The sequence below is a fragment of the Dipteris shenzhenensis genome, chromosome 17 (assembly GCF_047967505.1).
Source record: "Dipteris shenzhenensis isolate YYH24624 ecotype China chromosome 17, Dip_SZ_1.0, whole genome shotgun sequence".
In the NCBI taxonomy this organism is placed as follows: Eukaryota; Viridiplantae; Streptophyta; class Polypodiopsida; order Gleicheniales; family Dipteridaceae; genus Dipteris; species Dipteris shenzhenensis.
In genome coordinates, this window is record NC_141612.1 from 18,179,600 (window position 1) to 18,323,778 (window position 144,179).

The 144,179-nt window shown below is 43.9% G+C and overlaps 2 protein-coding genes across 3 annotated transcripts; one reads left to right on the plus strand and one right to left on the minus strand.

The window, feature by feature from the left end:
- The first annotated feature begins 20,225 nt into the window (after positions 1–20,225).
- Positions 20,226–24,553, plus strand: LOC147891791 (pentatricopeptide repeat-containing protein At5g16860-like). The gene is made up of 2 exons (XM_087388854.1): positions 20,226–20,580; positions 20,728–24,553. Exon 2 carries the CDS (start codon positions 20,835–20,837, stop codon positions 24,105–24,107), a length of 3,273 nt encoding a protein of 1,090 aa, XP_087244980.1. The 5' UTR covers positions 20,226–20,580; positions 20,728–20,834; the 3' UTR covers positions 24,108–24,553.
- Positions 24,554–53,109: 28,556 nt separating this feature from the next.
- On the minus strand, positions 53,110–117,049 carry LOC147891792 (zinc transporter). 2 transcript variants are annotated; one of them, XM_087388461.1, is made up of 11 exons: positions 116,748–117,049; positions 105,176–105,368; positions 104,967–105,086; positions 102,362–102,441; positions 102,177–102,255; positions 101,772–101,908; positions 90,957–91,043; positions 79,343–79,455; positions 70,289–70,419; positions 69,921–70,071; positions 53,110–53,543 (listed from the first exon to the last, which is right to left on the minus strand). In XM_087388461.1, the coding sequence occupies exons 2-11, from the start codon at positions 105,204–105,206 to the stop codon at positions 53,525–53,527; spliced, it is 948 nt and encodes a 315-aa protein (XP_087244587.1). In that variant the 5' UTR covers positions 105,207–105,368; positions 116,748–117,049; the 3' UTR covers positions 53,110–53,524. The 2 variants fall into 2 exon arrangements, with proteins under 2 accessions (XP_087244587.1, XP_087244586.1); XM_087388460.1 differs by having other exon boundaries at positions 53,113–53,543; positions 102,362–102,446; positions 105,001–105,086.
- Between the last annotated feature and the right edge of the window lie 27,130 nt (positions 117,050–144,179).

Below are 144,179 nucleotides of genomic sequence, written 5' to 3' on the forward strand. Positions count from 1 at the left end.
CTAACAGACCCATCAGCATTGTGCTTTACTTTGTAAACCCACTTGCAGCCAATAGCCTTCTTATCATGAGGCAAAGGCATCAAATCCCAAGTGTGGTTTGCATCCAAGGTAGCCATCTCTTCATCCATAGCTGCTTCCCAATTTTTATGCCCTGCTGCATCCTCAAAACATGTGGGCTCTGGCTCCTCTAGAACCTTGACCATATAAGCATAGTGATGTGCTATATACCCATCATATCTCAGCCTGTCAACTGGTGGATACTTAATACGAGTGGACCTCCGTACAACTGGATCAGTTGCAGGAGTCTTTAAATCATGCCTGCTTTTCCTTGCACCAGGTGTAACAACAGAAGGAATCCCAAGTTCCTCATCAAGGCTCATTTCAGAGCCGCTTGACTCTCCATCAACATGAGAGCTACCAGCAGACACATCAAACACTGGAGTATGGTCCACTTTTTCTTTTCCCTTATGTGATACCTGCACAACACTATCAGGACTGCCATGTGACGATTCACTAGATCTCAATCTCCCTGTCCATGCATTAGATCCACTAGTAGAGGACTCTCTGGGTCCACTCAAGGCTTGAGATTGCTGCTCTGCATTTATTGCAGCATTCCCATTTCCTGCATCTGCATCTCCTACCATAACAGTTGGTGCATACCAGCTGCTCATTTCATCAAAAACAACATCTCTGCTCACTTGCATTTTGCGAGTGGAAGGGTTATAACAGCGATACCCTTTCTGGTGCTGAGCATATCCAATAAAGATGCATTTTTCTGCCTTTGGATCCAGCTTGGTTCTCTTCTCATCAGGAACATGAACATACGCTATGCAACCAAATACCTTCAAGTGAGAAATATCTGGTTTTTGGCCTGTATACATTTCTTCAGGCGTCATGCCATGGACAGCTGCAGTGGGAGTTCTGTTCATAATATAAACAGCAGTTGCTACTGCTTCAGCCCAAAAATAATCAGGCATGTTTTTCTCATTTAGGATTGCCCGTCCTACTTCTGCAATATGCCTGTTCTTCCTTTCTGCAACCCCATTCTGCTGAGGGGTAGACCTGCATGAGTACTTCCTTTGAATTCCTTGTTCTTTCAGATATTCACAAAATTCTTTTGAAAAGTACTCTCCCCCTCCATCAGATCTTAGCACTTTAATATGCACACCTTTCTCTTTTTCAACCATGGCCTTAAAAGCCTTGAAATGGCTGAACACTTCACTTTTGTGCTTCATAAAATAAATCCACACCTTCCTAGTGTAGTCATCAATAAACGTCACATAATAATGGCATCCACCAATAGAAGCAGCTTTGGTTGTCCAAACATCTGAATGGATCACTTCCAAAGGTCTTCTGCTCACCTTAGCATTTTTGGGAAATGCATGTCTGGCCTGCTTACCCATTTGGCATGCTTCACATACCTTTTGCATTCCCTCAACTTTGAATTTAGGCAAACCTGCAACAATGTTTTTCGTTTGCATAGATTTCAGCCTTTGTATATTCACGTGCCCAATGCGCTTGTGCCATATCTCAATATCTGCAATGACACCTCTCCCATGCGCAAACATAGCAGCTTTCACCTCAGGCATATCAACATCCAAGGTGAACATTCTGCCATTTTTGTTGCCTTTCGCAACCAAGCGGCACTTATTTTTCAAGTCCTCAACGAAGCATCCATCAGGGTTAAATCTAACCTGCAGACCTTGCTCAACCATCTGGCCAACTGAAACCAGGTTCTTAGTGATTTTTGGAACATGAAGTACATCTGCCAAGTACTTTGTTTTGCCATCCTGCATAGCCAATGGCACTTTACCAACCTGCGTAATTGGGTGCGCAGTATCATCACCTGTTTCAACATAACCTGGCTTATCCAAATTTCTGACATCATGAAACCACTCACCATGACTGGTCATGTGGTTAGAGGCACCTGAATCAACATACGAAACATCATTGCAAGCTGCAGCATCTCCTGACATGGAGTTAACCATATGCTGCATCACAAAAAGGTGCTCATTTCTGTCGTCACCATGCCCACTTGATGATGCATAGTTGCTTTGCTGCAACTTTCCACTTTTGATGTCATTCTGCTTTTTATAGCATGTATTCTCCTTGTGTCTAGGCTTTCCACAATAATAGCATTCTGTGCTGCTATTTACTTGCTGGTTCCTTTGCCATGAACCACGGCCTCTTTGGCTCCCCCTGCCTCTAGAACTACCACGTCCTCCTCCATAGGACTGGTTTTCCTGTTGTTGCTGTTGGTTCTGATTTCCTGCACGGCCACCAAAACGGCCTCTTCCTCTACCCCTGCCTCTACCTGTATTCGAGTAGAAAGCAGTCTCTTGAGAAGTTGAGGTGGCTGAACCACCATTCCTTTGCTCTTCACTCAGCAAGAGAGCAATAAGTTCCTGAAAATCAGGAAATGTTTCACGGACTCCAATGGATGTCCGAAATTGTGCATAATCTTTCCCAAGACCATTCAAGGTCACGGACACTAAGTCCTCATCATCAACAGGTGCTCCAATGGAGGCAAGAGAATCTGCAAGGCCTTTCACCTTCAAGGAATACTCATTTATATTCAGATTTTTCCTTTGCACATTGTGCAACTCCTGCTTTAGCTGCATCTTTCGTGCTTTGGTATTTGTGCTATACAGCTTCACCAATGTATCCCATGCCTCCTTAGGCGTCTCTAGATCCTGTATATGCACAATCATAGAATCTGAAATGCTAACGGATAGCCAATACAGGCATTTTCTGGCTTTTTCATGCCATTCTTTAAAGGCCTTCAATTCAGCAGGAGTGGGAGCAGCACCCAAAACTGGTTCTGCAGTTTCACCACTGATGTAATCCCAAACTCCCTTTCCCATAAAGAAGTTTGTCATCCTGAACTTCCATGCTTGGAAGTTGTTCTTGTCAAGCTTCTCACTGACAATGGTAGACAGATTCTCAGACATTTTACAAATCACGAATTGCAACAGCAACCTGTAAACACAGCAAATGCCTCAGAAGGGCAAATAGCAAAACTTCTGCAAAGAGCCTCACAGGGGCAGATCTGCAACACTGACAAAAGTGGTATTTCACCACACAGTCACTTCCTAGTGACGATTTTGCATCAACAGGCAACAGGCATGAATCTGCAACTCCCAATATCTCTGCAGACAGGCCTACGATGCAATATCTGTGGCACCTTTCCACCGACTGGCCGCGCACAGTGGTCGCACAGCAAAAACAGGGCCTTTTTTTGAGTGCCTGCGAAGGACTTCCGCCTTCAAAACGGGCCCCGAAACGGCCCCAAATCAAAAAAATAAAGTCACCAAGGGCTTCGCCCTTGCCCGCAGCATATACTGCGCTCTCGCCACACCACGAAGGGCCTCTCAATCTGAAGCAGTGCACTCCTGCACTTCTGGCTGTGCTACCTGCAAAGATTTGCTCCCAAACTCGAAGTAGGAAAGTAACACTGGTCCTCTTACCAGGACACCACAAACTTGGCTTTCTTTCTTGAGCTCCTTACCACGAACAAGGCTCTGATACCATGTAAAGAATAAGGGAGAGAGATAGGAGACTCAAGTTCACCTTTCTTCACAACACACAAGCGAGAGAGGACACAAGGTTGGAGGGTGAAGCCTTTCTTCACTTTTGCACACAACAACAATACAATAGAAGAGAGAAATACCCTATATGTCAAAACCTAGAATACGTGGTTCATATGTGAACCCAAACCAAAACATACGTGGTAGTCTAACTACACCACAAGTACAACTAACATAGGCGGTGACATAAATGATAGTCATCCAGGAGATATGTCGGGGATAGAGCTTGATATCTCAACACAAAAAGCCATGAATCTTGTCCAGTCCTCATCTTTTGACGCATCTCCTCCTCTAGAAGCATCGCGCTGAAATCCTCAAAGTTGAGGGGCGGATTTTTGTTCTGTGTATTCAACACCGTAACAAGATCATCGTACTTTGGTGGGAGAATCCGTATGCACCTTCGTGCTAAATTCTTGTTGGTGATGGTGATGCCAATCGCAGTCATCTGATCGCACAAATTCTTCACCCTGATGATGAGCTTCTCTGTCGCTTCAGACTCAGACAACTTCTCGTTCGTGAGTTGAGTCTCCAGATTCTGAATCCGCGTCTGATTCGTGGTCTCGTACTGATTTTTTAAGACCGTCCATGCCTCCTCCGCTGTGGTGACATGTTGAATTAACGCCATGATAGAATCACTAACACTGCAGACAATAGAACAAAGCACATCTGCATTTCTTCTTGTCCACACGAGAATCTCATCTGTAGTTGGTACTATCTGTTGTCCTACATTGGCTAGATCCGGTCTCGCAACCGGCCTCATGTCCACCCCAGTAGCAGTGTCCCAAAGCTCGTATGCACTTAGGATAGTCTTCATCTTGAACTTCCAGAGTGGATAGTTAGAGCCGTCCAACTTTTCGCTTTCGCTGAACGGTGGGATTCGCAATCTTGCGGGCTGGGCCATCTCTCACAATCTGCTCGCAAACAGAAAACACACTACCAAATCTTCTTACTAGAGTCCAGGCTCTGATACCATGTAAGAAAATAATACAACGTTTGTGCTCAACAGATAACAGGATCTCGTACGCAAGAGAGAAAACAATATAGTATGGAGAATCAAAAATTTGATTATTGTAGAACTGATACAATAGATGGCGCTGCCTCCCAACCGTGTGCTCCTATGAAAGAAGCTTCGATGGCATGTTGGAGATAGTAGAAGACGGAGGCTGGATGTTAAGGAATCAGGGTTGCTGTAGCCAATGATGAAATGGGCTTCACGGGCTTGCTCTTATATAGCCACCAGTCGTAGTTAGTTAGGCTCAATTGGGTGACCGACCCAGTCCACCCAAAACGGTCGACTGGGGGTCTGTCCCGAAATAGGCCATCGACCATACGATAGAGCCGGTGCATAAAATAGAGCAACTCACCTATGGTTTCCATTCGGCCCAGAGCCATCTGGGATCATTTGAGGCTCCAAACGGGCCCCGCAACCTGAGAGTGGGCTGCCCCAAGAAATGCTCCGTCTACCCTCAGTGTGGTCAGTCAAGGGTTGCCTTCCACACTTGCATGTAGCCTAGTTGGTGGTGTGCCAACTCTATCTGAAGCCGTCCAGCCATCAAGCCACACATGGCCCCCATCTGGTGTCCAAACCAGGACCTACCGGATAACCGAGCTACTCAAATGCCTTCTCCTCATATGGGGGGCTTACAAGTAGAGTTAGCTAGTTCCTGAGTAGTTACACGAGAGTGGAGCTTTGATATCTAACATATACGAGGTAGCGGGGGCTATGGACCAATATGGGTGGTGGTAGCAGAGCTAGTAAGTCCTGTACTATGGCTAAAGCTAGCCACGAGGCCACCTCGAGAGATCTGGGGTTTAGGTGGGGCTATTAGGGCTAATGGGGGTCTCATTTGATACATGGGTTGGGGAAGGGACCTCGAAAATTGACATTGGGAGGTATCATGATTTCCCCATCTATGGCAATGTGCACAGTAGAATGCTGAACTTGCCCTTAGGTGTGAGCACTCATTGGAGGGGTGGTTGCCATTGCATATCCCTCACTAGACATTGTCTCTCCATGGAAACAAGTGGGGGTTGCTCGGCACCTCCTTGGAGGTTCATGTCCTCCATTGCTGGCCTAGCTGGTCCAATAGATTGGAGGCCAGCTTGCTCATATCCAAGAATTTGGGTTCGTTAGCCTCCTTGATTAACTCTACACTCGAGGACCTAACCGATGGAGCTATTTTTGAGTGAGCTAGGGCTTTATCCGAATTCACCTTATCCATCATGTTGTCACATATATGGAGGGCCACCTTGCTGCATAGATCAAAGGAGGTAGGGTTCATCACCATGAGGTGGTCGTGCAGCTTCGGGTCTACGAATCTGATAAGGAAGTGAGCCAACAGTCGTTCGTCGCTCATCCACTTGTATGGTTCACAGTGGGCATTGAGGTGTTTGATCTTGGCAATGTAATCCCTCAGGGATTCCTTATCGTTCTATTTTACACCATACAATTGGTTGATTGGGCTCCATTTATGACCACTGGGGGTGAACCGCATAATAAAAGCCTTTCTCAAAGTCTCCCAGTTGATCTTTTCTTTTGGGGTGAGAGCCCTATACCATTGGTTTGCTTTGCCATCTAGGCTGAGGCCAAACGCATTGGCCATCTCTAGGTCTCCAGGAGCACCAAAGGCTTCACAAATCTGTTCAACGCGCTCCATGTGGGAGATCGGGTCTCCTTCTCCTAGGAGCTTGGTCATTAGCTTGGAGATGGCTATGGGACGGCTCCTCTAGGGATTCACAATCCCTGCAAGAAACACTGGGGTGGGTGGAGGTGGTGTTGCCCTCCTTCCTAGGGCGTTCACCAAGATATGCATTGCCTCATCAATCAACACTATTTGAGTAGCTAGCGGAGGTGGTGTTGCTATGGGCCTGATGGGGCATAGGAATTGGCCTAGGTGGTGGTCCCCACGTAGTTGTTGGCATCGGCATTGGAATGGAGGTACCATGGCCTACATTCATTGATGCAACTGGTATAGACTGGAAGGGATAGACCCATATAAGAGGTGGGTCCTCGGGCATGGGAACATTAGTTCCATGCACCAGGTGGTAGGGTGGAAACTGTGGTGCCCCATAGTTGATGAAGGCTGGTGGCACCGGGGCTGTTAGAGGTTCATAAGGCACTCCACCTTGGAAGCTCCTAGTATCCCCTCGACTGGGGTCTTGTCTTCGGAATTCCCTCATCCATGGATCTTCATCATTCATGTTTTCCCGCTAGGAAGGTCTGCATAGGCAGAGGGTCCTGGATCGGCGAAGGTGGCTTCCGTCTCGGTTTATGGTTTGAGAGATGGCTGTTGCTAGCCTTTCCTCCCTACGGACATGTCAGCTAGATGCAACCGAAGGTGCAAGAGAGTTGGGAGAGGCTACACTTGTGAATGGAGCCTTGGATGCCCTTGGACCCGAGGGGTCTTGCATCACTTCTTCCAAACCCTCTGTTTTGTCAGAGCTAGATAAAGTTTCTAGTCGGGGACCTATTAATGAGTGGAGGCTTGAGATTGAGCTTCTGGATTCCCAGCTAGGATGGAGGGTGGGCTGAGTGTAGCTTGAAGCTATTTCTTCTGACACGGGATCCTTTGGCAAAATCCTTTCGGACCTCAAGTGCATGTAGTATGCCTTTGGCTAAGCACACTCAGGCTGAACTGAGGTTTTGAATTTTTTTAATTCTTTGGCTTCCCTGGAGGTATCGCGATGGTCGGAAGGATCGGATATCGCACCGAGCAGTGGGATTCAAGTTTAGCAAGACAGGTAGTGGTGTAAGTGTATAGCGATGACGGTGGAGTAAGAGTGACCATGGGTGACAGGATAGATGTATCACAATGATCGGTGGGATAGATCTTGCCACGTGGTTGGCAATATAGTTATCGCGACGGTCATGGGGATCGAAATGGTGACGATTGGTAGAATAAGCATATCGCGATGATCGACACAATAAAAAAGAGTGATGGGCGGCGTGATAAAGATAGCAACAATCAGAGGGATATGACTATGGCCATGGGCGGGGGGGTGAGTTCACTTTGCCGGTGGCAGAGTAGTAGGATAGCAATGGTCAGTGGGATAGCCCTAAAGCCATGGGTCAATGGCTGTCAGGTCGGCGGGATAGTAACTTTGATACACATTAAATCGAGGTGGCGGGTTAGGCTATGGTCATAAGTTAGGTCAGCAGGATAGCTCTATGGCACTAGGTCAACGTGGATTGACCGACGAGATACAGCTAACGCACCAGTCGGTGGGATATTTGATCAGTGGGATAGCTCTATGGTGCCGACTTGCTAGGATAGGAAAACACAATGCCGCTGATTGATTTTTTATGATTCTTGAAGATTTGGAAGTTTCCGTTCATGTTTTTTTGTGATGGAGGGATGCTAAACTACCTAATCTACCTACTCAAGCTTGAAAACAAAACACTTTTTGAAAGCCAAAATGCAAAATTTCATGTAGGGTGAGTTCTAAGACACAAAACAACTTCAAGATTTGACAAGAATCCTCATTTTTGTTGTTTTTTGAGGTGTCTGGACCTCACACACTCCTTAGCAATCACACCCACTAAGTTCCTATCAACTTGAAACACTAAAAAGCATCAAGAACAAGCTTCAAATGCTCCCAAATGGCCTTCCAACAAGAAAAAATAGTTTTCATCCTCACTCTCACTTCCTCTCTCTCTTTTCTCCTACAACTCCACTAACAAGCTCCAAGTTAGGCTTGAATACTTGTGCAATGGGTAGACATCGAAGGGAAACAAGTGCAAATGCAAAATCATACCTTTTGTCCCTAGTAGCGGTGCCAAAAATGTTGTGGGTCTCGACGGTGACTCACGTGTCGTGGGGATGTTGAAGATATGCCAATGGAGCCTCCACTCCTAGCTACTCCTTGTGGGAGTGTTGCATAGCACGAGTCATCCATAAGTGTCACTCAAGCGGCCTCTAGATTGTTGCAATGTGTCTCCATGCGAGAAAGGGGGAAGAGGAAGAGGGGAGAGGAGAGGGAAGAAGGGAAGGAGAGGGAGAAGGGATGAGGAAGAAGAAGAGAAGAGGAGACTGAAGGGGGATGGAGTGGTAGACAAAAGGGCACTACAATGGAAACAAGAGAATACCAAAACACTCTCTTGGAAGAGAAGAGGGAGCTTGTATTCAAACTTGTGCAAACAATAATGAAAACCAAAGTCAACACTTTGGCCTTTTATACAAGTCACGTTTTGAAGGGAGCTCCAACCCTTTTCCTCTTTAGCACTCTCCTTCTCTTTACAACCAAAGGCTCTTGGGCCCATAGGGTGCCAAGGCATAGTATCATTCTTTCCATCTCTCTCTATACTGGCGAAAATGGCACTTGCATTAACCATATTAAAGCGCTTGGGACAAACCTGGAATTAGGAGGTGGTGGTCCTAACTAGTTCCCAAATAACACTTGTGTTAGCCTCGTGCCTCTTAGGCTTAGGTGATTTCGGGCTCAAACTCCTTGAGCGCCCTCACTTCTTAAACCATTTGTGGTTCAAATCCCACACCTGAGGCTTAAAACTTGGAGTTGCGAGGCTTAACTTTCGCAAGACACTCCACAGAAACCCTACACATTGCCTGGAATCCTTTGCTTCGAAAAATTTGGGAATCAAACTCCTTGAGTCTGAGCTGTACTCCTTTCATGGCTATTTTCATTGGCGTGGCTATTTTCGTGGACATAGACCTGAAATGTGCACGTTGCCTGCACTCTTTGATCTTGGTGTTAGCTGGAACATACAACCTATGCCTGGAATCCTTGAATCCTTGGAATTTGGGGTGGACTTTGGGTATTTGGGGATCAAACTCCCTGAGTTTGAGCTATGCTCCTTTCGTGTGCACATTGCTTGTAATCACTGGCCTTGGGGTATTTGGGGGTCAAACTCCCTGAGCTTGTTCGTTGAAGTAGATCATGCGGCCCGATCACCTTTAATCACTGATTACCCTGCATTTAGCCTAGTCACCTTTAATCACTGATTACTCTGCATTCAGCAACTGTACTCTGTGGATGTTAACATCCTCCAATTAGGGGACCAGGGTGAGTAAGATGACCTCCCATGTTGGCTCTATAAGCACAATGGAAGAGCTCCCTTCACGTGCAAAACCCCTTGTATCCAAAAGCCTAGCTAAGGCCAAAAGGACCACGGCTCCGGCAAAAATAGAGGAGACTGAAGAAAAAGAGGACCTACGATAGGTACCAACCCATTACAGGGAAGACGGATGCTCCCAAGGGTACCACGGCGGTCAAGGAGGTAAACCTAGCCCCGCAAGGGTAGGACCCCCAACCCATATTCGTCATCAATGATCTCACCCCCAACGAGGAGAATGCCTTAATAGCCCTCCTACAATAGTACAAGTGGTGCATGGCCTAGAAGTACACCGACATGAAAGGAGTCCCTACCGAAGTAGTGTAGCACACAATCCCCATGCTAGATGATGTCAGGCTATTACATCAACGCCCCTACCCTATGAATCCCAAATATGCATTCAGTGTGAGGGAAGAAATCTAGAAACTCATAGATGCGGGATTCATCTATGAGATTGAGCATATCGATTGGGTATCACCCATCGTAATAGTCGTAAAGAAAAATCAAAAAATAAGAGTATGCGTGGACTTGAAAAAGGTTAATGCTACCACTAGACGTGACCAATACCCCTTGCCATTCACGGAACATGTTTTGGAAAGGGTAGCCGGAAAGGAAGCCTATAGCTTCCTAGACGGATTTTTGGGTTACAAAGCAAGTGTCTATCACCTCGCAAGACCAACATAAAATGGCCTTCGCAACTGAGTGGGGCAGTATGTGGCTAGGGTGATGATTTTTGGATTAATCAATGCCCCTACCACCTTCCAATAGATGATGTTCACGGTATTTAGAGAATATCTAAGAGACTTTGTGGAAGTCTTCTTGGACGATATCTGCGTGAACTCGATGTAGGACGACCACCTTGAAGTGCCACTAATACCTCATATCCTTGAATCCCCTTAAGTGCCAGTTTTGGGTCAAACATGGTGTCATTCTTGGCCACATAGTATCCCAGAATGGAATCTCTACGAACCAAAATAAAATCAAACCCATCTTGGAGTTACCACCCCTCAACAACACCAAGGGAGTCCAACAATTTACTAGCCACACCGGCTATTGCAGGAGGTTCATCTTGTTCTATGCAAACATAGCCCACCGATTATACAACATACCACCCCTCAACAACACCAAGGGAGTCCAACAATTTACTAGCCACACCAGCTATTGCAGGAGGTTCATCTTGTTCTATGCAAACATAGCCCACCGATTATACAAACTGTTAGTATCCTTTGAGTAGACCAAGGAATGCCAAAAATCCTTCAAAACCCTCAAACTACCTCTAGCCATCACATCGATGTTGAGGTCACCCAACTAGAATTTAATATTCCACATCCATATCGATGCCTCCAACTTTGCCATCAGGTGTGTGTTAGCCCCCAATCCAGGGAGCATAGTTTGGATTACTCGATATACTTTGCGAGCCTCCAACTAAAAGAGGCTGAGGTTAACTACACCACAACCAAGAGGGAAGGTCTGGCAATGGTCTACGCAGTCAAGAACTTCAGGCACTACTTGTTGGGCTAACAATTTTGTCTTCTTCGTGGACCACCAAGCATTGTTATACTTGGTCAACAAGCCTTGCATGACTAGGTGCACTACCAGGTGGATGCTAATCCTTTTGGAGTTCTACTTCACAGTCGTTGTGCATAAGGGGAAAACCCATGTCCTGGCCGGCCACCTGTTGAGAATCCCAAATGGTGAAGAAGATGATCTTTCAGACACTTCTCTCTTCTTCCTCGACATCATCCTTGAACGGGCCACTGAGATTCGGGCACTACCTGGCAAACAGACTACCTCTGGGCCAGGCTCTTAAGAAGGATAGAGCCCGCAAACTCATTAAGGATGCATCGCCATATCAACTAATAAGCAAGCCAACTATACCGCAAGGGCAAGGATGGCATCCTACGAGGATGTGTGCAAACACGAATACATCAATGTGCTTGAAGAAGCCCACTCGAGAATCGCAAGAGGTCATTTTCCCATCGATGTTATAGCATGTAAGGTGATGCAAGCTAGTCTTTGGTGGCCGACTCTCTTCGAAGATGTGGGGGAATTCGTCAAATGATGCGACCCCTGCCAGCGTATCCAAATCCCACACAAGGCGGACATGCTGCCCTTGATCGGAATCATGACCGATCAACCCTTCAAGAAATGGGGCATCGATTTTATTGGAACCATAAGCCCAATAGCTAAGGGAACCGGGGCCAGATACATCATCTTGGCCACCGATTACTTCACCAAGTGGGTAGAAGGGAGAGCCACTGTGAAGGCCGATGCAAGATCCACTGCCAAATTCTTATATAAGCAAGTCATCACGCGGTTCAGATGTCCTTTGGAGTTAGTCAACGATCGAGGAACTCACTTCCTCAAAGAAATGATAGCAATCCTAACTAGTGAGTTTATGATCATACATAGGAAGTCAATGCCATACTACCCTAGGGCAAATGGCTTAGCTGAGAGCTCCAATAAAACGTGCTGTAAGATCATCACATGTACAGTAGAAGCTAGTTGTACCGACTGGGAGCATAAGCTCACAATTGTGTTATGGGCCTACAGAACCTCCTACAAAGTAGCCACGCACTCTACCCCCTTCAGCCTAGCCTTCGGGGTGGAGGCGGTGATGCCGATGGAGTATGTAGTGCCTAGCCTTTGCCTTACCACCGTTAAGGAAAGACTTACAGAGAATGCATTCACAGAACGACTAGTGGACCTCAAAAGGTTAGAAGAGACAAGGTTGCATGTAGCTTACTCTCTTTGGGTAAAAAAGGCCCGGTGTAAGAAGTGGTTTGACCACAACCTCAAGAACAAAGACCTGGCCGAGGGAGATTTGGCACTCCTATATAGTGTTCGTAATACCAAACGCAAGCTAAAGTACTGAGGTATGCGTCCCTACTGCATGGTTGAGATCACTCCCCAAGAGTCATGCTGAATAGCCACCCTTGATGGGATAGAAATGGATGGCTACCTTAACGGGAGCAAATTAAAAAATACTATGGGCCACTCACTCTCTCCACCCTTCAAGCCATGCATAGAGAAAAAGAACTCAAGGCCGAGGTGGCTAAGATGAAACGCTAGGCCATCGAGGAAGCCAGAGCCTATAACGCTAAACTTCGACATCATAAGAAACTGACACTACTTAAGGCAATGACTGAACAGTTGGAACTAATGGATGAGCTAAGAGTAGAGCTAGCTAGGTTGCTTGTTCAACTGCAGGCTCCACGCATGTGCATCAAAGCACTTGTAGATCCAAGAGCGCGAGCCACAACATCTCTCGCGAGGTATGGGAAAAGCTACATGTACCCCTAACTCACCATCGCTTCAGTAAGAGCTATCAATGGTCAACTCATACAAACCTTGGGTTTTGTGAATTTAAGTCTAACGGTTGTTTGCCAGGTAGTGGAAATACACTTTTATGTTCTCCCCACAGAAGCAATTGACGAACAAATTATATTGGGAAGAACTTGGTGTTACACTGTGAGTTGTCAAATCGACTGGCACGCTTAGACTGCTTCACTCACAAATGGTAGTTGAACAGCGGTCGTCCCGCTGTGTGGACCAAGTCTTGCTCCTTCAATTCCACACAGTCCACGACAACGAAGCTACACAAGAGGGAGGAGCGGAAGTCCCATCCACCTCCAACCCCCCAACAAAAGTCCAACCCCAAAGGGAGTAGATAGGTGCCATTGCCCATTTCACCACCACTACCATCCTCCACTTAGGAAATTCATGAACAGTAAGTAGAAGCAGCTATCCTCTATGCCCAACGCCACTTCAATTGGATGCAATGCTAGAGGAAGTCCAAGCAGCACAGAAGACCCCAGCCGCCAGGAACGTCTCTTTCGAAACCATCCATTCCAAGGAGACCACACCGCCAACTCGCACTTCGAGCTTCAAGCTCCAATCCACTTCCTCCACCACCACAACCCCCCAACAGCTATGTGAGCACCAAACACTTGGGTGGCCGAGGCAAGAAGGTTGCCTAGGTGCCGAAGATGACAGTACAAGCCGCAAAGGTTCCGAAGGCAGCGACATAAGAACTTGTGTCAACCTGAGATGCAAAACCACAAGAACCTACCAATGAACCGAACGCGACAAACCAACCCCAAAGTCCCAAATACGTCTATTGCCACAGATAGTCCAACTCAACACCAATATCGCAAAGGGCAGCCAGGGAGTAGCACAAGGACCGACCCCTCCACTGCGGGGGAGTTACACAAGATCCTCCCTCCAATTCCGAAGGCAAACCCTCGAAAGTAATTGCGATCGTACCATGTCCGATGATACCGACCTACTCACGGAAGCAAGGGTCTACGCCAAGGGTGGTCACACAAGAACCCACTTCCTCCATGAAAATGGACCATGCTGCAACAACTAGGCCCAACACCAATGTGCCTCTAGCGTCCAAGGTAAAACACAAGCTAGACACTTACTCTACGTGGCTTTTAACATGCTATGAGGCAGCACGGCATCCGTCCACACTGCATTCCTCATAATCATCAAGTCCAGGTCTAGGTGAGTCAGTATGGTAGGCATCTCACCCGATGCACCCGCAGCCCATAAGTCACTACCCAAGATGCACATGCACACATCCATGGCGAGCACTAGGTGATTAGGGTCAGTACGTCCATTTTTGCATTTTTTCACCATCTTGCACGTTGGCCTCACAATCAGTCCCACACCGCACAAATGCAAGCCACTCGCTCCCTCTCCCACTTACCTTCCCCCTCCTTCACACTTCCTCTTTTTGTCATCAAAACGGTACCCCGCCAATCGTCGCCATCGACTCACCCCATCGACTATCCCCATCGTCAGATCACACTGATCGTCCCCATTGAATCATCCTGCCGACCATTGCCATCGTCAGATCACACCGACCGTTGCCATTGACTTACCCTGCCGACCGTTGCCATTGTAAGATCCTGCCGGCTGTGGGGATCAAAAATCTATATAAGTAGGCCTTATCCCATCGGTCATCGCCATAGCAGTTTTCCCCAGACTCTTGAAAAATTTCCTCAGAATTCTCACAGCCTCCTGCCCTCTTCCACTCCCATCCAGAATAGCTTGTTTATGTCCTCTCATTCTTCCTCGTTAACCGACTCCCTCATCACTCAACTTCCATCACTCTTTCCTATGGATCCCGAACACCAATTCTTCAAATTTGAAACTGAGTTGGGACTCCATCCCCGCCCTATTCCACAGCCCTCAGATTCCCAAAGCACCCCTTCTACGACAATCCGTATGCCTTCCGAGTTTCCCATAGAAGATTTGCAAGGGGAGGAAGAAGTGTCCAATAGACAAGCCACCCAGGAGGGTACAACAGTAGCTGGTAAGCCCCCCTCAAGATCAAGAAAGCGCACCCCAGCTCCCACAAAAGGTGAATACAAGATCGTGCGCTCCCAATTGCACTCATCGCTTGGAGAAGCATGGCTCTAGGAATTGGATGCGTGTATCGTGCACTCACGCTTCGCTTACGAGGGTCACGACTACACCCTCCATTACCATATAGCGGTAGCCTATGCAGCACTTAAGGAGCCAGAGGTGCAGGATGCATTCAGAGTTGCTGGCTTGAGCAGAGTGGCAGACCGCCTCCCATGCCACTTGGATGTGATACTTTTTGCAGAGTTCCTCCAGGCGTACAACAACAACACCAATGTTGGCATCTTGTGAGAACAGGCACTACCCACCACCACCACATCAATCAGGACGTCATACGTGCCGCCCTTGGCGAAAAGTACACTACAAAGAAGAAGCTGGAAGCCCTCAGCAAGATCTGCCACTATGACCGACAAAAGAGCAAGGGCCGAATCCACTTTGCCGCCATTCACAAGCCCGAGGTGGAAAGACCTGCAAGAGCCTTGCAATGGCTAATGCAAGTCAAGCACACGGACCACCATTACTTTGTCATGCCCAATATCTTGCTGTACTTGTTGGTGGAGCCCCAGCCTACAAATTGGGCAGACTATTTCTACAGCCAGATGAGGGAAGACCTCAAGACGCACGGGAAAGTAATCAACAACCTAATGCTCTACATGCCGATTCTCTACTACTTGCTGTAGTACCATCCACCAGTCGGGCCGGCCAGAAAATCCATCACAGGGCCCACGCAGAAAGAGCCAAAAGACACAGAGGTCAAGCCCAAGCCAGCAAGGACAACTCCTAGTGCCAATCCGGTTGGCCGTCTTCAACCGGACCTAAGCCAGTTGCTCACGCAGTACGAGGATCGCCAGATGCAGGAATTCATGAGCTGACAACTTCGACTCCAGCAGGCGGAACCTCAGAATAGGGGCAAATGGGTTCAGCAGGAGCCCATCCTAATCGAAGACCTCCTAGGTGACAAAACAATCACCATTGGCCTCCATCCAGGAGCCAAAGCTACACCAGCCACTCCCACTGCGCCCTATGTCTCGGTCTCCACAACAGCCCAAGAGACCGCATCCTTTGCCATCGGCACCTCCTCCTCTCCATGGGCAAGCCTAGCTGAGGCTCTACAATTTTGCAGCGTGCCCCAATATGGGGCACCAAGTGGCTATAGCCACATGTCGACCGAGCAACTGTCAAGTGCGGACCTGATGGAACAACACGTATTTGAAGCCATGGCACAACTTCCATAGGCTGCACGCACAATTTTGCAGAGGAGATAGGAACATGCCTCATAGCTCTCAGCAAGTCTCCTTCATGCACAAATCTCTGCGCATGACAGTCACACCATAATGGTTTCTGCCCAAGCCATGGGTCAAGTAGCCATAGACAAAGTAGAGGAGTACCGTGCAAAAGCTGAAAAGCTTAAGCTAGCCCTAATGAAGCTCAAAGATGACCTCGCAACAAGCGAATCCCTGGTCCAAACTCTCATGGACCAGGTCGACGAGGCAGAATCTGGCCTGCGAACCACATCCAATTTGGAGCAAAGGAGCAAAAGGCGTAGGTAGAAGCGCAGTATATGCGAGAACACAGGAGCACTAGGAACGACAGATCCAAACTCTACAGGATCTCCTGGCACAAGAAAGGGCACTTACTGTGTCCCTCCAAGCAGAGAACGAATGACAGTGCACCACTGACTAATTAGATGAGTAAGGTTTGGAAGACTGGGAGCAACAGGAGTTTTGAATGTATAAGGAGGTCTCTGCACGGTTCGCCACATACACACTTGCACCACGCACCATCCCCCAAACACTCCAAATGCACTTCAATGCACAAAAGCTCATCTTCCACTAAGACCTCACAGCTCCACTTCCTCCTAACGCCCTCCAAACCATCCTCCGCTGTAACCGGGACCACTGCCGCCCCATCCTAGCCATGTCATATTTTTCGTTAGATCTCCAACCCACTTCTCTCTCTCTCTCTCTCTCTCTCTCTCTCTCTCTCCCCTCCAAGCCTCCGATCTCCAAACTCTAGCCACCCATCCTATCCTTCTCAATTTTTAGGCCTGGTGCTGCATCATCATGGAGTCCCTTAATTATCCAATGGACGATAAAGTGATGCAAATCGCAAAGCCCGAGGAACTCACGTCGTGGGTCTGCACCCCCAAAAGTATGCAAGAAGACATTAATTGGATGTAGACCTATGGCTGAGCCTCTGCAATCCAATCTCAAGGGCACCTTGCGGCCTTCCAGTCCACCACCTACAACCCCCTCCACATAATAATCATCTTCAATAGGGTGCTACAAGCTCTCCAAGACTCACTTGAGTCTTTGGTGAGCAATTTTGAAACAATTCATGTAGCATACCCCGAGGAATTCACCAAGGAAGAAGGCCAAGAAGCCATCACCCTCTTTAATTCTACCGCCCCTCTTGTCGAAATTCCACCACCACCTCCTCTGGCCCAACCCACCCAACAAGCCACCCAACCTCCCTCCCTCAGACAACACTGCCCGAGTATTCTTCTAATGCCTCTAACACCACCACCGCACAGCACGAGTCTTCCCCGTTCATCTCCTCTATAGATCTGCCGGTCGACCTTCCTGAGACGAGGCCTTCAATACATTGCTCAAAGAAGCCAATTTTGTCCAAGTAGCCGAAGAGACAACGCCAACAGGCACAGTAGAGCTAGAATCCATGCCCATTGCAGATGAAGAGGCTCCGCTAGCTCCTCTTGCCTCCCCCCCTAAAGATGTCCAATGGCGCCCCAACTTGCAGCCATTTCAAGAGCTGCCAGACAGTGCGCTTATGCATCATTGGAAAAGCCAACTCGAGGGCTCCCACCTCCATCTATATGAAATCCTAGAGGTGCGCCCCCTCACACAATTCATCACCCAGTCCTTCGACGATTGGTGACGCGCACATCCAAAGCGCACAAGAGGAGGATACAATTTGCCCTCGATGCTCCACTCCCAACGACTGATGCAGATGCGGATTTGTAGCCATGATGGCGTCTCCCCTTCTTGAAGTTGGAGAAATTTTGGCGATACTACTACAGTGCCCATGTCAATCGCCAAATCCACCCCCTGTATATGCCCATGGAATGGCGATGGACTTCGACAAATTCAGAGAACTCCAGTAAAAGGAACCCAATATGTTGTACAACTTCCAAAGTACAACTTCCCCAAAGAGATGACTCAAGAGGGATTTTGCATCCCCCTCTAGTCATTTAACAACATGTATGGCTCACTTCCCGATCGAGCCGTCGTAGCAGCGGTCCACTTCAACTACCTCCTCCTCTTACTCCTCCGCGATCTGCCCGCGCACAGTCGCCCCATCGATGATCGCTTGCACAATCTGACACAATAGATTGTCTTCAATCCCGACGTCGGTCCTACGCAATTCCAAGACCCTTGCCTATACCTCCGCGTCCCTAATCTCCATGGACATCACATCCGCACGTACGAGGATATGCACGCCACCCATTTTTGAAAGTATTGCTTGTACCTCACTCGCCTCACTCCACGACAGCTGAACCACTATGCATATGTTCCAGTTGCAAGCTGCTGTTAAGTGTCTCGCCGAAGTTAAGCCTTGCTACTCCAAGTTTTGAGCCTCGTGAATGGGGTTTGAACCACGAATGGCTTAAGGCATGAGGGCACTCAGGGAGTTTGAGCCCCAGATAACCTAAGACTTGGAGGCACGAGACTAACACAAGCGCTATATGGGAGCCGGTTAGGAACACCTCCTAACCCCAGGCTTGTCCCAAGTGCTCTTATATGGTTAACACAAGGGCTATTTCAACTAAGTAGGGAGAGATGGAAAGAATAGCAATATGCCTTGGCACCCCACGGGCCCAAGAGCCTTTTATTGTAAAGAGAGGGAGAGTGCTAAAAGGAAAAGGGTTGGCCCTCCCTTCAAAAGGTGACATGTATAAAAGGCCAAAGTGTTGACTTTGGTCTTCATTGTTGTTTGCACAAGTTTGAATACAAGCTCCCTCTTCTCTTCCAAGAGAGTGTTTTGGGTGTTCTGTTGTCTCCATTGTAGTGCCCTTGTGTTTGCCACTCCATCCCCTTTCATTCTCCTGTTCCCTTCTCCTTCTCCTACTCCCTCCCTTCTCCCCTCTCTTCTCCCCTCTCCCCCTTCCCTCTTTCTCCTAAAATGTTAGAAACAATATCATCAATGCCAACATCAACTAAAGAAGCCATTGTAAACGCATTATAAAATTCCAACTCTTCAAGTAAGTAGAAGAGAAAAAGAGCTTGATATGTTTGCAAGAATTTTCAACGAGATTAGATAGCTAACTTTTATGGATGCACCAAATTGGACAGTGAATAAGAAAATCAAGCTAATGATCCTTGGGGTGTTCTTACCATCTTTAATAGCGTAAGCAAGCACTTTGGAATTCGAGGGTATGTTGGGCAGTATACTATGTAAAGTAATTTGCAATGCCACATTACTAGGTGGTGAGCTATGAGGTCATGGTGGCTGGGGAAATCAACTAAGGACTAGAGTTATAAACTCTCTACAACATAGGGGACCTCAAGAAGAGGGTGCCTTTCTATCCCAAAAACTTGTTGGCTCTGCTAGGGGGCTGGTGTTAGCTTAGGTTCCATATGTTTTGTCTATTAGCATGTCAGTATTGTCTCTGCCTCCCTTCTCTTCATCTTCTCCAGGTTATCTTGGCTTGATGCTCTTCACATTCTCTGTTGTTCGCCAGTCTAGTCACATACCATACATGGTAAGTGAATTGCCAACCAAGATTATTGCACATTTAGTGAAGTTCTTTGACAATGGCGGTGGTGTTTTCTCTCCTTCCACTTTCCATTTTGTTCATGAGCGTGACCTAGCTTAACAAAGGAGGGCCTAGTGGATAGATGACGAGTAGTTTACTTGGTTGGATGCTATCATCCATGCTATGTACATGCAAGAATTATATGGCGGCTTCGTGGGTGAAACCCTATCCTATGAGGACCAGATAAATCAACCCGATATGACATTCGAGGTGGCCAAAACTGGCGAGAAAGGAATGTGGCACCTCTGCTCGCCTATTAGCAACAACAATTCGGAATCTGGCAAAACCGGCTGTCGACCTATCGATCGATCCCCCTCGTAATAGTGCTCCCCTATTTGTTGAGAGTCACAGTGATGTGCCAGCAACGTAACCGCTCGGAAACTGGTGAGGGGTTCTGCGTCCAGGGGGCGATCGCCTGGTTTTTCAGGTGACATGCTGGATGCGGTAATGCAGAGCTCCATGAGTTCGTTCACGCCAGTCTTCTCCTCATTGCGAGCTCCCATCTTTACATTCCAGGGAAGGGGCGCTAAATTCCCATTTTGGGTTTCTTTCCAATCCTTTTTTCTACATGGGTTTCTCTCGTTTGGAGCTTTTGCTCCAGCTGCCTCTCGTTTCAACAGTTACACTTGCTGGAAACCTCGTTGCTCTATCAGTTGCCACTACAAAATTGCACATGTCCGGTGAGGCTGCCGAAAATTTGGCTGCTTCGCCTTGCGCCTAGCTACGAAGTTAGTGTTCGCAGATCCTTCGATCTGGCAGGACACCGGGCTATGAAGGTCTGTAATTCTTTCTCGTTGATGTCTCTGCCCTTAACTTATAGTAGGCTAGTTTTCACAAAAGCTGGCAAGTATATCGTAGTAGATACTCGTAGGTTCTAGTCTTCAAGATCTTTCCTCCTTAGAGGCCCTTGTTGACGTATGCAGGTTAATTCGAACTACCCGGACTTCAGAGACCAGGGCTGTTTGGATGGAAAATCTAGTTGTATGGCAAGAGGGAACTTTTGACAGAGGCCCTGGACATTCTCGACGCCATGGACAGACACGGCATCAATAACCACTTTTATCGGTACCTCTTAGAGCGGTGCATTAAGTTCAAAGCGTGGAATGAGGGCACACGGCTGCATGCTGACATAGTTAGAAGCGGACTTGAGCAAGACACCTTCATTGGGACCAACCTCATCAGAATGTATGCCAAATGTGGGAATTTGATGAATGCACGTCACGTGTTTGACCAAATGCCCACAGAAAATCGCTTCTATTGGAATGCTATGATCGCAGCATACTGTGAACATGGGCAGGCTAGTGAAGCCTTAAAGCTGTTCTACGTGATGCGAGAAACTGAAGCACAACCTGACAAATTCACCATCACAAGCATCCTCAAAGCTTGTGCCAGCATCGCAATTCTCGAAGAAGGTGAAAAAATCCATGCATATCTTACTGAAAGAGGGATTGATGCCGATGCATTTGTGGAGGCTGCCCTTGTCAACATGTATGTTAAATGTGGGAGCCTAGAAAGTGCACGTGCGGTCATTGAAATATCTGAACCAAGTGTAGTCTCCTGGACTCCCTTGGTAGCAGGATATGCACAGTGTGGCCACGTCAAGGAGTCTATTGAACTTTTTCTGCAGATGCAACTAAAAGGTGTCAAGCCAGATGTGGCATCCTGGAATGTAATCATTGCAGGGTATGTACAGCAAGGGCATGATGATGACGCTTTAAAACTCTTTCACGAGATGCAAAAGACTGAAGTAAAACCGGACAAATTGACGATCTTAAACGTTCTGAAAGTCTGTGCCAATCTTAAAGATCTTGAACAAGGAAAGTTTGTTCACGCTTATATTCTTGAAAGTGGGATCAGGTCCTGTTCCTTCTTGGACGCTGCCCTTGTGAACATGTATGTCAAATGTAGGAGCTTAGATGGTGCGCACAGTGTGTTTGACAAAATGTCTGAGCCAGATGTAGTGTCATGGACTGCCATGATCGCAGGCTATATGCAGTGTGGCCATGTCAAGGAAGCCTTCCAACTTTTTCAGCAAATGCAACTGAAAGGTGTCAAGCCCGATGTGGCCTCATGGAATGCAATTATTGCAGGGTGCGTACAGCATGGGCATACTGATGAAGCTTTGAAACTGTTTTATGAGATGCAAAAGACTGAAGTAAAACCAGGCAAATTGACCATCGTAAGCATCCTCAAAGCCTGTGCCAGCCTCAAAGTTCTTGAAGAGGGTAAGCAAGTCCATGCATACCTCATTGAAAGTGGGATAGAGTGTGACACATTCTTGGAGGCTGCCCTTGTTAACATGTATGTCAAATGCGGGAGCCTAGAAGGTGCACACAGTGTGTTTGACAGAATGTGTGAACCGAATGTAATCTTGTGGACTACCATGATAGCGGGATATTCACAGTGTGGTCGTGCCAAAGAGGCTTTTGAGCTTTTCCGGAAAATGCAACTCAAAGGTGTCAAACCAGATGTGACCTCCTGGAATGCGATCATTGCAGGGCATGCACAGAATGGATGCAACGTGACAGCTTTCAAAATCTTTGAGCAAATGCAACAAGAGGGCTTCAAGCCAAATACTGTGTCCTGGAATGCAATGATTTCGGGGCATGCTCAGCATGGCCGTGTGCAGGATGCTCTCAAACTCTTTAGGGAAATGCAAGAGGAAGGCATAAAGCCAGATTTGGTCACTTGGAATGCAATGATCACAGGGTATGCTCAGCATGGGCATATTGAAGAGGCCCTTAGGCTTTTCAAACAGATGCAACAGGAAGGCATCAAACCAAATGTGATCTCCTGGACAGCAATGATCTCAGGTTTCACCCGTCTTGGGCTTGGTGACGAGGCTCTCAAATGTTTTCGACAAATGGAATTGGCAGGTGTAAAGGCGAATAGTGTCTCCTGGAATACAATGGTTGCAGGGCATACACAGCATGGGCGCTTTGAGGAGGCTCTTGGACTCCTTAAAAGAATGCAGCAGGAAGGGGTTAGGCCTGATGTGATTTCTTGGAACACACTGATTGCAGGCTATATGCAACATGGACATGGAGAGAAGGCACTTCAATTGCTTTCACAAATGCAACAGGAAGGTGTAAAACCAAACCTAGTCTCGTGGAATGCAATGATTGCAGGGTATGCCCATCAAGAGCATGGAGGGGAAGCTATTGAACTATTCAAGCAAATGCAATGTGAAGGTATCAAGCCAGATGTTGTGACCTTCACAAGCATACTGAGTGCATGTGCCAGTACAATAGCGTTGACGTATGGCAAAGAGGTGCATTCCCAAATATTGAAAACTGGGTTTGAGTCGGATTGTGCAGTGGAAAATGCCCTTGTTGACATGTATGCCAAGTGTGGAGACATACAGAATGCACGGTTTTTCTTTGAGATGATGGCCAATCGTGACATAGTATCATGGACTACAATGATAGCAGGTTATGCCATGCATGGGGATGGAAAGGAGGCTCTTTATTTACTTGAGCGTATGAAACATCAAAGAATTGAGCCAAACTATGTTACTTTCACGAACATTCTCTCTGCCTGCAGCCATGCAGGTTTAGTACATGAAGGCTGGCATTGCTTTGATTCCTTAAGTCACGATTTTGGCATGATAGCAGCCAAGGAGCACTACGCATGCATGGTGGGTCTCCTTGGTCGTGCAGGGCACTTGAACGAGGCAGTCATGTGTATCAACAAAATGCCGATGCAACCTGATGCTATGGTATGGATAGCTTTACTTGGTGCCTGCAGGATTCATGGTAATGTGGAGCTGGCGGAATATGCAGCGCAGTATGCTCTCAAATTAGAACCAGGGAACTTGTCTGTTTATGTGCTGTTATGGAATATTTATGCAGCAGCTGGCAGGAAGGAGGAGCGAGTGAAGCTGGAAAACGAAATGGGTAAAAGAAGCATCAAACGTGTACCTGGCTGCACCTACATTGAAACTTATGGCAAAGTGCGTGAGTTTGTTGATGGTGACAGATCTGACCCTTGCTCAAAGGAGCTTTATGAGAGTTTGGAGAGCTTGTTTAGTGACATGAAGGCAGCTGCATGCATATCTGACAAGGGTTATAAGCTGCATGGACTGGATGATGTAGAGGTAAAATTCTCACTTTGTAGTCACAGTGAGAAGCTGAATTTGTATGATTGGGTATATTCTAGTATTACAAAGGTATATATTGCTTTTGCATTGATTAGCACACCACCTTGGACCACTCTTCATGTTGCTAAAAGCCTTCATGCTTGTTTTGACTGCCACAACACCATTGAATATATTCCCAGACTAGTTGGACGAACTTTATTGTGAGGGATGCTATTTGTGACATGCACCAGGGTAAAGCCTAGGTGGCAGGGACAACTGCCTGCCCTAATCAGCAAATCGCAGCATATCTGGCAAGCTTTGAGGGTTCCCAAGGGCGGCACACACTGTATGGAGGGCAAGAGGGGCGCACCCTGCATAGGCAGCCCTAAGGCCTTTCTGAAATGGCCCAAAAGGGCCTGGTTTTATAGGCAAGGGCCAGCAGCCTGGTCGGCCAAAACTGACCGGCCAGTCGGTTGTGCTGGCCCAAGGTTGGCTGGCTCCCAGCCCTATATAAGGGGCCTTTAGCCCCCCTTTTCACTCACTCAGCCTTCCTCATTTCAGGACTCAGCTCCCAGCCTCCAGCAGTGCTCCGAGCCAGCATATGAGCGAGGTTTGGGTGTCCTAGTTCCACAGCATAGTTGCATCTCTCGCATGTCGTAGTTAGGGGAGTGGTCTCAGCACAGTTTGTATGCCGATTTGGCAACCATGTATAAATAAAGCAGTGCACTATAGTTAGGTAAATCTCGTGTCTCTCCTGCTTGAATTCTCCTGTATGTTCATCTATGTTTCCGCTCAGCTAGTCCCCGCATGTTACATCGGTATTAGAGCAGTATGGTTCCTCGGAGGGCAAGAGGGGCGCACCCTGCATAGGCAGCCCTAAGGCCTTTCTGAAATGGCCCAAAAGGGCCTGGTTTTATAGGCAAGGGACAGCAGCCTGGTCGGCCAAAACCGACCAGCCAGTCGGTTGTGCTGGCCCAAGGTTGGCTGGCTCCCAGCCCTATATAAGGGGCCTTTAGCCCCCCTTTTCACTCACTCAGCCTTCCTCATTTCAGGACTCAGCTCCCAGCCTCCAGCAGTGCTCCGAGCCAGCATATGAGCGAGGTTTGGGTGTCCTAGTTCCGCAGGTATGGGTGTCCTAGTTCCGCAACCATGTATAAATAAAGCAGTGCACTATGGTTAGGTAAATCTTGTGTCTCTCCTGCTTGAATTTTCCTGTATGTTCATCTATGTTTCCGCTCAGCTAGTCCCCGCATGTTACATCGGTATTAGAGCAGTATGGTTCCTTCTTATCTGAGTTAGGTTGGAGGGAGTCCTGGCAGCAAAGCTTAGTTATGGGGACTCAGTTAGCAGAGGAGGGAGCATGTCTGGGATATTATCTAATTCTGTATTTTGTTGCTACCCTGGACTAGTGGTAGTGCCATACTGCATCAGCCTCTCCCTCCCAACCTTCTATCGTGCATTGGGCCGGATCCTGTCTTCACCCGTATGTGTTTACACCTTGCGGGGCAAGGTTAGGGGGGAATTTTTCCCGCTCTGGCAGTATCCTTGCAGCAGTTGATGGGCCTACTAGGCTTCCATCATGGTATTAAAATGGCAGCGGAAGATGCAAACAAACTGAAATTATAGAGCCACACAGAGAACACTAGAGATAACAAAATGTACCACCACTGATCTGCTGTAAATCAGCCCTTAAACCAGGGCAGCAACTGAAATACAAGATATCTTAAATAAGATAGAAAACAGGAGCTGCTGGAGAGGCTGAACTGAAGCAGAGAAAAGGGGGGGAACACAAGAAAGCTGAAGCCTGAGAGCACGGAGGCAGGAGAAGCCTGAAACGAAGAGGCAGAGGCCTGGAGCGGGGAGGCAAGAGCCCTGAAGAGGCAAGATCTGCTGCGGGAGTGTGGGCAGCCAACTGAGCAGCTGAGAGGGGGCTCTGAGGGGATGGTCAGGAGCAGGCTGTATGCTGGAGCCTTGAGGAGCTGCAAGAAGTGATGGATAAAATGAAGGGAAGGAGGCCCTTTTATAGGGCAGGCCAAGGGGGGGAGTCGGCCAGTTTGGCTGGACCGACCAGCCTGGTCGGTCAGGCCAACTGGGCCGACCAGCTGGTCGGCCAGCCTACCCCCTCTGGCCCCCCCTTGCTGCATGGGGGTTGGTCGGCTGGCCACGCCTGGAGATGCTGAATCTCAACACCCCCTCTCAGCTCCAGGGTGTGGCACAAGACCCAGAGAGCTGGTATGACGTTGGAGAAGGGGAGGAGAAACAGATTTGGTAAATATGTCGGCGACGTTGTCGGAAGTGGTGCTGAAGAGGAGCACAATGGTACCGTCAAGAACCTTCTCTCGCGTGTAGTGGTACTGAATTTCAATGTGTTTTGTCCGAGCATGAAAAACCGGATTGCGAGCAAGGGCAATACAGCTTTGATTGTCACAAAAAAGTGTGGTAGAAGTGGATTGCTGAAAACCACAATCGAGAAGAAGGCGCCGAAGCCACACAGCCTCACAGGTGGCACTACACATAGCCCGATACTCAGCCTCGGTGGAAGATAGGGCGACCGTGGGTTGGCGTTTACTGGACCAGGAGATAGCCGCAGAGCCAAAGGAGAAAACATAGCCTGTGGTAGAGCGGCGAGAATCGGGGTCGCCAGCCCAATCGGAGTCACTCCAACCTCGGAGAGTGAGCGGGGAAGGAGAGGAACCACCGGCAGCATAAAAGAGCCCGAAAGTAGAGGTCCCCTGAAGATAGCGGAGGAGACGTCGAGCAGCTTGCCAATGAGAAAGCGAAGGGGTTTGCATGAAGGTACTGAGGGTGCCGACAGAGAAGCCGAGATCCAGTCGAGTGTTAAGTAGCCAAAGAAGAGATCCAACAAGCTGGCGGTAGAGGGAGGCATCAGGATAAGCAGTGGACCCAGAAGCAGAGAGTTTAGCGTTGGGATCCATGGGAGAGGTGATGGGCCGACAGTCAGCCATGTGGAAAGTTTCGAGGAGCTCTTGAACATAGCGTTGCTGAGAGACAAAATACCCCCTCTTAGTCTGCCAAATCTCAAGACCCAAGAAAAAATGGAGAAGGCCCATATCCGTCATCTCAAATTCAGTTTGAAGAGCAACTTTAATGGCAAGGATATGATTGGTATGACTCCCGGTGAGGATTAAATCATCCACATAAAGAATGATGAAGGTATGAAGCTGTCCTTCATGAAAAAGATAAAGATTGGGATCAGCCAGAGAGCGAAGAAGTCCTTGGCGGCAGAAGAAGGTATCAATACGCTGATTCCAGGCCCGAGGAGCTTGCTTGAGACCGTAGAGAGCCTTGCGAAGGCGACAGACCATGATAGGAGAACGAGAATCAATGAAGCCGGGCGGCTGATCCACATATACCTCTTCATGAAGATCACCATTCAAAAATGCAGATTTGACGTCCATTTGAAAGATGGGCCACTGATGGTGGGCGGCAAGAGCGAGGATCGTGCGGATGGTGCTCATCCGGGCGGTAGGTGCAAAGGTCTCCCCATAGTCGATGCCGGGTCGTTGGGCATAGCCTTTAGCCACCAGCCGAGCTTTATACTTGTCGACAGAACCATCAGAGGCGTATTTTGTTTTGAAAATCCACCGGACACCAATGACGGAACGATGTGAGGGACGAGGGACAAGGTCCCAGGTGTGGTTCCGAAGAAGAGCATGAATTTCCGCTTCCATAGCTTGTTTCCAATGAGGCTGGGCCAGAGCCTGAGGAACGGTAGTGGGCTCACGAGTGGCGAGGATGCGAGACATAAGGGCATAATTGACATGAAGGGGATCAGAAGAGGACGGTGGGAGATGGCGATGAGAGCGACGAGGCCCATCATCAGGGGGTGGTTCGGAGTAGGGATCCTCAAGACCGGAGGAGCAGAGAGTATCAATGAGCCATCGCGGAACACGTACCGAGCGGGGTTCCAAAGGAGGAGCAGACGAGGGTGGAGCCGGAGAAGGAGGCGGAGGAGAGAGAATAGGAGGTGATGTACCGGGGGACGAGGCAGGTGGAGGGAGAGAGGGCTCCGGGGCATCGGACGGATCTCCAAGAACAAGAGGAGAGTCGGAGGATGTCGGAAGGACCTGCTCGTCGAAAAGAACATCCCTGCTCACGGAGATAATGCGGCGGCGAGGATCATAGAGGCGATAGCCAGTGGAGACGGAGTTGTAGCCTACGAACAAGAGCTTGTGGGACTTAGGATCAAGCTTTCCACGATCAGATTTAGGAATATGAACATAAGCATCACAGCCAAATACTCGAAAATGGGAAACATCGGGCTTAGATCCATAGTAAGCCTGATAAGGGGTCATGCCTGGGACTGCTGATGTCGGAGAGCGGTTAAGAGTATGGATGGCGGTCATCATGGCCTCGGCCCAAAGAGATTGAGGGAGTTGACTGTGAGTGAGCATGGTCCGAGCCATTTCAACACCGGTACGATGTTTACGTTCAACCACACCATTATCAGAAGGGGTACCTGTGTTGGCAAATTCCCGTTTGACACCATGACTACTCAAGAACCGATCAAAGATACCATTAGTAGAATGGCCGGTCCAAACCGGCTGTCCGGTGGCACGATCGCGGATGGTGACAGAGGCTGCTTCAAACTCAACTTTCATATTGTTTTGACAAATCTGATGAACCGAAAGGAGATGAAAGCCGAGAGACGGAACATAAAGAACACGAGAAGAGTGTTTACCCCCTTTGCCATCAGGAATAATATCAAGAGAGCCCTCTGAATGAACAGGAATAGAGTGCTTATCGCCGATGCAGACACGACCAGAATGAGGAGTGAGATCCTGGAGCAGTGAGGAGGAGGGGGTCATATGCCGAGAGGCCCCACTATCAACAATCCATTCACGAGCATCGGAGCTATGGAGAGCCAATGACTCTGCTGCAGGAAGGGGGACCGAATTCAAGAGCTCAAGGTGAACAAATGCAAGAGTAGGGGTAAGGGAAGCATCAGCCGCAGCGGCCAGAGGTGCGTCAGCTCGTTTGTGTTTGCGGTATGGACAATTGCGCCAATAATGGCCAGGAGTGCCACAGTGATTGCAATTACCTTTGGGAGCAGGACGGTCACTGGAGGGATCTGAAGGAGATGAGTTATTGGCAGAGGACGGGGCATTCTTGGATCGTGATTTGGGACGATGGGCCACAAGAGCCTCAGAAGAACCATCAGAGGTTTTAGTGAAATGTTCCTCCTGATCCATCATCATGGGGACAAGTTCCTCCCAAGTGATGGTGCTGAGGCGGCCAGAGGTAATAAGAGAAGAATAGAATGCTGCATATCGACTGTCAGTAATAACATGAGATAAGAGAGCAATAGCCATATCTTCGGAGGAGATAGCCTTGCCTGCATGGAGGATGTCCTGATGCATGCTCTGCATTTTGTTGATGTGGTCCCGTATGGAAGGAGAAGTAGTTGGATCGAGGCGACGAAGCTGAACTTCCAAGGAAATACGTTTCATGGGAGTGACGCGAAGATACATGCCATCAAGAAATTCCCAAATAGCACGTGCAGAAGTAAGATGCTTGATATGATTGAGAACCCCTGGTTGACAATTGAGAAAGATGAACGAGCGTACACGAGCATTCAATTTATCCCAGATAAGAGAAGCATGTGGCTCCTCCTCAGGTGACGGACGAGGGATCCCGGGATCAACAAACTCAGCAAGATCATAAGATTCCAATACAAACGCCATCTGAATTTTCCAAAGAGAATAATTGGTCCCATCTAACTGCCGAGCATCTGGAAATGTAGGAAGAGTGGGAATACGTACAGGCTTGTCAGACTCTTGAAAGAAACTGGACATAGGGGATACGCGAAGATCCGGAGTAGAATCCTTTGTTTCATCAGCCATAACTGAAAACAGGGAATGGACAGCAACAAGGGGCTGAAGAGAACGGGGCTGGTGAAAAGATCAAGGTCTAGAACAGGGCCAATCTCAACAATCGAACCCAAAGATCAAGAGCCAATAAGTTCTGCCAGAAACCCCTGAATAAAGTCGTACGGGTGAAGACGGGAGCCGACCCGATGCGCGATGAAGGAAGGGGGGGAGAGGCTCTTGATGAAGCAGTAGGCTGCTATTGATAGCCCAGGGTACGGAGGGAAAAAACCAATGATAGCCCAGGGTACGGAGGGAAAAAACCAAAAAAATATATATATATAGGGAGGGGAGAAGGGAGGGGAGAAGAAAGCTCTGTAGTCAGTGGGAAGGAGAGTTGCTGACGAGGACAAACTTCTTCAACTTCATCAATATAGAAGTTCCCAGATCAGAGAGTAACCTGGTGCTCTGATACCATATTAAAATGGCAGCGGAAGATGCAAACAAACTGAAATTATAGAGCCACACAGAGAACACTAGAGATAACAAAATGTACCACCACTGATCTGCTGTAAATCAGCCCTTAAACCAGGGCAGCAACTGAAATACAAGATATCTTGAATAAGATAGAAAACAGGAGCTGCTGGAGAGGCTGAACTGAAGCAGAGAAAAGGGGGGGAACACAAGAAAGCTGAAGCCTGAGAGCACGGAGGCAGGAGAAGCCTGAAACGAAGAGGCAGAGGCCTGGAGCGGGGAGGCAAGAGCCCTGAAGAGGCAAGATCTGCTGCGGGAGTGTGGGCAGCCAACTGAGCAGCTGAGAGGGGGCTCTGAGGGGATGGTCAGGAGCAGGCTGTATGCTGGAGCCTTGAGGAGCTGCAAGAAGTGATGGATAAAATGAAGGGAAGGAGGCCCTTTTATAGGGCAGGCCAAGGGGGGGAGTCGGCCAATTTGGCTGGACCGACCAGCCTGGTCGGTCAGGCCAACTGGGCCGACCAGCTGGTCGGCCAGCCTACCCCCTCTGGCCCCCCCTTGCTGCATGGGGGCTGGTCGGCTGGCCACGCCTGGAGATGCTGAATCTCAACACATGGACCCGTCTAGTAGAGCAGCCCTCAAGGAAGCGTTCAGGGAGTAAGATCATCTCCTTGAGCAGAATATGCTCTTTTCTGGAGCAGGACAAGAAGACGAAGGGGGATGCAAGTTGCAACGACATTGGACCGTTTCTTGCTTCTGTTGGAACAGGAACGCCTTGAGGCGGCCGCGCATCGATCCAGACGTCGTGTTGACTTGGTAGTATATGAGGTCCAATGTAGGTGAGACCAAGAGCATATGCTTGTACAGCACCAGCAGTTTCTCATGGCTTGCTCACAGTTCCTCTCCTCGTCCGCAGTACCCACAGACCGTGCATCAGCAAGTAGTCCTTTATTTGCTTCGGAGTCTTCCATCTCCGAGCACAGTTCAGTGGACTATTTTGCTACGACTCAAACAATGGTTTCCCTTGGGTCTGCCAATCGAGGGGATCATTCAGTTTCCACATTAACTACATGCAGTGCCTCAGGGTTGTTGGGTATAGCTTGTGTTTTACGCCCTCATGGGATGGTTTGTTAATCAAAGGTTCGAGATACAGGCTCGTGATACGTTGCATGGCGAATATGATTGGATGATCCAGCAAATAGGCACATGAGCAATTATTGATTGGTCCAAGAGAGACATAGTTTTCATGGTTTACACGTGGCACAGTGTCAAGAGGCGGCTTCAATCGTTTGCATGGCTTCTACAAACAGCAGAGTTACGAGGAGATCGGTCTTCTTGTCCAAGCTCTCACGATGAGAGTCGGTTATGCAGGTCATGGCTTGGGTCATTGGTCCTCCGAGGCTGGCATATAGCATGTAACCGAGTTACAGAGCAGCTGCTCTAGGTTGTAGGGTCCATAGTCATCTTTTCTGTTGTAACATGGCAACAAGCCCCGTAGGGATGAGCTGTCGATAGCTAGCTTGAATCTTGTGAGTCTAGAAGAAATACAACAGTTTTATCTGAGTATCAAAAGCGTCATGTCTGATTGCAGTTTTACGTATTTCATCTCTTTGTGCTATATGTGAAGAGTGTATCTCGCCTCAGTGGCTCCATTAAATTCTAACATTTGGCATCAGAGAACTGAGATCTGGTGAGCATCGAGAACTCTATCGTGAGTGTTTGGTATGAGGGCTAGAGCCTTGCATGCATGTTGAAAAGTTCCATCAGAAGAGCTGACTTGTTTTTCCACAAAGAGTAAGAAAACCAAGAAGTAAGTGTAATTGGAGAAGAAGATCTGCCCCAGACGTATTATCCGAGGCGTGTTTTCAAGAGCATCTGGGTATTGTCTCATGTCTATGGAGTCGGTGAAGAAGACGAAGTCTGAGGCTTCGATCGTCAAGTTCAATGGGCGAAACTTTGCAAGCTGGCAACTCTCGACCAAGCTATGGTTTATGCAGAAAGCATTGTGGAGTATTGTGTCTGGCACGGAGGAGCCGACCTCTAGAGAGACAGAGAAACAAGCGTGGAGAAAAGAAAATGACAAGGCTATTGGCATGATGGGTCGAGCTCTGGAGGAGGATTATTTTCATCATCTTGAAATGACGAAGTCTGCTGCAGCAAACTGGACGATTCTTGAGGCATTGTTTGGGGTTAAAATGCGCCATTTGAAGGCAAATCTAAATCAACAATTGTATGATTTACGCATGGATGACAATGAAGAACCGGCCACCTACCTAAACCGCATGCAGTCATTGATAAAGCAACTTTTAGATCTTGGTTGAAAGATTGAGGATGAAGACTGAAAAACAATTTTACTGAAGAGTTCACCCTCTAGATACTTTGAGATAGCACACATTCTTCGGTTAGATGATGAGGCCGATTTTATTGATTGTGTGGGTTCGCTTATAGCAGAGGAAAAGTGAGAGGAGAATATATGTACGGGTGATACCGCATATGCAATGAAGGATAAGCGAATTGCGCCAACAAAAAACAAAAAGATGAGGCGGCAAAATGAGGAAAAGTGAGCGTTTGTGCTGCAAACTTGAAGTGCACTGCCAGAAAGTTCAAATCCAAGAGGTGTTTGACATATACCTCTTCCTGCAAGTCCCCATTAAGGAAAGCAGTTTTTATGTCCAACTGATGGACATTCCAAACAAAATTTGCAGCCATGGTAATAACTGACCTGATGGTGGTCATTCGGGATGTGGGAGCAAATGTCTCCTCATAATCTATGCCCTTCCTCTGTGAGCCTTGACTTGTACCTATCAATGAACCCATTTAGCTTCCGTTTCACTTTGAAAACCCATTTGGTACCAATAGCATGCTTCCTTGGTGGCAAATCCACAACATCCCAAGTCTGATTTTTCTCAATGGATTGCAATTCATTGTGCATGGCATGTATCCAATGCACATCATCCTTGGCTTCTTCAAAAGAGTCAGGTTCTTCATCAAGAAGAGTACCTGCATAAGATGTCTCAACAGAAAGAGCCCCCCTGTGTGCCTTAGTATAGTATGAGTTCTGCCAGGCAAAGGTGCCTCAAGCCTACTCTCCTTGAGAGTCTATAGCAACCAATTTGGAACTGTTTTGGTTGCGTGTATCTCTTGAATCTCTTGCATGACAACTTCATCCACACCTTGTGGAGGTATAAAATCAGCATGTATCTGAATCGGGCCATGTGGATCAAGAGGAGGTTGCTTTAAATTTTGATTTTCAGCATGAGCGGAACCAAGTGCTATAGGAAGCATCCTCTCAAAAACATCAGAAGAAGCTGGAATAGTAAATTCAGCATGTGTATGTGTTGAATTCTCTGAAAATACAACATCTCTACTCACAAAAATCTTGTGAGAAGCAAGATTTTAGAGACGATAGCCTTTGCTTTGTGTACTATACCCAACAAAAATGCATTTAAGTGCCTTATCTGACAACTTATGTCAAAACTCCACAGGCACATGGGCATATGCAACACAACCAAAAACTCTGAAGTGATCCACTGAAGGCTTTCTCCCATGCCATGCCTCATAGGGAGTGATTGTCTTCAAAGCCTTTGTGGGAGCTCGATTCAAAACATAATTTGCACACATGAGGCCTTTGAGCCAAAACCTGTGAGGTAACTTTTTACTAGTAAGCATGCATCCATCCATCTCCATAAGAGTGCGACTCTTGTGCTCAGCTTTGCCATTTTGCTGAGGTGTAAGCCTCACTGTAAGCTGATGCGTGATACCTTTCTTCTTCAAAATGCCTCAAATTCATGAGACATATACTCTCCCCCTCTATTTGTGTGAAGTGTCTGCACCTTGAGTCCTGTCTCATTTTCAACCATAGCCACAAAGTGTTTGAAATACATAAATAATTCTGATTTTGCCTTAAGACCATAGGCCCAAGTATAATTGGTGAAGTCATCTATGAATGTAACATAATAGAGATAACCACCAAAAGCAGGTGTTCTCATGGGACCGCAGACATCATTGTGTACGAGGTGTAATTTACGAGTAGCCCTAATTGCACCATCCTTCTTAAAAGGAAATCTATGCATCTTGCTAAGGATGCAACCCTCACATGCATGAGAAGGAGGTGACTCCAGAGGAGGCACATAGCATGCTTCTAAAGTGTCATCAAGCTGCCATAGCTCATGTGCCCATATCTGGCATGCCATAACTTCGCATTTTGCTTTGCAACAGTGGGAGTGCTCACTAAAAGTTGCAAGATCGGATATTTTCTCATAAATGCCAAGCTGAAAAGACCCCGATACAAAGTGCCAGACAACATCAAAGCATAGTCATTCTCTTTGTCTCGGATTGCACACTTGGCATCATCGAATATAACCTGAAATCCTCCTCTCTTGAGAGAGGACAGTGAAAGCAAATTCTTCTTTATACCTGGCACATAAAGAACATCAGTAATTCTAAAATCTGTGCCATTTGTGGATGTGAGTATGATGTCCTCCACTCCACACAGTGAATACGAAGAATTATTTGCACATGTCACCTTCTTTTTAGTAGGTGGTGGATGTAGAGATGCAAAAAGGCTCTTCTTAGAAGTGATGTGCTTAGAAGCACCACTATCAAAATACCAAGTGTTCAGTTTCTCATTGACATTGAGAGAGCATGCATCCTTTGAAGGGTCATAATTGCATGCCAAGAAAGCATATGGGTCACCCTCAAGAGTGGCTGTAGTATCTGAACTATCCACTGAAAAATCTGAAATGCAAGACAAAAAGGCATAGTGCTCTCCCACAAGGTTGCTGTAACATCCCCTCCATCATGTGCATTAGGAGCTGATGCATCTGAGATAGCCATACTTGGATCTCTTTTCTTTTCTTTAGCTATGCGCTTCTTGCATTCACCTATATAATGACCTGGCTTCTTGCACTAATGACAAATTCCCTTCTTCTTAGGCTTATCTGCATCACCTTTAGCCTTATAAGACGACTGTCTTGAATTAGCTTTATTCTGATGTGTGGGCTGATTGGCATGTTGCTTTTGTTGCTCTTTTCCTTCAGGCCCTAACTTAGAAAGCATGGCATGCCAGCCCGTGTTGCCATATTTCTTCTTTTCTGCTCTTCCTGCAACAAAAGTCCTACCAACTCGTGAAAAGAGAGGATTGCTTCCCCCCCTCAATGACATATTCAGCGAGGTGTGGAAACGAAGATATGACTCAGGAAGAGAATTCAAAGTGGTGGTAATCATCTCCGAATCTGAAATTACTTCATCTATATTCAACAATTGTTCCCTCAAATCTTGAAGTTTCGTGAGGTGAGCATTCATGAAATCTCCCTCATCCATATGCGTATGAGATAGCTCTCTTAAAAAAGGAAACTCTGGCATTTTTTCTTGTTGCAAACATACTCTCTAAAATCTCCCAAGCTGCCTTTGAGGTCTTGCATGACCGAATGTGGGGAATAATGAACCTCTTGACAGAAAGAGAAATCACAAAAAGAGCTTGTGCATCCCTAGAATCCCATCTTTCCTACTCTGCTGTGGGAGCCACTAGAGTAACAATTGCTGCAATTACTTGTGCTACATTTTGACCTCTACCCCTACCTCTAGTTGTAGGAGTGACAGGTGTAGCCACAGATTTTGGCCTTGCCTCATCTCCATTGTCACAATCCCAGAGATGTCTACCAACCAAGATGTTGCGAACCATAAAACTCCACAATGAGTAATTGGTACCATCCAACTTATCCTCGTGTGTGAGCACTCCAAACACCTCATTGGGGTTGTTCTGAGCCATTTTTGCCATAAAAACTCAAAAAACGTAGCAAACTAGACAAGTAAAATCCATTCTTGGGATGTAAAATGCACAACTAGAGTCTGCCAAAAAATTCTGCCCACAGTGACAATTACTGTAATGCACCACAATGCTTTGCAAATGCAAAAAAATCTGTAAAGAATATCTGCAAAAAGTGGCAAAAGTCTCCAATTTGACTCATACTCAGTCCAAAACTGCTTGCAAATCTTTCGAAAGCCAAAAGCCCCAAATTTATGCAATTCTCTGCAAAAAATTCAAAAGCCCCAAATGTGCACCCAAAATGCAGGCCAAAAAATGGCTCTCTGCACAAATGCTTATCAAAAACTTCTTCCAAGGTTCACCTGTAAAGAAAACCCTGCAAACAACCACCCTACTAGAGTACCTTGCTCTGAAGGCCTACAATAGTCTGTATAGTATGGTCATATGGACATTGACGGTGGCAGGCAAGTATGGAATGACCTATACGGACACTGATGACTGACAGTATGGATGACTTGTACGGTTGGCGTAGTACAAGAGCTGTACGACAGTTTGCACGTGTAGTGTAGCGTTGCCACAAAATGGCAACGCTGATGCAACATGTGTGCGGAATGTAGTACCAAACGAAGCTGTACGGGATGATAGACGGAGCTGTACAGAATGTAGGTATGAACTTCACTGACTGTCATATGGAATGCCATACAAACGATGACACTAGTACGGATCTGTACATTTGTATAGACGGCGATGGGACTACGCAGAATCATACGGGCAGCTGGTATGGGATCCATACAATCGTACGGGCTGTATGGAATAGATGATAGGGGTCGCGAGCTGGAGCAGGATGGAGCGGTACGGGATGGAAGCAGGAGGTCGGGTAGGAAGAACCTGCTTTGATACCAAATGTGAACAATGAAGAGTAGAGATCAAGAGAGTGAGTGCTGAATAACTAAATAGAATGAGTGAAGTACAAAATTGAAGTGAGGTGTTTTGTCTAAGTGACAAAACCCTATCCTATCCTCTAACCATAGTTAGGGATTGGATTGTGGTTGGACTGCGGTTAGGGGGAAAAACCTCATAGAGGGAAAAGTGCCCCTAACCTACTTATTACAATACATTGGCCACTACCTAGAATATAATAATAATTCTAATAGTCCCTTTGTAGCTCCCCTTTCTAGGCACTTTAGGGAAGCACTAGGTGCAGTACCAGTTAGCAAAGAGGTTGACAAGGCCTTTCCATTATTGTGTCCACTCTGAGAGGTTAATGATACAGTGTCCTTTCCATCAGATCGCAGTAGCAGTGACCAGTATATCTACACTGGCATTTGTCTTGGTGATGACAGTAGTTTGGTCGATTCATCAGAGGTGTGCTCATCAGCCTTAGTACTTCCTCAGTACCTTAGGGGGACATGCTCAGTCCTAGTATCTCATTAAGAAGATGTTGAGAGATCACGCTCAACATCGTGTGATCATATGTGCATAGCACTAACCCAATAGAGTGCTATAAAGGAAAGGGTTAGATGCCCTAACCTTAACCCTAAATGTGTTTGTATATATTCTACATTTTTAGCTAAATATAGTGTACAGTTAGTCATTTGTGGTGTGCTTTGTCCTCTCTCCTCATCTCCACTCTTCTCCTCTCCCCTCTTCATATTTTGTCATGGTATCAGAGCTCCCTTGCCTTCTCCTAAGGGATAGCTATCTACATGAGAGAGACTGATAGATCGAGATTGATTGAGCGTGATTGAGTGAGCATCCTTTCATTCTGTTGATGAAAGAGAGAAATTTCATCTTTGCAACAGTGAATTCCGTTCATTCGACAAAAGAGTTCCGTCTATTCTTTTCATTTATTTCTTGAGCATTTGTGAGAGATCTACATTGTGAGAGAGACCATTGAGAGCCTAGACTGCATTGAGAGAATTTCCTTAATGCATGGAAGAAGAGGGAGATAAGGTCTCCATTGAGGGAGTTAGCAAGCTCTTCTTGAGCTCTAGAGCAGAATACTCGCAAAGTCTAAACATGCAACAACTCTATAGCAACACAAGAAGCATGACCAGACTTGTGCTAAGGCAGGCTTCCTCAACAACAAAGTAGCAAAAGCACTTGACAGTGAGCCTACCATTCACCGGCCTTCCACAACAACTCTTTTGACAACAACTCCATGCAAGCGGACTCCTCAGCCGACTTCAACTCCAACAAACAGTAGCATCAATGGGTAGCTCATGCATCTATCTCCTAGTCGAAGCAGGCATCTGAGCTTGCTCATGACCACCCTCATCTCGAAAGTCAAAGTGCCCAGTCATCCTTTGACCAATCAAATTGCCACGTGGCACATTGACCCCCTGCTTGTGGCACAATTACCTCTTCATTGGCACACTTGGCACTTTGCATGTGAACACACATTTGTCACATCATCATAGTGCTCCACTGGCACACCTCTTGCTAAGCACAATGCCACATCATCACTACATGTGACTCATAGTGCCACATCATCACTGCACATTTCACTCTTTTTTGCCCCTCCACTAGACCAAGCCGTATCTCTTGATCCAAGAGGAATTTGAGGGAGCTACAAAAAGGTCAAACGATTGATTTTTTGCTCTATGCGCTCATCACATCATGCATACATTTTGGCACAAGTATCACTCACTTTTGAGCCTCATCGACAAATCCACTTCCTACACGCACATCAGCCTCTACATCGACGCATTTGACCCAGCACATAGAAAAAACCAAAGAAAAGAAATTATTTACTGCTCTTTCATCGATCGATGGTTGGTATAGATTTAGATCAGAGTAAACTAGATCGCCATAGAGGGGACGCTTTGAATTTCCCCAAGTTGCCAATCTAAGCCATGCCCAAATTTTTGAACTAATTCCTACTCGGAGTCAGTCCCTACACTCACATATGGTTTCACATCATCACATTACCTGAAACCTAATATTCATCAGTTCAGTGAGCACACTTTATAGTGTTCAGAGGCATTGCTGATTGTTCAACGGGCCACATGATTTGATTTCACACACACATGCCATCATTGTAAAGCCTATTTGGCTATTTCATGGCATTGTGCACATCATTTCAGCCTTGTAAAGCCTCTTGGCTATTCTTGGTATCATTTGCCACAAGCCTTGTAATTCAAATCAGATTATATATATATTGCAGTTCTACCTTCACCGACAGTTCAAATTTCACTTGCCACAGGTAGTGTTTTGCAGTTGATTCAGACGGTGATTTTCACGACACTTTGAGTACATTTCTTGCACCATGTCTACGACTAGCAACCTCAATTACGGCACATGGAAATATCGAATGGAGACCATTCTTGTACTTCAGGATAAATGGGAGTATGTCAATGGATCTACACCTAGAACATTGGAGGATCCATCCAGCAGTAGCTCTACTCCACTTGTCATAGCACTAGCAGTGGGATCTACAACTACACAAACAATTTTCGCACCTGTAGCAGATCCTGCTATTCCCCGAGCACATGTGAAATGGGATAAGAAAGATAAATATGCATATCATCTGATCAAGTAGAATGTGCAAGATGTCATGCTAGGATAGCTCAACACGGTCAAGACATCGAAAGAAGCATGGGATATATTCGCAGCTCTCTATGAGTCCAAGAACACTTTTAGGATTCTCACACTGAGAAACCAAATCACCTAGAGTTTTTGCAACAAAAGCAGGGAAACTGGTCATGCTTACGTACTCTGGATTAAAGACTATAACAATCAAGGCTGTGTCTTTTGGGCAAGAAGAGCCACAACAGCAACCCTTCCAATCCTAGCAACAAATGTTCCAATGAGGTGGAGGCGGCAGTGCCCCGTGGAGGTAGATGTGGTGGCAGGGGTCATGGTTAGAATCGATCGAAAACCTGTCTGTTTTGCTAAGGCAAAGGCCATTGGTGGAACAAATGTCTAGAGGCTCAGGAATGGGATACCTTATAAAATGTACCTTCCTTCCCTTATATAACCCCCCTCCCTTACACTCACGTGGTACCATACGATAAACCCTAGTGGACCCCCTGGGCAGTTAAGTTAATATCCTCGTAATAATAGAAGCAAACCACCGCGTTGGTGTTATCCTAAAATAGATACATTGCCCAAGTAAACTCTGGAGAAAGTTAATAATTCAATAGATTACACACATATTACATAGATTACATCTCAAAGACTCCTTTCGTTTAGATTACATCTCAATAACTCCTTTTCTTCAGGGGGTTGTTTCCACATTGCTTTGAGCAGGTTGCCTTTTTGAGCTCCCTGATTATAGGCTCGGCCCTCCTTGCTCCTTTCTCGAAGTGGGCTAGTTCCTCCCTAAAGCCCCTCCCTTCATGTTGCTTCCTCTTTCCTTAATTTGAGTTTCTTGATTGGAGCCTCAGCCCTTCTTGCTCCTTTCTTGAAGAGGGCTGGTTCCTCCCTTCAAGCTCCTTTTCCTCGCAGTCAATAGCCTTCAAGGAGCATTTTGTTTCCAAATGGCAAACAAGGATGATTTTTTCGTGTTAGTTTCGTTAATAAGCGAAAGTTTTATATGGCTTGTGAAAGTTTGTATGCTTTTATAAAAATATAAGCTTAGTATATTCACCACAATTTGAAACTAAAATTAAAAAAAGGGCTAGGTTTAGCCTTTAAGATTATAAAATTATAAATAAAGTCCATGAAAATTCACCAAAGTTTTATATAATAAATAAATAAATTTGGAAACTTTCGCCTACATATTATATATACAATTTAAAAACTTGGCTAGATCTATAGAATTAAGCACCAAAAGAAGACTTGTGCAATCAAGTACAATCTAGTGTTAACATTTAATGCTTGCTAGAATGATAATAATGTGGAGGTTTTATCCAACAAGTTGATGCACTACACAATGATGAATAACTACCCCACTTCCTAGGCTAAGTTAAATGGTGCAGTCTCTTTCTCTGCCACCCCCTATTTGAACATGAAGGCGTTTGATATTGCATAAAATGTAAATGCAATGTCCTATTGTCACCAATGTATCCGAGACAGTACAAATTGAATTCAATACTCAATCAATATCTTAACTAGACCAATGCGTGGCCTTATATCCAATGTACATTTGGCTAACTTAAGCCTATGGTAGGCCCATCACCAGCACTATGTCTACCCCTCATCAAGTCATATAGTAGGGATATTCTCTCCATGCTTCTATCTTCAACAAGGACATGGAAGGACACTACATACATAGGTAAACATAAGCAACAAGTAGATTCTAAGCAAGAAGAATCAAATGATTAAAATGACACAAAATTAAAGAATGAAATTTTCTATAATGGCCTGGCAGAAGGTGTCTTGCTAGATATTTTAAGTATTTCTTTAGTCGCAGTTTATGATTGCGAAAAGTAGGTAAAATTTTGACTAAATTAATGAATAGAGCTAGAGTAGTGAATATGCAATAAGTCATGTATTTAGTTATGTGTGTGTGTGTGTGACATCATGTACTTCTATACATTTATATATTTAGAAATTTATCACAATGCAAAGAACTTGCCAGTCAATAGAGGCTTTAAATATAAATCTACCCTTCAAGCATTCTCATATATTGAGTACACTTAAGCCATCTATCCAGTCTCACAATCTTGTATAATGGAAGATTCTACAGATTTATGACAAGAAATAAGAAGAATTGAACTAAACTAAAATGCCACATGCAAATCCTTAAATATATGTATCAATGCATAGGGGGATATACTCTCTTTCTATTTTCACACAAACACACACACACACACACACATATGTCGTTGGTCTTGGCATTAAAGTCCCATATGAGCAAGACTCTCCTAGCTACATGCACCTCTAGATGTCCTCGTGGATTGCTAAGGAAGGTAAGATATGTCCCTAGAGATTGTCCTAATATAATTCAATGTCTATGGGGATACATAACATGTTGTAATCCCCTCTCTCTCCCAACTCGCTTTAGGGATGCACATTGATGAATGAGCAAAGGGTGACAGTGGAAGAAAGGAAGAATTAAGAAACCCCATCTTTTGCCATGTCTATATTAGCCCACCCACGTTCCCAACCCAATCCCATACCCACATTAGCCATCTAGCCCCGCGTGGGCATCATTTTGTCCTATCAAGACGTGTGCTTTTTCTTTTTATTAGCCTTTCTATCTTGATCTCTATATCTGTAATCTTCATGGAAATGCCACCCTTGTGAACCCTTTGGATCATCAGTCATTGCTTAATCAAACGACAATGTCCCTAACATGATGGGCGAGGAAGCCTTTGCTAATACGCTAATGCACATCATTTTTGTTGAATAGCTTTTGTAGTAGGTTACATTGACAAAATTGATGCACAATGGGCAAAGGATATTGCGTAATCTCTTACAATATTGGCTAACAACGCATGTTGTTTTTGTTCCTAGGTTTGTACTTTACCAACTAGTGTGCCACCTTACTCGATAAGGTTGACCTCTTATTGGAGTGGTACCATAACTCCTAAATTGCTGGTACAAACTGAGGTGAGGAAAATGCTCACGAACTCTGAAACTAGACACCCACACGATGACAAGCAATGACCATGAGAAATAGGCTCAGGGGCTCCTTGCTTTTATAGATGGCGAAGCTCCATCCTCTTTTTCACGTAGCCTTTCTTTTTCATGCAAATCTTTTCATTTCCATGGCCCCTTTACATTAATGATTGAGAGCCCTACATTTATGCTACATGGTCTCCTTTTATCCACCTCCTTTGCTTTCTTTCCTCCAATCACTCCTAGATCATCGCCCCATCGATACCAACATTGTAATGGAGGGTTGTGAAGTGCTTGGTGGAGTCTTGGAGGACCTTCTACAAAGTGTGACATGAGCAACCACATGCCTTCTAACTATGCCTACCACATCACCCCCACTGTGAGAGGATGCATTGAAGACTTGGGGAAATGTTACACTAGTTTAAACCAATAGGAATTTCCCTTAGATTTATGAACCGTATTATCTTTCATCTCTACTCTAGTACTACTCCAATATGCATCACGTGATAGCCTAGTAAACCTTGATATCCTTGATTGCAAATTGCTATCCCACTTACCATGGTTACCAAGTGAGGTTTATAGGTCTTGTCTTCAAGTTTTAATGATCTTGTTAAAGGTAATAATGCAATTCTCTCTCACCTCTCAAGGGTTAGATGCTAGAGGTCCTCGTGGACTTCTTCACACTATTACTACTAAAGCTTATACAATATCTCCTTAGATGTCAAGATGATTTAGATTCATTGGAAGGCACCCTTCACCAAGTTACAGAGCACTAGATTAAAGTGAGACATATGATATATGGAAAGTAATACTTAAGACTTGATGCACCTCAACGGTAAGTTAGGGTGGGGAGAGAGAGAGAGAGAGAGAGAGAGAGAGAGAGAGAGAGAGAGAAACAGGGGGAGAGAGAGAGAGAGGGAGAGGGGGGAAAAGAGAGAGAGAGAGAGAGAGAGAGAGAGAGAGAGAGAGGGGGGGGGGAGAGAGAGAGAGAGAGAGAGAGAGAGAGAGAGAGAGAGAGAGAGAGAGAGAGAGGGAGGGAGGGAGGGATGGAGGGGGCGGGAGGGAGGGAGGGAGAGAGGGGGAGAGAGGGGGGGGGAGAGGGGGGGGGAGGGGGAAAGAGATATATATATATATAGAGAGAGAGAGAGAGAGAGAGAGAGAGAGAGAGAGGGAGGGAGGGGGGGAGGGAGAGGGGGGGAGGAGGGGGGGAGAGAGAGAGAGAGAGAGAGAGGGGGGGGGGGTAGAGGGAGGGGGAGAGAGAGAGAGAGAGAGAGAGAGAGAGAGAGAGAGAGAGAGAGAGAAGGGGGGGTTTGGGTAAGGTGCTTGGCGTTGTGTAAATGATACATACATAAATCAAATTAAAAAACATATAAATTTCAAGGTTGCAACACACTACCAAAAATAGCTTAGGGTGCCAATTGAGACATAAAACTCTTTACAAAATAGTAAAATGGAGCTAATCTATCTCTTACACTATAGCATACTACTCACAATAGGGCAGAGTGCAAGTCTAAGCTCTACTTGACAAGTTTTGAGAGATCACCCATATTATGATGCAAGCCAATCGATGTGGGATAGCAGGCAAGAGGGAAAGGGGTTAGTTGAGAGGACAGAGGTAGGTAGAATGTAATGGGTACGCATACAAGTAAAGGGGATGAATCACTTTTTCTTATACACTGTTGCATTCATATGAATAAAGTTATGTCTGTGAAAAGTTGGGAACAATGTTGGGATATTTTTTTTCCCTTGAAAAATGTGATATTTCTTTTCAAAAAATATATAAAACAAATTTTATCAAATTAATGGAAATGAAGAAGACTTCTTCCCGAGACTAATTTTATCAATTACCCTTAGGAACACATCCCTACAAACCTTATCATAACCCTTATCTAGCCATCTCCCAACATCACCATATTTTGTCCAAAAGCTTGAATAGAGTTTATTGTCAACAACACATCTAATACCTTTTAAAATATGCTTCTCCCAAAGAAACCATGCCACTCCTTTCCAATAAGCTTTGAAATTAAGTCCCTTCTATAAGGATAGAATCTTGGCCAAAATCTTGTAAGAAACATTCAACATTGTAATGGGATTGTGTCCCTAACATGTATTCTACTTGGTTGTTTAGGGAGGAGCTTTACCAGCCCATCATTTTAACATCTTCTCACAGACCAACTTGACTATAAGCCTCATTCACTAGCCCATGATTAACATGACTACAAGCTTCATTAACCATATGGGAAGGAAATAACTTATCAAATAAGCACAAAATCAAGCTACCCCACTAAAACTAAAGTGGGATGTGCCAAAAGTTGCATAGCTTGCTTGTGCCAATACTTTTAGTTTCTTGACAATGTCTCCTTTTAGTAGATTTCCAATCATTGCAGCCACATGTGAGTTGATTTTGTGGACCCATTTTGATTGCCTTATAGATGCCCTTTGAAGTATGTAGTGAACATCCACATATGATTGAAATCATAGACAAAGGCATAGTAAACTCCTTGTTGATGCTTCGATCACTCACCCGCAACTAACCTAAGGTGCTCGGTGTTAACCTGTCCCTGTGCAGTGCTAGATGAAGATGATCGCTCTTGCAATTTTTACGTACGACGTGCTCGAGTGACAGAACAGATGACAACATTAACACTCAGAGCTTGGGGCTTTTTGTTTACAAGAGAGCTATATGATGATGGGAGACTTCCGAGTTCATATACACTTAAGCAAGTGATACTGAGTGCAAGACATTTTGAAGAACAAGAGACTATAAACAAAAATAGTCAACTTATATTGATCTTCTGCTTACAAACAAGTAGTAAGCTTCTTAATCTAGCAAGCTCAAGTGAGAGGGAGAGAACTTGGCACACTGCTTTCTTGTTCTCTACCTCTCCCTGTTTACAACCGCTTTCTACTAACTACGCCAAAACCACCAAGACATTGCGCTCGATGTGCCACACTGCTACTAGCTATTGGTGGATCTACCACAATCTCTTACATCTTCAATTGCTAAAGATGCTTGGTCCAAATCTTCCTCTTCTTTTGAGCAAGTCTACACTCGACAGACCCTACCCATGTTAGCCTGACCCGAGTACTAACATTTCTCCTTAGCTATCCTTGAGCGCAATGTCCTCATGGAATGGTAGGAACCAACCACTACTTGAATGTTGAGGCTCCTAGATAAACTGCGGGGGAACCACAAAGGATGGCGTTGTCATTGGGGTGGTGGATTGGGGCAAGCTGGCAGATTGGAGGGGCCAGCTTCATTTGTAGGTGGAAATTGGGGAGAAGTAGCCAAAGGCTCGGGGCCAAAACTCTGTTGCCCATGGGGAGGTCATGGATATAGCAAGATAATGTTGATGGAGCCATCTTCGAGTTGGTGATCCATTCAATAGTCCAAATCTCAGCCATTGGATCATCATGCGAATTGGTGATGTCCAGGGCCATCTCAAAATTTGTGGCATAGCGGTGAACCAAGGTCACTCTCTCCTAACACTTGGCTAGCAAATCCTTACATAGGACTCAAATGTTAGTTCACATGGCCGCTGCCATTGTGACATGGAACCTCTCGAGCTCCAGCTAAATTTTTTAATATTAAGAAGGAAGCTTAGCGATCAATTGTCATGCTCATCCTCGAAATTATTATACTATCACACGGCTCGCTCTTCTACAATATGATTGAATTCCTTTATATCCCGATCGTACACTCAGATAACGGGATGAGCTAGCCCAAGTACACCTTGATACATAGATTGTGGGGGAGTAGTGAACTCGTCCTCTTCAATCTGCCGCTATGCACGATATCTAATAGGTATCTCCTCTCGGCCTGGTACTCGGTGTACAACTTCAGTACAGTTTTCTTTCCTTGACAAAATTGGCATGGCATACAAAACTTGGTTGGATGTCTAGATTTGCCATGTCACATATGTCTACCAAAATTGTGACTTGTACTGCAGCGTCTACAAAATCGCAGCAAGTCTGGGTGGTCAATCCTACAGTTTACTCGGCCCACTGGATCAAGCAAGAGTAGTGCTTGGGTTGTTACTTCCTCTGCTACCTTATAGCCTGGGGTACCTTCATCTTCATTGGGCTTTGACCCCGAGGTACTTGTCTAAGTATCGATCTTTGAGAGCTCACATACACCAGCCTGGCCTCCTGAATCATCGTGGTCTGGTGGCTGTCTTTGGGGAAGCCTGCGCGGGTGTTCATTTGGAGCTTGAGGAGACGTATGAGGGATTGAAGTTGGGCATATTGCTCCAACTTTTCCTGTAGACGAGTATTATCCTTCCTTAGTTCTATTGCTCCAACTTTTCCTGTAGACGAGTATTATCCTTCCTTAGTTCTTTGGCCATCAGTAGTAGCAGCCTATTAAACCATCGTGGTCTGTTGGCTGTCTTTGGGGAAGCTTGCAGGGGTGTTCATCTGGAGCTTGGAGGAGACGTATGAGGGATTGAAGTTGGGCATATTGCTCCAACTTTTCCAATAGACGTAGTTCTTTGGCATCAGTAGTAGCAACCACTTGTCATAGCCGAGAGTTCTCCTTTTCTAGCATTTCAGATTGAGCTTAGGCCTCCTGATAGAGCTTTGGGTCAACCCTTGTTTGTTGCATCTTCGCCAACATATTTTGCAATTGGATGTTGGCCCCTACAATAGCTATGAGATAATTTTGGGACTTGGTAGCTACCATTTTTAGTATGTCCTCTTCACACTTAAGATTTCCAAAATTCGTTTGCAGCTCGGTGTGGCTTGGCTCAGCTAGGGGTAATTTTGGAGCAGCTCATCATGCACCGCTCTCCTGCTATGTAGGCTCTTGCGCTCTACTATCAGATCTGCGTCGTCTCCATCTCAGGCCCACCGCTGCTCTTTGAAAAACTTCGCCATCTCCTCTTGGTACTGAGTGTAAAGAAATAGATTATAATCTACAACCTAGGGAGGGAGCCAGTGGTTCGCCAAGTAGTCTAGAGCTTGTGCTGCGTGCACTATATTATCCTGAGGATCTGCCACTGGGACTCTGATCTTGGTAATTATTATGTGTCAATAAGGGATCTAGGGAGAATGACTCTAGAACCGGCAGATCTTGTAAAGGAGGAGGAGGCGAGGGTAGTGCAAGAGTTGTGTCTGGAATCTCTATACTACCATGCTGCTGCTTGGGCCGCTGCTTGGCGGGGATGTCTATGGAGACTGCTTGGTGTTGCCTTTGTTTGTTTCCTCGGTAGCTTCTCTGTCCTTTTCTCCCTACGCATTTCACTTCCATCTGTCCCCTTAGCAGAATCTTGAACCACCTGCTCCTCGAAGGTGCCCTTACGTTGTTCCCCTTTGGAGTTTGATCTTACACATGCTCCTCAGAGGTGCCCTTGGGGCTATTTCCCTCTGGAGTTTGTTCCTGTGCATTCTTCTTGTCACTTTGGTTGTTGTCTTCCTGCGCTTGACCCTTCTCTTCTAAGTGGTCTTTGTCATCCTTGTCTCCTTATGAGCCTGCTCCACCTGGTGCTGGAAGAGCATTGGGACATTGTACCTAGCGTGTTGTAAGACAATGATGCAGCATACAAGATGAGGGATGAGCTTGCAGTGCATCTATCCCCTACTCACTGGCTTCAGTTGGGACTCAAACGCCATTTTAAAAGCAGTGAACCAGTCTACTACAAGGTCATCCTCCAATAGTCCCACCAAGCAAGCTACATATTGTCGTGGAAGATAGCGCACACTCTTCTTAAGACCGATGAACTCAGACAAAAATTCCTTAGGCCTTGATGTGTGAAGTCGCGTAGCTATCCTTGTCGACGTAAGCATCGCTTCTTTCAGAAGAGGCTTGCAGGCCTTAGGTGTGCTTTGAAATGAAAAACCTCCTCTACCAATTCTAAGCTCATATGGACATGTATGTCATCTATCACAACGCTGTGATCTTCTTCTCGTCGTATGAATCCAAGATCTCCTCCACCAAATCTTCATTCCACACCTACTTCCATGGATGTCATGAGAACTTTAGGAGATTATTGCTCCTCAAGCAAAAAGAAACTTAGCACTGTTCTGAGTTATCTCCGAGTGCCTTAGCATCAACCCACTTAGTAGCATAGTCAATAGCTACGATGATGTATTTATTCTGTATAAACCTTGCGGGTTTGAAAGGGCCAACAAAATTCAAACTCCATCTTTAAAAAGCTTCCCAAGGTCAAGTGGGTTGTAATGGCATAGACTGATTGGCTAATAACCGTTCAGTGCACTGATAAACATAACAATGCATACATTTAGTCTGAACATCCTTAAACAAGGTTTCCATAATCCAATTTGCAACACTTTTTTGGTAGTTAACCCCCCTTGCAAATGTCCTCCTAAACGACCCGAATGAGCTTCCTACAAAACTATTGCTCACTCGTGCAACCTATCCCATCAATGAAGAACTCCATTTGCACACTAACAATAAATATGCCCACTAATTAAAGTGTATTTTCAAGACTTAAAGGCCAGTTGTCTATGCTTCTCATGAGGCATTGTATCGGGAAATGTACCCTTAGAGAAATAATCCATCAACTCAATTCATGCTCACAATAGTCAACTACAAAGAGTCCAACATCTGGAAGTTTCGTAGTAACTCCCTGAGGATCCTCGAGTGCAAGAAGTCTATATAAGTAGTTAGCTCCTGCATGGATTTTCCCAAGTTTATGAATAATTTTAAAGTTGACCTCTTGAAGAAGAAGCATCCAATGCACAAGGAGACCTCGAATAGCAGTCTTATTAATTAGATAAAGTAATGCTTGATGGTCCACATTAAACAGTTTGTAGGCTTGTGTCTAGATACATGGCATTAGTTATACTAAAACTGAAGATATCGATAGAAAGGACACTACTAGTCGCCAGATGCATGGTGTTACTTATGTTAAAAGTGAAGATACATACTAAAAGGGCCAAGTACTAGTGCATGATTAATGGAGCTAGATATTGGTCTTGCAAGCCCTCTTTTGCCACTAGTCGCATAGCCTTCTTCTTTTGACACTAATCGTATAGCCTTCTTAGCAATCTCTAGCTGACTTTGATCCCACTTCCTTACCTTAGTCCAATTCTGACCATACTCCTTGCAAATCTTAGCACATTCTTGATGTTCTACCATAGTTGTATTTTGTATTATCTTTTGGAGTCCTTTTCCCCACCAAATACTTTGGATACTGACACTTCATCCACCACCCACCCTAGCTAGCACAATCCTTGCTCACCGAAAGAAATCACAACATTGACAATTTGTTCTATACGAAATCACTAGCCCATGTATGTGCTCTAGCTCATTACAATAGGGCAAGTCAAATCTAGCTTTCAATTCATTCTAGTTGACTACGCCAAGTACATTTCCCAACCATAAGATCCTTCATCAACTACCCACCCTAGCCCATATTAAAGCTTCAAACCATGCTAACCCAAAGAAATCACATTGATGGTGGTTTTTAGATAAAAGCAATTAGTTCATGTACGTTCTCTAGCTCATGACAATCAACCATTCATACCCATCTTTCAATGCATTATAGTTGGCTTAGTATATTCTTCTCAATTAAAGGATTGAGCCCAAGTACATTCTCTAGCTCATTTCAATCAAACAATTCAAGTTTTCTATGGGATCTATCCTCATCCACCTTTGTAATTATTCCAATCCCCTCCTAGAAAAGAATGAGCACATTTCAAGAAATTAATTCTATCCATTGAAGCATTTGGATTATACATTACAACTACCATACAAGGGCTGCAAGTAGCAAAGGTAGATATGTCAATAATGAACCTTGAAAAGTTACCAATCAAGATGAGAACGAGTCAACTAGGACCTCCATGAGGTAATATTTTTGTGTCTAACCCAAATCGCCCAAAACTTATAAGTAATAGCACCTATGGAAGTGGATGCTGAAATTCCCATATAAAATCCCTAACAACTATGATTGCACTTGAAGTAAAAGGGATGAAAGGCACAACTAACTCGCAAGGGCAACTGAGCTAGTATTGGCTACAAATGAGCACTAAGAGAGCAATTGTAACCTCCCAAAGGTAACCAAATGGTGAGCAAGGAGATTAACTCCCACTATGGCCATTGCTAGTAACTCTCTTCTATTGGAATTGGTCAAGAAACATATGTAACTGTTCTAGAGAATCCTTAGCAGAGGCCAATTGTGCTCTAAATACTTCCCATTATATTTAGGAAATATGGTTCCCTAAGTATGCAATGAAATTTAATAACAACCATATGAATCGCAAGGAGAGAGTGCTCCAAGAAGAAATTCATTGCTAGATACAACACCACAAGAATTCACTATTGCAAAACCCCAAATAGCAATCTCATTTCAAAGGCTGTGACACTTTTTTTTGGGGGGTGAAATAGGATCACACACTTACTTCACACATATTACCCTTACTACACATAGGATCTTAATCCTAATCCTCAATAGACTTGATGCTAAATAGAATTTACAAATGATTTTTCAAAACATCAATTTTAAATCCCTTTTGTAAGTATACTCATGTTTACAAAACGTATAAATTTTCTAATTAAGAAACCCTTTCTTATGAATGAACATGCTATCTTTCATTTTCCTTAGTAAACTAGTAAATTCCTTGGTATATCGTGGACCAAAGGGACTTGTTATAATAAGGTTTTTAATGAGTTGCATCTTATGAAGCCCCTTGATAACTTGGTTCTTGTCGTGTATCAAGCAATGACATGCTCATAAGCACAACCACAATTGTATCCAAGTTTTGCTTGCTTTCAATACATATGCATCCGACCAACTTAATTAAATGCATACCCTTAAAAAGAAATGGAAATATAATTTTGAAGCTTTTCTGCTAAATTCTTAAGTTGCATGCCTCAATATGCGACTAAGAGTAAAGACAAGGATGCTACTAGAGAGTTTGTAACTAAATCATCCAACAAACAAGATGAACTTGTTGGTCAATGGTCAATTCTGTTCAACATTTTATCTCCTCTATGCATGCACAAATAGTGATATCTAGCCAAGTGATGACGTCTTTACAATTAATCAGCTTCCATCATTGTCCAATACAACAAAGTACATACTTCCCAAACCAATGACATGTCTTTAGCCGATAAATCCTCCCACCGTGAATTGTCACAATAGGTGGCTTTATTAGATCCTAGGAACATTTGGATTTGATTTTTCATCCCTTGTGTGTCCATTAGATGGCTCAAGGTAACCCTCCCTTAAAAAGACAAAGAAAGGATGGATCATAGGAAAAGTACAAGAAATTGAAATTATACTTACATGCAAGCACGCATTCAAGAATGCATATCAAATCATTTGATTAATTCTACAATGAAATATTCCAATAAGTTTATGCTCCAAATTTACTAGTTAGAACTGAAGTGGCGATGAGTAAATTAAGGTGGTTGAGTTTGTTAGTCCAAGTCTTTCTGAAGATCGCATAAAAATATTGTAACTTCAGTCTTCAACAATAAGAGGGCTCTACCCTTTAGCAATTGGCTAGAGTCAATTTAAAACAAGGGAGAAGAAGGCATAAAAGGAATATTGGCAGAAAAGCTGAAAGGTGGATTCAATTAGACCTACCGAGTGTGTGTGTATCCATACAAGCATATACCTAGATGAATCCAAGAACATTCCCAAACTCATCCTCTAAAAACACAACATAGTGCAGTTTCAATCTCACGATAGTCACTCATAAGATTGAAAACCGTAACTCCATCACGCATAGCAGGGACTAGCTACTATGGCATCCCCTCTGACGTAATCAGCGCCCAACAGTGGGTGTAGACCATAATATAAAAATATGCTCTCACACATACAAATCCACACACCCACAGATACTTGAGCATCCATTTATACAAAGTCTTCGTACTGAGTTTTTGTTGGCACTCCGGAGGTGAAGGGCAAACTCAACCAAGACAAAGGCTAGCACTAAAGGAGAAGACTAATCAAAAAGTAGTCCAAATCTCTTCATTCAAGCTACAACTGCTTGTAAAGTCTAAACGATTTCAATTTAGTCTCTCCCAAACGAGCATCTAAATCCAGCTGATAGGGAAACGCACCAATTAAGATAGAAAGAATTATCGCAACACCAGCAAGCCGCAACTTGGATGAAAACTTCACAACGTGAAATCTGCATGTCCGCTAATACGGCAGAAGCATATACCTAGATGAATCCATAAACATTCCCAAACTCATCCTCTAAAAGCACAACATAGTGCAGTTTCAATCTCACGATAGTCACTCATAAGATTGAAAACCATAACTTCATCACGCATAGCAGGGACTAGCTACCATGACATCCCCACTGATGTCATCACCGCCCAACAGTGGGTGTAGACCATAGTATAAAAATATGCTCTCACACATACAAATCCACACCCACACATACTTGAGCATCCATTTATACAAAGTCTTCGTACTGATCTTGTCTGCACTCCGGAGGTGAAGGGCGGCAAACTCAGCCATGACAAAGGCTAGCACTAAAGGAGAAGGCTAATCAAAAAGTAGTCCAAATCTCTTCATTCAAACTACAACTGCTTGTGAAGTCTAAACAATTTCATACAAGCATGTCTAAGTTCATATGTTATGTATATATGCAAGCACAAGCATACAATTCCGACAATATGCTTTTCATTTTGGAAATAGAAGTGCATTACAAGAAGAATTGATTGACCTACGCAAACAATATGATTGTGAAAGGGTGGCTTTTTAACCTTACTCTAGATGAGCACAGTTTCAAATCTCCAAATATGAAAACTGCACATTAATCGACAGAAAAATCAGTTGCAACCAAGCCGAGCAGCCCCTCTCTGAGGCAGCCTTTAAAAAGACTTAATTTTGTGCACCAAAAGCTGCTGTACATATTAGCAAACTCAACCTGCTGCTGCTCCTTTTTGTGAAGTAGAAACTCGTCACGGCAACCTAAAACCTGTGAATTTCCATTTCACAAGTGTCACCTCAGCATCCCGTATATTCTATGGTACAAAATTCACCTGAACACTGGTTCAAAGATCATTAGATCTGACTAGCATCCATGACACCTCATGAGCTGTATAACTTATGTTGACACAACACTGGGCAATGTCTGTCACTGGAGCACTATTCCTGTTCCTCAGACCTGCAAGCACGATCCAAACAAAGTCATTTTACAACACAAGTGTACTGTCACAAAACTCACAAAGCGTGACAACAAGAAAGAGAATGTGTGCATAAAGTCTTACGGCTTCAGATCAAAAGGATGAAAGATACAATACTGACGTAAAGATTTCTATATAATTTATATCATGAGCAACCATATTTCCATAATGCAACTATTTGAAAAGAAGATTGACATTGACAGAATGTTGATATGTATTGTACATATAGATCTCAATGTACAGACTCAAGGGAGTACTTCGTAACATCTAAGAACGAAAAAGCAAAGCAATAGGTCAGCCATAGTCACTATAACTTGCAGTAGAAAACATTATAACTTGCAGTAGAAAACATAAGTACATATTCTACAATGAACAGAGGGAGTGGGACCTGAACAGATCGATGCAAGGCTAGACGGCTTCTCATAGTGAAGGAAAGGAAACAATGACTGGAGGTGAATACCCGACGTCATAGACACGATTGCCAAGGGAGTAGATGCCTTGCAATGAAGAAGAGGTGCTCATGAGGTCATTGATGCCATTGCCCAGGGAGTGAGTGCCTTGTGATGAAGAAGAGGTTGAGGCGGCCTGAATCGCCCGTCAAATCACCCAAGTTATCAAGTGGAAGACCAGATAACCCCTGGATTTGTAGAGGAAACTCCCAAGCCACAGTGCCTCTGCACCGTTCAGGCGTCATCCTTCGTCCACCTTCATAGACTCAGCCTAGGAGATCCATGGTAGTCCAACAGCCTAGCAGATTCGGTGATCCAGATGTATAGAGGCCATAGATGGCTCTTAGACTGACCCTCTCCGCATCATAGCCGGCCTCTTCCTTGGGCACCTCCCTCCTCCGTCTCACAACCACTCTTGGAGCTCATACAGTCCCTCCTACTCACCCCTCTTCCTTTTGAAAGCATCCCCCTAGCCTCATCGCCACCCTCCAGCTCATCTTCTATTTAGCTGTCTCCTGCATGTCGTCACCTTCTAGGATAGCTCTCTTTTCTAAGAAGTCTTTGAGTGACATAGGTTAAGAAGACCTAACAATTTGAACAGAGCAATATGCCTACAAAGGAGAAATACGAGCCAAGATACAGTTCTTGGATATTATGCTTCCCATTGGAATGGTGGAGCAACGGATGCTTCTAGTCACCTGCCAGTTCCGGCTGGAGCAGCTTAGGTGCAGCTGACAATAAAAAGGTCGAGAGATGTAGGACCACAGCACATGGTAGAGAAGAACACACTACCACCCAACCTTAATAAGTTATCCTCCTTGAGTCAAGCAAATATGACTGTAGAGACATCATCCCAAAAAGCGAATAAAAAGGTCGAGAGATGTAGGGCCACATCACATGGTAAAGAAGAATGCACTACCACCCAGCATTAATAAGTTATCCTCCTTGAGTCAAGCATATATGACTGTAGGGACCTCATCCCAAAAGGCAAATATCAGTGAGGTCATGTGTGAGGGTAAGGCCTCAAGCATCCAGTCCCTAGCTTGTAATTTAGAGGGGCGAGACCCATGGATGTGTGCGAATATGGTGGTGGATCTCTCACGTTCCACATCCTTTTGTAACTGCAACAGCTCTTTTTTGAAAATATACATGTTCCGCGGCCAGTGGAATAGAGGATTGACTAAATGGCTCACCATTCAAGGGTTGTGCTTCAACAAATTATGTGGCTAAAGGTTGGTCCTTTTGTGTCAGCAGTTATGATGCAAGGTATGATGCCAACCATGAGATTACTCTCAGTAGTGTCAGTGATGCTTCAGCTGCAGTCAGATATTTTGATAGAGGGGCCTCCAAGCACGTCATTTCAAGGGATAATTTATTTGCTGATTTACAGCCTGCTCCACTTGGCAAGAGAGTATCTTGTGCCAACAATTCTTGGTACCCTGTGAAAGAGTTGGAAAGATTTTGCTGTCATCAGTTGATAGGACTAATTTATGCCTTCCAGATGACCTTTACATGCCAAGGATTACTCATCTTGGAAATGGGGATAAAGGTCTCATCATAATTCATCCCCTTTTGCTGAGAATATCCTTTGGCAACCAATCTTGCCTTGTACCCTATCAATGGTACCATCAGATTTTCTTTTGACTTTGTACACCCACTTTGTCCCAATAGCTTTCTTTCGTATGGGCAAATCCACCAGTTCCATGTATTGTTTTCTGGATAGAATCCAAATCTGGCTTCATGGCTCTCATCCGATGATCACAGTCTTGAGCATCTTCAAAACTGTTAAGTTCATTTGTATCACACAGTGAACTTATCCAAGCCGCATCAGAATAGTTTGCTGCTCCTGTTCCTCTTGAACCAGCCCTTGTCCTATTGGAGACGAGGGCTAAAAGTCTGCTGTCCTGCAGAGTTTGTAATGGCCACCTGGGGACTATTCTAGCTTCCTGTGAAGCAGCTCTCTCCTCTCTGACAACCCCTTCATCATCGGATAGGCTGATCCTGGACCTGATTGGAAGCATCCAAAGGTACTGAGCATCAGTATGTGCCGGCTGAATATTGATCTTAAACTGGCTGCTCGGAAGTGCCTTCAATTGCCAAAGGACGTAACCCTTCAAATATGTCCTAAGAACCTGTATACAGCTGCATAGCCTTCCTCCGTGGTAAATTAAATGAAGAAGTTTTTGTTAGTCAGCCTGTTGGTTTTCAGAATCCAGATGCCTGGTCTGGAAGACAAAAGTATGCAAGATGCATTAGACACTTTATGGCCTGAAACAAGCCCCATGGACTTGGTATGAGAAGATTCATACATAATTGACCAGTCAGGGTCTGCAGAATAGTCCAACCATGAATACCCTTTATGTCAAGAAGGACAAGAAGGATTTGTTGATTGTCATCTTGTACATGGATGATATAATTCTCACAGACAAATGTGGATAGAAAATTGCAGATTTCAAGAATGATGTCAAAGCTTCATTTGAGATGTTTGGTCTGGGGCTGTTTACACTATTATTTGGGCAGTCGGTTTATGTATTCAAATGACAGCATTGTGCTCAAACAGCCAAAATATATTCAGGGACAGTTATACTGGTTCAATTTTCAGGATTGCAAGCCCATTTCTACTCCCATGGAGCTAGGGCTGAGGCTGTCCATACATGATGCAGATGAATCTTTTGATGCTATTATATACAGTCTGCCTGTCGGATGCATCGTTTATCTGTGCAATACCCGTCCAGATGTTCAGTTCACTGTATCCCACTTGAGTAGGTATATGCAAAGCCCAAAGGCATAGCATTGGAGTGCTATGAAGCGTGTTTGTATTTGCAAGATACTCAATCTCTTGATCTGTTCTATTATCTGACATGCATGCTTTCAGTGATTCAGATTGGGCTTGGAATTACGATACCAGTCACTCCACTCTCAATCCTCCCCCATTTCTAAGAATGCACCCAGCTGCATTGGGCTGCATGTCAAGGCTTTCACTGTACATGGTTTTATGGCTGGATTCAGCTTTGATCATATAGCGAAAGAGGGTTCATTGTGGACAGTTTTTGTTAATCTTGCTGCTCCACCATCTTGTCTTCTTGTACAATTTCATTTCTCCTTTGTTAGAATAGCCTGTCAAGAACCCAAGGCTCCATAAGAGGCCACACGTCCTTACTACTATGATAGGCTTGCATAGCAAGGGTCTCCCAAACTCAGCTGCCTACCACCATGGAGCTCACATACCCCAAAGAGCACTCACCAGGAGAATCACCTCCTTGCACTAAAACCTTACGTATAGTAAGTTAAGACTTTGTGCCATCCCTATGTGGGATTTCTTCACATGGCACACACGCCACTTATTCCCATCAGGCACATAGCATAGCTGGCATATTTAAATATCCCCATGAGGGAAGAGGGCCATCATTCCAACAAAACCCCATGGGCTACAGCACCAACCTGTTAAGATCTTCAGCATTGTTGGCAACCTGCCACACAACAGGTATATGACTTCCCTGGCAGAGGGGCCACATGAGCTGTTAGTCTCGCCATCATGCTTGCCCTTGTTCAATCACGATTGTGGCAACCCATATGTGCAGTCGAACGGTACATGGACCCGTGATGTCCCACAAGGGCCATCATCACAATAGTCTTCCCATCTACTCTAAAGCTTTACATAGTCACACATATACCGCCACATGTCTACATTATGAGTGGTATGGCCATATACACTAAACCACTCACCACTCGTTAGTTGCTTACACACTTGAAGTTGCACCAATAAAAGCCACAGGGCTAGTTTCTAGTCTTACAACTCTCTTAAAGTCATTGGAATGCTAGCCACATTGGACTCTCTTAAAGCCATTGCAATACTAGCTACGCATTGAAGTTTACCAATAATTCCAGAGAGGTAGTTTCCAGTCTTACAACAAACTCTCTTCTAAAATAAATTCAGTCCCATCTAATGTGGATCCTACTTGGATGACCAAAACTGCCAAGGACCTTCCCTTATTATGTGGTAGACATATCTAATGTCAACAAAAACTCTAGTGCTGCATGGATGGGAATTGTTTCAGATGCACCCATCACAGAACATATAGCTAGATGAATCTAGGAACATTCCCAAACTCATCCTCTAAAAACACAACATAGTGCAGTTTCAATCTCATGATAGTCACTCATAAGGTTGAAAACCATAAACTCCATCACGCATAGCAGGGACTAGCTACTATGACATCCCTACTGACATCATCAGCGCCCAACAGTGGGGGTAGACCATAGTATAAAAATATGCTCTCACACATACAAATCCAGACACCCACACATACTTGAGCATCCATTTATACAAAGTCTTCGTACTGAATTTCTGTCGGCACTCGGAGGTAAAGGGCAGACTCAGCCATGATGAAGGCTAGCACTAAAGGAGAAGGCTAATCAAAAAGTAGTCCAAAATCTCTTCATTCAAGCTACAACTGCTTGTGAAGTCTAAACGATTTCATTTTAGTCTCTCCCAAACGAGCATTTTAGTCTCTCCCACACCCATCACAAAACATACATGAAAGCTAGTGACATCAACAACAAAGCCCTTCCTTCGTTGCTTCTAAAATTTTCACCACCTTTTGAACTATTAGAAAATTAGCTACCAACTAGCTCTACTCACCAGGGTCCCCACATCAAGAATCTAATACATAGTCTGCCTTAACTGACACTAATACCAATTGAAGGCCCCAAGGTCCCCACAAGAGACCGTGTGGCAACACTTACTGTGGTAGGGCTCTGTGTTGAGGTCCCACAGCTCATCCACTCTAAAGCTCACATAGCCCCACGAAATGTCCATTGGGATAACGAGCTCATTGGACTGCAACCTTCGGACTTCCATATTGTACGTTATTATTGTGTACCATCCCTACGTGGGGATTTCTATAGCACATACACGTATCAAATAATGCCATTACGCACACATCACAACTCACATCCAAAGGGGTGAGTTGCATCAAACTGACATCTATAGACCAAACAATCTCTGCTTCAAAAGGTCTTCAAGTTGTTAACTCTTGCTCCAGAGCTTTCATCAAGTCTTTCCAAGCACACTTTTGCTGGTTTAGAGAAGTCTAACATAATGCCAATAGTTTTCATCCTAAGACCTATAATAGCATAAGCAATCCCCCATAGTGCAAATTGATCCACACCTTGATCCACGTAGGATTTTTCTGTCCCTTTTACCAAGCTTCAAGTACCTTCAACAGATGCATTCGTACTCCAGTGTCATGTCTGATTGTTCACCCTTCCAATTTCTCATATCATTGGCATTAAGTAGTTACTAAACCAGACTATTGCTATGTCTCCATCTACAGTGCTCACAACATTTAAGCTCTAGTACCACTAATTGAATTTTCAAGAGCAAGCTTCCAGTAAAGCAGACACTGTAGGAACAAAGTGGAGACAGGTTGTGAACACAAGTGAGCAAGAGTGCACACACAAAAAAGCTCCAATAGAAATGTTCAAATGAAACAATACAAGTACTTGGTATATATAGTACCCAAGTACTACTGATCAACCATAGGGTTGACTTTATGCCTACAACACCATATCTTGGTAATCTCTTACAAATCCCCACCCCAAAGATATGGTTGAAAGTACCCTGGAAACATCTCAAGTGTGTACCCTCCAGTACCTAATGTACCATGGTGGCACAAATTCATCCAGATGGATACGCAACCTATGGGAGTACATGAAAACAATGTCATTGTCAATCACTTCACAACCCCCCTTGACATTGTGAGAATGTCTCTGATCCCCAAGCCATGTCGATCTGTTGACAGGGCTTTGGTGAAGATATCCGCCACATTGTGCTCAGATGGACAATAGATGAGATCAATGAAGCCATCAGAAATACAATCCCATACATAATGATAATGATTTTCAATGTGTTTCATGCGAGCATGAAAGACAGGATTGTTGGCTATGGCAATGCAACTCTAGCTGTCACAAAAGATAGAGTTTGCTTCACCATCCTGTGCATGATGCAAGTCGTGCAAAAACTTCCTTAACCACATTAACTCCGTAGTGGCTGAATTTGCAGCTTTGTACTCTGCTTTACTAGAGGAAAGACACCTTTTTAAGATCCCCATTGACGAAAGCGGTCTTGACATCCATCTGGTACACTGACCAACCATAAAACGCAGCAAGAGAGATGACAAAACGAATGGTGGTCATATTGGCCACTGGAGCAAATGTCTCCTCATAATCTATCCCCTCCTCTTGTGCATACCCCTTGGCAACCAAACGGGCTTTGTATTTCTCAACTGTGCCATCTGAATGGTATTTCACCTTATAAATCCATTTCGTGCCAACCACATTTTTCCCAATGGGCGCATCAACCAAGTCCCATGTGGCATTCTTCTCAATGGATTTAATCTCAGCTTCCATAGCTTTCTGCCATGCCGGATTATGCTGAGCATCCTTGAAGCTCTGAGGCTCATTTTCAGCCTCCATCACTGAGGTCATCAAAGCAAAATTGACCTTTTTCTGATTTTTCTGAGTGCTGGCCATGGTTTTCCCCAAAGTAGGCTGATCCTTAGCATCTTGAATGCTCAACCTTACCCAACGTGGAATAGATTTCTCTACTGCACCACTCGGAACTGCATGAACATCTTTAGTGGCCTCACGACGTTGATAATGCCTCCAAACATGAGGTTGTCTATTCTCATTAATTGGCTGCAAATCTGAAACATTTGAGGGAGAGCCATCCTCAACATGTGGCAAGCCATCTGAACTATGAGAAGTAGAACAGGAAGCATCAGGAGACTCCGTCTTATCATCCTCAAACTGGATGATGTCCAAAGAGATGTCATCGTATGGTGGCAAGTCTGCACTAACAGGCTGCATGCACTCATTCTTAGCAAAGAGAACATCTCTGCGGATTATTACCTTCCTGGTAGCGGGATTATAAAGCCAAAATCCCCTGCTTTCAGTACTATACCCCACGAAAATGCATTTGACACTCTTGTCATCAAGCTTTGTCCGATGTGCATCTGGAACCAAAGCATATGCCACTGAGCCAAAAATTCTGAAATGACTAACCTTTGGCTTAAAGCCATACAAAGCCTCAAATGGAGTCACATTAACCAAAGCTTTGGTATTGCATCTGTTCTGAATATAAGTGGCTGTCACAACTGCTTCTCCCCAAAAAGCCTTTGAGACTCTTGAATTTCAGCATCCATCTCGTCATTTCCATGAGAGTACGATTCTTCCTCTCAGGGAGTGGATTCTGCTGTGGTGTGTAAGGGCATGTCAAGTGATGTTTAATCCCATGCTGCTTCAAAAATCCCTGGAATGCATGTGACATGTACTCTCCCCGTCTATCTAAGTTGAGTGTTCCGATTCTAGAATTGGTTTGGTTCTCAACCATAGCTTTGAACTCCTTAAACCAATAGAACACCTGAGATTTTTCCTTCATAAGAAAAAGCCATGTGAACCTGAAGAAGTCATCTATAAAGGTCACAAAGTACCTTGCTCCTCTATGCGTGGGAATAGTCATGGGGCCACATACATCACTGTGCACTATCTGCAATACTCTGCTTGCCTTGACCCAATTCTTGCCTTGTTTACTGAATGGTAAGCGATGCAATTTGCCAAGTGCACACCTCTCACACACTTCATTTGCTGGTTGCTATAATTTTGACATTTCCTGAGTCATATTATTGTTGTACAAGTAGGACAATGCCCTGTGATGGACATGTCCAAACCTAGCATGGCATAAATCAGCCTCGGAAGTATTTGCTACAGCCAATACCTTATGATCATAAGGCTGAGCATCAAGCTTGTAAAAGCCTCTGTCATATGTGCCTGTTGCTACAACCTCATACCCTTTCTTTGGATCCTTGATCCTGCATTGGTTATCCTGAAATTCGACCAACATATGTTGATCATGGGCAATGTTTGAAACTGAAATCAAATTTTGCCTCAAATTTGGAACATACCAAACATCTCGGATATACTTAACTTTCCCATTATCAAGCTGAATAGGAATGTGCCCAACTCCGATGATGTCTTGAGAAGCATCATTGGCACATGTGACCTATCTCCCATGAACAGGTGTGATGCTCTCAAACCACTCCTGGCGAGGAGTCGTGTACTTAGTAGCACCACTATCGATATACCATGTATCAATTGCAACAAGGGAACCATCCCCTGATTGATTTTCAGCATTCAAATCCCCCCTGGCATCCATCTTCTCATTAAATGCAACAAACACAAAATCTCTATCACCTTGGGCAAGATGAGCTTCACCATGTGCATCTGAAGCACGGGTTTCAGTGGGGGCAACAAAATTACTGCTAGAGCTGTCCCTTTGAATCTTCTTTTCATTGGCAATCCTTTTCTGGCACTCTACGATGTAATGCCCTAGCTTCTTGCAATAATTGCATTTGCCCTTTTTCTGATTTTTGCTTGAACTGCTTGCATTCCCCTCCTTGGGCTGAGTTGTATGGCTGTGTTTTGGCTCAAACTTTTTCTGAAATTTGTCTTTTCCACCCATGGCAAGTGCTTGCTCACCCTGACGAGAGGCTTTGGCAAAATTTAAGCATCTCTCCTCTTCCTGCAACAAAAGCCCAACTAACTCATCGAACGAGAGTGGGACTGCCCTGAGAACAATAGTCAATGAAGTAACGAATGTGCCATATGAGGACGCTAAGCTATTGAGAGTAATAGAAACGAGCTTCTTGTCTTCTATTTCCTCATCAATACTTGCGAGCTGATCATGTGGATCACTGATCCTTGCAATATGATCAGTGATGGCCTGGCCTTCCTGCATCTCGAGGTCCTTGAGCTGATTTGTCAAGGCAATGGCCCTTGCCTCACTTGTATGGCTGTGTTTTGGCTGAAACTTTTTCTGAAATTTGCCTTTTCCACCCATGGCAAGCGCTTACTCACCCTGACGAGAGGTTTTGGCAAAATTTGAGCATCTCTCCTCTTCCTGCAACAAAAGCCCAACTAACTCATCGAACGAGAGTGGGGCTGCCCTGAGAACAATGGTCAATGAAGTGACGAATGTGCCATATGAGGACGCTAAGTTATTGAGAGTAATAGAAACGAGCTTCTTGTCTTCTATTTCCTCATCAATACTTGCGAGCTGATCACATGGATCAATGATCCTGGCAATATGATCAGTGATGGCGTGGCCTTCCTGCATCTCAAGATCCTTGAGCTGATTTGTCAAGGCAATAGCCCTTGCCTCATTCTAACACAATACATGTTTGCCAATCTTTCCCATGCTGTCTTTGCATCCCTGCACGACTTGATAGTCGTCATAATGTGCCTCTTCACATTTGTGGCAATCAAAAACATCACTTGGGCACTGCGGTGATCAAACTTCTTCTGCTCTTCCGTCGATGCTATGGGACTAGCAGGAGGGACTGTAGCAGTCTGTTGTCTCCCTGTAGTCTGACCCGAAGAAGCTGTGCTGGATGTAGATGAGCCTACTGGCCTCACCTCATGCCCACTAACAATATCCCACAAGCCCTTACCAACCAAGATGTTCTTAAGCATGAATGACCACAAAACATAGTTTGGTCCATCCAGCTTGTCACCCTCGGACAAATTGCCAAAACTGTCTGAAAGAGTCCACATGATGCAAAATGGGATACCCACAAGCTGCAAATGTATCTGCAAAAAGAACTGCAAGTCCCAAAAGTGCAACTGGCTGCAAATGTGCCTGCAAATCCCAAACTATGCAAAGTGGCTGCTCTGAAAGGCCACTGACTGCACAATGCAATCACTGCAAAAATGGCATCAACCAATCACTGCACTCTGCTGCAATCTGAAGTGCAATCCCAAACTGAAAATGCACAACCTAAATCTGAAAGAGCGCACCCACGAGTGCTCAAATGCATCCAACGGAGCTCAAAAGCATCCACAACTGTAAAGTAACTGCAAATGCTGAGAGGGAAAGAATGAGGGAGAAGAACAACGGGGAGAGAGTGAGAGAGAGGGGAGACACAAAAGATGTGGGTGTGAAGTGTTGAGCCACAACTCATAGGTTTTATTAGGATTAGGTTTTTCACCCTATGACTGTCTTAAGACAGTCACAGGTGTCATATCTTTAACAAAAGGGTGGCAATGTGCCTTTATCCCAACAACCTCCCACCTAAAGGCCAATGTGCCTAAAAGGGAGAAAAGAATAAAAATTACAGCAATATACAGTTACTGTATACAAGACCATAAAATAAGAATGGTCTCATCCTAATCCCCCCCATTTCACCTTCGTCACCATAACCCATAAAGATGCATCTGGAAGACTTTGGCTCCAGTTTGGTGCGCAGTTCGTTGCGTATATGAGCAAAGCACTCGCAGCCAAACACACGTAAGTGCTTATATGAAGGTGGCTTGCCAGACCACACCTCCTCTGGCACTTTCAACTCCAAAGCCTTGTTCGGCAACCTGTTAATTATGTGAACTGCTGTTTGCACGGCTTCTGCCCAAAAGCCATGGGGCAATGCAGCATAAGACAACATACATCGAACCTTCTCTTGAATAGTTCGATTCATCCGCTCACTCACACCATTTTGAGATGCATTATGAGGGGCTGTGAGTTCCTGTTTCATGCCCTTAGCTTCGCAAAACTGTACAAAAGCATGTGACACATACTCACCCCCATTATCGGATCTGAGGCATTTCAGCCTGCGACCTGTCCGATTCTCAACCTGAGCGACAAACTTCTTGAAAGCATCTAAGGCATCGCTCTTATGCTTCAAGAAATAGACCCACACTTTGCGTGTGGCATCATCAATAAAAGTAATGAAATACTTTGCACCCCCTAGTGATAGCTGTGGCATCTCACACAAATCAGTGTGCACTAGATCAAGCGGTGCTCTATTTTGGGGAGTTCTCCTCTTATGAGGAGTCATAGAATGCTTGCCAAATATGCAATGATCACAAGTAGGCAAATCTGAAAATGAAAGAGACGGCAGATAGCCCAAACGTGACAGTTCTTGCATTCCTTTAACGGACATGTGTCCCAACCGGCTATGCCACAATGAAACCTTTGGCAGCTCGGTTATGGCAACAACATGATTACCTACACTGGAAACATAAAGAGGGTACAAGGTATCACTCTTATAACCCTCAGCCACTACAACCTGGCCATCAGTAATCACCCATTCGGAATCCCCAAATGTGGTGTGGTAACCACTGTCATCCAACAAGCCAGTGCTAATCAGATTTTTCTTGATTTGCGGCACATGGCAAACACCATCAAGCATAAATATGCGTCCATCAGGGAATACTATCTGTATACTGCCAATCCTTGCAATTTGACATGCATAGTTGTTCCCAAGGTGAACAACTCCATGAGTACCTGTGTAGGAAGTAAACCACTCCTTATGAGGAGTAACATGAAAAGAAGCACCTAAATCCAAGAGCTAGGTGTGCATGTCATGGCCATCAATAACCAATGTATGTGCAATTACAGCAGAAGAGCATAAAACATCATGCCTGTCACTTTCACTGTCTTCTGCTGCAACATTCACTGCATCCAAGTCATCTGCCTTTGCCTTTGCTTCCACTGCCTGCATCCTTTGCCTCAGCCTTCTTGGCTTTCTGATCCCGTATAAACTTGAAGCACTTAGACTTCACATGTCCCTTCTTGCCACAGTAAAAGCATTCAATATCCTTTTTGCCACGGGACTGACTGCGGGATTTGGACTTGCTAGCAGATCTCCCCTTCTGCTCAGTCCTGCCTCTTTCTTGTACCTGCAAAGCATTTGAAGACTTGCTGCCCGCATTATTCTTTCTGCTCATCTCCTCCATAAGGAGAGAGCTCTCCACATCAGCATATATAAGAGTGACATTTGAATTAGACAGGGTGGTCTTGAAAGTGTCCCAACTCTCAGGGAGGGTACACAACAAGAAAGTAGCCTTGAACTCCTCATCAAGGTTCAACCCCTGTGCAATCAGCTGTGTAAAGATGGCATTGAACTCACTCAAGTGTGAGGTCATAGCTGCACCTTCCTTCATGCGAAGATCAACCAGCTTCTTCAACCAATAAACCTTACTGGCTGAACTCTTCTAGGCATACAACTCTGCTAGCCTCTGCCATAGGCCATAAGAGGTCTTTTCAGCCTGAACATTGAACACAAGAGAATCACTGAGAGTAAGCATGATAGCAGCCCTCGCGGACAAATCTAGCTCCTCCCACTCATCATCTGACATCCCAGATGGCTTGACACCGTTCACCCTTATGGGCTTAGAAATCTTCTTTAGCAGAAGTACATTCAAACACTGTTCTGCCCATAATGCATAATTGTGTGCCCCTTCCAATTTCTTTATGTTCAGAATTGATGATTCACTTCCCCCTGATGCCATATCAGATAAGGAAAGTACCTGACTCCCTGTAAGTCAAAAAATGACTGAATAAAATTCTGATTTCTCAGAAAAACCTGCTCTATCAAGAGCCAGGAGCACTCACAATAGTGCTGTTTTTACTGTCAAAAAATCTGCAGCAAAACAGAAAATTTCCCTCCAGTTACTGTACCTTCTGACACACTGTACCGTGCTCAAATAGGCATAAAACAGTAATTTCAGAATGCTGCAGCTGTTCCACAAGTGCTTTATCAGTGCATCATCAGCTGACGAAGCACAAAACACTGCTGTCCTGGACACTTCTCCCACCTCAGATGAGGTATTGCACTAATTTTATATGCATAAACCACTTGTCATACACTGTTTTGTTCACTGAAAAGAGGCTCCAGACACTTCAGCCTGTCACAAACCTGCAACAGAAAATGGGACAAATCCAAAGCAATCACCCTTCTGCCAAGGGGATAAAAGGCATCTGAAGGTCTCAAACAGTAACTCAAGTGCTCTCAAGCAAAATCTGGGCAAAAGCCCCTTGATTTGACACCTGTACCAAGTGAAAAACACCTCAACACTGAGGTAGCATACAAAATACAGCGCTCTCCTGGCACTTTCACCTGACAATGCAATGCATAAACGGCCTTGTGTACACAATAACAACACAGATCCCAACGCACAACCACTGAAGAGAAAATCTTTTGAGCATTGTCAACGATGGACAGTTAGGGACCGAGTAAACTCGATGCGCCCTGGCCAAGCGTGGCTCAACTGAGATTTTTCAAGGTGTCGTACACAAAATGTGACCTGCAGAAATGTCACTGAATACACTGCGGAAACAAGACCAATGTGGGCTCCCTAGCTCCACACTACCTCAAGGCATACACTGCATAAACTTCCAGGCAAAAGCCATTTGAAAATGTCACCCAAAAGCTGAGATTTGCACTCAGCAAAAGCATAAAAACCCTCTGCAAAATCAAGGCATTTGACCTTCCCGAAACAAGATAACTGTGCAACCACCACACATTGTGGTACTAGTCACCTCAAGCACGAGGGACACGAGGGTACTTGCTGTACCTTCTACACACAGTTGTGAGAACTGAACAAGCGGGAATGTAGAGCAGAGTGCTCTCTCTGTTTCTTCTTTTCCAAAAAAAAACTGCTGTACCTGCTGTACTTGTTGTACCTGCTGTACAGGCTGTACTTGTTGTACCTGCTGTACTTGTGCAGGGTACAAATCCCAAAAAAGAGATTCGAAATGCACCTTCCCTGACGCAGCAGCCTCCCTGGCGCAATCTCCCAGATGCAGTCCGTACGGCGGCGGCCGTACAGTACGGCCGCCCGTACGGCGGTACAGACGGCCGTACGTGACCGTACAGATCGTGCGGTGCGCAGCTAGCAGCAGCTAGCTGCGTATGCGAGCGCCCCGCGTTGCCTGCGCGCTGATCGCGCGCGTCGCCTGCACGATGCCCTGAGGCTGCCCCGCGCTGATCGCGCGCGTCGCCTGCGCGATGCCCTGAGGCTGCCCCACTATGAGCTCGCTACTGAGGGCACGAGGCCCGAGGGGATAGGGAGTGGTAGAGGGAGAGGTAGGCAGAAGTGGAGAGGGAGAGATGAAGGCTCTGATACCAGTTGAGAGGGAAAGAATGAGGGAGAAGAACAACGGGGAGAGAGTGAGAGAGAGGGGAGACACAAAAGATGTGGGTGTGAAGTGTTGAGCCACACCACAAGCTCATAGGTTTTATTAGGATTAGGTTTTTCACCCTATGACTGTCTTAAGACAGTCACAGGTGTCATATCTTTAACAAAAGGGTGGCAATGTGCCTTTACCCCAACAAATGCGCCCAACAATGCAGAGTATTTGCAAATGCACCTGAGAGTGCAAGAGTATGGGCTGCAAAAACAGTCCCGAAGCGAAATACACAGCTCAAAACACTTACTGAAAGTGCACCTTCGCCCGAAACACCTGCAAAACAGTCCACTGATTGTGTGGGCAAGCTGGAGATGACAAAGGAGCTGAAGTGATTTGTTTGGAGCTGAATGAAGCTGTCGGGAGTACTTCTGAACACAATACACGTGTAGAGAAAGCCTGGAGCTGCTGAAACACACCCGGGAGAGGCTGGAGCTGAAAAGAGTCCAGATCTAAGCAAAAACGCCGAAAAACAGCCGAAAATTGCTCGATCGCCTTCTAACAAAATACGGACTCGAAATCAAGTTCCGGCAAGTCGTACGATCGCGCGGCACTGTCGCGCAACTGTACTAACAGATCCGTACGGATTGTACGGACGAAAAAACCCCCAAAAAAATATTGCCTGAAATGGTGCGGGACAGATTTGTTTGTATGCAGGCAGCTCCGAAATTTCAAAAAACGTCAAAATCGGACCTCAATAGGTCAAAAAACAGCCGTTGGACTGTTGGAGCTACCTCAAACAAAAGCTGGAGAGCTGAATGTGAGAACCAGGAACGCGCACTCGAGCACCAAGCTTTCGGGTGTCTAGAAGAAAGCATGGGGATGGGCTCTAGATACGGAAGCGCTCTGATACCAAATGTAGGAACAAAGTGGAGACAGGTTGTGAACACAACTGAGCTGTTTTTTCTCATGCTTGACATGATGTACTCCCACACTTGAGCTTGCTCTGCAGTTTTTATTCATACTTAATGAAGTACTTTTCTTGAAAAAAAAAAAAACCTCCAGAAATGGAGTTTACTATCCAGCCTCATAATCATGAACTACAAGTTTATCTTGTAGAACTGTCGCAATGAGATGCCACATTAGGTCAAGACATTGAGTATAATCCTTCTTTGAAATGTGTATGAAATTCAGGAAATGACAGAAATCCAGAAACATTAGCCACCATGATCTTGATCCTCAAGTCCACGAGATGAATTCATAATGAAAATTAAAAGTTTATCATCGACTTAAAAAATTGTCCAACTGTTTCATACTCATACTTTGTAATCTAAATACATTGCCAAATAATAAGGATCCAGCAACAGGCCAGTCTGTCCTGCATAGGTGTTGCCTGTATCTGAGAGCAGATCATCTTTCAAAATGCTGGAGAGCACCAGAAGTGTTGCAGGTTGATGAGCATGGTCTCTTCAAATAATCATTTTTCAAATCAGCTAAAAGAATTTGAATCCTTCACATCACTCTCCACCTACTTGGTTGTTCAGAGTTAATCTGGGGATCTTTTCCCCATCTGGATGTACACTTCATAAACTGCTTTGGCCGTTTTAGTCAAGTTTGAGCAACTGGCCAAGATTTGTAGAAACAAAGCAATTTAACTTCACTGCATAACTCTAAGAACCAATTTATGCCCTAAGTTTTCATTAACTGCCCATTACAATTTTGCAGGATAGAAACTGCTATCAGTGGCTTCATTTTTCCGGCTTATACTCAAAAGAACCTCACAAGGCTTATTAGAATTACTGCATGGGAAGCTATAATCTAGTACCTTAACACTAATGTAAGGCTTGAAATTAGAATTGCAATGGATGACAATTCAATGATGACACACAGATTTCTTTGTTTACAAGGGATTTCATATATAAAAGGACCTCCAAAGTGACACATACCCAGGGTCAAAAGTGGGTGGCATGATCAATGAATTATTTGAATCAGAGATATCACTCATACGTATATTCGAAACAGTGATATCACCCCTCTGCATAGGCAATTCTGTAGAATCTCTCCTAATCTTTTGCAAAGGTGAAGACTCAAAGATTCCTGCAGGAAAGTCCAAACACACAAAGAGCACTGTAAAAAAGGATCCTTATTCTGCAGAAAGCACCTGCAGGAAAAATGTTTTGAAAGGCAAAACTCTGCTATGTCACATTACACTACCAGTAGATGTAATTGCTCCCTCTAAAAAGTTCAAGCAGTAGTAATCAATTGTTTGTGCAAATGTGGTTTAAAATTTTGACAAAATGTTTGCTGCTCAGACCTAACCCAAGCAATGATGCACATATTGAAAAGCCCAAAATAGAAAAGTCCATTTTGTATAGCGTCTCAAGCATGACTACGCAAAGGCTTGTCACCAGAAGATGTTTTGGTGAGGAAACACCAACACGCAACCTGAAGCATATGATCAATCCCAATTAGAATCCCTTGCACAGCAGATCTCTGCAACAAGCTAATATCCTAATAAAGCTTCCAAGACATTACAACTTTTCATTGTCTCAGACACTCCCATAGGGTCACCACAAGCAATAGACAACCATCAAGAAGTAATTACAAAGACAGAGGGCTAAATTAAGCATTGAGGCATCATGTAATAAAATGGAAAAGATAATCAACTCTGCTTCTTTTTTTTCAAAGAACGGAACCTTCTATTAATGCTTGAAAAACTTCATACAAAACAGCAGCCCCGAAGGTGCTGAGTATGGAAAAAACCGGATCAAGGTGAAAGAAGAAAAACCAGCCTGTTCCAAAGAAACCCAGCTCACTGCCTAGGGAATCTCTCGTACAAGGGCTATCAGCCTGGTGGGGGGACTATACAGCCAGTGAATCTCTCACGGAGTAAAAATGTAGAAAACTCTTGCAGGCCAAGCCTTGCGGAAGCGTGCGCGCCAATCGCCCTACAACCCGAGGTCCCACACTTCCAGGTGGAGCGTGTGGTGTAGATGATATCCTGACAAATGGCGACCAAGGTAGCCAAGGGTGGAACAGGATGCTCGCCCATCACCAGACTCCCATCACCAGACTACAGCGAGAAACCCAAATGTTCCATGCCCTCATATTGGCTACTACCTCCCACACACTATCCTCCGTAGGAAGATGAGGATCCAGGCTATCAGGAGGGACCACCTTATGGAGCTCTATCCTCTGAATGCTCTAACCCTGTATCCAGTAAGCTGAAGAGACCTCATCAATCTAAAACGTGTTACCTCCCTCGGTCAACCAAGCCACCATCCCCCAAGTGTAGTCCCTCTAAAGGCTCTGCAAGCGGGTCATTATCCTGAGGACTCCCATCCAGAGGCACTGAGGGATCGTCTCCAGAAATCCACCAAAGCAACAGTGACACTGCCAACTCCACCCGCAACTACTCCAACCATGGGCCAATGGGCAAGCCTCAGTGGGCGGCCAGCCAGAAGAAGTAGGAGATCTTTCTCGGCCGCTACTGGACTATAAACACGTCCAAAACCTAGAAACGACCTCCTAGGGGGAAAAGAAGGGCACCTCGTCCACCTGCTCGGCGAGGCCGATCTTGGAGGGCCAAAACCACTCTCTCGGATCCCGTTGGACGTCACTCAAGGGCCTACCCTCCCCAAGCCAGAGACGCCATCTGAGGGCATCCTGCTCTGGGATGCTGGGAGGAACAATGTGCCACTCCTTCCCCAATCGGCCCACCACTCTAATCATCTACCAATGAATCTCATCCATCTCTGGGTCTCTCTTAGCAAGTGCCTGAAGTAGACCTCCAGGTCCTACACGGAAAAAACCAGACTGTGTGCTGCCTCGCTGCATCATCATCCTCAAGGGGACCCCAATCCGAGAAAACTGGCCCAACCATCTACTACCCATCCACACGCGAAGTCCCTCCCACCAAGACTCAGGGATGGCTAGGTTAATCTCCCTCATCCACTGCCTTGCCGCTCGCAAATGCGCTAAGGCTCCAAGCCTCGCCTCTGCCTCCATGGGTGATCTACTCCATCTGCCAAAGAAGCAGGCCGGCGGGCCACTATCCCACTGTGCCCAACCAATGTGAGTCCGCTACCCGAGCATATGCCCATCCTGATCCCTGATCTCCGGTGCCAAACGAGGAGCTCACGCTCGAACTCCTCTCTGCAACGAAACTGAGCACAGATGAGGCCCCCTGCTAATCTCTGTCAGACCCTATGGAGGCTCCTCATCAAGGGGGAACCCTTCCCCGTAAGGGGGCCTCTAAGAAGATTCATCTGTGTAAATGCTGCCATTGCCCCCGAGCGCATGGTGTGTTCCTTAGAAGCCCTCGTTGTAAGAGGATCTTCCATGGCTTTGTGCCCGAGATGAGGCCACGCACAAACAACTTGCCCAAGAGGACTCTACTCTGCATCTCCGGAAGAATGAAACCCAAGCCTCCCAATGCCTGTGGCATGATCACCGTCTGCCAAGCGACCCGGGCTCTAGTATTCCTCGTGCCGTCCGATCTTACCCAAAGGAAGTTCCGAACCAACCATCGGAGCTACCCAATTCACCCTTTGTTAGAGCACCAGCAAGAGGTGATAAACCAGGCCGTGGCAAGAAGGACCTTGCCACTAGGGCACGGCGTGCTAGGGAGAGTTTGGTCGAGCTCCAGTAGAGAAGCTTGCGCCGAACACTCTTGAGGACCGGGGCGATCTGCGGCTCTGTTGTGATATCAATACCCACTTGGCATCCGAGGTATCTCGTTGTCTGGCCCCGCGATATCCAACGGAAGCCAAAGTCGCTCCCCCACTTTCAAATCTCATGTGTCTCCTCAAAGCCTGTGAAGAAACCGATGGATATTGTACAGTTGGATGCACGCACCCGAGGCCTCACAATAGAAAGCCAATGCTCCCTTGACTCTCTCCAAGCTCGCTATGGTGCCCTCTACTACGTACAAGGCCGTCTTATCTGCAAACTCAGAGTCTAGCAGCTCCTCCTCTTGTCTGACTGGGAGCCTCAACCCAGTGAGGAGCGCCACTTGCGATCTCAAGTAGTAGCCCAAAGCCTCCGCCACAAACAAGAAGAGAAAGGGAGCAAGGGGACAGCCCTGGCGGACCGCGCAAGAGGGAGGAAAGGCCTCACCCGTGTGTCCACCGACAAGCATCTGACTAGAGCTCCCCGCATAAACTGCAGAAACTCCTATAATCCATCTGTCTAAGAAACCCAACCTCTGCATAGTACCCTCCAGAAAAGACCACTCCACCCTGTCGTAAGCCTTCTCAAAATCTAAGAGAAGGACGGCCAAAGGCTGTGACTCCTCCCCCTAGCCCAATCCACTGCCTCCCAAAATGTGAAGAGGGACTGAATAGTGGTGAGGAGTGAAGAATAGAGAGGAGGAAAGCGAGGTCGTCGAATATAATCTAGTAAGCACACCAAGGGGTAACCACCCCGAAGTGCTTCCAGAATCCCATTAATCCTCATGATCACTAACTAGATGTCTATGAACTCTGCACTACCCAAATCGTAGACCCATCTTGCTCAAATTACCAATCTGACCATTTGAAATCCTATCAACGTGCCAAACACCAAAGGATGCTAACTTTTCATAGAATATCCAAGAGACTTGGCTTCATGACCTACTGCCAAATGTAGAGGGCTATTCCCATGGTTTTTCCATGCATATCTTAGCTAGTCAAGACGGAACACTTCCTGAAAAGAACACAAAAGAAAGATTTTGAGCACTGCCTACTCACCTTCAATCACCCTTGGAAAGACCTATAGTAGTTCACGCATAAAAAATTTAGTTGGGACAGGCATAAATTAGCCTTTTTCATATTTTCAAGTCTGTTGACCCCATAATCTTCTTGATAAAGTTATAACCATTGACAAAATCGGCTTCACAAAAAAAAAAATTTTTGAGAGCCACTTGAAGCTCGTCTAGCAATTCCAACATGAGAAAGTTGTATAGGTGAACCCGCATAAATAAGTCTTGCATGTTGACCAGCCACAAGTAGTAAGAACAATGATAGCATACCCTGATGAAAAAGTTTATGATTGGAGGGACAGCAGCAGGTGGATCTTCAGATTGGTGGATATCAAGATGCCTCCCAGTTTTGGAGGTTGTCTGACATTATATGGGATAGTTTTATTTGGAATAATCATGGCATACCTCTTGGAGCTTCAGGGTGTATGCAGTGGTCTTGGTGGGGGATAGGTCCGGCTACCATAGTGGGGTCTTGGTCCTGCATACACCTTCTTGAAGATCAGAGGAAGAAAAGGGTACACGCATAAATAAGTCTTGCATGTTGACCAGCCACAAGTAGTAAGAACAATGATAGCATACCCTGATGAAAAAGTTTATGATTGGAGGGACAGCAGCAGGTGGATCTTCAGATTGGTGGATATCAAGATGCCTCCCAGTTTTGGAGGTTGTCTGACATTATATGGGATAGTTTTATTTGGAATAATCATGGCATACCTCTTGGAGCTTCAGGGTGTATGCAGTGGTCTTGGTGGGGGATAGGTCCGGCTACCATAGTGGGGTCTTGGTCCTGCATACACCTTCTTGAAGATCAGAGGAAGAAAAGGGTACACCATCTTACAAGGAGTGGGAGAAAGAATTGATCAGATTGAATGTTGGATCCCTATGGAGTGGAATACTACGGGATGGTGGACAGCCCTATCCCTTGAGACGAATGCTTGCCTTCTCTAGTAGAAAGAAAGAAAGAAAGAAAGAAAGAAATTTTATTAGAGTCTTCGGAAGACCGATGGGTCTATGAGACTCAAAGAAAACCTGATAAAAATCACAGCACAGTAAGTAATTAGATTTTTGAGGCGGCAAGCGACCATTATACTCTCAGTGCAATGTGGTGGTAGGTGGTGAGATCACAAGATGATATTCTTCAGAATACATGACTTCCACCAGGGATAGGTTGACATTGGGAACTGGAGATTATGATTGTATGGGGTGCCCCACTATGCTAAGAAGTTTGAGTATTATCCCTTATTTTGTCATTCCTCTTTTAATATACACAGGTGTTTGCACCATAAAGGAGATCCACTACCCTACCAACCGTGGCATTAAGCTTATCACAATGGCCTACATCCCCTTTATGGGATTTATATTCATGAAGAGTCCTTCCTTGATCATTGTGACCAAACAACTCTTTGGTTCTTACTTCTGATTTGATTTTTATAAGGAACTCTCCCAAATCAACATTGTTTGTCACTAGATGAGAAAACAAATAGAAACTTGCACATCAATGTTGCTTAATGCCATCAAAACTATTGCTTCCTCGTTTAGTCCAAGGGAAACTTTACATTAAGTTATTAATGGAGCTGTTTAGAACATGATCATAAATTATGGCAAGTGGTCAAGTTTGCAGATGTCAATGTGTCCCACACCGTCATAATGTAAGGTATTCTATGTGCAAAAGTTTGGCACCTACCCAATAGTCCTTCATGTGGTACTTTAGAGAAGAGCACAAGGCATTCTTAGAGGTTGAATTGATTTAAGAGAGGATTGAGTGACAAAGGCTTGTACAATGCTCCCATGTCTAGGATTATGCAATTTATGTATAAAACCCTTTGTGTAAATTCATCAAGCTCCCTCCAAGAGCCCATATAATTGCAGCCAAATGTAAAAAAGTAATCACAAAATCTACACTACCAAGCTACAAGGAGTTCAACAAGGCTGTAAGTGAGTGACTCCTAGGGAATACCTATATTCGCTTACCTACATATAGAAAGGGAAATCACGTAGGCTACCACACGAAAGCGGAGGACATCCTCAATCTTAGAGACTTTTCTGCAAGGAATGGAGAAACAATCCCTTCTTTTCTTTTTTTTTTTGCGCAAAAAGTAGTGCTAGTTATATTACTTGAAAGAGAGAGTACAAGAAGGCCTGAAGGCCACCAGCGGGCTGTAATCACAAAACGGATTCAGCCCGAGAAGTCAAAATGCTAAATACAAGCCTCTTAGGGCATAATCATCGGAGAGTGGACAAACAGCCACGGTGGAGGGGCGTAATGCCACTGAAGACTCTGAGTGGAGTGCTGGAAGAATACCCTTCTTTTCTAAATCTCCCTCTACACGGTTTGGCATTTCCAAGCCTTCGTGTAAATTCATCAAGCTCCCTCCAAGAGCCCATATAATTGCAGCCAAATGTAAAAAAGTAATCACAAAATCTACACTACCAAGCTATGAGGAGTTCAACAAGGCCATAAGTGAGTAACTCCTAAGAAATACCTATATTCCCTTACCTACATATAGAAAGGGAAATCACGTAGGCTACCACACGAAAGCGGAGGACATCCTCAATCTTAGGAGACTTTTCTGCAATGAATGGAAAAACAATCCCTTCTTTTCTAAATCTCCCTCTGCACGGTTTGGCATTTCCAAGCCTTCGTGTAAATTCATCAAGCTCCCTCCAAGAGCCCATATAATTGCAGCCAAATGTAAAAAAGTAATCATAAAATGTACACTACCAAGCTAGGAGGAGTTCAACAAGGCAATAAGTGAGTGACTCCTAGGGAATACCTATATGCCCTTACCTACATATACAAAGGGAAATCACCTAGGCTACCACACGAAAGCGGAGGACATCCTCAATCTTAGGAGACTTTTCTCAAGGAATGGAAAAACAGTCCCTTCTTTTCTAAATCTCCCTCTCCATGGTTTGGCATTTCCAGGCCCAGCCTTGGCTCTCTTCGGTTTACATGGTCCTTTCATGCCATGAGTTTTTCATGCTTCGCATGATATTTTGACCTTGGGTTTAAACTCTTGATGGTTTCTTTCATACGTTATAGAAGTTTATTTCTCCCCAAAAAAAGGAGCCCAAATTTTTTTAAATGTAAACAAAGCTTGCTAGTAGGCCTTTTAGTAGTTTGAGTACTATTTGGAAGAACAAAACCCAGGAAAAGACTCATTTCCATCTACCATGACACAAATCCAACGACGAACTTTAGAATGTTTGTCAACTAGAAAAGGACTGACCTTTTGTGGCGGAAATTGGTTTTTTCTTCACACGTCGCATGCTAGGACAAACTAAATATATTCTATAACGTTTTTAATTTGTGAGAAGGGACAAATGCAAACACTTCACAAACAACAATATTTGCTCCTAGATGGGTGGGAAATTTTGCATCCCTCGGTGGATAAAGTTCTGGAGCCTTGAACAGTTTTAAAAGATGACTATAAATCGGAGGTGAGAAGGAATAACCTAAGGACACTTGAAAAGACCGTAAATTATGACCATGGGATGATTCAAGGCCAACATGGTTCTGAGCCAAACCCTCTACATTTCCTAATAAAAGAAAGTTTCCATCAAAGAAAAGAGCTCTCAGGGACACCTAAGAATGCAAAGATCAAAGATTTCTATACCTAACATGTCAAGATTTTGAAAAGACGCGACAGCTATGTTTTCGATGTATGGGTAACGACCATTACCCATAAAAACCATTTTAAAAGGAAAAAAGGCCCCAAGTATGCATGGTATGAGTGATACCGTTGCTTAAGGAGTAGAGGTCTTACCATGACTTTAGCACCCACATGTATTGCTAGTCATTACCAATGTGGCAACCCACGTTTGATCCTTATAGCTTACCCAGAATACAATATCAAATGGCAAAATTAAATTAACAGTTGATAACACTCCAACAATCACCTCTACTATTCACAAACTAAGAAGCTAAAGTTACAAAGACTCTAATTGCCATAAACTTTAGTCTCTCTCTAGCAAAGGGTGGTGACAACGAAGCATGTGGTGCAAAAATGGGAAATATAAGGGCTTAAAGATGCTTTGGACTTACAAATATGTGTCTAATAGGTATGTCTTGTTAGGATAGCTTGAGCCTGACTCCATTTTCGTAGCGTACTTTGCAAAACATTTGATTAAATGACTCTATTGTGTTTGAAACAAAAAGAAAGCCTTTTAGATTCTTGGAGAACATATACCCTACTCCCAAAAGTATTGTTCAATGGCATCATAATGCAATCTACAACAATAGAAATGTGAGGTATTTCCTCCATGATATTACTTCTTATGATTCTTTTGTTTAGCATCTTATCAAATAGCAAGTAGTCTTATTTAAAGTTTCTCTTGCTGAATTATTTGGCCATTTTTGCTTTCTCTATTTTGCAGCGATTTATAATGTATGTGCATTTGTGGCACTAACACATCTACGCAATTAGATTGCATTGATGCACATGCATTGGTATAACATTAACATCTAATTGGCTTCCCTAGAGTGTGTGAGGTGGTGAGTGCATATCTACATGACATGTGGGAAAGCCATCCAAGCTAGACCAATGATATTATGCGATGTGGCATTCAACCCTCTCTATCCACGATGCATGCATGTGGGTATATGACACTCATGTGGCCCCTTTAATCTCTAACCACCTATCAATGACTCCCCTACCTTTAGCTTCCCACTCTTTTCCCTCAAGTGCCCTAAAGCAAAACGATGAAGAGGACCTATACATTGAGGTGCATGACGACAATTAAGGAACATGCCCATTTGTTCATTGGGCTTGAATCTTGTAGATTCAAATGTTATTGATGAAAAGTAAGTTTCAATGTCTTATTTTCTTATTCATAGTGTCATAAGTGGCATCTCACCTTTTAGGCACCTATGCAGTTACAATTCCAATCTATTATTCAAGAATTTCACTTTCTAGTCACATGAAATTCTAATGTGCCATGATAAATAATTGAAGATGAATGATCATGTTGGTGACTTAACTATTGAAAAGTTTAACTTCCCAAAGTTAAACCAAACAAAATAAAATTAGAACTTAGATCAGCTATGTGTTTTACGTTTCAGCATTAATCATTTACCCATATCTGCACTTTTCAATATCTAGCAAACTTTATTGGAAAGATGATCGAACACGATTTCTCGCTATGGTCATAGACCATACATAAAGATTCCCATCATGAATTATTTTACAAAGACTCCAAAAGGTTCAACAATATTGAATATGGTTAATGATTGTCAACAAACATTTAGTACAAGAGGACATTATTCCTCTAACCAAATGAGCACACTTAGGGTATGGTATCACATAAGAGAACCTCTTGAAACATCATACTACACTAGTCATCAAAGAAACTAAATCATGGTCAAATTGATATATATAGGCATCCAACATTGCTCCACACAATTAAAATATTATATACGACATTGGGCCGTTGTTTCTCTAGGTGTAATCTCAACATCAATCACCATCACTGCAGCATGTGTCTACCTATTTGGCTAAGAATCCTACACCATGCAATATTTCAAAATAAATTTGAAACATTTTTCTTCTAGGCAATGCAAGATAGAAGTATCAAAGCACAAATAGGATGGTAACAAAACATCAATTAGCAGTGAACCATGGCTATCACCTCTCTTCTGCAAGTGAATCAACATAGAATATCATAACTATACCAAAGACGGTATTGCTGAAGACAGCCCAAAATGATGATACATGCTCCATCGGTTTACGACCATCTTTTACCTACATGAACACATAAAACAAAAGCTATCTACCCACATTAACCAATGAAACCTTGTTAAATCAATATTAGAGCACTTGACAATTTTGATCATTAGCTCACAAACGATTGTTGTTGCTTTCTTAGATATTTTAAGATAAGCCAATTAAACCCCCCCCCCCCCCCCCTTTTTTTTAAATAACAGAAAAGAGCAACAGATGAACTAAAGAACTGTTTTAGAAAACGAGTCAAATAACCACATGATAGTCACCCAAAAGAGGCCCAAAAGATAAGAACTGTCAACACCATCACGCAACACATGGTGTTACTACTACAACATCTCTACAGTTGTCATCAATCCCCAAGGATGGATGCAAACCACCCTTAACAATTGCTCACGCACACACTTTTTTTTGTGAAATCTCACACATAGAACCTCCGCCCCCCAAAAAAAAAAACACACATGCATTCAATAATAAAGGGCTTCAAGTTTATCTTTTGTCATCATTCGAGTGAAGAACAAGGAGAATTTTGAAACTTATGTGAAGAAGTATAAAATAGTCCCCATCCTTGTCATCTAAAACATATGTAATATTCTATACACCCACTCCTTTCATCCTTATTTACAAATTCCTTCGACCTCTTTCTCGTCTCAACCTCCTCACGGAGATCTCTAGCAAATTGTGAGGTCTTAGGAAGGAAGTAGCATACTGCGATGAAGAGGTCATGTTGAGAGGTGCGTCAGATCCTAATCCCTAGAAATCTGGACTATGTCACACCTCTCGACAAAGATCAACCAAGTGAGAGATGATCTGCATATTTATCCCACTCTTTTTGCCCAAAACTCCACCTGTCTCCCAAACCTCGTCCCGGTATGTTGTCTCCCATGTGTATCCACTGACTATAGGCAAAGAGCGCTCTAGGCTCTAATGGGTCTCTATGTAGAAAGCTATGTCTCGTCTTGTGTATGACTCCAAGAAACTTCCTAGATCTGACTATTAGGTACCATTACAAGGTATAATTCAAGGTCTCGTTGTTCTAAGTTTCATAGGCCCCATCCTCTTTTGTAGGGAGACCACCAATTGCCCGTCAAGGATCTGTCAGAAGCCACTCCAGTACCCCCTTCTACTCCTTGTGGACGATGTCCTTTTGTTGTAGGAGGGTCTGCCTCTCCTCAACTTGCAAGGGCGTGAGTCTTGAGATCCTAATCCAAATGGATCTAGGTGTGGTCCCATAGGATTGTCCACCTATGTGATGCCGCAAGGCAAGCCTGAGTGGCCACTGGTGCCATGCGTCCTCAATCCCATTGCTCCTGGACTCTAGGGTCGAAGCCACGACAAAGCTGGTCACGTCCTTGATGGTAGTGGTGGAGGTATGAGCGACCCCCTAACTATGATGTTGAGAGCCTTAGTGGCTCTTTGTTGCTACTCAAGAATGGTGGCCGAAAAAAAAAGGCTCTCATTTTGTAATGTCCGCCCATCTAAGGGTCTCCTCAATGGCCAATTGCATGGTGGCTATCTGCACCTCCACTGCCAACCCACTACTTGAGGTTGTCGCCAGCAGCTCGGATACATCAGCGAGCTCCTTACGGAGCTATAACATCTTCTGACTAAGGCTGTGGATATACCCATGCTGTTCAAACAAAGGTGGTGAACATCCATGAGAATCTGCTCCCAAACCTCCGGGGATGGAATCTGTTGTGGGTGATATGGGTACAGCAAGTAAGCTGATGGTTGGGTGTGAGGGGATGGAAATCCAGAAGTGAGTAGGGGTGGTAAGAATGGGGGATGCATGAGGGGGACTGTAGATAAGGCAGAGGGGTGGAGATAACAGAGGACTCGGAGGGGTGGGGAGATATTGTCAGAGATTACAAAGATATGGTGTTGTAGGCATAAAGTCAACCTTATGGTTGACCACTAGTACTTGGGTACTATATATACCAAGTACTTGTATTGTTTCATTTGAACATTTCTACTGGAGCTTTCTTATGTGTGCACTCTTGCTCACTTGTGTTCACAACCTGTCTCCACTTTGTTCCTACACTTGTTGCGCGACAGTGCCGCGAGTCCGTACGACTTGTCAGAACTTGATTTCGAGTCCGTACGACTTGTTAGAAGGCGATTCGAGGCGTTTTTGCTCAGATCTGGACTCTTTTCAGCTCCAGCCTCTCCCGGGTGTGTTCCAGCAGCTCCAAGCTTTCTCTACACGTGTATTGTGTTCAGAAGTACTCCCGACAGCTTCATTCAGCTCCAAACAGATCACTTCAGCTCCTTTGTCATCTCTAGCTTGCCCATACAGTCAGTGGACTGTTTTGCAGGTGTTTCGGGCCAAGCTGCACTTTCAGTAAGTAATTTGAGCTGTGTATTTCGCTTCGGGACTGTTTTTGCAGCCCATACTCGTGCACTCTCAGGTGCATTTGCAGATACTCTGCATTGTTGGGCGCATTTGTAGTTACTTTACAGTTGTGGATGCTTTTGAGCTCCATTGGATGCATTTGAGCACTCGTGGGTGCGCTCTTTTAGATTTGGGTTGTGCATTTTCAGTTTGGGATTGCACTTCAGATTGCAGCAGAGTGCAATGATTGGTTGATGCCATTTTTGCAGTGATTGCATTGTGCAGTCAGTGGCATTTCAGAGCAGCCAGTCGTACTTTGCATTTGCAGCCAGTATAAGTTTGGGATTTCGCTTCGGGACTGTTTTTGCAGCCCATACTCGTGCACTCTCAGGTGCATTTGCAGATACTCTACATTGTTGGGCGCATTTGTAGTTACTTTACAGTTGTGGATGCTTTTGAGCTCCATTGGATGCATTTGAGCACTCGTGGGTGCGCTCTTTTAGATTTGGGTTGTGCATTTTCAGTTTGGGATTGCACTTCAGATTGCAGCAGAGTGCAATGATTGGTTGATGCCATTTTTGCAGTGATTGCATTGTGCAATCAGTGGCATTTCAGAGCAGCCAGTCGTACTTTGCATTTGCAGCCAGTATAAGTTTGGGATTTGCAGGCACATTTACAGCCAATTGCACTTTTGGGACTTGCAGTTCTTTTTGCAGGTACATTTGCAGCTTGTGGGTATCCCATTTTGCATCATGTGGACTCTTTCAGACAGTTTTGGCAATTTGTGCGAGCATGACAAGCTGGATGGACCAAACTATGCCTTGTGGTCATTCATGCTTAAGAACATCTTGGTTGGTAAGGGCTTGTGGAATATTGTTAGTGGGGATGAGGTGAGGCTAGCAGGCTCATCTACATCCAGCACAGCTTCTTCAGCTTAGACTACAGGCAGACAGCAGACGGCTACAGCCCCTCCTACTAGTCCCATAGCATCGACGGAGGAGTAGAAGAAGTTTGACCGCCGTAGTGCCCAAGAGATGTTTTTGATTGCCACAAATGTGAAGAGGCAAATTATGATGACTATCAAGTCGTGCAAGGATGCAAAGGCAACATGGGAAAGATTGGCAAACATGTATCATGTTAAGAATGAGGCAAGAACCATTGCCTTGACAAATCAGCTCAAGGATCTCGAGATGCAGGAAGGCCAGGGCATCATTGATCATATTGCCAGGATCACTGATCTACGTCTCTATTACTCTCCATAGCTCGCAAGTATTGATGAGGAAATAGAAGACAAGAAGCTCGTTTCTATAACTCTTAATAGCTTAGCACCCTCATATGGCACATTCGTCACTTCATTGACCATTGTTCTCAGGGCAGTCCCATTCTCGTTCGATGAGTTAGTTGGGCTTTTGTTGCAGGAAGAGGAGAGATGCTCAAATTTTGCCAAAGCCTCTCGTCAGGGTGAGCAAGCACTTGCCATGGGTGGAAAAGGCAAATTTCAAAAAAAGTTTGAGCCAAAACACAGCCATACAACTCAGCCCAAGGAGGGGAATGCAAGCAGTTCAAGCAAAAACCAGAAAAAGGGCAAATGCAATTATTGCAAGAAGCCAGGGCATTACATTGCAGAGTGTCAGAAAAGGATTGAAAATGAAAAGAAGAGGCAAAGGGGCAGCTCTAGCAGTAATTTTGTTGCCCCCACTTTAACTCATGCTTCACATGCACATGGTGAAGCTCATCTTGCCCAAGGTGATAGAGATTTCGTGTTTGCTGCATTTAATGAGAAGATGGATGCCAGGGGGGATTTGAATGCTGAAAATCAATTAGGGAATGCTTCCCTTGTTGCAAGTGATACATGATATATCAACAGTGGTGCTACTAAGCACATGACTCCTCGCCAGGAGTGGTTTGAGAGCATCACACCTGTTCATGGCAGACAGGTTACGTGTGCCAATGATGCTTTTCAAGACATCACCAGAGTTGGGCACATTCCTATTCAGCTTGATAATGGGAAAGTTAAGTATATCCGAGATGTTTGGTATGTTCCAAATTTGAGGCAAAATCTGATTTCAGCTTCAAACATTGCCCATGATTAACATATGTTGGTCGAATTTCAGGATAACCAATGCAGGATCAAGGATCCAAAGAAAGGGTATGAGATTGAACCAAAAAAGCCTTATGATCAGAAGGTATTGGCTGTAGCAAACACTTCCCAGGCTGATTTATGACATGCCAAGTTTGGACATGTCCATCACAAAGCATTGTCCTACTTGTACAACAATAATATGACTCAGGGAATGCCAAAATTACAGCAACCATTTATGAGGTTGTAGCAACGGCACATATGACAGAGGCTTATACAAGCTTGATGCTCAGCCTTATGATCAGAAGGTATTGGCTGTAGCAAACACTTCCCAGGCTGATTTATAGCATGCCAGGTTTGGACATGTCCATCACAGGGCATTGTCCTACTTGTACAACAATAATATGACTCAGGGAATGCCAAAATTACAACAACCAGCAAATGAAGTGTGTGAGGGGTGTGCACTTGGCAAATTGCATCGCTTGCCATTCAGTGAACAAGGCAAGAATTGGGTCAAGGCAACCAGAGTGTTGCAGATAGTACACAGTGGTGTATGTGGCCCCATGACTATTCCCACGCATAGAGGAGCAAGGTACTTTGTGACCTTTATAGATGACTTCTCCAGGTTCACATGGCTTTTTCTCATAAAGGAAAAATCTGAGGTGTTCTATTGGTTTCAGGAGTTCAAAGCTATGGCTGAGAACCAAACCAATTATAGAATTGGAACACTCAACTCAGATAGAGGGGGAGAGTACATGTCACATGCATTCCAGGGATTTTTGAAGCAGCATGGGATTAAACATCACTTGACATGCCCTTACACACCACAGCAGAATCCACTCCCTGAGATGAAGAATCGTACTCTCATGGAAATGACGCGATGCATGCTGAAATTCAAGAGAGTCTCAAAGGCTTTTTGGGGAGAAGCAATTGTGACAGCCACTTATATTCAAAACAGATGGCCTACCATAGCTTTGGTTGACTCCATTTGAGGCTTTGTATGGCTTTAAGCCAAAGGTTAGTCATTTCAAAATTTTCGGCTCAGTGGCATATGCTTTGGTTCCAGATGCACATCGGACAAAGCTTGATGACAAGAGTGTCAAATGCATTTTCGTGGGGTATAGTACTGAAAGCAGGGGATTTTGGCTTTATAATCCCGCTACCAGGAAGGTAATAATCCGCAGAGATGTTCTCTTTGCTGAGAATGAGTGCATGCAGCCTGTTAGTGCAGACTTGCCACCATACGATGACCCCTCTTTGGACATCATCCAGTTTGAGGATGATGAGACGGAGTCTCCTGATGCTTCCAATTCTACTTCTCATAGTTCAGATGGCTTGCCACATGTCGAGGATGGCTCTCCCTCAAATGTTTCAGATTTGCAGCCAATTAATGAGAATAGACAGCCTCATGTTTGGAGGCATTATCAATGTCGTGAGGCCACTAAAGATGTTGATGCAGCTCCGAGTGGTACAGCAGAGAAATCTATTCCACGTTGGGCAAGGTTGACCATTCAAGATGCTAAGGATCAGCCTACTTTGGAGAAAACCAGGTCCAACACTCAGAAAAATCAATAAAAGATCAATTTTGCTTTGATGACCTCAGTGATGGAAGCTGTAAATGAGCCTCAGAGCTTCAAGGATGCTCAGCATAATCCAGCATGGCAGAAAGCTATGGAAGCTGAGATTAAATCCATTGAGAAGAATGCCACATGGGACTTGGTTGATGCGCCCATTGGGAAAAATGTGGTTGGCACGAAATGGATTTATAAGGTGAAATACCATTCAGATGGCACAGTTGAGAAATACAAAGCCCGTTTGGTTGCCAAGGGGTATGCACAAGAGGAGGGGATAGATTATGAGGAGACATTTGCTCCAGTGGCCAAGATTACCACTATTCGTTCCATCATCTCTCTTGCTGTGTTTTATGGTTGGTCAATGTACCAGATGGATGTCAAGACCGCTTTCCTCCATGAAGATCTTAAAGAGGAGGTCTATGTACATCAGCCCCAAGGTTTTGAGGTGAAGGGACAAGAGCATAAGGTATGCAAGCTCAGGAAGGCTCTACATGGGCTGAAGCAAGCACCTCGTGCGTGGTATCAGAAGATACATCAGTTTTTGCTGTCCCAGGGCTTCGTAAACACTCATACAGAGCCAAATCTGTATGTTCTGTAGCAAAAATCAGAATTGGTACTATATGTGGATGACATTATACTCACTGGCAGTGATTTGCAGCAAATTACAGCAGTGCAGTTCGCTTTATGTCACAACTTTGACATGACAGATTTGGGCCTATTGCGTTATTGTCTTGACATTGAATTTTGGCAAACCCATGATGGGATCTCTACGTCACAGACAAAGTATTCGAAAGGGTTGTTGCAGAAATTTACAATGGAGAACTGTAAGCCTGTGGCTACTCCATTGGAAAAGGCACTCAAGCTAAGTAAGCATGTTACTGCTGAAAGGTTTGATGGCACTTTGTACAAGCAGTTGGTTGCCAGTTTGATATATCTATGCTCCACACGGCCTGATATTGCCTACACCACAGGGCTTTTGAGCTAGTTCATGCATTGTCCCACGATCACACATTGGAATGCAGTAAAGAGGGTTCTCAGATATGTCCATGGCACTCTCTCTCTTGGCTTGCATTATGCTTCAAATTGTGATCTAAAGCTGAGTGGTTTCACCGACTCAGATTGGTTAGGGGACATTGACGACAGACGGTCCACTACTGGCTATTGCTTCTCATTGGGTTCAGCCTATATCTCATGGCTCTATAAGAAGCAAAAGTGAGTCTCTCTTTCCTCTAGTGAAGCAAAGTACAAAGCTGCAAATTCAGCCACTATGGAGTTAATGTGGTTAAGGAAGCTTTTGCATGACTTGCATCATGCACAGGATGGCGAAGCAAACTCTATCTTCTGTGACAGCTAGAGTTGCATTGCCATAGCCAACAATCCTGTCTTTCATGCTCGCATGAAACACATTGAAAATATGGGATTGTATTTCTGATGGCTTCACTGATCTCATCTATTGTCCATTTGAGGACAATGTGACGGATATCTTCACCAAAGCCCTGTCAACAAATCTTTTCTTAGGACATCGACATGACTTGGGGATCACAGACATTTTCACAATGTCAAGGGGGGTTGTGCAGTGATTCACAATGACATTGTTTTCATGTACTCCCATAGGTTGCATATCCATCTGGATGAATTTGTGCAACCATGGTACTTTAGGTACTGCAGGGTACACCTGAGATGTTTCCAGGGTACTTTCAGCCATATCTTTGAGAGGGGATTTGTAAGAGATTACAAAGATATGGTGTTGTAGGCATAAATTCGACCCTATGGTTGACCAGTAGTACTTGGGTACTATATATATCAAGTACATGTATTGTTTCATTTGAACATTTCTATTGGAGCTTTCTTGTGTGTGCACTCTTGCTCACTTGTGTTCACAACCTGTCTCCACTTTGTTCCTACAGATATGTGTGAGATGGCTGAGGTAAGCCCAACAGTATAAGAAAAGGATGGCTGGCTGAGGGGTAAAGGTGACAAGAAAGTAGAATACTGAAAGGGGGCAAAGTGAGGCAAGGTGGAGCTCGAACTGTTACGGCATGTCAAAGCCAACCCTGATGATGATGCTGTGGATGATGCTAGGGCTGAAGCTGAGGCTGCTGCGACTAAAGGTTTATGTACAGCAGTGCTAGACCTAGACCGCTGTGCATCTTCCGGTTATTGATGTCCTCCATGATTTGCTATTGTTGTTGTCCTTTCTGTTACTGTTTCGGTTGCTGATTTCTCGGCTTCTCCGCTTTCTTCTCTCTCCTTTGACCATGTTTTTCCGTTCTGACTCTCTCTGTTTTTGCTCTTTTTACTGCATGTTCTTGCTAAATTTTACTGTGGGGAGAAGGGCGAAAAGCCCTTCACACCCTTATGCATGCAAGCTTTGAGAGGGTAGCAGTGTGGTAATGTAGGAGGAGCTGGAGGGGAATGCCCCGGGGGGAGAAGCTGGGCTAGATGAGAATGCGGAGGGGGGCTGGGAATGCGAGGGGGCTGGAAGGGAGAATATGCAGCACCAGGCCCAATCCAGGGGATCCAGGCTGCTGGGAGGTTGCAGGAGAGTGCAAGAAGGGTGCAAGGAGGAGTTGGGGAGTCGCGATCAGCTGGAATGGGGTTGGAAGGGACTGGGAGGGGGTGCAACCACATTAGGGGGGCTGGGAGGGGGCTGAAGGCTGCAGGGTGGCACCACAAGGGCTGGAAGAGGGCTCAGAGCAGAGCAGGGAGCTGAGGAGCAGGGCGGAGGGGGGAAATGACAGAGTGGGGGGGCTAATAAGCAGAGCAGGGGGGTTTGGAGCAAGGTGCAGGGCTGGGGAGAGGAAGGTAGGCGTTTATGATCCCATACCACCTTCACTTTGATCCAGTACTCGAGGACCAAAAGTACACCATTCTCACCATTTGCTTCCTTGGAATTTCCAAAGTGTGCTTCAAGCTTTTACACACCATTGGGGAGGCATTTGGGCAAGTGCTTCAATGCAAGTGGATACCTAAAGCAGCCAGGACTTCAATACCGAAAAAGGCTCTCTAGGGCTCACTACAACTCTTCAGCTCCTATCAACCTCTGCCATCAAGTAGCGGCAGAGAGAAGACAAGCGATCCTTCTACAAAAGAAAGCAGTGAGACGTGTATCGGTTGCTCTTTAAAGAGGAGAAAACCCTGCAGACTATTGGATACGTGAGAGACTTACAGTCACACTCGATGACTAGTAAATGACGCCTCCACCCCAGTGAAATGCAGAGCCCAACATAGAGTTTGGGAGCACACGCCTAGTCTGATCACAGCAAATATGAGGGATGGCCCTTTTATGATGCAACAGCTTGGGATGGCATTTCACACCTTGCCGAGAGGCAAGTGTCTAGGCGATCATGGTTCCTTCTTATCACTTTTTGAGATTGAGACTCTACTGGGTATACCATCACATCATCCTTTTAGGAGATTTGTGGCACTGGTACCATACCTCCCTATCTCTCAGAGGGGCACATTCATCTTATCCCCAAAGGAGGCGATAGGACACTCAGGCCTATCACCCTCCTGGCAGAATCTTGGCCAAGAGAGTAAGCCTACCTGATCTCATACACAACACTTCAACTGGCTGCATGTAAGGCAAGACCATTTCCAATAACATCCATTCTTTTGTCAAGTAGTTGAATGGGCCAAGGAGAGCCACCAACCCTTGGCCATTCTCCTTTGGCTAGACTTTGAGAAGGCATATGATAGAGTGGATTGGAGTCTTTTGGAGAGCACCCTACGATGTATGGGTTTCTTTGTCAGTGGATCTAAGGAGTCTCTTTATCACTCAGCTCAGAACCAAGTTCACACTCAAAGTTGGAGAGGGAACAGGCTCAGGGTTTATATATCTGTCCGCTGTGGCTGCCTGCATGTCCCCTTTCTCTACCTATTCATGGCTGAGGCAATGAGTTATTTCTTCCATCCAAAACGCATATTATTGGCCGAAGAACTTCTCAAGAACAAGCTTGCAAATGACACATTGTGTCCCTAGAGGCTTACCTCACAAACCTTCTTTGCCTTAGAGCAGCAAGAATTTTGTCTTGCAGCAGGGACATGCATTAACTTGCACGCATCCATTGGCTTTTGGGTCAATGATGTAGACACACCAAGATAGGGATTTTTAGCTTGGCTTCAGATGGATAGAGAGAGGTACTACTGCGAGATACCTAGGATGTCAGGTAGGTGTGGACATTACTCCCACCGAGCAGGAGAACGTCAAGCAGAATCTACTTCACTAGAGCTCTACCATTTTGGACCTAGCTCCAAAGCCCTTGTGGTTAATCAGGTAGCTTTTGCTTGGTTCGTCTATTCTTGCTGGTGTTTTTTCACATTCTTCCACAACTGAGCACCTTAGAAGATTGGTGCGGAACTCCCTTGGTCAAGACTGATGGCAAACACAAAGCGAGGGCCAGAGTGGCCTGGAGCACTATCACCTTATCCTTACATGACGTGTTAGATGTCAATGCTTCACTCTCTGTTTTTCTCCATCTGTATCTTAGTTGCTCACTTGAAAGGCCCCCATATGAGAAGAAGCCATGAGCATGTCAAGATAGGTGAAGAAAAGATGCATGAGCATCGGTGTAGCCCTCTAGCATCCTGATGTGATGGGTTGCATGTTCAGGACAGCATATGGCTGTCCTAATCATCCCTATGCATTCAGATGAATGCAAAGGTGGTATTCCACCACCCCAAGGAGCTGACATGGCTTGCAGGAAGGTTGCAGATGTACAGTGCTTATGTGGCACTGTAGAGGCGTTGCAGATATGGCAGATAGCCACACAGGACTGTAACGGATGATGATGTGGGAGCAGACACAATCTGCTGACATGACACTCTACAGGATATGATGTGGCAGCCTGTGCAGGACTGTACAACTGCTGACACAGCAGCATATGCATTCTGCTAGCATTGCAGACTGCTGATGTTGTAGAAATGCCACATGGACTGTTGGCTGCTGACATGGCAGGTCAGCTGCCACATGGTATTGTGCATGCAAATACATGCCGTGTAAATTCTTTGGGGCTGAGAATCAGCATACCTGCTGAATTATATGTGTTGTAAGCTTCTGCACAAACCATGGGCTGTTTGAAAAAATTACATGCGCATTCTGAGAACGTGCGGGTTCATTTCTACTATGTGGAAGCCATGCACAATTTGATTCTCTTCACTACAAAGCTTGTAGCAAGTCAAAGTTGAATATGAGGCCCACATGTGGCTTTAAAGTCATGATTGAGCGTACAGACCAATTTTATCTTGCCCTTTGAGTTAGTGGCCTTGTATCCAAAAGCCCCTAAAGATTTTTGTGTGTGTGATTCATAAGACCACAATATATCCAATATTCACAGCACATAGTTTTTGGAGTATTGACTCTATGCAACACCAGGTCAGAATCTTCAAAACCCATCGACTGTAACTGCACACTCCTTAGTTGCCTATGAGAGAGGAGCTAATGCAATAACACACAAATCTCTTGACATTCTACAAATCATAGCAAGGAGGCTATACATGATTTTTTCACCACTAAAAATCTAGGAGCTTGGCACACCTGGATTGCTTGCAAAACTGCAGCGGGGAATAGGCAGCATGCTGCTGCCGTAACAGTCACAACATGCAGTCGCTTCTTCATTTGTGTCTGGTAAAAGCAAGACCATTGAAAACACCAAATTTGTGAATATTAGACAACTCCATCATAGATTAAAACTATCTAACAACAAAAACTGACATGCTTCATGTACATAAGAATCCTATGTCCAATAATTGCCCTATACGTTCAACCACGTTGTTTTAAAAAAAAATCATTAGATGCAAGATCTATTATTATGCATTTCAGAAATAGAGTACATCGAAATAAAACTCATTTTGCATACTCTCAACAACAAAATCATCTCTGCAATGAAGGGGTAAAACGGGCTACATTAGTAGTACTTCTAAGGGGGAGTTAGTGAGAAATATGGGGGGGACTATATAAGTCCTACCGACCATTCATTGTAGTACTTTTTATGTGACATCTAATCCCATCTACTCTCTCTTCCTTCCTCCTACGTGCTTCCTACATTCTCTCTCCCAATCTCTCTCCATCTCTCCCTTCCCCTCACTCTTCTCTCTCTCTTCCTCTCCCTCTACCCCCTTTCCTCACTTCTCACTCCCTCTCCCCCTTCCTCTCTCTCCCTTCTGCCAATTCTATCCCCTTCCTCGAATCTGCCCCTGCCTCCTTCATCACATTGGTATCAGAGCTCTGACCCCAGCACCTTTGTTTTCCCTTTCCCTGCTTTGACTAAGCTACAACGATGAGAGACTTTTGGGCAGTAAAAGAGCCAATGCCAAACACGGCAACAGCTGAAAAGCAACACACAACCACGCAATAGAGAGTAACGCACAGCCAAGCATGGCCATCAAGGGCAGGCAAACTCCGAATAAGCACTCTTTCTATGCTCGTCAAGCGCTCCCAGCAAGGTCTACGCCAAGGCAACAACAAGCAATTGCAGCAAATGCGACATTTGAGCTGAAGTCCTCCCACTTGACCGCTCAGCCTGGAGTTGACGGACAAATTGAGGAGATACCAACAATGGGACGAATGAGATTCGCCACTGCAATCTTGTTAGGTTAGATTAGCTGTGGTTAGTTAGTTAGGCTAGGGTTGGGTTGGGTTAGTAGATTAGGTTAGGCTAGCAGATCTAGGTTAGGTTAAAGTTAGGTCTAGTCAAGTTAGTTGGGTTCGGTTAGCTCAAACTAACCCATGGTTAGACTTAGTCATGCTTAGGTTAGGTTAGACTAACCACCTCTCCTAACCATCTTAGAGGTCTTAGGTTAGGGCTGTCCTAACTGTCCTAGATGACTTAGGAGCCCCCCTCTCAAAAGAAAAAACAAAAAGAGAGAAAACAATTAGTTTTTCCAACCTCCTTTTAGGGCCTTTCATAGCCTCATTTGGGCTCCATTTTGAAGCCCCATCATCGACCTTTCCTCTTGAGCTTCTTCATCGACATTTACAGTGTTTCAACACACTGTATCAGGAAGCAAGCTATAACCAAGATTCCACTCTCCCGTGACATCTCGGAATGCTCAGCCATAGTTCCTAGAAGCATTATCCTCCAAGCTCCATGATACATTCCTTCAGTTGGGGCAGCAGATTGGTGAATAGATATCTCAACGGATTGGCCAGCAGCTTGGCGCATTATCTGACAAGGGCAAGCAGCCTATGCCCAGCATGGGGATCAATCGGATAGCCATGATGCATTCTCCGCACCACATACCGATTTTATGGAAGATGCCCAATGCCAAGTGGGATTTCAGCCCTTTGGTCAACTTCAATTTGAACAGCTTGCTCACCAGAATGGGGATTATTGAGGCGTTGAGAACGTGTTCTCTACAGTACCGACCTGTTATCGGACTTTGAGGCCATCTACAGTTTACAACTCGCTGCACCTCTGCAAATGGAGCAATCTATTTTGGGCCAGCTGTAAGTAATAAAGAAGAGTCTTCATCAGATTGACTATGGTCAAAGAAAACTGACTTTGGTTGACTAGAATAAGTTTTACTCTTTATACTTTTGCTTTGCATTAGTAAAAGACAACTGTGGGGACGCCCACAAGGGACCAGGATTAGTCCAAGAACTAGGAATGCATGCATTTCGCTAACCTTTAAAGGGTTAAGTGTTTGAGTTTGTGTAGGACTTGGAAGAGTGCCAAAAGGCTCAAAAAGCTGGAGCAAGTGCCAAAAAGCAGGTCCCACAAGGCAAAAAGCACCCGAGACATGGCGCCATTAAAGAAGACCCAACGAGGTTCTAGAAAAGTCTTAAAAAGTGGCCCCAAGGTGAGCAAAAAGCAAGAAAGTCTATTTTTATAAAAACTAGCTATTAAAAGCAGGTCTAGCTTTTTGCTAGCCCAAGTCTATAAAAGAAGGGAGTCAAGGCTCCCAGATCATTCAAGAGTAGTACTCAGCTTCATGCTCTATTCAAAGACAATTGTACAAAGTATTATTCTATTGCAATAAAGACCTTCGGGGGGGTCCAATACTTATTTTTGAGCCCTAGTGTTGCGAGTGTTGCGTCTCCTTCTTCTCTCCCTCTTTTCTATCGCAAAGAATCTTTGAGATAAGTGCTGCAATTCTAATTTTCGGATTTCAGTTTGTGTTCTCCAGTTTCTATCGCGAAGTTCTTGTGAAATATTGCAAAAATATTGCGGGGAAGTAGCAATCTCTGTTCTTTCTCTCCCTCTCTCAGTTCGTTTTGATTCCCATAAGAGATCTGTAGCTGCTCCTTGTCAGATGAAGCTATTAGATGTTGTTGTTCCTGTTATCTATGAAATTCAAAATCTATCTTCGTGATTATCTATTGCAAATCAAAGATCTCGGCTGTGTTTCTACCAGCAGTAATTCATTTTTAGCGTTTCCGGTTTCAGTGGTATCAAAGCATAGGATTTCCACTTTCCTTGGTGGAAACGGCTAGCACGCAGCTGTGATTCAAGGTGAGGCGCACCTGTTTTTGTATCAATTCGGGTGCTGGAGGCTGAGGCGCACCAATTGTGACCTGATTCTTGCAGGCGAACCTGTTTTAGTTCACATCCAGGAAGGTGGGGCACTCCTGTTTGGAGGCTAGGAGCTGAGGCGCATCTTTCCAGAGGCACGAATTCGTATTGGCCAGATGTCTCTTCTCTCTCTCTATCGCCCTATCTCTTGGGCTGTTTTCTTCTCTTCTCTATGATCTATCAAGTGGGAAAGATGTCCATCCTATCGTCATCCTTGGTGACGTGCTTCCAATTCTCTTGCTCAGAATTTCGCAGCAAAAAGCACTTGCTTTTCATGAAAAGCATTCCAAAAAAGCACCCGCTTTTCAAAAAGCAATCGTATCAGAGCTAGCTTTGCTCAAGGAATGAGGAGGCCTTGAAGCCCATCTCAGACCTATGGAGAGGCTAGCTCCTTCCACTCTACTTCCACTCTCTCTCCTTGTGAGTTCCTTGAGCTCTTCTCCTCCACCCGAGCCTCACCGTTGAAGATCTTGAAGAAAGAACTTCACCAACATGAGCTTCACCGACATCTTCACCAACATTGGGTGCCCTCGATCTTCTTCAACGGGCTGCAACACTTCAGCCAGCTATTCTATCTCTACCTCTCTCAACCTGCCATTCCTCTGCATTTCTGTCCGCCATTTTCTGCAAACGGCCGCCATTCTCTAGGCTCTCTGCCCACGCAACTGCTGCTGCGCTCTCTGCCCACGCAGCTCCTGTTGCTGCTGTCCATGCAGCTCTATCTGCCAGCTGCAGCAACCTGACTATTCTCTGAAGAGCGCTGAGCGACATGCACACCTGCTTTGCGTCTATATCTACATGCCATGGCACTGATCAGCTCGTCTCCTCAACTGACGTGCGCTACTTGGATGCTGTGCTGCGTTGATGGCTACTCCCATCTTGTAAACGTGTGCTGAAGCTGCTCTATTTCCCTCATGATGACATCTCTATCCTCCACCTCTCTGCTCGTGGAGAAGAGGGCCAAGGCTTTCCTACTTGGCAGACGAAGATGCAGTTGCTTCTCATGAAGGAAGGAGTATGGGACATCATTGCAACTGATGCCACTCCAACGGATCAACAACAACACAAAATTTGGAAGCAGCACAATGACAGAGCTATTGCTCTTATTGGGCTATGCTTGGCAGATTCTCTCATTCATCATGTCAACTTCAAATTAGGCTGAGTGAGGAAGAATCTGAGTGAATTCAATCCTATGATTTGGACATTGAGTACAGAAAGGGAAAGGAAAATGTGGTTGCAGATGCCTTGTCCAGGATGTGGGCTTGCCATTTGTCTACTATCTTTGCCATTTATCCAGAATGGATTCATGGCATTCAGAAAGAGTATATGCAGAATTCTAAGGCAGCCCGCATATTTTCATATTTGCAGCAGCCTTCTAGCCAGGGTCATCTGAAATTCAAGTTGCATGATGGGCTGTTGTGGTGCAAGGACAGGATATATTTAGTGCCAAACTCAAAATATAGACAGCTCGTTTTGCAAGAAATGCACTCATCTCCCATGGTTGGACATGCAGGTCTCACTAAGACATATGAGAGAATCAAACAAAGCTTTATTTGGAAAGGCATGTGGCAGGATGTGGTTCAATATGTGGTTGACTGCTTGCCTTGCCAATAGAATAAAGTGGACAGCAAATTACCCACAAGTCTCTTGCAGACATTACCCATTCCAAAAGGCAAATGGACACACATAGCCATGGATTTCATCACAAGATTGCCTTCTACAAAGAGGGGATGGGACAGCATCTTTGTTGTGGTGGATAAAATGACAAAACAGGCCCATTTCATACCCACTAAGACCCAGTATTCAGCATCACAAGTTGCTTGGCAATTCATTAAGCATGTCTTTATTACAAGATCATCCACAAAATTGAAGAGGTAGCGTATCAATTGAAGCTACTCTCTACCTCCAAGATCCATGATGTTTCCGTGTGTCTTCGCTGAAGCCACATGTGGGACATGTGCATATTCTCCCACAGTTGCCACCTATAGATAAGGAGGGTCATATCCTCTATGTCCCTGTTGCCACCTATAGATAAGGAGGGTCATATCCTCTAGTCGTGGGCTTCAGAGATCATGTACTCCACAACAAGGTATACATAGAGTACCTCATCAAATGGAAGTGACTCCCTGAAGATAAGCAGTCATGGCAGCTCGAGAGTATTGTCCAAGACTACCCCAATCTTCTCACAGACTAATCATCATCTTGCTGTCTTGCAACGGGGAAAAAGGGCTAAATTAGTAGTACTTCTAAGGAGGAGTTAGTGAGATATATGGAGGGGACTATATAACTCCACACCCACCACTCATTGTAATACTTTTGATGTGACATCTAATCCTATCTACTCCCTCCTCCTTCCTCCTACGTGCTGCCTATACTCTCTCCCAATCTCTCTCTTTCCCTCACCCTTCTCGCTTTCTTCCTCTCCCTCTACCCCCTTTCCTCAATTCTCACTCCTTCTGCTCCTTCCTCTCTCTCCCTTCTACCAATTCTATCCCCTTCCTCCAATCTGCCCCTGCCTCCTTCATTACAATCTCTTCACCCAAGAAAACACAAAGATTATAATATGCTTCGTAACAAATAGTGGCCATTTCCCCTTCCTGATGGCAAGGTCAAAAAATAACGAAAATAGAACTTTCTTGCTTAAATGAACTTAAAACAAGCCCATAAGCACGTCATGTTAATGGACATTAGATATATATACCTTTGTAAGACTATAATACATCCAATCATACAAATTTAAATTTTTTGTTGTTCTAAAGTCCAAAATTCTACAAAGAAAATAAAAGAGAAAACTAAAGAGAAGACAAGAGAGGTAACCTTTTTTTTTTTTTTTTTGGAAAAACAAAAGGAAGACATACTTAGCAAGCAAAGCAACACTTATGTTATCATCAGTGCCCAAGCATAAGCAGCTATACTAGGTTTCTAAAGACCCACGGAGTCTCTTGGGCAAACCTAATGCTTACTAAAATACGTCAAATAAACAAAAGGGAAAGAAAACAAGAAAGGAAGAAGGTGACTAAGAAAAAATAAATAAGCAAATCAAGAAACCTAAATGAAATCCCCTACAGGGATGGCAAAGTGATTATTCAAGAAAGAGTTGACAGAGGGGACAAGGGAGAAGGGGAGAAGGAAGAGGGTGAACTATGGCGGTGTCAACTGGGAGAGGAGTGCACAAAACAAGCTCAAGTTGAGTATGGCTGTATGGAGCTGTAATGGTACACTTTGGTCCAACCCAGGTGGCTTCTCGGAGACAACATAAGCAAAGACATCATCTTCTACACTAAGACACATGAGAGCCCAGAGAGAGGGCTGCCCACAATGACAAGGTACATCTGGGAGTCTGCTCATAGGAGAGAAATGAGGAGAGATAGTGGAGTACAAGGCTCTAGAGGTGTAGCTGTCCTTTCCAAAACACACTTGAGACCACTCAATATTTCAAGGATAGAGGAGCCTCCCATGCACTGAGGATTGCCATTGGTCAAATGCGGGTTTCATCCCATTAGCTGAGGATCGGGGCAGGGAGAGCAACGGGTATACCCAGAGAGCAACAGGTCTGCACGCCATGTACGTTGGGGGCGGTTGAGACAAACGAGCATTTTCTTTGTGTTTACCCAACCTACTACAAGATTCGGGGACGCTACCACTGTCTCTACCTAGAGGGGAGTGGCTTCGATCATGTGACACCACTGATCCATTTCCATGACCAGGTCTGTATCGGGCTTTATCTGATGGAGATGCGGCGACACAAGGATACGGTTCTACGACACATCAGAGAGCAGCAGGGGATGATCAGACCACTACTGGACATAGAGGGTGATCGGGCACAGCGACACATCACAGACTTCTATACATTTGAGTCAGCCCCCGGACACAGTGGAGTGGAGGAGGAGGAGCTAGCCGATATGAGAGCCGTCTGGATGAGCAGCCATCACAATACCACCGAGAGAGGGACGCAGAGGCCACATGTGCGACAGAGCGCCCCCAAAGTACACTCTATTGAGGTCCGACCTATCACAGCTTTCCTCAGGCGAGACCGACAAAGACGAGGGGTCACTCTAGGCATAGCACATATACTCTACACTTATGTACCGCTTCCTACAAAGATGCAAAATTACAATCCTGACTTAGAAAGCACATGCATACTCAATCAAACTCTATTTTGAAACTAAAAGAAAAACGGGTTGTTCAGCTCTCCGCTTTTTGTTTTCAGCTTATGTTCAATCATTCTTAACATGCCTAAGGCCGATAGATAAAAGACTTCATACCTAAGATTCTGCGTACTTTTTTCATTATTTTTCTTGGATTATAGCTCTTGTGTATTAGTAAAGTGATCAAACTACTACATTGAGTGATAAAAGACTCCTTCGATATACAAAGGCAGGAAAATCTATAGAATTGGGAAGAAATGACTCCATATTTTGCCAAATGAGAGATGTTTGAGTCAATGTGAGGCATTTTTATGATGTGTAAACCACTATATTCAAGTTGTTCATGTTCATCATATATATCAACCTGTAATCCTACGGTAGATTGAGGAAGTCTAAGATCTAAGAAAACACAAGAATCCCCTCTTGAAGTGCAGTTCAGTTCACAAGAGTCATGAGAATAGATTCCTTCTCCAAAAGCACAAGCGTCTTTGTACATAAGGTCTTGAAAGTTAGGAACATCTAGTACAAATATATCATCTATAAAACGCCCAACTTATGTAAAATGATAGGGCAGATATTGATAAAAATAAGGCATTGCATAAACTCGAATTCATAAGTGAAAAGATGAAAGTTTGCTAAAAAGACAGCACAATTAGTGCCCGTAGGGATTCCTATTATTTGTTGAAACAAAGAATCACCTCTACCCAAGAGCAAACATCTTCAACACTTACTACCTTTGTGTATCTTTTCTTTTTGGAATCAATGTCATGATCTTTACTATTTAGCCACAAAAAGTCAAAACATAAAGCTGTTTTCTCAACTTTTAGCACTTTGCATCTATCTTTGTCAAATCTCAGCTTAAAAACATCAGCCATTAGCTTTTTTATTCTAAATTTCAAATCTTCCAGGTCGATCTTTCTATAACGCGTAGTAAAATCAAAGGTTTGAAGGAGAATAGGAGACTCTTTTTCTTGAATGCTTCGAGAGGAATTAAAAAATTTTACAATAGGGCTTGAATGTGAGGGGACATCTGCCTCCTTTAATAAGTCCCTCCAAAGTTCATGGACACTAGGCAACATGGCTTTGAAGCAGTAGCTTAGCCACTTAGAGACATATGTCAAAGAAGTCTCACAAGTAGCTGCAATAAATCTTGACTTTCTTAGAGTGTGGAAATTCCAAGCAGCACAAAGAAGAGGATACTTGGATTGCAAACATAGCCTGAAGACTTGCAAAAACATTGGTGTTCTAAGATCAGATCCTTTAGAGAAAGTAAGGCAAGGCTGTAAGTTTTGGCAGACGAGTTCACTTCTCTCAAAAGACATTCTAAGTAAAACTTTTTGCAAATAAAAACAAAGTTATTAGAACATTTGTCCATATAAGATATGACAAATTTCCTATGGAATTTTCGAAGAAGAGTTTTATCTTCTTTAAAAAGATGGTTACTTTGCTTTGAGAAATTAACTGAAGGGACTTCTTCTAGTTTCAAAGCAACTTTCTTCAATATCTTCCCTTTCTATTCTGATAAGATATTTTGAGCTCCTAAACTTTCTTCTATTTGCAAAGCAAACTTTCAGATTCCCTTATCAAGGGCTTTTAAAAGGCAAGGCTCTTTTGAAGAGTACAATCAAAATTTCGTGCCTTTCATGAAAAGATCTCTTAAGTTACTGCAAAGCAACATTGAAGTATCAGCTGTGACTACATGTCCTAAATCAGCATCAATAAAGCTTGTGGAATCTCTTACTTTTGCAACAAAAAGGTTATCTATGTTAGAAATGACCCAACGGAGGGTACGCACAGCGGAAGACTGATAGTATTGCCCAGGAGCTCACATAGTGAGGTGTGGGGTGTGGAATCACTAACTTCTTAACTTAATGTGCATAGATGTGCAAGCCAGTAAATACACAATGCTCAGAGACAAATATAGAAGCATCACATTATATTTCCGTAAGTAGGACAGGATACAATACCAAAAGGTTCTCCTACTAGATGCCAAGCACTTCTAGATCTCTGAGCCCGTGTGCTCCACCTCAAGCGTATGTAAACTCTCTGTCTAGAGTGTTCTTCTCAACCTTGCTGCCCTGAGTGTCAGCCTAGGTAGGCAGCCCTCCAAGCTCAGTCTGCAGCTCTTCCTTCTCTCCTCGTCCTCCGGAAATAGGCTCCAAGAGCAGGTCTCCTGCTGCTCCTTGACTGCTGGTCTTTTGCTACTCCAGGAGATGTGAAATGAGGCCAAGGGGCCTCTCCTTTTATAGGGCACAAGGCCCTTGAACCAACCGACCTGGTAGGGCCGACTTTTAGGTTATGTTTCGGCCGACAGACCGCCCCCCCCCCCCCCAAGTCTGTAAACCGACCTGGTTGCGGGCTGTTCTCCAGACCCACCTAGCCACATGGCAGCCCGTCATTGGCACAGGCACTCTGCCCATCTGCTGGCCCTGTTCCAGGCCTGTTGCAGGCTCCATACAAGGCCCAAAGACCCTGCCATGCAGGTGCCTTTGGCCACTGCAGATCCCACCTTCAGCCAGGACACCAGCAGCCCTGTCCTGTATCCAGTAAGCCTCCGTACAGCCCCGTACAGTGGGGCCATACTATGCTGATGTCATCACGCCCTTCACAGGGCCCTGTTTCAGGCCGTATGCCTGCTCTGAAGTTCCGTCTTGCCAGGTCAGATCCAAGGCTACATGCCCCCACCATCTCTCCTGCACAAGGTCTCCTTCTAATGCGTTTCTTGTGCTGTCCACATGACAGCTCATGTGCTGCCCATTTGGCAGCCCCATTCTCTGCCCATGTGGCAGTCTATACATCCCTACCCCCCCATGCTCTCCTCATATGGAGGCTTACAAATGGGGAGGTGACCATTCCAACAATCTAAGGATCGAAGACTTTGAATGCTCTGAAAGCCTTTTACCTATTTCTCCATAGTTGAAAGCCTTTTGTCCTAAAGTTTTTACATACTTCCAAGCTAATATTGGATGCTTCCAAATTCTTCTCACATAATGAGGGAGAGAATCCATTACTTCAGGAGACTTCAAAATTGAGTTCAAGCCTACCTTGTCAAGAGAGGAGAAGTAAAAATAGAAATCAAGAGTTCCTTAGTTAGATAGAGTTCTTTGCTTTTGAAGGGAAACTTTTAGTTTTAAGAAGCGATCCAATGAAGTCTTAAGTGGTATATAATGGAGCTTCTTTAGATTCAAATCCTCAAAAGAGAAGTTTCCCAAGGTGTATTGAAGTTTGAAAAGGACTCTTGATAATGGATACTCTTTCTTTCTATTGTCTCTAGCGATGCATATGTTCCAGCAGAATGCAAACAAGAGCCTTTTCAACCTCCTATTTTATATAAGAACATGAGCACATATGAGTGGATTTCTCTATTCCAGGATTGCAGAGGAAAACAGACCTATTTTGCAACATGTGTGTGTGGAATGTAATAATACATCAATGATATAAATTGTATTTCATGTGCCCTTTTTCTTTTCATTTTTTGAGACCATGTGCCCTTTTTCTAAGAAAGATGACTAAGAAGTAGAGCTGATAACTTTTGATATGTGTTATGAGTGTGATATGATTTTGGATGGATATTAAAATGTTATTGGAGCACATTTGTTCCAAAAAAACAGTCATGCGATATTTGCAACACTGAAACTATCGAATATAAAGTCTATCCAAGACCTGATTGAGAAAGTAAAGAATATAAACCTTCAAGGAGACACGCCGAGCAATTAATCTCTGAAGGGCTGCAAGTATACCAGCAAAAATGGGGAGAGACATTGAGAAGAGCCCCACAGAATGTTCCTCATACATACTTTTTCCTACAATGGTACCATTTCTAAAGGGTGATTGCAAGTCAAGGTTCACAATTTCCAATTCCTCCCACGTAACGGTTAAGAACTCCTCTCGATACCGAACCGATATAAGCTCCTTCTCCCCGGTCCTCCAATCTGCTATTAACAGATTTCCAGTTCCTATTCGATAATCATCCCGACGGGTGATAGATCTACTAATTGTCCTTCCCTAGATGATTTGGATACTTCATAAAAGGGACTTCGTAGGGATCCGGAATTGCTAAGTGAGCATATCAATAGTCAGAAATTGGAAGGATATAAAAGGGTGAATATGTTGCCATAGCCCAGCCTTGTGAGATAAAGAAATATGATGCAAGCATCGCCACCAAGCCTCCTACCTGAAACGCACGACCAATAATAGAAACCTCAGTCATCATAACAGCCCCAATTATACAGCTAAGTACATTCCAAAAAGCGGAAAAAAACATGGCAAGCAATGATCACCTTTTTCCATTTCCCACCACCCCTACCAAAGATGAGAGTGGACACCGCACCCACCACAGCTCCCACATATTCTGCCATTACTGTTCTGAAGAAGAAGATCCAACAAAGAGAATAACAAAATCAAATACTCAAAGCTGCTTAGTTTACAAGTTTGGTCATGCATAGCCGTTCACATTCTAGACATCCTAGAATTTGAACTCATGAACTCTAAAAAGTGCATGACACTTCTGGTTAATATTTTTTAACGCATTTCCACTCTCCAGATTGGTTGGAACAGCCTCACTTCTTTTGTGCATGACTTTGTATGAGATTGGTTGTGACAGCCTCATTTTGTTAATGCATGACTTTGTTTGAGGCTTTCACAAGAGTTTATCCTTTATTTTTGTATTGTGGTTGTACTTAACAGAAGTTCACTTCCTTGCCCCAACAAGTTTTTAAAACTCTTAAACCCTTCGATATTCTAATACATGCATGAATATCAACCTAAACTTTTTAGGATCTTTTAAGAAATTGTATGGAAGAAAGATTGTTTTATATCGATTGTAACCATGGGAGATCGATTTCAGCATGCAATAATTCTCTCATGAAGAGGCAGATTTCCTTGAAAAGCATCTACACCAAGTTAAGATCAGGTTTGACTATCAGATTGCCTTATAGTTGGTATGGCCCAAAATTAGTCAAGTTGCTTTTGAAGACAAGTAATAATATAGGGTCCTAGATGATTCGGAGCAAGTCCTCAATCCTTCATCAAATAGTGCAAGCACAGTTTGCCATGACACCACAGAGGAGACGAGGAGCAGTGGAGCCAAAGCCATAGAGACCACGCACAATGTAGAGACAGACCAGAGCATGAACGATGGAGGTCTAGTCTATCCTTAGTCTACGCAGAGTGGACTGTTCAACTCGAGGTATCACTCTTGAGATGTCCTAGCACATAGAAATAAAAAAAGAAAGAAAAGGCAGATCACGCAGGCCACGCCCCCCACCACAGTGAGAGATAACCCGGCAGATGCAGATATCAGATATCCTCATATCCCATCGGAGAACTACCGAGGCACCAGGATCATAGTTGATCACATTTCCTGTTTTCTCTTAGGATTTTTGAGTTTTGAGTTCTGGCTTTTGAGTTTCTTAGTATAGCACTTGGGAAGGGCACTAGCGAGCCCTCGCATCAACCCGTGGTGGCTTGTATGAGATACCATTTTTTAGTGTACTTTGTCTCATAGGCCCATGAGGCTTCCAGAAGATGCTAATATATCTTTCTTTCTTTCTCTCTAATATCCTAGAAGATGGAGAAGAAATCAGAAATTGGTCGTGCAGAAAATGCTACAGCAACTACAGCAAGACCCGGACCAAAAATGGACGTCTACAAATGAGAAATGAATCAAACCAACAGTAATGAAATGCAGGAATACTCAAAGGGACATATCATGGTTCAAACAGCATGAAACTTGTGAAGTAGGGACCAGCTCTCACGAACTACAGCTGGAGAAGGGCAGGTGGACTACACCTAGGACCGCCCCAGAATGCAAGACTATAAAATTTGTGCCACAGGGGAGATTGAAAATGACGAACATACGCCCCTCCATTGCCGAGTGTACGCACACATAAGGGAAAACTATAGCAGCAATGCCACCAGCTGAAAAACTTCCGGGGGATGATAGGCGCCTACATAAAGGAAATCCTAGGACAGCGCAACAAAGTCGTCGACATGGCGCAGCAGTAGCTGAAATATATACTTGCAGCATAGCACAGCAAGCGATACATAAAAGTTTTCTCAGATTTTTGGATGTAACGAACCACTATTGTTTTGATACTGGTCACCAATCCCCTAGATCCTGAAGGTGTCTCCCGAGGACTCCCAAGGACTTTAGTACAATCATATCATACCATATTATCTCTCTCTCTCTCTCTCTCTCTCTGTGAACCAATGTTACACTCACATGCAACAATATTTATCAATTGTATGCTCTCTCTCTCTCTCTCTCTCTCTCTCTCTCTCTCTCTCTCTGTGAACCAATGTTACACTCACATGCAACAATATTTATCAATCGTATGCAAGAATATTTTCACAGAGTGTGGATAGAACCAGCAAGCAATGTCAAGCATAGAATGGAGCAGAACTTCAGATATTTGAAGTAAAAGGCTCATCATTTTACGCCTCTCGGAAAAGGGAAGAAGAATGAAGTTCTTAAACCTTCGCGAAGGCTGAAAGCACACAGATATGATGCAATGTGACATAATGACCAATCTGAAAATATGCCACGATATCCTGTCAGCTACACTTCCAGATTGCTTCGTTCACAGCACTCGCACTTCATGAGGCAGACAAGGCTGTGATGTATTGGCTCTTCAGTGTCACATAGTACTTTGATGTAAACACCATTCTATCTTTCTTACATAATAAGCCTATAGAAAATTTTCGAATGTGTATATGACAAGATAGCCCCTCAATAACGCTTCCCAAGTGCTTCATTCACAGCACTTCAAAAAGAAAAGCAGCAATAAAAAGTACCATTATAGAGCAGCTGTCATATACAAATGGTTTAGCCAAGCTATGAGAATTGGAACTAAACATAGGCAAGCATGAAAGCCAAGCACTGACCTGAAAAAATAATCCACATAGGAGGTATGAGTACCTGACAGGACCACAAGCTCTCAATCCTTGTCCCCATAATACAGTCGAGAGTGCCAATATGGCCCCATTGATAACAGTGGGCACAAGCTGTCTCCCATATTGTATCATCAGTCAGTCACAGTCATATACTTTTCATACAAGAATTGAATTACAACTACTGTACCAAAAGTTTGCACCTGCGATGTAGAAAGCGGGCGACCTTTCCATGGAGGGTGTAGGACCAGAAGAGTGACTGTTGCTGCAAGTAAGCTCACAAACATGAAGGTCACAACTGAAGTGCCTGCCACTAGAAGATACCGGTGCACTATATACACTGACAGTAAATGCAGAAACTTCCCACTCCAAAGGATTATATAAAATGGGAACTCGCTGCAATCAGACAAATGAAGTCAGCTTGCCAACTCAAAATACAAATTCAGATTTTCTTTGTTCTAGTCCAAAATTCTAGCATGAAAATAAAAGAGAAAATGAAAGAGGAGAAAAAACAAGCAACAAAATCAAGCCCAAAAAGGACTCCTCAGTGGTAACATCCCTAGGCTCTTGTCTAAGGCAAGGCTTGTACTCTTCCGTAAGTATTGCCGAAAGCCAAAGGCCATTGGTGGGAGGTGCCAATACTACACTACATGCGCCTTCGTGCTAGGATAGTGCAACCGGGTGTCCTTGTGCTACTATGGTGAAGTTGTGCATCTTTGTACTACTGTAGTGCAGCCGTGCGCCTTCGTACTATTGTGATGCAGCTGTGCGTCTTTGTACTACTTGGTGCAATTGATGAGCAGACTAAAAAGAAAAAGATGATCATAACAAAGCATGCTAGCTCATACTAACTCAAAACAACATAGGAAGGAAGACAGAAACACAAACAATATTTGCTACCATAGCATGGATTCGGTCACCGTACACCAAGACCACCTTCTGGACAGTACAAGGGTTACTCTCCGAACTCCTCAATACAAATGTCACTCTGGTGAGCTCGTAGCTCAAGCCTCTTCCCTCTCCTAGTCTCTCAAACCTCTTCTAGTACACATGAATCCCCTTATCCTCTCTCTTCTTCACGTCCCTTTGTGATCCTCTCTCCTCTCCTATTGGCCCTGTATACCCTTTCCCAATCCTTTCGTGATTGTCAACCTCACCCCACTTCCATTGGTAACCATTACATCTTCCCATCAACCGTTGCTCTGTTGCCTACCATTGATGATGTTGGATTTTCTGTATACACCAGGGTCCTCGCGCAATATTCTAACCTCCTCTCATACTGCTCCATATGCAACTCTCTGGTGGCTCCAAGATGCTCTTATTCCACTTGGTTTGGAGCCGGTGGGCTCCACCTTTGACTTCTCAGTGAATCCGGTGGTACCAATGGGCTCTTGGTGTTCCAAACTCCTCATTCCTTTGTAATGGTAGTCATCTTCATTGCCTAAGATGGCAGTCATCTTCATGACCCCCTATGATGGTCATCTTCATGGCCTCTGGCAATTTCTTGAGTGGCCTCCAATGACAGTTGTCTTTGACCCCCTAATGACGATGTCTTCTTTATGCCTTGACCTTCCCATATGTAACAGCTCCCCTGCCACTATCATTCAGCGTCCCAATCAACGAAAAAGAAGATGGGCTATCGTGATCCCAATCCAAGGCATTCTCTTCTTCTTCTTCACCTCTTTTCTTTCTTTTTTTTTTAAAAAATTAATAGAATTAGCAACTAATTATACATTGTAAGCACATAATAATAGGGCAAGATTCAGAAAAGTAGCATTGAGCTTTACATAACCCATGACTGTCAAAAATCCAAAGTATATTGAAAGGAAATTACATACAGGAAAAGTTTGCTCGCAAGGAGCCAAAACTGAAAATATAGAAATAAGCATGTGCTAAAAAAAGCATGCCTCATCAAGAAAACTAAGCTGGAGTGGCAAGATGCTGCTCCTCCTCATCACTCTCCATAATATACCTAGATGAATCCAAGAACATTCCCATATATACCTTTGTAAGACTAGAATAAGTCCAATCATACAAATTTAGAATTTTTTGTTGTTCTAAAGATCAAAAATCTACAAAGAAAATAAAAGAGAAAATGAAAGAGAAGAAAAAAGAGGTAAACAAAAACTTTTATGAAAAGCAAAAGGAAGACATACTTAGCAAGCAAAGCAACACTTATGTCGTCATCAGTGCCCAAGCATAAGCAGCTATACTGGGTTTCTAAAGACCCGCGGAGTCTCTTGGGCAAACCCAGTGCTTGCTAAAATACGTCAAATAAACAAAAGAGAATGAAAACAAGAAATAAAGAAGAAACGAAGCAGGTGACTTAAGCAAAAATAAACAAGCAAGTCAAGAAACAAAAACTTCCAAAAAACTAGAATCTCTCTCTCTCTCTCTCTCTCTCTCTCTCTCTCTTATTTAAAACATAAAAAGTTAAAAGGCACTTTACACTTATGTCTCGTTTCTGCAAAGAGGCAAAAATACATTTCTAACTTAGAAAGCACAAGTATACTCAAACCAACTCTCTTTTGAAACTAAAAGAAAAACGGGCTATTCAGCTCCCCGCTTTTTGTTTTCAGCTTAAGTTCAATCATTCTAAACAAACCTAAGGCCGATACACCATAGATAAAAGACTTCATATCTAAGAATGTGCGAACTTTTTTCATTATTTTCCTTGGATTATACCTCTTGTGTAATAGTAAAGTGATCAAATTACTACAATGAGTGATAAAAGACTCCTTAGTTGTACAAAGGCGGGAAAATCTATGGAATTGGGAAGAAATGACTCCATATTTTGCCAAATCAGAAATGTTTGAGTCAATGTGAGGCATTTTTATAATGTGTAAACCACTATATTCAGGTTGTTCACGTTTATCGTATATATCAACCTCTAATCCTATGGTAGATTGAGAAAGTCTAAGATCTAAGAAAACACAAGAATCCCCTTTTGAAGTGCAGTTCAGTTCACAAGAGTCACGAGGATAGATTCCTTCTCCAAAAGCTCTAGCGTCTTTGTACATAAAGTCTTGAAAGTTAGGAACATCTGGTACAAATAAATCATCTATAAAACGCCTAACTTGACTAAGCTTATGTAAAATGATAGGGCAGGTATTGATAGAAATAAGACGTTGCATAAACTCAAATTCATAAGTGAAAAGATAAAAGTTTGCTAAAAAGACGGCACAATTAGTGCCCATGGGGATTCCTATAACTTGTTGAAACAAAGAATCACCTATTGTGATGTAAAGATTATCTAAAAGAAAATCTATCCAAGAGCAAACATCTTCTACACTTACTACCTTTGTGTATCTTTTCTTTTTAGAACCTATGTCATGATCTGTATTTTTTAGCCACAAAAAGTCAAAGCATAAGGCTGTTTTCTCAACTTTTAGCACTTTGCATCTATCTTTGTCAAATCTCAGCTTGAAAACTTCAGCCACTAGCTTTTTAATTCTAAACTTCAGGTCTTCCAGCTCAATCTTTGTGTAAAGCGTCGTAAAATCATAGGTTTGAAGGAGAATAGGAGACTCTTTTTCCTGAATGCTTCGAGAGGAATTAAAAAATTTTACAACAGGAATCACTCCTACAGAGTCATTTAAAATCCAGCTTGAGTTCGAGGGGACATCTGCCTCTTTTAATAAGTCCCTCCAAAGTTCATGGACACTAGGCAACATGGCTTTGAAGCAGTAGCTTAGCCATTTAGAGATATTCGTCAAAGTAGTCTCACAAGCAGCTGCAATAAATCTTTTTTGGAGTTTTGTGAAACTTCCAAGCAGCACAAAGAAAAGGTATGCTTGGATTGCAAACAAACCCAGAAGACTTGCAAAAACTCTGATGTTTTGAGATCAAATCTTTTTGAGAAACTAAGGCGGGGGCGTAAGTTTTGGCAGACGAGTTCACTTCTCTCAAAAGACATTCTAAGTAAAACTTTTTGCAAATAAAAACAAAGTTATTGGAACATTTGTCCACATAAGAAATGACAAAATTCCCAAACTCATCCTCTAAAAACACAACATAGTGCAGTTTCAATCTCACGATAGTAACTCATAAGATTGAAAACCATAAACTCCATCACGCATAGCAGGGACTAGCTACTATGACATCCCCACTGACGTCATCAGTGCCCAACAGTGGGCATAGACCATAGTATAAAAATATGCTCTCACACATACAAATCCACACACCCACACATACTTGAGCATCCATTTATACAAAGTCTTTGTACTGAGTTTCTGTCGGCACTCCGGAGGTGAAGGGCAGACTCAGCCATGACGAAGGCTAGCACTAAAGGAGAAGGCTAATCAAAAAGTAGTCCAAAATCTCTTCATTCAAGCTACAACTGCTTGTGAAGTCTAAACGATTTCATTTTAGTCTCTCCCAAACGAGCATCTAAATCTATCTGATAGGGTAATGCACCATTTAAGATAGAAAGAATTACCACATACCAACAGACCGCAACTTGGATGAAAACTTCACAAGGTGAAATTTGCATGTCCGTTAATACAACAGAAGCATATACCTAGATGAATCCAGGAACATTCCCAAACTCATCCTCTAAAAACACAACATAGTGCAGTTTCAATCTCACGATAGTCACTTATAAGATTGAGAACCATAAACTCCATCACGCATAGCAAGGACTAGCTACTATGACATCCCCATTGACGTCATCAGCGCCCAACACTGGGTATAGACCATAGTATAAAAATATGCTCTCACACATACAAATCCACACACACACATACTTGAGCATCCATTTATACAAAGTCTTTGTATTGAGTTTCTATCAGCACTCTCCATAATGTCCACCAGCATACTCGGGAGATGTTCGGACTTCTACTTGTAATGGAGGTAGCCATGCTTGTACTTGTTAATCTTCGCCTACAAAATGGTGACACCTTGTTGGACAGCCGCAATAGCAGCAGTGGATCCCTCACACTCCATCTCCTAGTGCAGTACATGTTCCTTTGAGCTTTATCTATAGATGGTCCTCATGAAGAAGAGATAATGGCCATGTGATTGCTTTACACTCTGCATCTTCTCCACCTGCTATGCATCCCTTGTTTTTTCCAAATTCGCCAGTGCATCTTGTAAGATAGCTCTCTCAGCTTCCAAGCTGACTTTCTCTACCTCCCATGTGATTTGTTGCACCTGGATGCGACTAATTTGATGCAGCAAATTCTCACTGCCAAGTACTTTGCATCTCTGACTTGAGCCATCTTTCCTATTCTTGTTTGAAAGCTGCCCATTCCTTTTGTAGATGCTTTTTTTCAATGTTCTAGGCTGCCTTCTTGTCATCAATATGCTTCTCCACAGGGCTGCCTTGTGCCTCAAGTTCCCACATTTGATCTTGCACCAAATGTAGCTCCGTTCTCAGCGGAAGACCTTGGAAAACAGAGCTGTAGGTTGCCTGCTACAGCCAATACTATCCGCAACGGAATATTGAAAAACGTGTATGCCCAGAAACCACACGATGCTATTTCAAATCTCACTTCTTTCCTTAATGTGTACGAGTGCATGTGTACACACACATGCATATATATATATATATATATATATAGAGAGAGAGAGAGAGAGAGAAAGAAAGATGTATGCTACAGCCAATACTATCCACAACGGAATATTGAAAAACGTGTATGCCCAGAAACCACACGATGCTATTTCAAATCTCACTTCTTTCCTTAATGTGTACAAGTGCATGTGTACACACACACACACATATATATAGAGAGAGAGAGAAAGAAAGAAAGATGTATTAACATCTGCATGAGGCCTCGCGGGCCTATGAAACAAAGTACAAAAGATGACCCATACAAGCCGCTGTGGGGCTGGGACGAGGGCTCACTAAGGCCCTTCGCCAAGTAATATGCTAAAATCAGAAAGCAAAAATTAAACTAGTACTCAATATCAAATACTCAGACTCAGAATTAAAATACATAGTCGGGTAGTCGGGTGCCCTAGTAGCTGCCCTATGGGCTGCGAGGATATCTCGTATCTGCATCTGTCGGGTCGTCTCCTACCGTGGCGGTGGGCATGGTCTCCAGGATCTCTGTATGCAGTGGGCCATATCTAGGGTGACACCTATGCCTGGGCGGTCCCCCCCAAACAAGGCAGGAATGGGCTGGACCTCCATCGTGAGTAGTTATTGAGCTACGCTCATGAGAGTGGAAACAGTAAAGATAGTGTTCCAAGGATGTACCAAAACCTTGTAAAAAAGGTGTGCTCAGTGTGCCACCGTCTATCAGCAAGGTGCTGCCTAGATGTGGACCCATCACTACAAAACTGTTCTACCTCCTCGTGGCACCTTTTAAACACTGTCAGCCTGCATGCTCTCCTAGAGTTTCAGGAGGCTGTGTAGTGATGCCCTACAAACACACGTCCTTGCTGCACTGGTGGACAGCCAATGGTCAGGCACTATTCGCATCTTAATCCTTGACCTCCTTGCTGCTTCCATCTGCAGCCAATGGTGATGCACAAGTCTCCCTGTTCCTGTCCTCCTTGCTACTATGATGGCAACCTGTTGTGAGGCTCTGTTAGAGGCATCTCTAGACCTCCCTGCTGCTGTGTGTGCAGCCCAAACTGAAGCTCCAGAATAGCCCAAACACTGAATGAATACCTGCCCCTGGAGGGGACTTTATATAGGGCTTGGAAGCCCTCTGCATCAGCCGACCCAGTCCACAGACGGGCGGCGGACTGGCCCAACCAATCTGCAAACACAGACATGTCCCAGGTGCTGCACCTGGCATCTGACGTGCACCTGTCTGTGCAGACAGGAATGCAGCCAGCAGCCTTTGTGTCTATCCATGGGCCTGGAACACGCCCCACCCCATCTCTGGCCCTTCTACCCACCATCTAGGGCTTGTCAAAAGCCTTTTCTTCCTACCCACATGGCAGCTTGCATGCTGCCCATGTGGCAGCCCTGTTTACCATTCCAAATCTGTCCCTGTGGCAGCCCCTTTCTGCTCACCACTAATAAACTAAATAGTGGTCAGTTACAACTATTGAAATAAATTCTCACAAATCTTTCTACATTGTATCTGCTGGGCTATTATTTGTACTTGTCTGAACTTGCTGCAGTGTTCCAATATTTCTTTTAGGTAGCTTCCAAACTTGTGGGCTGGCTGTACCACTAGATTCTTCAAATTACATCTATTGTTTCCATGAATGTCCCTGATGTGTGTGTATGGTCGACATTTTAAGAGCACACTCTGCTCATCTTCTACCTCCCCTGTTGGGCAGATTGTGCATAACCTTGCCTCTTTTGGAATCATGGAATGCATCCATCTACCCTTCTCCACTTCTAGATTATGTGAACTGATCCTTAGCTTGCAGATCAGATGTCTTTTGAATATTGATATGTCTCCCCAAGATATTTCTACATTGCATGGCTGTCCATCGGGTTGATTTCCCGTTTGTAGAGCTGCATTTTCGTTTCTGCGTCGTGCCATATCTTCTATAGCATTTTTAGTGTCACTACACCTCTGATTTTACCTGATTCTTCTGGTATATCAGCTGAATTTATCCCCCATAATTCCATCCCTATACCAGCCCATGGTTTTAGTGGCCTCCATTGCTTTCTGTGGTATCTGGTGTGCATCCATCTTCTTAATCTTGTTGAGGTACCCATATAATAGCATAGTACTTCAACTTCCAGTGGTATCGTACCTGTTTCAGCTAGCAGGAAGGGATAAGGTGTATGTGTCTTAACTCCCAACTCTCCTACGATAAAGCGTTTGTTCACTGTTTCTATTCTTTCCCAATAAGCTCTAGAGAGCCCGAGCGCCCAGGCTGGACCCCATAGAGAACCATTGTTTGCACCAGCATGGTGTATAGAAATCCCCTCATCTCCCAATTGCACAAATGTGCCTTTTTGCATTTATTTTGGAAGCTGGACAATGCTTTTCAACCTCCCCGAATCCTTCATTGCACACATGCTTTCCACTTGCAATTCTCTGTAAAATCCAGCCCTAGATATTTGTATGAAGTGACTGTTTCCAAAGTCTCCCTTCGAATGCGAAGCTTATCTGTTTATTTCAAGACGCCACCACCATTACATTGGTTTTTGCTATTTTGACCTGGATTTTTGAACATTTCCAGAAATTATAGAAGGCATCCAAATGTTCCTGGGTATCACTCTTATCTCTTGCAAAGAGGACCACGTCATCCGCATGAATGAGCAATGATAGTGTGTAACCAGCCATCGGGACTCCTTTTCTGTTTTTTGTCATCCAATCTTCCAACTCGTCTGTGAAGAGACCAAAGAGAGTTGGTAACAAGGGGCATACCTACTTGACCCCTATATCGCTGCTTATGATGCCCTGTTCTTTGGAACTGGATCCATCTACAAGTGGCTAGCACAGCTCAGCTAGTACCTTCTCGTAGTCTATACATAGCTTCTCTTAGCTCCACGGGGACTTGAAGCTTTTCTAGTCTCTCCCATGGTTTTTTACGTGGTACTATGTCGAATGCTTTTTTGAAGTCTACAAAACAGCAATAAATGGAACCTGTCTTGTACTTTGCTCCCTCAGTTGTGCCAGTACCCTAACTCCTTGTACCTCCGCCCACTTGCTGATTTTTTGTTCAAAAATGGTTCCATATAGTTTGCCATCAAGCTGCCTACCATCATAATTGCAAGAAACGGCGTTTCGGCCGTCAGAAACGAAAACGGAAACGACCGAAACGACGTGATTTTTTGTTCAAAAATGGTTCCATATAGTTTGGCCATCAAGTTGCTTACCATCATAGTTGCAAGAAACGCCGTTTCGGCCATCAGAAAGGGAAAGGGAAAGGGAAACCGCTGGGAAACGGAAATTACTACTAGAGCTGTCCCTTTGCCTCTTCTTTTCATTGGCAATCCTTTTCTGACACTCTGCGATGTAATGCCCTGGCTTCTTGCAATAATTGCATTTGCCCTTTTTCTGATTCTTGCTTGAACTGCTTGCATTCCCCTTCTTGGGCTGAGTTGTATGGCTGTGTTTTAGCTCAAACTTTTTTTGAAATTTGCCCTTTTCACCCATGGCAAGCGCTTGCTCACCCTAACGAGAGGCTTTGGCAAAATTTGAGCATCTCTCCTCTTCCTGCAACAAAAGCCCAACTAACTCATCGAATGAGAGTGGGGCTGCCCTAAGAACAATGGTCAATGAAGAGACGAATGTTCCATATGAGGGCGCTAAGCTATCGAGCCTCTACCCTCTTCACTCTCCTCCTACTACTACTCATATTCCCTCCGACATCCTTGAGTCCTCCTCCTCTACCCTCTCTCTCTCCTCTACCCTCGCATACTCTCCTCTACTCTCTCTCTCTCCTCTACCCTCTCACTCTCATGCTCCTCTACCCCCTCCTTGGACCTTCAGTCCTCTTCATACTCTCCCTCCTTGTCCTCCTTTCCCGAATCCCTATAACCTACTCCTCTCCACAATGCCGAAAGATCTGTATTGGGGCCATGCCACCTACATTGATAGTTATGCGGGAGGTTGTGGGTCCAAGAAGTGGAAATGCAACTATTGTGGCATAAGCAAAACACGGTCCATCACGCGGTTGAAAGACCATCTGGCGGGTGTTCCCAACAAGAATACAGAACATTGATATGTCACATGTAACATGTCACTTGGTTCGTGAATTTGGAATCTAGATAATAGTAGATAATATGATGTATTTTACTTACGCAGTTGCAAATTGTAATCCATTTCAGATTGTTGTAACTGTTGTTGATTCTTGAATCTTGAGGCATCATTCATGAATGATAGATCATAGAATCATAGGCTCGGGCCGGAAACTCCATTTCTGGCATTTCTGCCGTTTTCGTTTCGGCTGGCAACTATGCTTACCATGATGGTCCTATAGTTTTTGCCATCTTCCCTCCCTTGTGGATTTGCACAATCCTACTTAGTTGCCAAGGCCCTGGGGAGCGGGGCTGAGCAGGAAGCTTAGCACTGCCCCAACTTGAAAGGAAAAGCTAGGAGGACAGTGCGACAAATTGAGATTAGGATAGTAGGGAATGACGGGAGGCTTAGAGAATCTTGCCTTCATTTACACAACAAGTTCACAACAAATAGCACATGTTGTGTGTCTTGTACATTTACAGTTCACGCATAGCTCAGTCAGTAAATAATAGGTAAAATAGAAAGAAAGAAATAAAGTTTATTCAAGTCTTTGAAAGACCGAAGCAACAAGCATTGGCAACGTATAGGTGAAGGATCATAATCAAATGAAGAGATTTAATCCGCAAGGACCATACCATAAGGTTAAGCCAATCCATCACTACACACTGGTCATCAATGACTCAGACAATGGCATTAGCAATCAACATGTGAAGGACAATAATAAAGATACTTGATCCAAGAGGACAACACCCCCACTATCCACAAGTTTGAGACACCACATACGAATTGGTCCAACATCAACGAAGAAGATATAGGTTACCTTAACAAGATTCTTGTAACCACACCATTCAAGCTTTCCAAGAGAAGACAAGGATGACACACCTAGACATCCAAAAAATCAATCCAAGGAGAGTGCATATATAGATTTAATTTCTTCATATCATGATGATGATCTTGAGGGAAGGAATTTGAGATGACAATCTCCACATCATTTTATGTTGAATAATGTGCGTACGCGAGAGTGTGTTAAGAGGAGACAAGGAAAAGGGTTGGAAACCTTAACCCTAACCCTAAAGGGTCTCATGTATATAACACCATTTCTCTCTTCATTTCCTCGCTTCTAGGGCTTCTTTGCATTGCTCAGCCTTCCTGAAGTCAAGCCTAAGGTGACCTTTCTTGAGGTCTTTTATTCCTCTTCTCTAACTCCTTTGAGATCGAAACACATGGGAATACAAGGAATTCCAGCAGTCTCTCTCTTGGTTTAGATTTATGTATCTCAAATATGTAAAATGAGATGCTTACCACATTTTCTCACTGGCTTTTTTTCCCCTGATGAAAATACTTAATAGTATGAAAGAAACCGCAAGGGCAATGGTCCTAGCAAAAGCACAGTATGCATAGCATGAAAAACAAAATACCCTGATTGGGTAAAAATAGCTTGCTCGTCAAGAAGAGCTAGTAAAGCACCAAGGTTGAGGCTGAAATGCAACCTCAAACCTATGGTAGCCTCTGAGAAAAAAGACTAGCCACTCCGCTCCCTAAGGATGATAGTCCTCTTGGCAGAAGCTGCCTAGGAAGACCCCTACCAAATGGCTATCATAGTGTGTAAAGTGTCTACCCAAAAGCTTCGAAGTTGGACTGACCTCAAACGAGTAAAATGAGATACTTACCACACATTTCCTTCTCTAATTTTGTATCATTTGATTTGTCTATTCTATGCACCCATTACATATTTGAAGATCATGGCATCCCATAAAAGGTAAGTAGGCCTTTTCCTATTCTTTCAAATCCTTGCATCCTCTTCATGAAGAATTTTTGCCTTTTGTCTAGATCTCGTTTGAACATTAAGGTCAACAAATATGACACCTGCCTTCTGTAATTTATGAATGTCCTTTTCCAAGTTTTTGAGGTAGACATATATCAGGGAGATACCACGTTTTCTAGAATGGAGATAACTCGGCGAAAGAATATGCAACGTGGATCGCATAGGTCCGTTTCTGCGTTGATGGACTATACAAGGCTGATCAGAGAGGATATATTGAAGCGGACAGTACAAGGAGGAACGTAGCTTGTGCGTTAGTTTCGACCGATCAAAAAACGATTTCAAAATATAACTTGGGCTCCTTGAAGCGGAGACAAATGGATCCAAGATTGCACGTCATGACGCACGCACCTACTGGATCTCGCAGATCCCAAATTGTATTTGCTTAAACGAACTCGACCATGGACGCCCGCGTGCATTGCTTCATGCTGTGACAGAGCCATGGACTGCATCCAAAACTTACTCTATCCTCCCAAAAATCGTGAGTGTAAAATGAAAAGATGGTACAATTATGGTGTCCAAAATAGCTGATGTAATGCCCCTAAGTCTCTAATGCTTCGGTCATGGGGTCCTAGCTTGGTGGGCATTCCGTGTGTAAGAGGCTGTCTATTGTTCAAGGCAGTCTACCCCTCAATAGGGCCAGGTCACGAGTTGATTGTAGGTCTAAGTGGAGGTTCTTCTCTAAGAAGCTAAAATTCAGAGGTTCTTCCTACACATTATATCCAGTGTATTCTTTTTTGCTTTTGCAGGTCTTTTGAATGATTAAATATCATTCACCTTGTTTTTTTTTTAATGTGGTGAGTTCAAGCCTCACACACACCAACCTTAAGCCTTTCAAATTTTCCCTAGCAAGACCTTGGGCTCCTACGTTGAGGGGTAGCCCATGCTCTCAAGAGAAGTATGTTTGCTGCCCACACTTAAGACATATGGGTTGATATAATACGAGAGAGTTATGTATGTGAGATATGAGGGGTGGAAAGCCAAGTAATATTCAAATTATAGCCAAACTAGATTCAAGAAATAATTAATGGTACTCTACCCAAGGTGGTGAGCTACAAGGGAGCTTGGCATGTTTACAAATGACATCAATACTTTATTTGTTGAGAAAACATTGAATGTACAACTAGAAGCTTGGTATCTAATTTGCAAAGCTATTGGCTCAGTGCATAGCGTGTCTGAAGGTAATGCCATTTGGCTTAAACCTAAGGAGAAGCTACCTTCACTCATTACATACGGTTATAATTTTAGAAGCTACCTTTGGTCATTAAATATGGTGATGATTGGAGAAGCCGCCTTGTCTTATCAAATATGGTTGTAATTGGAGAAGCCGCCCTAGCTCATTAATATGATGATAATTGAATAGACAACAAGACTATAATTTGGCATTTAGGAGCACCCATAGGACTAAATGCCATAGTGCAACATAGATTTCTCTTGTCATTTAAGAGGATCAAACAGATAGAGAGGCAAACAAGTCAAGAGAGCATTTATAAGATTTATGAAATAAGAGGATGAAGGCACAAACAGATTTCTTGGGAAGTCACACACATCAAAAAAAAGGTGGCCAAGGGGTGTGAGAAAGAGAGAGAGAAGCAGACAAGCAGAGAGAAAGAGCTGAAGAGCCAAAACATAGAAGATGCAATAGATAGGATAAGATACAAAGCAGTGTGGAGGTGGTTTTTTCTAAGTGACAAAACCACACTAACCAACTAACTATGGTTAGGGGGGAAAACCGTTAGTGAAGGAAAAGTGCCCCTAACTCAATTATGGATTACATTGGTCAGTGCTTAGAGTTATGGCAATAATTCTAACACCCCCCTACGGTGCCAATGTGATGATGTACAAGGAAGTGAGTGATCAATCACCAAAAGGAGATAAGTTCAGGGCACTGCGAAATGCCTCAAACTTCTCACGTGGAAGTGCTTTGGTGAAGATGTCTGCAACATTGTCATGTGTTGACACATAGATCATACTGATCTCCCTTGCATGCAACTTCTATAATGATAATGAACTTCAACGTGCTTCGTGCGAGCATGAAACACAGGATTCTTTGCCACTGCTATAGCACTCTGACTATCAATGAGAATCAGAGAAGGACCCTCCAATGAGAGGTCTTTAGCAAACAAATGACGCAGCCAAACACATTCAACTGTCGCAGTGAAAGCTGGCTTGTACTTAGCTTCACATGAGGAAGTAGCCACAGTAGATTGTTTCTTGCTCGGCCAAGAAATGCAAGATTTGCCCAAAAAAAAACAATTACCACTTGTGGATTGCCTAGTGTCATAGTCTCCAGGCCAATCTAAGTCACTGTAAGCATGCATCTTCAAGTCACCCCCCCTTAGGAAACATCAAGCCATAAGACTTTGTGCCTTGCAATTAACGAAAGGTGTGTTTTACAGCCTGCCAATGTGTTGTCTTTGGGCTATGCATATACCTGCTCACCTAAGATACTGCACACTGAATATCGGGCCGTGTATTGCACAAATAAATGAGGCATCCAACAGCCTTGCTGTAAAGTGTGGCATATACTGATTCACCTACATCATACATAGTAAGCTTTAGCCCTAGCTCCATGGGAGTGGCTATAGGCTTACAATCTTGCATGTTGAATCTATCCAAGAGCTTTTGCACATACTTGGATTGAGACATAACAATGCCACACTTGTCTTGTATGAACTGGATCCCAAAATAGAAATTTAATCTATCATGTCAAATTCATCTTTCAATTCAACCTTGAAATCTGCAATTATTTCCTCATTTGATCCTATGCGCAGCATGTCATCTACATAGAGAATGATGACTAAAATATCCCCCCCATCCTTCTTGATGTAGAGGGTGCTTTCAATGGGACTATTGTGTAGCCCCTTGCTTGCCAAGAGGGCATCAATCTTGGCATACCATGCACATGGGGCTTGTTTCATCAGCCCATATAAAGCTTTATTTAGCTTGCAAACTTGATGTGCATTGCCTGAAATTTCAAAGCCAGGAGGTTGTTTGACATAAACCTCTTCCTGCAAGTCCCCATTAAGGAAATCTGTTTTTATGTCCAACTGATGAACATTCCAAACAAAAGTTGTAGCCATGGCAATAACTGAACTGATAGTTGTCATCTAGAAACAAAAGTCTCCTCATAATTTATGCCCTTTTTCTAAGCATATCTTTTGGCAGCTAGCCGTGCCTTGTACCTATCAATGGACCCATCTAGCTTCCTTTTCACTTTGAAAACCCATTTGGTACCAGTGCTATGTTTTCCTAGTGGTAAATCCACAACATCCCAAGTCTAATTTTTCTCAATGGACTGCAATTCATTGTGCATGGCATCCATCCAATGCACATTATCCTTGGCTTCTTCAAAAGTATTAGGTTCTTCTTCATCAAGAAGAGTACCTACATAAGCTGATTCAACAGAAAGAGCCCCCCTGCGTGCCTTGCTGCACTACAAGTCCTATTAGGCAAAGGTGTCTCAAGTCTACTCTCCCTGAGAGTCTGTAGCAACCCGTTCAGAACTATTTTTGCTGCATGTATCTCTTGAATCTCTTGCCTGACAACATCATCCACTACCTGTGGAGGAACAAAATTAGTAGGTGGCTGAATCGGAGCATGCGGATCAGGAGGAGGTTGCTGTAAATGCTGATTTTCAGCGTGAGGATCAGCTGGGGAACCAAAATCAATAGGATGGAACCCCTCAAAAACATAATTTGAAGAAGCTGGAATAGTGAATTCATCATGTTTATGAGTTGAATTCTCTTTATAGTAAAAAAATCTCTACTCACAAAAATCTTGTGTGTGGTAGGATTGTAGAGACAATAGCCTTTGCTTTTTGCACTATACCCAACAAAGATACACTTTAGTGCCTTATCTGACAACTTATGTTGAAACTCCACAGACACGTGGGCATATGCAACACATCCAAAGACACAAAAATGATCTACTGAAGGCTTTCTCCCATGCCAAGCCTCGTAGGGAGTGATTGTCTTCAAAGCCTTTGTGGGAGCCCGATTCAAAACATAATTGGCACACATGAGCCCTTAGCCAGAACATGTGAGGCAACTTCTTGCTAGTGAGCAAGCATCTATCCATCTCCATGAGAGTTCTATTTTTTCGCTTAGCTTTGCCATTTTTCTGAGGGGTAAGCCTCACTATAAGCTCATGTGTGATGCCCTTCTCCTTCAAAAATGCCTCAAATTCATGAGACATATACTCCCCCCCTCTATCAGTACGAAGTGTCTGCACCTTAAGTCCTGTCTCATTTTCAACCTTGGCCACAAAGTGTTTGAAATGCATAAACACATCTGATTTTTTCTTCAAGCCATAGAACCAAGTGTAATTTGTGTAGTCATCTATAAATGTGACATAATACAGATAACCACCCAAAGTAGGTGTCCTCACAGGACCACAGACATCACTATGTATGAGCTGTAATCTTTGGATAGCTCTTACTGCACCATCCTTTTTAAAGGGAAATCTATGCATCTTATAGAGGATGCACCCTTCATAGGCATGAGGAGGAGGTGACTCCAAAGGAGGCAATGCATCAACCATAGCATGCTTCTAAAGTGTCATCAAGCTACCATAGCTCATGTGTCCATATCTAGCATGCCATAACTCCGCATTCTGCATGGCAGTAGTGGGAGTGTTTACTACAAGTGCAAGATTGGATCTTTTCTCATAAACATCAAGCTGAAAAAGACCCTGATACAAAGTGCCAAACAACACCAAAGCATAATCATTTTCTTTGTCTCGGCTTGCACACTTGGCATCTTCAAAGATGACCTGAAATCCTCCTTGATTGAGTGAGGACACTGAAAGTAAATTCTTCTTGATACCACGCACATAAAGAACGTTGGAAATTTTGAAATCTATGCCATCCATGGAGGTAAAGTATAATGTCACCCACTCCACACACTAAATAAGAAGAATTTTTTCACTCTTTCTAGTGGGTGGTGCATGCAAAGATGCAAAAAGACTCTTCTTGGAAGTGATATGCTTGGATCCACCACTATCAAAATACCATGTGTTCAATGTCTCATTGACATTGAAAGTGCATGCATCCTTTGAAGGGTCATAGCTGCTACAAGTTAGAAAAGCATGAGAATCACCCTCAAGAGTGGCTGTAGTATCTAAACCAACCACTTTGAAAATCTAAAATGCAAGACAAAAAGGCATAATCCTCTTCCACAAAGTTGGCTGTAACATCAGCTCCTTCATGTGCACAAGGGGTTGATGCATCTGAGACAGACATACCCGAATTCTTTTTCTTTTCCTTTGCAATTCTTCTCTTCCATTCACCAATGTAGTGACCTAGCCTCTTGCACTAGTGACAAATACCCTTCCTCTTTGGCTTCTCTGCATCACCTTTAGCCTTATGAGAGGGCTATCCTGAATCAACTTTATGCTGATGTGTAGGGTGACTAGCATGTTGCTTTTGCCGCCCTTTCCCTTTAGGCTTGAATTTTGAAAGCATGGCATGCTCGCTAGCCTGTGTGGCCATGTTCTTCCTGGTTTGTTCCTCCTGCAACAACAAGAGTCCTACCAACTCGTGAAAAGAGAGAGGCTTGGCACCCCCCCTCAATGACAAATTCCGCGAGGTATGCAAACCGAGATACGACTCAAGAAGAGAATTCAGAGTGGTGGTAATCATCTCTGAACCAAGAATGATCTCATCTATATTCAGCAATTGCTCCGTCAAATCCTGAAGCTTCGTGAGGAGAATTCATGGAATCACCCTCACCCATATGTGTGCGATGTACCTCTCTCTTCAGGAAAGAGACCCGAGCATCAATTCTAATTGCAAATATGCTCTCTAAAACATCCCAAGCTTCCTTTGAGGTCTTTCATGACTGAATGTGTGGAATTATAAACCTTTTGGCAAAAAGGACAATAATTGAAAGAGTTTGTACATCATGTGAATCTTGCCTTTTCTGTTCCTATGTGGGAGGCACCAAAGTAGCAGTCAGCTACTACTGCACCCAACACTTGTCCAGCACCTTATGCTTAACCTCTACCCCTTCCTCCACCTTATTGAGGAGGAGTTGTAGGTGTAACCACAGTCTCTGGCCTTGTCTCATCTCCATTGACATAATCCCATAGATGTTTGCTAACTAAGATATTGCAAACCATAAAGCTCCATAAGGAGTAGTTGGTGCCACCCAACTTATCCTCCTATGTGAGGACACCAAAAATCTCATTGGGGTTATTTTGAGCCATATTAGCTAGATAAAACAAAGATGCATCAAATCTAACAAGTGAAATCCCTTCCTAGGATCAAAGATGCACAACCAAAGTCTGCAAGAAATCTGCCCAAAATGATAGCTTGTCATAGCCTATCAAAGGCTTAAACTGTACCAGAATGCTCTTCAAATGCCCAAAAACTGCCAAATCTGTCTACAAAAAATTGCAAATGTCTGCAATGTGAATTGATTTGAGTCCAAAATTGCCTGCAAGACACCCAAATTGTCTGTCCATTGCCAAATTGCATCCAAAATGCAAAAGCCCCAATTTCTTCAAGGAAATTGCATCCAAAAGAGGGCAAATTAACTGAAAGCCCAAATTTTGCAATTGTTTGCAAAAGCCCCAAATTTCTCTGCAAGATTGCAAGAAAAACCCCAAAAGCCCCAAATTATTGGAGTATATTTTGCCAACCGATTGCAATGTCAGCAAAAGAACAAAATACCCCAAATGCACCTGTAACTATCACCTACAAGAATCACCTGCAAGAGAACTTGAATGCACAGATGATGTTTGATCTGTACAGAATGGAGGGCTATGGGCTGAGTATGGGCTTGTATGGAAGTTGTTACAGACTAGTACCAAATCCGTAGGCCACAGAAGTGTACCACTGGTATAAATGTCGTATTGTATGGAATGGGCTCTAGCAGATACTATCACATGTGCGGGGGCTCCGTACAATGTACAAGCATTACAGGAGATGGTATGGATGGTGTAGTAGGGCCGTACAGTTGTACGAGCAACTGTATAACAATTGTACAAATGTATAGCAAGATTGGCATGCGACTACTGCGTGCTGGACCTATGCAGTGTACGAACAGGGTTGTTAGGCATCGTATAGATGATGATGACGATGCAGTTTTGTATGGCGTATGCATGATTATGCATGCTATATGCACGGACGTACAGACACACATATAAGCTAGCTGCGAGGCTAACTGGCGATGCGACGGTAGATCTATATGGGTAGTTGTGTACGGACGAGGCTTGCTGTACAGAGTCCATACACTAGACAGATGGAAACCTTGAGCTACGATAGGCGACTTGTGGGAGCTTCTCCTGGAGCTGATGAACGAGCTGAATGGGAGCTGAAGCAGGTCCAGGAGCTGGTCACTTGCTCTAATACCAAATGTGAGAAAGAGAGAGAGAAGTAGACCAAGCTGAGAGCAAGAGCTGAAGAGACAAAACATAGAAGATGCAATAGATAGGATAAGATACAAAGTAGCGTGGAGGTGGTTTTGTCTAAGTGACAAAACCACACTTACCCACCACTAACTGTGGTTAGGGGGAAAAACCTCTAGTGAGGGAAAAGTGCCTCTAACTCAATTATGGATAACATTGGTCAACGCCTAGAGTTATGGCAATAATTCTAACAAGGGGTGCCCTCTTTACATTATAAATCTTGCTCTATGGTTATTACCATCCGCAAGTTAGCATTTGATCAGAGCTAACCTTTGGAGAAACATAGTTTGTCATATCAAATATGTCCTTGCCATCTAAGTAGCAAAATTGTTAAAGAATTTCCACACAAACCATCAAGACCCTCCTACGTCCCTCTCATCATCCAATTCAAGAAAATCATATTATTCCTCATCACTGAAGGGCATGTCCAATGAGGATTCTTAGTAGTAGATGACATTTTGAAGGGGTAAATGATAAAAGTCTTCTAAGTATTAGTTTAGTAGGAGATCCCACTATACTTTCAAGATATTAAGTGACTGAACATCTGAATTAAGAATCATATCTAGATTACAGTATTCTCCTTAACTAATTGGAAGAACAATTCATTAGGGGAATTTTGGACTCAAAAAGGCCTCTTGGAAAAAAGCCCTTAAGATTTCTCTACCCGCAAGATTAGCAAACTAGCCAATGGGAAGGCTTGGGCATTAAAAGAATAAAGGATTCCATATTGGCCTCTCATTGGTCGAGAAAACCCCCTTGGTTCCCACTCCCTACCAATTGCCTCTCTTGTCCCCATCACCACCTAGGGCATTTAATCACCCCCTTGACCTTTGGCTAGTCCCCCCTACTTGCTCTCTCTTTTGATTGGCCTCAAAATTCGCAGGTTTTTTTTTCCTCCAATTTTTTTTTTTTTTCTACAAGTGTCTCCACCCCCCCCTAAAACCTCCTAGAAGTCATCAAAACTATCCCCATTCACTCATGACCTTCCTCTCAACCTTCTCTCAGCATCCTTGTCTCAACTTCTTCCTCTTTGCTTTCTCCCATTCTTTCTATGATGTTGCAGCACTCCTTGTTCCCTAGACCAAAGCTATCAATTCAATCTTGTGTAGGTCACATTTTGAAGGATATCGTGATGTTTGGATTGCTCAAGATTTTAGGCTAATGTCCTAGGTTACAATGCAACCCTTCTACAATAGGTCCATTCAAAGTTTCAAGAAAGGATAGAGCAATGAAAGGAAGCATTGGATGGGTCACATTGTTGTGTTTTTAAATACAAAAACCAAACTCAAGGTGAAGGTTCTACACAGATACATGGCTTGAGATATGAACTTAGATCCTGCAAATCGTGCTCGCTTCCCTTCATTTTTGCGTGCACACACGCACACACACACACACACACTTACTATTCTCTTTTTTCTTTTGCATCCACTTAATTTTTAAAATTTCCTTTTTTCCTTAGATTTCTTATTTCCCTTTTCTAAAATTCCCTTAATTTTCTTCCTTTTTAACTGTATTTTATGTTAATTTCCATTAAAAAAATTTCCCCCCAATCTCTCCTTAGTTTCCCTTAATTTTGCCTGCAATCTTTTTCTATATCATCCCTTAATTTTCTTAAATTTCCCCCTTCAAATTCCCTTATGTTTCCCGTATTTGTCTCTAATTTTCTCTGTATTTGTCCTCAATCTCCCTTATTTTTTCCTAATTCCTCCTATTTTCCCTAAATGCCTCAAGCCCCTTGTATTTTCCTTATTTTACCTTTTTACTTTTTCTCTTGTCCCTTATTTTTCCCTTTGATTTCTTGTTCGATTTATTACTTCTTAATCTTCTTTTTTCCTTAACTTTTTCTAATTTTTCTCTATTTATTTAAATTTTCCTTAATTGCTTTTAGCTTTTCCTTTTTTCCAATTTTGCCCTTTATTTCCTTTCGTCTCCTTTTTTGCTTTCTCCTTTCTTATTCTTCCTAATTTTCTTTCTTGCTAATTTTTTAATTCTCCACCTTCTAATTTTATTTGTCTACTTATTTAATTTCCTTCATTATTTTTTCATTAGTACTTTTTCTTTTTTGATCTTTCCAAATCTCCTTAATTTTTCCTTATACTTCTCCTTGCTCTTTGCTTAAAATTGTTAGAAATCTTCTTTACTAATTTTCTTCGTTATCTCCTTAAAAATGAAAATTTCACTAATTTCTTTGCTTTCCTAGACTATTCCTAAGTTAAATCCTAATTTTACCTAAATTTCTTTTCCTAATCTTGTCCTTAAATATTCAAGTACATTAGTCTCTCCCTAACTACATGGTTTATTTAAACCAAACAAACCCCCCATATTCGACTATCTCAGTCTCCCATCTCTCCAACTTTTGCTTAATTCCCGTCTTTGAATTCCCAAAACCCCAACCCCCTCTCTTCCCCGACTGCCAAACTCTCAGGCCCCTTTAACCACTCTCTCCCATCAACTTCTCTTCCTACCTGGTTCCTCCTTCTCCCGTTGTGTTTCATGCCCATAGTTTGCTTCCCATTACCTCGTATTCTGCTCCTTGCCGTCTGCAGTTGCCACTACTGTAGTCGCCATTGCTACCTCCTATAATGCTACACAGTGTGTAGCACCCATGCTTCTAGTCTTCTAGAGTTCTTGAGCATCTAACGCCCCTGTGCAGAGTGTGCTTGCTGTGCTCAAAGTCTCAAACCACCAATGGGTCTTTGACCCCCGTGCCCAATACATGCGCAGACCTTAAACATAGTGATGGACCTCCTCGTACCTCCACTGCGGTGCCCATTTACTCATTGGGTTCTATAAGTTCCATAGACTCTCAGATCCTCTCAAAATCGCAGATGTCCTGCTGCCTTTTTTGCCATGATTTTATTTGGGTTTTTCCCCTTTACCCCTAATATGGTCCTTTATTCCCTTACAACCCCCCACATCCATGTTCCCTCATAATTTAAAATATTATTTACTACTATACTAATTCTCCCCTTTCTACTATTTCTCTAATTTCCTACCCTCTCTTTCCTTTATGCTCCCCCCCCCCAACCTCTTTGTTTCCCTTATAAGCCTCTTAATTTTGTTTTACCTCTCTAGAACCTTACATTCATTAATGTAAACCTCTTTATTAACAAATTTGTAATTTCTTGACCTTTTTATTAGTTCTTTCTTATCATTCCCTTCACCTTCTTTTTCCCTCCCCTCTTTATCTCTAAATTTCACCCGATGTTTTCCCCTAAAATTTCTTCTCTTGTTTTCATAATCTCCCTTTACAACATCCCCTTATCATTTCCCCAAAATTCTTCACTTTGTAATCCACCTCCTTCCTTTAATTTTTCCATGTTCAAAATAATTCTCTTCATAAATTTTTATACACATCTATGTGCTTTTTATCTCTTGTACTAATCTAAGTGTGATTAGATGCTCACATTAATCTCCTTATTTATTATTCCACTTTCTCTTCCTAAAGGTTACTTTAGTTAACTTTACACTTGCAAGTTCTCATTAAGCTTGATTAGTCTGAGGCTAAGTGTTAAATTTATTATGACCCTAATAACAAGGGAGGGGTGTTTATGACACCTTTCTTTCCAACTTAAGTTAAAGCTGGTTCTCATCGTTTTTCTTGTTGGATGGTGGCAGGTAGGCAAACTCCCCTCTTCAATAAATGTGATGCTTGCCTAGACTTATCCAAGCTCAACTTGTACAAACTTTTTCGTTGATGCAATTAGTCCTATTCCATTGTCTAGCTTCGCTATGTTGTCTTTTCACTATGCAAAGGGGTGTTGTCAAGTCTTACACACACACACACACACACACAAATTTTGATTAGTAAATGTATCGCACAGAAACACTTATTTCTTTACACATACACACACACACACGTATACTTCCCCAACTATGAAATATGCTTTTAAATAAACCCCTGTGAAATCTCTCCTTTACATTATCTTTTTAATCAACCCACACACCAAGCACACTAATCCTCCCATACCTTCACTAATCCCCTATGCACTCATTCGCTCCTTAGTCCACTTGTGACCTTAAACTTTATACATATATATATAAAATCTAAGAATCCATATGGTTGTCTATATTCCTAGTTAAAAGCGATAACAAGCCAGGGAAAATAGGCATTGCTTGTCTACCTAATCATAACCATGATGTTCTAACATAGTTTGTTTAGATGGTGGTAGGTAAGTGGACCGTGACCTTATAACGTGGACTACTTGAGGATTTGACATCTTTTTTCAATATCATGTTTGTCAAACTCAATATTATTGAAAATTCTTAATTTTGGTGAATTTTTTTGCAAACTTTGGTTATTGCATTTTTCAACTTAGATGTCTTAAACATTTTTTTCTTATGTTTCCCTTAAAAAAAAACTTTTTATCCAATTGATGGAATTAATTGTATGGCTCAATTATTGATGGGACTTTTTAATCTAAACATTGATTTCCCAGCTAGCCTTTGGTCAAGCTAGTGCCATATAATTAATTCACATCCATTGGATAATTCTTTAGCATGGAAAATCCCTAGTCATTTTTTAATCTGCCTTAGTTTTTACTAACCTTTATATCTATTTTGTAGAAGTGGTTTACGCATTTACTATTTGAATCATTTTTTTATTTTGACACTTATCATATAGATCCACTTTTATTCACTTATTATCAATAGGTGGGGAGTGGGCTTACTCCCCACCATGTGGTCTTACCCTCTAGGTTGGGGGTGGGCCACACACACACACACACACAAATTTTGATTAGTAAATGTATCTCATAGAAACACTTATTTCTTTACACAAACACACACACACACACACATGTATACTTCCCCAACTATGAATTATTCTTTTAAGTAACCCCCCGTGAAATCACTATCTTTTTAATCAACCCACACACTAAGCACACTAATCCTCCCATACCTTCACTAATCCCCCATGCACTCATTTGCTCTTTAGTCCATTTGTGACTTAAACTTTATATATATATATATATATATATATATATAATCTAAGAATCCATATGGTTGTCTATATTCCTAGGTAAAGCGCTAACAAGCCAGGGAAAATAGGCACTACCTATCTACCCAATCATAACTATGATGTTTTAATATCCCCTTATCATTTCCCCAAAATTCTTCACTTTGAATTTGGCCCAAGAAGTGCAAGCACTCCCTGCCACTTTGTCTGGATCCACTGCAATTCCTTTTGCTGAGATCACATGCCCTAGGAGTCGGCCACTATGGACTGCGAACGCGCATTTCATCAGATTCAGACTAAAGGAAACTTCCCTGCATCGTTGAAAACACTTCTACAAATGCTCTAGGTGCTCATTGAATGTGTCGAACACACTAATGTCATCTAGGAAAATCCTCATGAAATCTGTCAAATAGGAACCAAAGATCTCCTGCACTGCCCGGCTGAAAAGTCGAAGGAGTATTCCATAATTCGAACAAATTTGGCCACCTGTTCACGCCCACCAGCTCTCCTAGAGGATGGTGTTTGGGAGATTGTCTCTAGCATCACTTCCTAGAACGTAAGGATGGCCAAATGCAATAGGGTGATGGGGGGCTAGTCAATCCCTCCAATGGCTACTCTAGTATACATATGAAAGGATATTATCTTCACTTTGCGAAGGTGGTTTTTTTACTCTTGTTGGTGCAATATTCCAATGAATCCATGAGAGGTTTTGAAAAAAGAATTGCACACAGGGAGTCAAAGCAACAAAGACTTCATATAAGAATTGGGTAGAATAGGATCCATGGAAGCAACAAAGGTTTGAGATTACACCATAACAAAATAGTGAGAAGACATTGAAAAAGTAATAATGGTGAGAAGAAAAAGGATTTAGTGGTTACAAAATTATTATGGTGAGAAAAAGAAGAATTAAGTGGTTGGAAAGTGATGTGGGTGCATAGGCATGGTTTGGAGAATGTCTGGAAGGGTTTCAGGCCATTTTGGCATTTTTGAGAAAATATAATTTTTGGGGGAGTGGTACCCATGAGATACTCTTTGGGAACCACCTTGGGGTGTGAAGAGGGGAAATTTCTTCAAAGCAAGGGGGCCCTCCACATATTGGGACCACTAAATCCTAGGGAGATGCACTTTTTTGGACTCATATGGGCCTTGTTAGTTCTTAATACATTTCTTAATCCACTCCTTATGAGGCCCTTTTTGAGTCCAAAATTCCTCTAATGTAGAAGAACAATCACCAAACTACGTCCATCCAAGCGGAGATCTTATGTTGCCCCATGAGCAAAACTCAGTCTCAAACATCTAACAATGTCATCCAATGTCTCTAATCAACTAGAAAAGAAATAGGTCCTTTTGGGTAAGCTTCATACATTTTGATGTGCTATCTTTAGCCACACAAAGAGTATTAAAGAGTAGGATTGGAACCCAAGACCTCCCCCTTCACAAAAGAAAGTCTTACCATTGGGCCAACAAGTTGGAAGTGGTAAAAATGTAATGATTTTTGTTTATATATTGAAATTGCGGGAGCTGTAACTCTCTAACCATAAGGAGTTTGCTCTTGCTGTAAAAAGCAAAAATATTTCATTTTATGTGCTCTATCCACATCTCTTGCTAGATTGCCAATTCAGAACTTCTCCAAGCTCATTTCACGAACGCACGCCTCACGAGAAGGGTGGACATTTATGTCACTTCTCGACGCGTCTAAGGAATTGGTGCCTGTTCCTCCGCACCTTATGGCTACCAATGCACGAGATGTCTTCCTTGATCTTCATGTCGACCTTCAACGGCTGATTGTCCAGTGCATTACTGATGGTGATGACGGGTGGAATGACACACCGTGGATGATTCATGGTGACGAACTACTGATACGCTGGGAGGATTTTGACTTTACTTCTACTCATTATGCAGTGATCGAACTACTTGCTGCTTCAGAGGTAATCAAAACGGTTTCCTTCTTCGAAGGGTGGGATGCTCCCCAAGCTTGGGGGGAGATTTGGCGCATCTGCTTGTTGATTCCTGTGGAAAAGCTCGTCCTGAATGGTTTATTCACAATCTCATTACAAAGGTTTCTAGGCCTTGGCTATGGTTGGTAATGTTTCGACCAAGGAATCCATTTGTACCTAATCAGCCTTTTGTGCCTCATTTCGAGCTTCAAATTGTAATTCTTTTTGGGCTTAAGATAAACTATCAACAAAGAATTGCAAGTTTATTTGGTGCTGAACGTTTGGCTCAAGTGTTGAATTCTCCCCACCCTCTCCTCCTACCTATCTTGGACTACCAAGAAAATTGGGATGTCCGAATTCTAGTCTTGGTGTGATGACATCTTGGATTCTTCAATTTGATGGAGCTTACAAACCTTCGACCAAGGCGGCTGGCGTGGGTGTGAAGCTCACTTCACTGGGTGGTGAGGAGTTTTGTTACAGCAAGTCTTCGCCCGCAAGTACTTGCAATCAAGCTGAGTACTCGGCACTCATTTTTGGGCTACAAAAGGCACAAGAACATCATGCCAAGCAATTGGAGGTGCAACGAGATTCTCAACTAGTGTGTGAACAAGTTAGTGGAAGGTGGAAGGTGCGGAGCAAAGGCTTGGTTCCACGACATCAACAAGCCTTGGAACTTTGCAACCAATTTGAAGAGGTAAAAATTCAGCATATCCCTCGAGCTCGAAATCTTGTTGCTGATTTCTTGGCATGTGAAGCTTGTATTTCAATCACGCATGACGCGAGTGGAAGCGCCACCCCAACAAAGCCACAAGCCACGAAGGAGGGTGATCGTTTGTAAGGAATGCAAAGGTTGTGGTCATCATGAAACTAAGTGTTGGGCATACTTGATACGAGTTCACCGACTTCGGAAGATCATCAGGAGGGTTCTCAAGGACATTGCTCAAAAGAAGGATGCCAGACCACACACCCCTTAAAGAAATAGCATGGCGACTACAAGAACTGGAAGAAGCTGAAGGTGATGTGCAAGCTCTCCAACTGCTGACATTTGTCATGGCATTCTTGTTTGCCTTGATGAACAACCTCATGCAACGCCGCACCTCTAACCCTCGTGTGTAATGATCAAAGTGATATCATGAGCGTTGGTCCTTTTAAGATTGTCTATGTGCTATTCTATGCTGAAGATTCTTCTTGTGTAATATTTCACACTACACCAGTCACACCCTACCCTACCTATGTGTGCTTTTTGGATGTATCTTCACCCGATTTTTAGTTCAAGCTTCCTCTTACTATTGTTCGTCCATAGATAAGCCCCTCTTTTCCATCTTCCAAGCATGGCTGACATTCCCGTGTTTTGTGGACGGATAGAAGAAAATCCAAATGAGTATCTTGTGGCTTTCAAGCACCGTTGTGTCTCTCTCAACTTTCTTACTGAAGACAGATGGCTATTGGTTCTCCCCACATTTCTAGAAGGTTTGGCTCAAGTGTGGTATGAGAAGCAAACCGAAGATGTTCGCCAAAGCTGGCCAAGGTTGACAGCAGCAATGATTGAGTATTTCGGCAAAGAAGAGGAGCCGGAGAATGTGTACCTGCAGGTGGCAAATTTGAAGCAGTCAGAAGGTGAGACGGCGCATCCATATGTGGATCGAGCGGCCGTGCTCCTAGACCATTTGATTGCCACACAGGAGGACAATGCCAGGTTTCGAGCTGGAATGACTCAGCATGTGCTGGGCTACCTTGTAGCAGGAGCGAGTGATGAATTCCGCCTCAAGCTTAAATGGGAGAATCCAGAGACTATGGTGCAAGCACATGAGATTGCTCAAAAGTTTGACAAAGTTCAGTCTGACCCCGCTTCAAACAAGACGATTGTCCCTCCGCATCCCCCTCCATTCCTGCAACAACAACTTGGGGGGTCTAACTCAGGGGCATACCCCCAACCCTCATCAAGGATGTATCCACCGCCTCCACCTCAGATGTATGGTCCTCCCTTAGATGCTTACCCTCAACAAGGTGGATATCCTCATCCTCCACCTCGAAGATTTCCCCAGCCTCACCCACGAGCCCCCCTGCTCTCTACTCCCATGGCCCCTCCAACTAAAGAGGCCCCCCCTACAAAAGAACCTGGAGTCAATGACCTAGCCAAGGCCCTGAATGATCTTCGGCTTGAGATGGTGGGCATCAGAAATCAAGCCAACCGCCCTCCAAGAGATCGTGCTAATGTTGTATGCTACGAGTGCCACCAGAAGGGTCATTATCGCACAGAATGCCCCAATATTCCAAGGGTGAATCTTCTAAGTGAGTCGGGCACTGAGGATTCTGATGTGGAGATCCTTGATCTCGAGAAAAGAACTCGTTCTACCTCGGACCCCTCTCCAAACCGTGGACCGGGCTGCCCCAGGAAGAAGGTGTCCTTCTCAGAGCCCTCAGATGCTGAGATGGCAGACCCACCAACAGAGAAGACTAAAAGATCTCGCAGGAGTAAGTGGTCACCTCGGATTTTCCCATTGGCTCAGGGCAAGAGGACTATTCGGTCATTCAAGACCTTGCTCATCGTTCTTTGAGCATCACACTCCCTCAACTAATAGCATTAAGCCCTAAGGTGAGACGTGAGCTGCAGCAAGGTCTCTCAACAAGAAAGAGCAAGAAAAAGGGAAAGGTACGAGAGGTATCTTCTATCTCTAAAGAAATTGATCGGCACCCACACACCGTAGATGTCCTCATAGATAATTGCCATGTCAAAAATGTGTGTGTTGATGGGGGAGCTGCATGTAATATCATGGTGCCCCGAATCATGACGAAATTGAATTTGAAATGTACAAGGCGTTCCTCCACTCGAATCAAGGTAGCAGATGGTCGACGACTCTCCACCATGGGAGTCATTGAGGATTTGCCCATCACTGTCAATGGGTTGACCACCACTGTCAATTTCTATGTAGTGGACATTGAAGATACAGGCAAAAGTTACCCAGCCATACTCGGGAGACCATGGTTGAGAAAGAGTGATGCAGTCAGCTATTGGAAGACAGGACACATGTCTTTTGGTGCTTCGAAGGAGAAGATCCCAGTGCAACCTGGTGCCATGGAACCGGAAGAAGAAGAGGAGCATGACAGTGATACTCTCTCATCCTCAGTGTCTGAGTCCATGGAAGAATCAGACGGGGGGGACGAATTCTCAGAGGAGGAAGTTTACATGATGGGGGTGTCTCCGATCCTGCCACCTGCAAAAAAGATAACAGCTAGTCCTCAACAGCTCGAATCAATGCTGTCTCCAGACCTCACTCCAGGTGAGAAAGATGAGTTTCTTGAAATGTTCAAAGATTTTCCTGACCTCTTTGCAACTAGCTACCACCACCTTCGCCATGTGACCGCCATAGAGCACAAGATAGAGCTGAAGCCTGATGCAAAGCCTGTGGCTCAGAAGTATCGGAGATTAGGGCCCCTGCAGACCGATGCTTTGCATTCAGAGTTGCAAAAGCTTGTAGAGGCAGGGTTTATTGTTCCGGTTCACAATACTGAATGGGTTTCACCAGTGGTAGTCATCCCAAAGAAAAACAACAAGTGGCGGGTCTACATCGACTATAAGAAGCTCAACGCTGCCACCAAGAGGGATCATCATCCTCTACCCTTTCAAGACCTCATTCTTGAGAAGGTAAGTGGTCATGAGATGTATACTTTCTGTGATGGTTACTCGGGGTTTTATCAAATCAGAATTGACGAGGAAGATGTGCTTAAAACCACATTTGCCACACCCTGGGGGACATTTGCATTCAAAGTAATGCCATTTGGCCTCACCAATGCTCCTGCCACCTTTCAAAGATTTATGCAGATGGTGTTTGCTCCTTATTTGGGGGATTTCTTGGAGGTGTTTTTAGATGATTTTTGTATATTCTCATCACGTAAGGAGCACATCATGAAGGTTAGGTTGGCCTTCCAAAGGGTCAATGATGCAAATGGCAATCTCAACCCTGAGAAATGTACCATTGGAGCCACTCAAGGGAGGTTATTGGGACATGTTGTCTCATCCGAGGGCATCAAGCCTGACCCCGAGAAGGTAGAAGCCATCCTCAAACTCTCCCCACCTACAACCAAATGTCAGGTATGCTCATTTGTCAATCTAGCAGGATACTATCGCCGCTTCATTGATCAGTATGCTACTTTGACATGGCCCATGACTATGCTATTAAAAGATGGGGTTGATTTTTCTTGGGATGAGGATTGTGATCTTGGTTTTGCATAAATCAAGAATGCTCTAGCTTCAGAACCCATTCTATGCAATCCAGACTGGTCAAAGACCTTCTATATCAATCCTGGGTTTGGTGAGCACACTCTAGCAGGTATTCTTCTCCAGCAAGGGGAGGATCGGTTCATGTATCCCGTTCGATTTGCTTCTCGACAATTGCTCGACACTGAGCGATGCTATTCAGAGGCCGACAAGCATGCCTTGTCTTTGGTGTTTTGCATTGAGAAATTTAAGCATTATGTGGCTGGAAAGTCCTTCTTTATACTCACTAGCACTGGGTTCTTCAATCACCAAATCCCATGGGCCGGTTGGCCAAATGGTTGGCAGTTCTACAAGAATATGATTTTTCTTTCAAAATTGTAAAAGGGGGTTGTTCCAACTTGAAGAATTCTTTGATTGATTTAGAGGAGTGCCTTGATGTAACCCTGGTAGCAGTCATAGAAGTTGGGGATCCTTGGTATGGTGGTATCTACAAGTTTTTGACCGCTTTCTCCTTTCCTTTAGAAAGTACTAGCTATGAGAGAAAGAAGATCCGCAGAGATAGTAGGCGCTATACCCTCCTTGATGGGGTGTTGTACCGTCAAGGCATGGATGGGGTACTCAGACGGGCCATTGATGCAGATGAAGTGCCTAAGGTATTGAAGCATTATCATGATGGATTTTGTGGAGGCCACTATGCTAGTGACTATACAGCTAAGAAGATTTTACATGCTGGATACTATTGGCCGACATTGTTCAAGGATGTCACTTTGTATTGCAAAACCTGTGAACCATGTCAATTCTTCGGTAGGAAGGATTTGTGTCCCGGGCAACATCACCCAGTGATGTCCATCCATCCATTTCAGAAGTGGGGAATAGATTTTATCAGGCCCTTGCCCATGACTGCCCACAAAAAGAAGTATCTTTTGGTAGCCACTCAGTATGTCACTAAGTGGGCTGAAGCTATCGCTCTCTCTGCTGCAAATGGCAAGGCAGTTTCAAGTTTCATATTTGAACGTATCTGCACGAGGTTTGGGACACCCATGGAGATAGTCTCTGACCATGGGAGTCCATTCTTAAATGAAGCAGTGGAGTTACTCATGGATCGCATGGGCATTGATCATCACACTTCTAGCATCTATTATCCAGCATCCATGGGTCAAACAGAGCGGACCAATGGCCTCCTCTGTAAAACCATAGGAAAAATGGCCACAGGGAATAGGAGCCAATGGGATCAGAAGGTCACTGAAGTAGTGTGGGCTTACAACATCACTCATAAAACATCTACAGGTCACACCCCTTTTGAGTTGGTGTATGGTACTGAGGCAGTTTTACCACTAGAGATAGAGATTCCGGCCTTGAGATTGGCACAGGAACAGAGGATGACAGAAGATGAACATGTAGAGGCCAGATTGGTACAACTTGAGAAGTTAGATGAGACTCGACGCCATGCACTACACCAAACAGAGATCCAAAAGAATCGACAAAAGGCCCGATTGGATGCTAAGATTCGCAAGGGATGGGTAAGACACTTTGTTGAGGGGGATGTTGTGCTATGCTTTGATAACAGATTGGACCACCAAATGGATAAGAAGTTTCTGCCACTGTGGGCTGGTCCATACAAAGTCATCAAAGAACGTAGCAATGGGTCTATACAAGTTCAGGAGCTACATGAACCATATGGCAAGAAGGTGATCAACAAGCGTTACCTCAAGCCTTTCTTTGTGCGTGATGGTCCCAGGCATGGAAATGCTGTGCATTCCCTGCCTGGGGGGGGAAACTGTTATGGATAAAATTGTCTAAGGAAAAAGGCATTAATATGTATGTGTGTTTGTATATGTGGCAATAGTATAATAAAATATGGTGTGCATAGGGCCCAAGGTTGAGGTGGTAGGGCATGACCATGTGCCACCCTTCCATGTAAGAGGACCCATAAGGTGTGTTGTACATAATCCATAATAGTAATATTATAAAATGCAAGGTGGCATGGCTCCTCCATGTGCCACCCCTCCACCTAGGCTACATTTAAGGAGATATGGCTCAAAGTCCATGGGAGAAGCAATATAAAATAGGTGGAGATGGATATTATATTGAGTTATACCCTCCATATGAGATAGGCCCATGTGGGGGAGGTATAGAAGGACCAAGAGAGCAAGTTAAATAATGGGGAAAGTAGGATGAGGTGGCAAGATTCCTTGTGCCAACCCTTCACTTGTCCTCCTAGAGGTTTGAACATATTATAAAATTGGAAAGAGACCAAGGGAGTATCATAGACTTGAGATATGGGGCTTGATTTATGTGGAAAATTGAGGCAAAGGGTTGTCGCACACAATTGAGAGTGCGTACCCACCTAGCCCACATGGGGGACTTTTCCACACACACCATGCATGTGGGAGGATACATTAATGTGGAGAGACCCCCTCTTTTGGCTATAAAAGGAAGGGGCTATTCCTTGATGAGACACGCTCATTCTTGTAAAGCCACCTAGCTAGTATTTTGATATTTCCCTCTCATCCCTTCTTTCCAATAAAGTATGGTTCACTTCCCTTGATGTCTACATCTCAACATTCCTCTTCCTATCATGTACATGCTTCTCTTCCCCCTCTCCCTTTCCCCTTGTGTCATAGTCTCCCTTTTCCTTCCCTCCACTTCTAATTCCTTGTTCACCCCTATGACATTCCTTCGCCCTCGTGATCTCCTTTTCTCTATGGCCTTTGAGCGTAGCCATACTTAGTCTCTAGCCTCTGATCTCGATAACTTTTCCGGCTAAAAGTACATGCAAGTTCTACATACAACTTCTACATGTAACTCCTACATGCGACTTGTACACGCAAGTTCTACATGAGAGTTCTACATGCAAGTTCTACATGTAGAGAGAGAGAATGTGTTACACTTCTTACATGCAAAGAGAGAAGCTCTCCAACTTGTATAAATACCCCATAATGCAATGAAGCCCACACTCTTTGGGGCATTGTGTTGAGTTCTACTTTGGTATCCCAAGAAATTGTCTCAAGTGTCCATGCTTCCTTACACTCCACGTCCAAAAGCATGTCCTAACCTTGCAACCCCTCCTCCCCTCTCCTCTAACCTTGCAACCCATCCTCTCCCTCTCCTCCTCCCTCTTCCTCCTCCTCCCTCCTCCTCCTCCCTCCTCCTCCTCCCTCCTCCTCTTCTCTCCTCCTCCTCCTCCTCCTCCTCCCTCCTCTCTCCTCTTTCCCCATGCTCTTACACCTTCTTCCTCTCCCACTCCTATGCTCCCCCTAAACCCTTAGTTCCTCAACCCTTAGACTCCATGATATAGGAGGGAGACGAGTTCTCCACCATGTACTCTACTCTAAATCTTGGAACCTCTTCTAAACTCTGGAACCTCTCTCTAAACCTTGGAACTCCTTCTCACCCTGGAACCTCCTTCTAAACCTTGGGACTCCTTCTACCCTTGGAACCTCCTTCTAAACCTTGGAACTCCTTCTAACCCTAGAACCTCCTTCTAAACCTTAAAATTCCTTCTACGCTTGGAACCTTCTTCTAAACCTTGGAACTCTTTCTAACCCTTAAACTCTTCATAAACCCTGCAACCCCCAATGAAGGTGAAGCCTTCATTACCTCAACCATGATGTTACACGTTCCTTTTACACATGCATGTACGACGTTTGCTTACCACACTTAAGCCTATGTCTCTCAATGGAACATGATTCGAGGTCCTAAGCTACACGTATACTACAAACGACAACCCCAATATATCTATAGCTGGCAAAAAGCCTCGGAACCCTGCATACTGAGAATACCCTACTCTTCCTATGAAAGCCATAGGAAAGAGCCAACATTTGGCACCACTATCGGGGAGACTAGCATCTCAAGTAATGAGTAAACATACACAGGTATGTGTAAAAAAAACAAACTACTTCAAACTTTCACAAACATAACACTCAAGGGCAAGGAGAGATTGTTTTTTTTTAATTTCTAGCCAAACATATCAACCCAAGCATCAACCTTGGGTTCCTACCTTAAGAAATTTTCTTTATTTCTTAAATAGAAGCCACTTGATAAACAATCAGGCTAGGTAGTGGACACGAATGTGTAGAGCTTGCAATTTCGCTCATTTCACTTTTTGCAGAAGAGCAAACTGAGCTATCCATAACAAGTTACGGCTCGAGACGAGTTTAGGGTTTAACCCTAAACTTGAACTCATTTCCTATAAAAACCCACTTCACCCCTCATTCTTCATCTTTCACATTATGCCTCCATCCTCTTCTTCATTCCGAGCCCTACGCAAGACACTCCTCCCTCTCCATCGACCACCACCTTACTCCCATCCTCACATTGTAAGTGACTTCGAGCCCATCTCATAGCAATAACCTAGCCATCCACCCACCGTCCATTGTTCCTCAACAATCCCGTTACATCGAGAAAGACTTGGAGAGCGTTCAGGTGACCACCTCTTCCTCCCTTTGGATTTCTGTTCATCAAGTTTTTTTCTTCTCTCTTTTTTTCCCCCCCCTCCCATTTCCACCACCCCCCCCCTTCCCCCTCCCCCCCTCCATCTCCACTACCCCTTCCTCCTTTCCCCCCTCCATCTCCACCACCCCCTCCCCCCCTCCCCCCTCCATCTCCATCTCCACCACCCCCACCCCCTCCCCCCTCCCCACTCCATCTCCACCACCACCCCCTCCCCCCTCCATCTCCACCACCCCCTCCCCCCTGCCCCCTCCATCTCCTCCACCACCCCCTTCCCCCTCCCCCCTCCATCTCCACCACCCCCTCCCCCCTCCATCTCCACGATTACCCCCTCCCCCCCTCCCTCTTTCCCCCCTCCATCTCCACCACCCCCTCTCTCCTTCCCTCTCCATCTCCCCCCTCCCCCCTCCTCCCTCCATCTCCACCACCCCCTTCCCCCTCCCCCCCCCATCTCCACCACCCCCTCCCCCCTCCCCTCTCCATGTCCTCCACCACCCCCTTTCCCCTCCCCCCCTCCATCTCCACCACCCCCTCCCCCTCCCCCCTCCCCCCTCCATCTCCACCACCACCCCCTCTGTAACATCCCCATAAAGAGGGCCCGATTCTAGTTCTCCACCCAGCCATGGGGTATGGACCTTCAGCTGCTAGCTCACCAAAAATAGTATGTGGGTTTTCTCTCTCAAACCCCTTCTAGCCAGTTTCCCATCTGGATCCTCCCACACAGCCCAATACCTCCCAAGTGGCCAACCCTCATGGTGCCATGTGTCCAAGTGGACCTTACCATTAAGCCCCTCTTTAGGTTCAACTAATGCAGCCTTCCATTAATTGTCTATAGGCCTAGGATTTCCCCCTAAACCCTAGCCCTCATTAGCCACACAGGTAAGTATTGTCAAGCCCTCATGGTTTCCCCGTTATACCGATGTCACGATATTATAGTTGATGTAACATTCCCTCCCCCTTAAGAATTGTTTACGTCCTCGAAAACAAAATTGGGAAACCTCCTCTGGAGACTGCTTACCTTTTCCCATGTTGAACTCTCTTCAGATTTATCTTTTTAGCCAGACATTCTTTCCATATAGTATGTCGCGTTTCTTTTTTCTTGTGTATCTAAAATTTTTTCTAGTCCATGTGGTAAAGATGCAGGTTGAATAAGTTCAACTAGGACTTCATTTCCAATGAGATTATCATCATCTCCTAATTTTCTTTTTAGCCTACTAACATGACAAACTGGATGTACTCTACATCCCTCAGGTAAGGCTAATTTGTAAGCAAGTTCTCCAATCCTCTTAAGTATTGTGAATGGTCCACAATACCTAGGAGACAACTTCGGACATTTACCTATTTTTAGAGATTCTGAAGATTCAGGTACCTTAAGGTAGACTTTCTCATTTACTTCAAACTCCAACTTTCTACAGTGGGGGTTTGCATAACTTCATGCTCTATCTTGAGCTCTTCTTATGCTATCTTTAGCTAATTTAAGCGTTTGATTCATATCCTCAAGTCCCACTGTCATTGGGGCTCTTGGTTGAAATCCATACATCATCATGAATGGACTGAAACTTGTAGCTGAATGTTTGGCACTGTTATATGCAAATTCTAATATGGGCAAATACTGTTCCCAATTAGTTTGCCGTTTACTCACATATGCTTGAAGCATATCCTGAATGATCTGATTGACCGTTTTAGTTTGACCATCACTCTATGGATGATCTGTAGTGCTCATATTTAATGAAGTTTCCAGTCTCTTAAACACAGCCCTCCAAAAATTGCTGTTAAATTTGCTATCTTGGTCACTAACAATACCGGCTGGTAACCCATACAGTCTATAGATATGCTCCACAAATAGCCTAGCTAATTCTGGAGTTTTAACACCTTCACTGATAGGAATAAAATGAGTCATCTTGGTGAACTGATCCACAATTACCCACATAGAGTTGTGCCCCCTCTATGTCCTAGGTAGTCCCATAATGAAATCCATGCAGATGCTTTCCCATTTGCCAGATGGAATCTCCAATGGGTGTTCAGCCTTATTGACCTAGCATTTTTGGCACTTCAATACATAATCTTGGACGTCCTTACCTTTTCCAGGCCAAAAGAATTGTCTTTTTAGAAGCACATATGTCTTCTGAATTCCTGGGTGTCTAGCACTTGGACTATCATGACATTCAAAAAGGATTTGGTGCCTAATGTCATTATCATTTGGGACACATACTCTACCCTTGTAGAGTAGGTAGCCATCTTCAATAGTATATTTTCTCCACTTGAGTCCTTTATCACCAACATCTGGTGTGTCACCAATTCCATGCAACTCCTTAGTGAAAGCCTCTTGATTAGTTGGATCCTTGTTTTTAATTGCTTTCCATATTTTAGAGAAGTGAGGATCAAACTCACATTTCCCTTTTAAGGACTCTAGGAAATCATTTTGAAATTGAGTAAAACTCAATTCATTAACACTTGGCATTCGGCTAAGAGAGTCTGCTACCACATTAAACTTCCCTTTCCTATATGTCAATCGTATATCAAACTCTTGCATTAACTCAGCCCATCTAGCTTTTCTACCCTTAAGCTTTGGCTGATTACAAATCCATTTAATGCTCTCTTGATCAAAGATGATCTCAAATTTTGCACCATATAAGTAGTGCCTCCACTTTTTTACATAGACTATAGCATATAGTTCCTTCTCATATGCTGAGTAATTCCATTGGGCACGATCTAGCTTTTTGCTTTCAAAAGCCACTGGTCGACCTTTTTGTATAAGTATTGCCCCAACAGCAAAATCACTGGCATCTGTCTCAACCACGAATGGTTCATTTTGATCCACTACTTTTAAGACAGGAGCTACCGCTATAGCTACCTTTAATTTTTCAAAACTTCTCTTTTGAGGTTCATCCCATATGAAGGTGCTTCCCTTCCCCTTAAGCTAGTCCGTCATCAGAATAGCAATCTTAGCGTAATCTTGGATGAATCTCCTATAGAATCCTGATAAACCTAAGAATATCTATAATTCTTCTAGATTTTAGGATGTGGCCATTCCAATATTGCCCTTACTTTGTCAGGGTCCATATGAACCCCTTTTTGGGATATTATATGTCCCAAGTATTTCACTTCTTTTGCAAAGAATTCACATTTGGATTCTTTTGCAAAGAGTGAATTATCTCTAAGCAGTTGGAACACTTTTTGCAAATGTTCCAAATGCTTTTTTTTCTAGTTTTACTATAAATAAGGATATCATCTAGAAATACTACAACAAATTTCTCTAGATATGGCCTTAAGACACTATTCATAAGTGTCATGAAATTTGCTGGAGCATTTGCTAATCCAAATAACATTACTTTAAATTGATAATACCCATACCTAGTACGAAATGATGTCTTAGGGACATCCTCTTCCCTAATTCATACTTGATGATATCCTGATCTTAAATCAATTTTAGTAAAGTATTTTGCCCCTTGCAATTGATCAAAGAGCTCATCAATGCGAGGCATAAGATACTTATTTTTTTATGGTGATTTTATTTAGTGCTTGGTAATCTATGCATAAATGCATAGTACCATCCTTTTTCTTTACCAATGTAAAACTGGTGCAGACCAAGGTGAGCTACTTGTTTGGATTTGGCTCTTCCTAAGATATTCCGTTAACTGTCTTTTGACTTCCCGTTCCTCCGTTTGACTAAGCCTATATGGGGGTTGACAAATAGGGGTAGATCCAGAAATTAAATCTATTTTATGATCTACTTCTCTCTCAAGAGGTAAACCATCAGGTAAATCAGATGGAAAAACATCTTGAAATTCAAACATTAAATCATTGAAAGAAGATTTATACTTTTTAACATTATAAAAAACAACATTACTTCTTTCTGATGCAGAAGACATAAAATCACCAATAAAAGTAAGTTCACAAAGATATACCTCGCATTCTTCTTGGTGTAGTAGTCGTTCCAATTCCATCGAACAGGAGAATTAGGCACATCATGTTCTCCTTGAATCTGGAAGACTTTACCCTCTTTTTCAAACATAATGGAGTGATTAAGATAACTCCTCTGTAAGCTATGCCCAAGATTATACAGCCCATTCTCGACCAAGCACTACATCTATTCGGTCAAGATGCATGATTCGGAAATCCAAGGCATCTTGATAGCCTTGAATATCCATCTCTACACCATATATCATGGTGTCCCAAACTTTTTTATCACTACCCTTCATCAAAGAGACCACATAATTATGGGCACTAGGGCTCTCAGGCAATTTTAATTTCTTAACTAACGATTCTTAACTAACGAGTGGTTTAAGAAATTATGTGTTGCTCTATCATCGACCATCACTCTTACTCTTTGCCCCTTAATTTTTCCATGCATCCTCATTAAATCATGAGGACCAAAGGTGCGCTGCCACATTGCCGATGGTAGACAACACATATGGGTGCTATCCTCATGATAGACCTCTACCTCAGTGTACTTTTCAGTATCATTGAGTGGTGACACTTACACCACATGCACTTGTTTTTGTGGAGGTCTATTTGGGGCTTTCGCTCCCATTGGTTTATTTTTAGGGTAGTTCCAAGTAGCATGGTCTTTGCCCAGACATTTGAAGCAAAGATTTTTCTTGCCTGGCTCTTTCATAATCCTCTTTCTTCAAGAGAGGATAATTTAGTGTTTGAGGTTTCTTAGGTGGTGCCTGAGGAACCTCCTTCTTAAAGTGCCCCTTCCTTTTCAAATTGGAAAATTTATTGAACTTTGGAACAAAACCCGTTTGTTCTGAAGTTCCAACTCTGAATTTCCCCGTCATATCATCATATATTTGGGCATACTT

Excerpts from the sequence above, each read along its gene's own strand:
- LOC147891791 (XM_087388854.1), top strand. The coding sequence starts at position 20,835 with ATGGACAGACACGGCATCAATAACCACTTTTATCGGTACCTCTTAGAG.
- LOC147891792 (XM_087388460.1), bottom strand. The coding sequence starts at position 116,848 with ATGCAGTCCATGGCTCTGTCACAGCATGAAGCAATGCACGCGGGCGTC. Across the intron at positions 101,909-102,176 it reads GGCAACATATTCACCCTTTT|CCTTTAGAAATGGTACCATT; the intron begins ATATCCTTCCAA and ends ACTTGCAATCAC. Across the intron at positions 70,420-79,342 it reads GATTCACTTGCAGAAGAGAG|GTTGCGTGTTGGTGTTTCCT; the intron begins GTGATAGCCATG and ends CATATGCTTCAG.